Genomic DNA, 111,845 nt, shown 5'->3' on the forward strand with positions numbered 1-111,845 from the left:
TTATGCAGGTTGCTATGGAGATGAAAATAAATCTCAGAAACAAGCTTTGTGATCAATATGAAAATCAATAACTTTGTTCTTATTCTTGGGAATCGAGTGAAGATAAGAGAGATAGAAAAAAGAGAGACTGAAAATAAAATATATGATGAGTGATTTATTTTTTGGTACATCGAAAAGTTAAATTGCACCCACTGATCCCGAGATTTCTCATCTCCAACTCATATGTTACCTAGCTTTTACCACTTGCGCTATCATTCGGACACATGATGAATGATTTGATTGATAGAAAAAAATAAAGATTTGAAAATAAAATGAGAGTGTGAATAAATATAAGAATAGATTATTAATTACTACCTCTATTTCTTATTAACTATCCACTTTCGGGAAAAAAAAATTGTTCCTATATATTTGTCACTTAAAGTTTTAAGAGAGCATCCCCTATATGATAGCTCAAGTGAGTAAGAGCTAGGGGACATATGGACTGAGTGTGGGAGGTTTAGGGATCAATCTCTAAAGGCTGCAATTTATCTTTTCGATGTAAAAAAAAGAGTTTTAAGAGAGCATTAAGTGATGTTTTTCCAAAAAAATGCCCTTGTAATGATGAAAGATAAAATACATTTTAAATCAATATCAATATCAATCAATATATATTAGAAAAGAAGAACTTCCATAGTGATGTGTCAGCACCAGATTAATTCTTAGTGACGTGTCAACACCAGAGTAATTCTCATAAAAATTATTCCACGTGTCAATTTGTTAGAGGGTAGAATTTTCAATTGATATATGTTTTAATTTATATATTCTAAACTAATTGATTGATATTATTTTAGAAGATATAATTTTCAATTGATATATCTTTTAATTTTATATATTCTAAAACAATTGATTGATATTATTTTAAAAGATAAGATTTGGTCTTTTAATTTATTTTAAATTTATTTTTAGAATATATTAATTACTTTTTATTTAATTTTCGAATTTTTTATTAATTCGGGATTTTTTGAGTTTTTATTGTGATTTGCTAGATTTTGTTAGTTTTATCTATCTTTATTTAGTACCTTTTTTAATATTAGATTTGATTGGGATTTAGGTTGTTTATTTCTTAATTTATCTTATTATTTATTTAATTAATTCCATAAAATATTTTATTTTATTTTAGATTTATTTTTAGTTATATTCATTAATTTTTCTTGAATTTTCGGTTTTTTAATTAATTCAGGATTTTATGAGTTTTTATTGTGATTTGCTAGATTTGGTAGTTTTTATCTATCTTTATTTAGTACCTTTTTAAATTTTTGATTTGATTAGGATTTAGGTTGTTTATTCCTTAATTTTATCTTATTATTTATTTAATTTTACTTCCGGGAAATATTTTATTTTATTTTACATTTATTTATAGAGCATAATAATTAATTTTTATTGAATTTTCGGATTTTTTATTAATGCAGGATTTTATGAGTTTTTATTGTGATTTGCTAGATTTTGGTAGTTTTTATCTATCTTTATTTATTATTTATTTAATTTTAATTTCGTGAAATATTTTATTTTATTTTTGAGTTATTTTTAGAGTATAAATGAATTTTTATGGTAGTTTTATTGAATTTTCATATTTTTATTTAATTCAGGATTCTATGAGTTTTTATTGTGATTTGCTAGATTTTGGTAGTTTTTATCTATCTTTATTTAGTACTTTTTTAAAGTTTAGATTTGATTAGGATTTAGGTTGTTTATTTCTTGATTTTATCTTAATTTATCTTATTATTAATTTAATACTAATTCTAAGAAAAGGGAGTTGATTTGGTGCTGAGGATCCACAAAGCTACCATGGACACGTAGAGATTTGATAGCTGCCATTTCTACCTTTTCCACATGTCGCGATCAGGACAGAGGTATGCCATAAGATGATGTTACGTGAAGTAGAGTTTATCATGTTGTGATTGATGGTTTGTGCCATTTCAGTTTATCCTTTGTTCGTAATTTAATCATGGATTCTTAAATTTCACATATTTTGTGTGTTTCGATCCAAAAGTTTACAAAATTTTTGCATATGCAAGGGACCCTTTAACGAATCAATATATATTAGAAAAGAACAACTTCTAGGATGACGTGTCGCTCTCACAGGCCAAGTTAGTGATGTGTCGCTCCCAGATTAATTCTCATCTAATATTTTACATGTAAGCTCTTTCTCCTTGGCCCCACTTGCCACATGTGCCCTGATTTTTCCTTACCTTATTTCTCCTTAATAAAAAAATACATTTTTAAATTTTAGATTTGATTAGGATTTAGGTTTTTTATTTCTTGATTTTATCTTAATTTATTTTTGATTTGTTTTTAGAGTATTAATTAATTTTTATGGTATTTTTATTGAATTTTCGGATTTTTAATTAATTCCGGATTTTATGAGTTTTTACTGTGATTTGCTAGATTTTGATAGTTTTTATCTATTTTTATTTAGTACATTTTTTAATTTTAGATTTGATTAGGATTTATGTTGTTTATTTCTGTATTTTATCTTAATTTATATTATTATTTATTTTTAGAGTATTAATTGTTTTTTATGGTATTTTTATTGAATTTTCGGATTTTTAATTAATTCCGGATTATATGAGTTTTTATTGTGATTTGCTAGATTTTGATAGTTTTTATCTATATTTATTTAGTACATTTTTAAATTTTATATCAATATATATATTAGAAAAGAAGAACTTCTATCAGGCAGTTTTAGTGACGTGCCATTCTCACGTTAATTCTTAGTGACGTGTCATTTTCACGTTAATTCTCAGAAAAAAAAAATTCCACATGTCATTTTCAGGTTAATTTGCATAAAAAAATACATTTATAAATTTTAAAATCCTTAATTAAATAAAAATCCGAAAATTCAATAAAAATAAAATAAAATTTAATTAATGCTCTAAAAATAAACTTTTTTTTACCTAAAATTTATTTCCATAACAAATCTTGAAACAAATTTTTTAAATTTAATTTTAAATTTGAGAAACTTTTTCATAAAATATTAAAATCTTAAAAGATTTGCCTTAATTATCTAAGATTTACCTAAATTGCTCCTTACTAATACTGCACCAGTCATCTCCTCCCCTACATGTCTCTACTGTGAACCGGTTGACATGGAGGAAAAATGAGGAAGATTACTCGAGTATGCAACTTGCTTAATGTGGTGTTGATAATTGTGTAAGTTGATAATTGTGTAAGTGTTTGACATAAATGTTTATGCTTCGCTTCCTAAAGGTTTTTTTGTTGCTGAATTTGATTGACGTAATTAGTGAGCACTATATTTGGTAGTGTTGATTCAATTCCTAAAAGCCATGTCCTTTAATTTTCTCTTAATTTGTTCATTGTTCCCTATTTTGTGATTGTTTTGTTTAATTTCATATATGCTTTAGTATTTGTTGGTGGTCTCTGTGATGCTTCCATATCTCTTAAATAAACTAATGTTGTGATGCTTTCTCTTATGCAACCCTTATTCTGAATGTTCTTAATCGGCCAATTGATAGTAGACTTACATGCTTTTATCCTTCCCATTGCAAGTTTATTTAATTGCATCATTGTCTTCCAGTTTTGGCTGTCAAAACTTTATCTACAATGTCAGCATCATGAAGGTAGAGAAACTCTTTCAGAAGAAGGGACGTCCAACAAATTTGACCCAGGATCCCAGTTAAAGAAATGAGATTTAGGTAAGATACTTATTCATATGATTGCTTTCAATTCCAGATTTTGCTATTTTTCTTATTAATTAATAGCTTTTTTTTGTTGTCAATTGTAAATCGCTTTTAGACATAGCTATAGTCTCTTTTATTTTGCTTTACTATCTCAATAGTGGAAGCTTTTTTTCAATTAGTACATGTGTTAAAATTCTAAATTTGCTTAACTAAATGTCTGATTCTATTTGATTTTCAGGCCGTTTCCTATTTGGCTCAAGAATGTTTGGGGTTATGGTCCGAGAACTGCATCTTTATACCTGTCACATCCATGGGTATTAGTTGTACTCATAGCTGCATCTTTATAACTCATAAGTTACATTTAGTTTGGCTTCATAACTGATATTTGAACTTTTGCTTAGTGGGAAGTAAGCCTTAACACAGTTAATGAGCTGAATGGAAAGGGAATGTGGATAAGGAGAATGAATCATATAAAATTTCCTTATTTTCATTCACCAATTTATGGCATTTGCTCTTGCTATCTCATTTCTTGCTGATAAATTTATAACTACTGATTTGTGTTGATTTTGGATCTTAGAATTATTAATCTGATCAAATAAGTAACTTTTCCAGCATGTGGTTCATTATACTTTTCGTCTCCATTTTTTTACTACAATTCTTGATCTGATGTGGAATGGGGTTAGGATATAAGATTGGTGGCAGAATGAACAGTTCTTGGTTCATATAATGAGGATAAGGACTTTGCTGAGCTCTATGGATATCACTTCTCATCCCAATTTTAGGTAAGGGAAGAAATTTATTATAGCCTTCACACATTCTGATTGCTTAGTATAAAAAGATTATTAACTCTTATCCGGGTTTTATGGACTTGCATGTCTGCTGCTCACCTTTTTTTTTGGTAATTCAATTGTTTTCCACTACCTAAACATTATTTCATTATTCCTCTCAATCTGTTTTGTCCATCTCACATGTGCAATGTAAGCTCTTGCTTGGTTTGCAATTTGGTTTTGTATTTTTTTCTATAACAGATGCATCATCTTGCACAATTTAAGATCATTCCCAATATTGTAGAGTAAAAGAAAGACATTGATGCTCCCAACTACCAAAGAAGCATGACGATGATTGATGATATGTGATGGATTTGCAAGAAATGGAGCATGAGTTCTACACCAAGAATAGTATAAAATGTGTTATTCTAAATACAGTGGGTGGCTACTATACAGCTCTAAAGGACCACACTTCTTGATAAATGGTGGTAAAAAAGAGCATGCAAAGATCAATGTTTGTTGTAATGATGTTTCAAGGTGTTGCCACCTATGTATAAGTAAATCCTTCTCCTATTTTGACATGTGTTACACTGAAAATTTTAAAATCTTCTTTTTAACTTTAGAGTTTTTTTTATGCATATGTAACGTGACATATTGTTTTATATAAAAAGTATCATTATATTTTTTTTAAACAATCATTATACTCTAAACTAATTGATTGATATTGTGTTAAATTACAAATAAAATCAAATGAGATACCAACTGAATGCATTCAGTTATAAATGGAGAGGAGAAATTTCTGCACCTAAAATTTATTGCCAAAACAAATCTATGTTGGCTAATTTGAAATTTATGCAAAATTATTTTTGTCGGTTTAAGGTTCGTAAATTTTGTACAAAATCTGATATATTCCTTTTTTATGACTTCAAATAAACAAAATGATGTCATATTTTATGATTTATCTTTCACAACCCTAATTTGTGCTACTATCACATTCTTTTTTCCCATGATTAATATGTGTTTATCATCTGCTTTATTATAATTGTTCTTACATTCTTAGTATGTTAAATTTTTTATAATTTAAAATATGATCGATGTATCAAATACAATAGACACATTCTTTTTTTTCCATGATTAATATGTGTTTATCATCTGCTTCATTAAGATTTTTCTTACATTTTTAGTATCTTAAATTTTTTTATAATTTAAAATATGATCGATGTATCAAATACAATAAACATATTCCCCGTGCAACGCACGGGTAAAAAGAACACTAATAGTGAAATAAGAAAACAAATTTTACTTTTATAAAAGTGAACAACTATAAATTAAGAAAGACAAAACCCACTCCAGCCCACCCCATTTAATTGCCATGTTAAATACATATGAATAGATAGATTATTAATTATGAATTAAGAAAAGAACAAGAATTTGCTTGCCAGCTACCACTTAATCAATAATTAAATAGAAAAGTGGAGAATTTGATTTTGACCCAATTTATCAGCCTATGGAGAGAAGTATTTGGATTTGGATGATGTTCCATTAATATCATAAAAAAATGAAAATGAAAAAAGATAAATAGCCACTAGGACAAGAAAATCCAGTTAAAAAATCAATTGCAAGAAAGGTGCTTCTAGCTCTATCCAATGGACCCCACAATGTTCGCACTTTTTCTCTTGCCCTTTTCATTTGTAAGAGCAACTCCAACGCTGGTTTCTTAACCCAGCTGGAGTTGCTAAGATACGGTTTCTTATTTTTTTCAGCATTGGAGCTTGCTGAAAAGGCAGGTTCTGTTTCTTAGCTACAGTGCATGGTTGCTTCTGCAAGCAACTATGCTTTTTGGTTTCTTAAGTTAAAAAATGATATTTTCTCTCACCGAAACCCAACTGATTTCAGTGGGAAAACAACAGAATGGAAAACAGAAGGCAAGAAGATGAAATTGAACATGAACATAATTTTTTTGCAATAAATTTACATGAACAGAACCTCAAATTTACAGACCAGAGGTTAAAATTTACATGAAAAAAAAAACAAAACAAAAATCATAATCCAAATCTTGACTCAGAAGCTCTGATCTGCAAAGGGAGATGAGAGAGTTTCAATAGAAGGGTCATGAACAAACGAAAATCAACAAAACAAAGAGAAAACAACACGAACTCACCTCAGATCACTTTGCATGTGAGGAAAGGAAGCTTCTTTGCGAGATTGAAGGCCTTGATACGATGAAACAAGGCCGGTGGTTGCCGGATCGTGGCCGGAGGGTGGCGGGTTGGGGGCGTTAGGCCTGGAGCATGGCTGTTTGGCGGCGGATTGTGGCGGAGCCTGGCTTTTTGAGGTGGATCGTGACTCTTCTTCTTCCTGCGAGCGTGAGTGAGACCGAGAGAGGAGATCGCGAACAGGAACAGGAGAGGAGAAAGAGAGAGCGAGTGGGTGAGAGAGATAGAGAGGAGGGACAGAGGTGGAGATGGCGGTGGTGGGTGCTTGTTGCCGGTGGAGGTCGTTTGGAGGGGCTTGAGGAAGAAGAAGGTGAAGGAGAGAGCTTGAGGGTTAGGAGGAAGAAGGGTGAGGGTGAGGAGCGGCTAGGGTTCTGAAGATGGGAGAAAAGAAAATGTATTTATAGTGGGTGACCGGCTGAGCCGGTCATCCCACCGTTATGGACCGGTCCAGACCGGTTTAGACCGGCTGGAGCCGGTTTTCTGCCCGTTTGGGTTTTTTTTTTTTTTAAATTTTTTGAATTGACCGGTTTGACCGGTTTTCTTACCGTTTTTTTCAATTCTCAGCATATTTACCTTATATATAGTATTAGCAACAACAAGTATCGCATTCATTGGCCCAAACCACTATTTAACCTTCAATTCCCAGTTTCTTTACCTTATACACTAGCATTTGAAACACTAGCATTTACTCCCACAATTTCTCTCTTGTCCAAAAATTCTCAAATTTCTCAAAATGTCTAATCCTTATGAGCAATACTATCCACTGCTCGACAATGAAACACCTCCTACAAGTGAAGGTTTGCAACCTTCGCCTATGTTTCCGCCACAAAACCAATCTCCGCAGATGATTCACCCGCAAAGCCAACCTATGATGGTGTTCCAACAACAAAACCAACATTCTCAGATGATTCGCCCGCAAAGCCAACCTATGCCGATGTTCCAACAACAAAACCCACATCCGCAAATGTATCAACCACAAAGCCAACATCCGCAGATGTGTCACCCTCAAAACCAACCTCCTCACACCGGTGGTAATGTTCAAAATCCTTCGTATCAAATGTTTCCACAATCGTTCTACCATCAAAACCAACCTCAGGGTCAAATGGGACCATATCCACCACAAATGTCTTATCCAAACAATCCACAATATTGCATGTATCCACCACAATACCAAGCACTTCCTACTGGTAGCAGCAGTAGTTCAAAAGTCTCAAGTACACAATGTGAGGCTATGCCCGATGAGCCTGAATTTTCTACTCAACGGGGTCTAGATGATATTGATCTTGAAGAATCCGGAAAGAAACGCACCAAATGGAGTGGTAAAGATAATATACTTCTTCTTCAATCATGGCTCAACGTTTCTACCGATCGGGTCGTGGGAAATGAGCAAAAGTCAGATTTGTTCTGGAATAAGATTCGAGCCCAATATGAGGAGTACCGCGACGATGCCTCTCCTTCGAGGACATGGTTATCCCTGAAATCTCATTTTAATAAATTGAATGCTGATCTTCAAAAATTTGTCGGTTGCCACACTAAAGCCGTCAATCATTGGAAAAGTGGACACTCAGATAAGGACATCATGGCTACGGCGCATCAATTATATCATGTAGATACGGGTAAAGATTTCAAACATGAGAATGAATGGCGGTTGGTGAAGGATGAACCAAAGTGGAAGGGAACATTTATGACAACCAGTTCAACGAGGCAGAAGAAGTCAGGAGATGGGGTGTATGCAACATCGTCTGACCGGAGTGCATCAATTGAGGGCGACGAATATGAGGCCACACAACCAGCAACCCGCCCGTTGGGAAAAAAGAACCAGAAAAGGAAGGCCAAAGTAGGAGACACAGCTTCAAGTGATCTCGATTATGTTCCTAACTCCGAGACGATAGCCATCGGGAAAGCTAAACTGGGATTCCTTGCGAGTTTTGAGAAGCTCAAGACTGAAGAACTGGAGGTGAAAAAGGAAAAAAACAAACTTCAAAAGGCGCGGTTATTGAAGGAATACAAAGATATCCTTATGGAGGACACATCTGAAATGAACGAGGTGCAGTTAGCAACGCATCAGCGCCTAGTTGAATTCGCCATGAAAGAACTAGGAATGTCTTAATTCTTGTTGTTGTCTTTCTTAGCGTGTGCCAATGTTGTGATTTTAGCATTTTTACTTATTGATTCTGCATTAGTGTTGTAATTTTAGCATTTCTACTTATGTGTATTGCATTAGTGTTGTAATTTTAGCATTTCTTCTTATGTATTCTGCATTAATGTTGTAATTTTAGTATTCGAATTTTTCTTAATGTGTACTGCGTTTCTACTTATGTGTTCTATATAGTCGTTGGGGAATATAGTCGTTCGAGAATATAGCCGTTGGGGAATATAGCCGTTGGGGAATATAGCCGTTGTAGAATATAGCCGTTGGGGAATATAGCCGTTGGAGAATATAGCCGTTGTTGTTTCTCTTATTTATACATGTCATATTTCATTCATCTCAACATTCAAGAGTTGTTTTGTCCTCTCATATTGTCTTCCTCCTATCCAATTACACTGATAGTTTCTCATTGTGTCATAGAATGGATCCAAACAATATGGCCGACTTGGACATTTACGACGTTGTCATTGACGAACTTATCAATGACACGACTATAGAAGATATGATGCAGGAGGAGATGGAGTTTTATCAACGACGTGCCAACACCGTTAGGCCCAAGCGAACAAGAAAGGTGATAGAGAGAGATCGTGAAGCTGGGAACGAGCGGTTGTGGAATGACTACTTCTCCGAAAATCCTGTGTACACGGAAGAGCTTTTCCGACGAAGGTTTCGAATGCGAAAGCATGTGTTCCTCAGAATTGTAGGGGCCCTTGGGTCTCATGACCCGTACTTTTTAATGTCTGTCGATGCAGTTGGAAGACAAGGCCTGTCACCATTACAAAAGTGCACCGCCGCTATTCGTATGTTGGCGTACGGATCACCTGCTGACAGTGTTGACGAGTACGTTCGAATTGGTGAAAGTACTGCAATTGAGTGCTTAAAGAATTTTGTGGAAGGTGTGTGTGCAGTATTTGGTGAAACATACTTGAGGCGCCCGAACCAGGAAGACATTACCCGCTTACTTCAATGGGGCGAGTATCGTGGATTTCCAGGTATGTTGGGTTCTATTGATTGTATGCATTGGGAATGGAAGAATTGTCCAGTTGCGTGGAAAGGTCAATTCACCCGAGGTGATCATGGAAAGCCCACAATCATGCTTGAAGCAGTGGCATCACAAGACTTGTGGATTTGGCATGCATTTTTTGGCATTGCAGGTTCTAACAATGACATTAATGTGCTAAATCAATCTCCGGTTTTTAATGAGGTTTTGAGTGGAAATGCTCCCATGGTGAACTTTAGCGTGAATGGAACAATGTATAACATGGGATACTATCTAGCAGACGGTATCTATCCCCCGTGGGCTACATTTGTGAAGACCATCCCAATGCCGCAAGGAGAAAAAAGGCAAAAATTTGCGAAAAGACAAGAAGGAGCAAGAAAGGACGTTGAACGTGCATTCGGCGTTCTCCAATCTCGGTTTGCAATAGTTCGTGGTCCATCACGCTTTTGGCATCCGAATGAGATGAAGTCAATAATGTATGCTTGCATCATATTGCACAACATGATTGTTGAAGATGAGCGCAACACGTACCGAGGTAATTTTGTTTATGATCAGGTCAATAATGACATATTGGATGCTGAAGTAGTAAGTGGTCCTATTCCCGCTTTTAGAAATATCTTGGAAAGAAGAGCACATCAAATTGATAGGTCAATTCATCACCAACTTCAAGCAGACTTGGTGGAGCATATTTGGCAGCTTCCCGAAAACGAGAATAATGAAAATTAACCTTCAAGTGTTATTATGTATTTCATTTCAAATGTATTGTTGCTTATTTTTCATTGTCATGTATTTTCTTTCGTCTTTATTTCTATCATTCAATAAAATTGTTTTTGCTAGAAATAACACAATGTACTTTTTTATTTTTGTTTCAAGTTAGCATGCCGATATTTAAATTTAATTGTTTTAAATATTAAGTAAAATTAAATTTAAATTAAATTCGTATTAATTTTAATTAAATTATTTTTAAGTTGAAGTATTGATTTAGTATTAAATTTTAAATCTAAATTGAGTGAAAATAAATATTATTAATTTATGTTGTATGGTGGGACACGAGTGGGACCCTTCAAATAGTAATTTAAGAAACTATGGGTTGGAGCAAAATCTGCTTCAGTTTCTTAGGAGTTTCTTAAGTTTGATGTGGCAGACAGGGCCCACAGGAATAGTGCTGAATAGTGTGTTAAGAAACCAGATAAGAATTTTAGGGTTGGAGTTGCTCTAAGAAACCACTCTTTCTCTTTCCCTTCTTCTTCTCTTCTCTCTCTGAAATCCCTAATTTCAACACAACAGTGCTCTCTCTCTCTCCTCTCTCTCTCTTCATCATCATCAAATCTCTTCTCGTTTCTTCGCTTTTTTCACCTGGAATTTGTTTCATTCCTATCTCCCCTTCCAACATCATCTTCTTCTCTCCGAATTTCTCGTTTTTTTCTGCTAATTTTTGTTTTTCTTACACCGATTACTTCTTCCCTTGTTGTCGGTAATCCACTACTCACCATCAAAACTCACCCCTCTTCAGATTTCGGAGCTGCGGTAATCACAGTTTACTTCAATTTTTTGATTTTGTTCTAGCTGTTACTCTTTTCCCCCCTTTCTCTGCGTTTGGATTTTGATAATTGTGTTTTGAGTTTTTGCAACATCTGAGCAAGATCGAGTGTGTTTTTACTATTTACGAGTCTGGCTGGTAAAAAGTTGAGATTTTGAATCGTTTTGAGCAAGTGGGTCGATTCATTAACTATTAGTTCTTGTGTATGCAGTCTGCTGCAACCCAATTGCTTGATTGGTTTTGGGTTTGTGGATTAGAGGATCATGCTTTGGCTGCTTGTTTGCAATTTGACATAAGAAAAAAAAAGGAGGATTTGGTTAATTTGTTGTGGTATTATTAGGAAGAAGAAGGATGAAGAGAGGGAAAGATGATGAGAAGGTTATGGGGCCATTGTTCCCTAGACTCCATGTTAGTGATACAGAGAAGGGAGGGCCAAGAGCACCACCAAGGAACAAGATGGCCCTCTATGAGCAGTTTAGTATTCCCTCTCAAAGGTTCAACCAAGGCCTTCTGCCTCCCACCAACACAAACACTTCTAGTAATACAGCTCCCCCAGCATCCTCAAGCCAGGTAATTATTGGGTTCTCTAGTTTTGCATACAGTATTAGTTATTATGATTATTATTTGTTTAGTTTTGATTTGGCTATTAGGGATTCTTATTTCTTAACATTTTGTGGTGTTCTAATTCCTAGTTTGTGTTACTCTTGTTTTACTGTTGTGTTTTGTATGTGCTTGATTGTATTTGTGTGTGTGCGTTGAGAGGCGATTGTTTTCGTTTCTGAATGTGTGGATTAACATACTTGTAGGGGGCTGTACATGAGAGAAATTATGTCTTCCCTGTTCAATCGCCTTCACAGACCCCTATTCGTCGCGCTGAAAAACCTGTTTCTCACCAATCCGAAGGGGCAAATCTGAATTCTTCATTGGTTCAACTTGAGCAGAGGAAGAAGGTGGACGAAGATGACTTTACAGTTCCGATATACATTCGTTCAAGGACTGGTCAATCTAGTGATCGAAGTCTTGATGGGAAAAGGCTCAGGTATTTTGGTTGTTCAGTAGCAGAGCAAAATGATTGTGAAAGGGATCTGAAACAGTATGCTCCCTCACTTGTCAATAAGAGAAGAGATGTAAGAAGCGAAACTGATGGTCTTCCACCAGTAAGTCCAAATAAGGAGCAGCCGTTAATACGTGCCAGAAACACATCAACTGGAGAAAATATTGACACCTTCAAAAGGCAAGCCAAGGTGACTCCAAATCAAGAGTTTCAAGATTGTACTCTGTCAAAACCTACCAGATTACAACGAGATGATGCTTGCTTACGGCGGGACTGTGAAGCTGTGTCGCAATCCAATGGCATTGGACAAAGTGGTGGTCTTGTCGAGTCTACTCCAGAGACAGACAAGAGAAATGCGCCTACAGAAAGCCAAACCAGTCCAGGTGAGGCTATCAATGACACTGAATATCAGAATACTAGGCCTGGCTGTCCAATACGGAGAGGAAGTTTGAACAAAAGTGGCAATGTTTCCAAGATCTCGAGGGTAGAAAATTTGTCAACCCTAAAAGTTTCTCCTGATGATGTTGTTGGACTAATCGGTCAAAAACATTTCTGGAAAGCCCGAAGAGCAATTGTCAAGTAAGTCATGTTGCTTGTCAAGTGTCAACATCATCAAGTTTTGAATGGTCTTAAATGCAAAGTGGCCAAACCTTTACCCATATTTAAGTAGTGGACTCCTTTAATTGCTTAGATCTGAAAGTATCTTGATTGTTGGTTTTGTGAATTTTATAATTTTGGCATAAAACCCTTAATTTCTTTTATGTGGACATGCACAAAGTTGTAGAATATAAAACCCAAAACTACTAATTTTTTATGGATGTTTGATATGTCCACTGATTTGATTATCCATACTTTATGGAATGTGACATTTCCTCTTTCCTTCCTTCTTTTTTTGCATGCACCTTCTATTAGCTTTGGGTCTCTGGTTAGAGAATATGTGAGAAATGTTCACTTGAGAAGAAATTTAGGACTGCTTCTATCTGATGGCATTCCTTTTTTCTTTTCTTTTCGCCTTTGGCTAACACAGCATCTTTTATGCATCCTTAATCATGTACTAGGCATGTGGGTTGGATATTTACATTTCAATGAAGGAGTTGTTTGTGGCTTTGAAGAAAGGAAATTTGATAGTCAGGGTCCCTTCTAATTTGGTGTTTTTTTTAACATTGAAAGTGCTTAACACTGTTTTAATGGTGGGTACTGGTTACAACAGGGCAGTGAGCTTAATAATATACTGTGTCTGGTGGGGACCCTTGTGACAAAAGATCATCTCCTGGTTCACTGTCTTCCTAGCAACTGGATTTTGGATATATATTCCTGTCTTGGTTTCCTCTTGCTTGGTTCTCCATGTCACCACTTGGGCAAGTTTCCTTACACTGCACTGAAGAACTTGAGCTAAGAAGGGGACCAAGTATTGCAGGATGACCCTTGATGTATGGTAGGGACACTTGGAGAAGTACATGATGAGTCCTCAATAGATGTTATCATTAGTGGATTTCCTCACAACTCCTCTAGTGTCTTGGTTTTCTGTATTTTGAGATATTTTGGGATTGGGATTTTCTTTTATAATACACACAGTAGCTAGCTAGTCAAGGTTTGCTTCCATCTATAGCTCCAACAGATTTCATATCACATTGATGTTTTTGTATGATATTGATGTATATGTGCTTGTCCCTAGAAATTAACTTTACTGCAAATTTTCAAGTGCACTTCTATTGTCAATGTTGAATGCTAATGCTTTGATTGTATGCCCAATACTTTATAGTGTCTGGTCTTTATTCTGAACAGGTACGAAGAGATTATGCTAATATTTCTTTTGAACAGGCTATATTTTAATGGCCTTGTATGCGAAGTTTTACTGCTCTAAACCATTTTAGTAAATTTGAATATGTCCAAATTAGGTGTGTTGTCTTTATTCAGCAAGTGTGGTTATCAGATTCCATGTTAAGATTTTATGAAAATATGATTTATGTGAGTTGTGGACTGGAAGATATTCCGCTTAAACAGTTTATCTGCTGTGATTGGAGAACCTTTAATTTTGGTAGTTAGTGTTTTATATATCGCTGCTAATAACATGATCATATCTAGTTCGAAATGCTTCATTTTTCATGTTATTTCGATGTATATATGTCTGAAGTTCTCATTTGATGGGTATTTTGCAATTTTCCTTATCCAACTCATGTTCCTCTCTACAGTCAACAGAGAGTGTTTGCAGTCCAAGTGTTTGAATTGCATAGACTGATAAAGGTAAATTGTCTTTAACACTATTCAGCAGTTTATGCTAGTCCAAAAAGGGAAGCATGTTAGCTTTTCTTGCACACACACATTTGGAGTTTTTTTATACAGATCAATTCTTTTTACGTAAGCAGGTCCAACAGCTGATTGCTGGATCACCAGATCTTATGCTTGTAGATGGTGCTTTTCTCAGAAAGTCTCCTCCAAAGGGATCTACTCCCAAGAAACTCTCATTGGAATATGTGGTTAAACCTCTGCAAGAAAACCTTAAGCGCAATGATTCTGAAAAGCAAAATCATAAAATGGAATGTTCTGCAGAAAATGCAGTTGGTAAAACATCTATTTCATCGGTGAAAAATGGTAGCCACCTTTCACACCACACCCCTTTTCCCGGGAATCCACCCCAGCCTAATGTGCCTGCCGACAGTGGGATGAGTCCTTGGGGTTTCCATCAGTCACCTGGGCACCAATGGTTAATTCCTGTGATGTCTCCTTCCGAAGGGCTCATCTACAAGCCATATCCTGGGCCTGGATATACAGGAACAAATGGTGGAGGATGTGGGCCTTTTGGGCCTGCTCCTTTGGGTGGTACTTTCATGAATGCTGCCTATGGAATCCCAAATTCTTACCAAGGGATCGGGGTTCCACCAGACGCTCCTCCGGGCAGCCATGCTTATTTCCCTCCCTATGGCATGCCGACTATGAATGCAGCAATGTCAGAGTCAGCTGTTGATCAGGTGAACCAGTTTTCTGCCCTAGAATCTCGGGGGCAAAGTGGCCATATTTCTGGCAGGGAAGCTGATCATAACACACACAATCAGAGTTCATGTGATGTACCAGTGCAGGGAAATGGAGCAACATCACATGTCATGTATCAGCAGACGTACAAGGAGTTTGAGTTACAGGGGAGTAGGACAAGTAGCCCTAGTGAAATGGGGCAAGTTGCTGAAGGAAGAGATGCGCTTCCTCTTTTCCCTACAGTTCCAGTAGAACCAGAGGGAGCCCCTCAGTCTCTTGAAACTGGACAACAAATTCGAGTTATCAAAGTGGTGCCTCACAACCGAAGATCTGCAACTGCATCAGCAGCTAGAATATTTCAATCGATCCAAGAAGAGAGAAAACAGTATGACTAAGTCTAGTGTTATTGAGTTGGATCCATTCAAGTAGCTAAAGTGTATGGTCCTGTACTTTCTGGGGGCATGTAATCATGTAACAGACTATTGTATGTTGTATTTCTGTTTTGGTTTTGACCATTTTACAGCACATTGGTATGAAGATTTATCTGGCATATCTAATGTAATATTATTATATGTTGTCCCCCATAATTTACACAAGGATTTTTTTGTGTAAGGTTACACAAACCTAAAATGACCCCTTATCGTAGGTTCATCCGGTTAATTCTTTTTTTTTTTTTAAAAGTTCTTCCTCAACCAGATCTTCTTCTCTCCTCCATGCCCCATGTTCAATGGTTCTTCACACAGATCTCATTCTCCACACAATCTGGTTCTTCAGTTCTTTTTTGTTTCCCTCACTTACGCTCATCTCCACCTCACACGCTTGCAACCACAACGAAAGCCCTTTACCCAACCACACCCTTGCCTCTTTCTCCATCAATACCACCGTCGAGCTTCCCGGAAAACAGAATTCTCCACGGAGATCTGAAAACGACGTTCTGGGTTCACAGAGCTGGGTTTGGGTTCCAATTCAACTTGTAGGGAGTGAGGAGAAAGTGAACAATGAAGGTGACAGAGAGAAACAATGTTTTGTTCTATTTGGGAAAAGAGGTAGCAGATTTGGGAAAATTGGGATTTCAATTTCTGGGTTTTCACTGAACAAGGGTTTTTTTCATTGAGAAGGGCTTCTGAAACTGCTTTGTGTTTGTTTCTCGCCGGCTAGTGTAAATGCCTTCTCACAGACCTTCAAATCAAGAAGAAGCTATTTTGTTTTGGGTTTTCTTGAATATAATATTATGAAAGATGTGGAAATGTTGTAATTTTGAAGGAGTCACACGTCAGGAAACAGAGGAACGAAGGAATGGATGATGAAATTAGAATTTTTTTTTGAAACTCATGATGAAATTAGAACGGTGGTGGTAGTGTTGTTGGGAAGAATGGAAAGAGAAGGAAGGGGTGGAGATTTGTGGGGGAGGGAGGAGAAGATCTGATGGTGGCGGCGGCGGCGGCAGGTGCGTGGAGGTTGAGGAGAGGAAGGTGGTGGAGAGAGGATAAAGTACACATATAAATTTTTAAATTAAAAATATATGACCTACAAGTAACCTACAATAACAGGTAAAAATGAGACTTGTGTAACCTTTTTTTGAACGAAGACTTGTGTAACCTTACACAAGGAAATTTTTGTGTACACTAAATGAACCCCCATAATAATTTAATTTTCTTTTATCACATCTTGATTGCCCTATTGGTTCAGAACCTCACTGTACTCTGTTATGTTGCTTAATCACAAGAATATAGTCACTTTGTTAAATTTCAACCTTTGCATGCATAGCAAAACCAATCTTTCAGATAAGCACAGTGCTCGATCAACCTCATCAACACATCCTCCCTAGAGTTGATAACTTCAAACTGGTGCTATGCAGTGGCTCTATCCACTGCCCTTCATGCTCTTCTCCATATCTCGATTTGCATATTAGAAGCAGAACAATCAAAAGTTCCATGTTGACTTGCGGTAACCAGGAAATAATCACACAACACAATAACAATCCTTCAAAAATTTAAGGCTTAATTGCACTTTTGGTCCCCCAACTATTGCTTTCCTGTGAGAATCGTCCCCAAACTTCAAAATTAGTAAAAAATGTCCTTCAATTATACATGTCGTTGCACTTTTGGTCTGTCGTTTGCCTTCCATGAGAAAACTAACGTGAGAAGCTGATGTGGCTCCCTCACGCATGTCTCACGTGACTTTCTTCAGAGAGCTTGATGACTAGACAAGTCACATGCTTCTCACGTGACTCTGAAAGGCTCCAACGATCATCTCCCTCCTCCATCGTCTTCTTCACCATGGAACCCTTTTAGAGTCACGTGAGAAGCATTTGACTTGTCCAGTCATCAAGCTCTCTGAAGAAAGTCATGTGAGACATGCGTGAGGGAGTCACATCAGCTTCTCACATTAGTTTTCTCACGGAAGGCAAACATCAGACCAAAAGTGCAATAATATGTATAGTTGGAGGACGTTTTTGTTAATTTTGAAGTTTGAGGACGATTTTCACAGGAAGGCAATAGTTGAGGGACCAAAAGTGCAATTAAACCAAAATTTAATGTTACAGTGTAACACATAATTCGAGTCAGGACAATTGTAGAATCATGGGCAAGAAAAGAAAAAATTATGTAATATAAGTACTAGTACAAGATGTAAACCAAATCAAAGAAATAAAGGTTTTTTTTTTTGAAAGTAAGAAATAAAGTAAAAGGCACGTGGAAGAACTAGTTGGAATGACTTTTTTTAAGATACATATCTAATTATTGTTATTTTTACTCTGACATTTGGAAGCAGTTGCTAGACTACAAGTTGAAATTATGTGCATTTTGCATTATTTTATTGTACCTCTTTTTCCTATATTTTTTAAATTAAATAAAATAACACGTGCAACGCACGAGTTTAGGCCTCATTCAAAATAGCATATTAATTGCATTCTATAGAGTATAGATATATTCATTCATACGTTTTTTTTACCAAGACCCTTTCATAATAAATAATCATTCTTTTTTTATTATTTGTCAAAATCATTTTAGATTCCATCAAAATGAAACAACCATAGTCCATATAAGTATCTATTTATTCATTCAAAAAAAAAAGTATCTATTTATTAAAAAAATTTAAGGACAGTAAGGAGGTCTTTGTCCAGGCCCTCCAAAATAGAAGTAAGGTTCTTTTCCATATTTAACATCGTTGAGAACATTGTAGCAGTATTGTTCTTCAGTCACTGGTCTTACAAACTCAGGGTACTTGAGTTTAAGTGAGTAATCCTTAATTCTGATATTCCTCATGTAGCATGCATTGCCGAATAATCCATTGGCAAAATCCCCACTCCCCATCCCTGTTTTTGTGTGAGGGGTTTGCTTTACCATCGGACTGAACACTTGTCCTCCCCACTCAACAATAGTGGCACTCTGAGTCAATTCGTCAAATAATATGGCGGGCCAATAACCTACAACAATGTTATTCTTCACTTTAAGCCACCAGTTCTTTGTGATAGGATCCTAAACAAGTCACACAAAAAAATCATGAATATAAAAATGTTCAGTATCAATTTTGCCCGTGGAAGTGTAAGTATGGGCAAGTTAGCCTCTAGAAGAATGAAATAAATCTGCGGTCCCTGATTGTGTCAAGTTTCAGTCAAGTTAGCCTCTACGGCCAGATAAAAGATCAAGTTAATTGTACTGACATTTGATAGTATCAGAAACCACAAAGGTATTTTTCTCTTCTATGGACTAACTTGTCTGGCGCTTACCCTTTCAAAGAGGAAAATGAGTGTTCACTCAATATGAAATACATATGATCATTACCAAAAACATTCCAACGGTGAGATCATACTGGGTCCCTCTTGTGGACGACACGGGTTTTATGGCACCACCAAGTGCTACTTGGCCTGTTACCACAAACCCAGGACAAGTAACATCAAAGCAACCCGTTGACAGGTACGAATCCTTCTGGAAAAATAAAAAATTCCAGAAAGAAATAAGTCATGTTAGATTTCTTTCTATTAATTTGAAGAAGGGCATTGATAATTAGATACTTACAGTCCAATAGTTAAAAAACCGAGTGGCTCTGTCACCAAATAGCTTTGGATTCACCTTAATCATAACAGAGAAATTTTATGTTAATCACGTGTAAACATGGAATTAAAAGTTGTGAGTGATATGGCCTATGGGTAGGAGAAGAACTAACCACCCAGCCTGCTTCAACACTTTCAAAATTAGGACCATTTCCAGTCTTAAGCCAAATTTGAGCAGTGGTGAAATCTTCTGGGAGATCAACCCTTGGATTCCAAATGTTGATATCTGCTTGTGCACCTATGTAATGGTATCCCACTGTCACAAGATATGATGCCTGCAAGATTAGTTTGTTAGATGGAATCAAAATAATATATCTAACAAGAATACATATATAACTGATTTAGGAGTCCTAACAACGACATGCAGTTGCAATAATATCACTCGCAGTTGTTTGTGATCTTACAATACAACTGAAACCGCAATTGTAATCTAAAACACGGTGTACATATACGAGAATACATATATAACTAATAATATTAGTTGCTATATTACCGAGTGATTTTCTGGAATAACAACTTTACTGCCATTGAGTTTTGGGAAATGAGAGCTTAGGGTCTTTGTTGAATTCATGAATGATGCTCTGGGTTTTTGTCCAAAGCTGTCCAGAGAATCAAACCTCAGTAAATCCTCTCTTCGAATTCTACGAATGGGGACAGTTCCTTTTGGACAACTTCCACTTTTTTGCCATGTTTGAAAGACATTTGTCTCTGCTTGGAATGTATCCTTAGTGCTTGAATTCTGGGACTCTAGTAGGAAACTGGGTATACTCTGTGAAATTCATAAGTTCAAAATGAATAAATCTCTCGATTTGAGAAGCATATCATCATGAGAGGATATAAAATAATAAGTTAAGAACATTTTTTTTTATAAATTCGATCAGCTTTGTTTGGATACTAATAAACACCCATGCAAATAGATTTTGAGATTATAAGGTTTTTTTTGACAGAATTTTAAGATTATAAGTTAACATAATTCTTTTGATTAACTATGATAAAAGTCCATTCACCTTAACTTATATCCTAACCAACACTTTTAAGTTCTTGCGTTCCACTTACGCGACACCGGATTTATGGTCTAAAGTTGAATAATGATTTAATATTTAAATTTACACCCTAAAAGAGTTGTAAATATCACTTTTAACCCTTATAATTTTAAAAAATAAAATTGTTCAAATAAATTAAAATCGGGGACTGGCTCATCACTCATGTTCACAACGTATGACCATATTAAAAGTATAAATCAATTCAGTTATAAATCCTGGTATTATTTTGATGGGTGATGTTGTACTGTTAGTCAGATTAATGTGTAGTACTTAAAATGAGATGTATCATTAAATATACATGTTTTGATTGAGTCAATGTTCATATATAATTCTTTTTTATAAATTTTAAATGTCAGCAATATTATCATTATTTGCAAAGTAATCATTTTGACAGTTTTCAACCCTTTTACCCCCTGTATCGCCAATATTTTGTTTTAAAGTATAAGCTTCAGAACTTGTATCATCGATTTTAACGTTCGCCGGCCATAATCTCCAAATGTCGCCCTCTCTATCATCAACAAGCCTAGACGGCCAAAACCACATCAAACATGACAATAACCTACCAAGCCATTTAATACAAGTATTACACCCAAAATAAGTTACAGGTACCACAAAATTTATCTATTATTTTATTCTAAGCACATTTAGTTTTGAGCCGTTTTGGATCATGTCAAATCTAATATTTAAGGATTGAAGTTGACTTCTATGTTAGACATGAAGTTTGTTTGTGGCTGCTTATAAACTCTTTATAGCATGAATTGAAAGCAATGATCTAAGATGGTTAAAGGTCCCAAGGTTTGTTGTTATATCTACAATTTTAATTATTGGTCAATTTCTACTTACTTTATTTGGATTATAGAGCTGAACATAAAAAAATTAGGGTGTTGAAAATATATAATAGAGTTAATTTGTAATTCACATATATTTTAATTATAATCTTTTAATTAAAAACGGTATAATTTATTCACGCTTCTTTTTATTTTCATTTTTTTTTCTATTTTTTCTTTTCTTATCCTATTACATTTCACATCCCCCATCTCTTCATTTATCACATATCACAATTCTTTTAAAACATGCATTTTCTTTTTAGAGGTTAGCACAAAAGTCAAATAATCAATGCACTTCGCCACTTCTATTAAAAGTTATTTAATACACATTAACACTCATAAGACACATTATTTAGCGATTGAATCCTCAATTAAATGTTTGAGAAGTCTTATCTACCAATAGTTCTAAACCTTATTGGGTTTTTATTAGGATTAATTTTGATAGTAGAATTAATTTTCAAAAATTAAATCAAACACGCTAGAAAATATATATATACAAATTATTCAGCTTTTAGCTAAAATGTATAAATTCACTTGAAAGATATAGTGAAGTGCACAAAGGAATGAAAAGACGAAAAGAATGTAAAATACTTGTAAAAATTAAAATATGAAAAATTGGGGTTGAATTCCTAATGTACCTGGATAGTGTGGTTTTTTAATACAGGGTGATCAAAAGCAGGTTGCTTATAGATATCGATGCAGTCAATAATATCTCCATCTTCACTCTGCATGAAAACAATCACGAGTTTTATATCCAAATATAATAATTTAAAAATCCTTCTAATCAATTATATTAATAATAATTTAATTAATCGTGTAAAAATGGAGTCTTAAATATGTTCAAGATACAATATATATTTTTAGATCAAATATTAAGATATCATTAAAATAAGTTTTCAGAAATACTGCGAAGTCACACAAATAATGTATATAAAATTATAAAATAAAATTCAACAAAAAATAAAATGTTTAATGAATTATTCAATGAGTTATTTCAAACCTATTTATTTTTAATGTTTTATACAAGTAGCTTAATTGATTCATTTTGTAACTAATAACAATTACTTACATATACTAATACTTGTAATCATACAAAGCAAAAATAAGAGATAAAGTAGAAATGAAATATTACTTGTATACTTATTTATAAAAATTCGTAATAAAAATAATTTTTTAAACTGAATAAATAAATATTTATCCAAAATGATTTTTATCAGAATTTCAAGGAAAATTATTCACAAGACACTATTTAATTTTATCCCTTTTTTTTCAATACAGTAACACATCCAATCTCTGTTATTGAATGTAACCAAAAAAAAAATCTCTGTTACTGAAAAAATAAAATCAAACGAATAATCATGATCTAAAAGGGGGTTGTTGCATACCTTAATTGTTTTTACCGCAGGTTTGTTGAGAAGCTTCAATTTAGCTTCTATTTCACTTTCTAAAGGAGAAGATGCTCTTACTTGAACTTTCAATTCGAGTATGGTGCATAAGGCCAACATTGCCCAAAGGAACAAGATTGTTACCTTACGATTTCTCATTCCCTCTATCTATCAGCTGCCCTAAAAATTCTCACTCAATAAAATGGATATGTCTAAGAGAAACCATGATTATATATCAAGACATTTGACCGTATGGAAATCAATGCGCACTATTAATGTATTTAATGTGCTTACCAGAGAAAATAGATGTATTTATTGTAAAATTTGCACATTTGTATATTTATTTATATTTTTGCAATATTTATTATGTTAGCAAGTTTGACTTGTATTTTATTATAAAAAAGTACGACTATAGTATTTAATATTTATACTCCCTCCGGTCCTATTTATAAGCATGAAAGAGAAGAAAAATCTTGGTCCTTTTTATAAGAACCAAATGAAAGTTTGAGCTATATTAATTAATTTTTTCCAATGATGCCCTTATTAATTCTAACTTGTAAAATGTGTCTCATTAATTATTCACTCTCTTTTCCACTTTCCAACACTAATAATAAAGGGTAATTTTGGAAGTTCATTTTAATTTAAGACAAATTTAATGCATTTTATCTAGTTTAACTACATTTCTTAAACTATGTTAATTTTTTTGTTGTTGCTTATAAATAGGACCGGAGGGAGTATAATGGCATGTCCAACTTCTTCATATTCCTAGGACTGCTAATGATATAGCGGATTGTCTAGCGGGTTTGGGTGCGTAGCTTCAGTGTTTGTATTCTAGGTTGGAGGAACCTCCTCCCCAGCTTCTTCCTGTTTTGGCTAAGGATCTCCTAGCGTTGTAGTGTTTGTTTAATTTTCCGATGCAAAAAAAATAATGATAATGTGAAATACATTTTTTATTAGGAATTTTTTAGACGAAGTATCCATTGACATTATCAACCTAATCATCTTGTCACATGTGCTTTCACTAAATAGTAAACAACTGATTCTGAACTATGTAGTAAACAGTTGATTCTGAAATGTGTTATGTTTTCATGGATGAGGATCGAACCCTGGATCCAATGATTAAAAGACCACCATGCCAAACTTCATGGTAATAAGTTTATATTAGACAAAAAATCTGTTCATTTTAATATAGTTTATAATTGTTTTTGCCTATTATTCTACATCAATTAAAAAAATGTTTGTCGTTCTTCTATTAAGAAAGCGAACATTAAACTTTGTATTAGTTGAGTTTTATCAACATCAAATATAGTTGCGAAACGAAAAATATATTTGTGACTGTACCATTAAAAATGAGCCTTGAGATCCTTCATTAGTTGTTTTGAAATTTGCCCAATGTGTATTGCGATTTTCAAATCAAATTCTTCTTGAATTTTGAAAATTTCTCTTGCCTTATGCACAAAACTAGTGGTGCTTTGGGCTAATTTCTCTACAACATCATCCAAATTAACTAGTCCTTCCACCACCCAGGCCATAGGAGGATTGCACTTGGCTACATAATTGTTTCCCGGCCACCTTGAAATTGTTGTAAAGGTGATTTCCCTTGGTTTGATTTCTCTTTACCTCCCCAAGAGAAATTGAGACGATTCTTCCATCCCATATTGCAAGTGTTTGAGTATGTGGTAATTAATTTGAGATTTTCCCAAAGCTTTGGCTTCTTCTCCATTCATATCTTCTTGGAACTTCCTATTAACATGTATACTCCATTGAAAAAATCACACTTCAACGTAGGAGCTTCTAAGGCATTATTAACTTGAATTTGATCCATCTTTTTTAACATTGATGTTTGTTGAGATAAAAGCTTGTTTGGTGCAAGAAAAACATCAGTTGTCCCATATTTCCATTCGGTTTTTCCTATCATTGGTAGATTAGATGATATTAGCCGTCATGGTTTCAACCACCTCAAGTTCTTCTGCCGAAGTCTTCAAATTGAAATGCTCCTCCAAACCTCCACACACCACATCTTAATTTACTCTTGTAGAAGGAGCCAAACCATTACAACGAGTTTGAGATTTTAGAATTCTTTGGAGACCTCCTTAATATATCTTTACATCTTTCACAATTATTGTACGTACAAAGAAAATTTCATTCTTCATCTTGATCAACCTTAGGGGAAGGGGGACTTGTTAATGATCATGGTTGTCAATTCCCAAGTTCCTATATATGCTTCGTTGTGGTTTTGATTGAAGTCAAGCATTGGCCCAATTCCTTAAAGAGAAAATGAAAAGTCTATATCTAAGCATTGACCATAAGAGGATTTCACATTTTCACTTGTATTCTATTAATGTTTTAAATTTTTAAGATATATGCTCTAAGCACTAAAAAAATGTTTTTGTGGCACCTTATTTAGGAGTTCACAGGGTTGATAATCTCAAGATATATGATCCTTTAATTTGTTTGTGAGCTAGCTGGGTGGATCCATCGATGGCACGCTTGAATGTTTGTGTAGTGTCGTGGGCTAGATCAGAAACAAGCATGAGACTAATTTTACAACAAATTAAATGACAAGAGTGGTTGGGCGATACAACTGGTTTTCATGGCCTCTGGGCTGGAATGGAACAAGGCCTAAAACTCAATTTCTGTTACAGAATGGGCCTATGCAAATATCCAAAGTGATGTGTCAAATTCACTTGCTTTCAAGGTGATCTCTTCCTGCTCATCGAACATCGTAAATGAAGAGGAGGTCCAAAGAAGGTGAAATGCATCACAAATATGTACAAGTAGAGAAAGGGGAAAGTGAAAGTGGTCTATTTTAGTGTTAGAATGAATTCTAACAAGGTGAGAAAAAATTGCCTGGCGATAACTTGAAGTAAGAATGTTCTAATGAGAACTTATTGAATGCAGAAATAAGAAAAATCTAATAACTTAAAGTTTCAATGCTCCTGTGAGTATTGATTCAAGTGAGAACAAAGCAACAACTTGAAATATAGTTATTATAACTTGAGTAAAAACAAGAATACTTTAGATTGAAATGAATAAAAACAAGTAAGGAAAGTAAAATATATTTACTTGACACTCTTGGTAGCTATTGTCATATGTTATATCATAACATAAGCCGTTCCAGCCAAGAACATAGAAAGAAGATATAGTACCTAGAATGAGAGGATTGCAATGAGAGAATTTAGAGAAAGAGCTTGTAACCGCTTAGAGAGAGAGTGTGTAACTGAATCTCGAGCTTGTTATTCATGAAATAAGCTAAGCATCCCTTACAATTGGTATCCGCCCCTATTTATAGGCGAGAGGTTGGGCCTGACGTATCTAACTGTCCTTAGTGGGCCGGTTGGGCCTCTCGAGGGAGGCCCAGACCTTTGTCATGTGCATCGCCCTTGGGTGAGCAACACTGGGCGAGGACCTCTGGGGTCTCGCCTAGTCCATAAGTCCACAAGACACCGAGCTCGAAGCATGAGGGCTAAGAGTGTCTTTTAAAACAAAGGCGACAATCATAAGAAAAAACTAACTAATGTTAAGGCTAGTAAACAAAGTAGGTCGCCAATATGGCGTGATAAATAAAGCTAAAGCTAAATCTTGACTCTCTTGTCAGACTCCTTCGAGTCCACAAGTCCACGAGTGGGCTTGTGGCGACATCGATTGACTTGCTTGCCCAGCCGCTACCGCGATCGCCGTGAATCGCGATGGCTTGACACGTGTAGGTCGCGTTTAATATGCTGAGGAAATGCAAAGGTCAGCGAATCCGCAGAATCCCAACCGCTGCCCTCGAAACATCCCCTCAAACCTCAATAAAGTCTGCCAATCCAAATTTAAACCAATGAACCGTTGTGACTTCCCATTTAATGCGCTGCTCCCACTTCCCCAAACCCCACGTTTCTTGTTCCGAAGTAATCATTTCACCTTGTCATCATGGGGCACGATCTTCCACTTATCTTTACACATGTCCTTCCACTCATTGCATTATTAATTCCACTCTTCCTGCTATTAGCAACTTCCACATTCTTCTCAAGCTTTTACACCTCCGTACTTCCCATTTCTTCTTCCCTACTTCTGTCCTCCCCTCGGGTTCCTTGCCGGTTCCTCACGACTGCCCTGCCGTCTCCGACTTCCTTGCCCCTCCCTGCACGACTTCCACCTAGTGAGTCTCCTCATTCCCGCCTTGCTTCCTTATTTTGCTTTTGTGTTTTCTCGTTCCTTCCTCCCTCACGATGTCTTGAAAGCGTCACCCTGAAACTTCTTCAATAGGAGCCCTTTCCTCCGCGGAGGAGATAAAGGCTCACCGTCTCAAGACCTTTGCTACCCTTCCTTCCTCGATTCAGGATGTTCCTGATCAAGAGATTCTTAACCAGCAATCAGAATTTTCCTCTGACGACTCTATTACCGACCTTGCCCGCACGGCCGGCGGGCTTTGCCATACCCCGTTATTAGAGAACCTCCTCTGTACCACAGGCTGTCAAAGCCGAGACCGCCCGTGGCAGCATCGCGTGGTTAATGATCTCAAGTACTCTCATTTCTTTTTCGTATACGAGTACCTGTTTCTTGACCTTAGAGTCAAACTCCCCTTCTCCTCATTCCTTAGCCAGGCGCTGAGTGATATCGACGCTGCCCCATGCCAATTACATCCCAATGCCTGGGCTTACTTGAGATATTTCGAAAACCTCTGTGACAGTATCGACGTCGTTCCTTCAACCGCCCTCTTCTTCTTTTTCTTTGACGTGGATCCCCAATCTCTGCGACTTCGCGACTGGGTTTTGCTGTCGCCGCGCCCAGGTCGCGAACGTCTTGGCCCTTACCGGACCGACTCCGAACCCTGTCTTGCTCACCGGTACTTTCAGGTAGTCGCTCACCCAGCTTACCCCACATCATTTACACGAAGGGACGAAACCCCCCTTTTCCATTTTATTGGACCGAGTGCCCCCGTCCCTTAGTCGATTCCCTCAAAGTATCCTTGCCCGCCAAGGAGAGCTTTGCCCTTGGGCTCCTTTCTCGACTTCCCCCCCTCAACTGTGCCGAGCTACTCAGTGCCCCTCCAGGCACTAAATTACTGCCACGATTAGGTCACCTTTTGTACTTATTTTACGTTCCCCTTTGACTTTTCTACTTCTAACAATTTTGCCTTTGACTTTCAGGGAATATGAAGTTCTCCACTGCCGAGCTCCTGAATTCCTTTACTTCTGGGAACGCCGGAATACTTCCCTCCGCCAACACCGAGGGAAAAAGGAAACGATCACCGGCGAGTGCTTCTGGCGAGGCGACGCCTCTAGCGAATGTTAACCCAAGATGAGAAACTCGGGTGAAAAACCTGCTGCGCTTGAGTCTGTTATCATGGACCCCCCTCTGCACGGTGTCCAAGGCTCCCCATCTCCTGTTCAAAAAGTCGGGCCCCTTCCTCGACCTGGCGAGACTGGCGCCTCCTCACTTCCCAGCGCCCCTCCTGTTGTCGTTCCGCCGAAGGGGCAGAACTTATCGCCGCTTTCCTTCCGTCTTGACGATCAAACCACCAATGGCCCGCTAGCTTTTGATCTCCCCGGGGCTGGCGGTGAAGAAGAAAGTCCTTCTGCGTACCGTCCGAAGGGCCCCGCTGCCGGTTCTTTCAGTGCTCCATTTGCTTTCCTCCTCCCTCACCCTTACCTGAAGAAATTGAGGGAGGCTTCGAATCAGGACTCGCAGGACGGGGCCCAAGAAGCTGTATCAAGCCTTATCCGCGCCGGGTGTCTGTTTGCCCATGTGGCCCAACGTTCTAAACACTTTGCTGGGGTCGCCGAACTTCTTCAAGAAGTGGAGAAGCTCCGCTCTGACAACCTCCGAGCCAACAAGACCTGCACTAGACTGTCCGACCAACTCGTGGCTCAAGAGGATAAAACGAAGAAGATGATCGGCAAGCTCTCAAAGGTGAAGTTGGAGTTGATCAAGGCCAATGAGAAGGAAGAGAAACTTGAGATCCGCGTCCAGGAACTGCAGCGGGACCTTGACGCCAAAGGAAGCATTGATGCTTCCCTAGAGGAAACTCTTGCCGCCAAGAACAAGGAAATTGCCTCCTTGCGTGGCGAGTTGGCGAGCAAGGGTAAGGCCCTAGCTGAGGCCCAGTCGGACCTGGCGTCCAAAGAGAGACTCGCGACTGAGGTGGATGTCCGGGCTGAAGCCCTTAAGAAGAAAATGAGGGAAGAAGCTGCCCAGGCGGCGGCCAAAGAACGTGTGCGCGACTTCTTTATTGCCAAAGCTCAAGTTAAGTTCCTTCATCCTTCCGCCAACCTTAGTCCTCTGGGAATTTTTAAGAAAGTTACCCCAACTGGGATCGAAGGTCCGGAGGATCCACCAGAGACTGCGAACGTTGATTTGGAGGACGCTGCAGAATAAGAGGAATGTAGTGTTATTCACTTTTTAGTATTTGTAATGCGAGTACTTCCTTTGCCCGCTGGGCCTAAACAATGTATTTTTCAATCCAAATTAATTAGTTTAGTGTTTTATTTTAAATATTTTTTTTTTGATGTTCGAACTTTTAATGTCGCTCCCGCGTTATTTTCTGCGCTTCGTTCTTAGATCTGAATTACGTTTGACGACATTGGTGGTGTGCCAGGTTTAACTAGGACTTTTGCTTAGTTTTTGAACTGAGGCTATGTTCACACGCTTTTCCTGTAAAATCAGGTGTGGCCTTGTCAGTTTCATCTGGCGAGGACTTATGGTGGTTGGGGTCCCAATGGCCATGTGGGTTGCTCAAGGCTTAGCCTAGTTAGAAATGCTCGCCCATATTTCGGGGAGGCTTTTTGGATAAGAAGCTTATCCACACACGTCGTCAACGGGTAACATCGAGTAGCGTTGGGTTTTTCGGAGCGATCCCCAGACATCAAGGTCGTGCTGGGATCGCCACCTTCACGGAATGTTTCCCAACTAACACTCGTCTAAATTCAGTTTGATTGAAATCGCTTGATACAATTTTTGTACTTTCAATCAGACTTTATAGTCAACAAACTCCCGAGATGGAGAACAAGAACATGTCTTTGCTTTTACAGTTTAGACGTTTTAGCCAACAAACTCCCGAGATGGAGAACAATAGCATGTCTTTGTTTTTAATCCCGCCACTGTCATGAGTCTCGCCCCCTTGACCGCTACTGCACAAAGTTGCTTCCTTCTTCAGTCCATAGCTGTAATAGTACCGCAGGTTCGATGCGTTCCAAGATCGTGGCACTCGCTTCCCATCCAAGTTCTCGAGGTGGTAGGCCCCTTTCTCCAATGCTTTCAAGATCCTATAAGGGCCTTCCCAACTTGGGCTCAACTTGTTCCCCACATTTCCAGTCCGCCTCTTGAGAACCAGACCTCCCTCTTGCATCGCCCGCCAGCGAACCTTGGTGTCATACCTTGCCGCAGCCCGCTGCTTCATTGCTGCCTCTCTGACACGGGCGTCCTCTCGGGTTTCAGACAGCAGGTCCAGCTCTACCGCCATGTTGGAGGATTTCCCGTCCTCAAGCCGCGACTCTGTCCGCGATGAGCTATTGTCTATCTCTACTAGTAGCATGGCGTCCGCCCCGTATGTCATTCGGAAAGGCGTTTTCTCTGGTGGTTGAATGTGGCGTCGTGTTGTAAGACCATATCACGACCGGTAGTTCGTCTAGCCAGGCCCCTTTTGCTTCAGATAGTCGACGCTTTAAACCCCGCAAGATCACCTTATTTGCAAACTCTGCTTGGCCGTTGGTTTGGGGGTGCTCCACCGAGGATAAACTCATCTGAATGCCCATTTTCTCACAAAACTCCCTTGTCTGATTACTTGTAAACTGCGTTCCGTTGTCTGAAACGATCGCCCTCGGGACCCCGAGCCTGCACACAATCCTTTTCCAGTAAAAGTTCACGATTTTGGATGCGGTGATACTTGTGAGGGGTTCCGCTTCAATCCACTTCGTGAAGTAATCCACTGCCACAAGAATGAACTTCATCTGTGACCTGGTGGTCGGGAAGTGTCGCAACCAGGATTGCGGCGGGACGGCGCTACAAACATTAGAATTCAGAAGAGTTGCCATCAATGTTTTTTAAGAGGGAAAACATTAGAAAACCCATATGAATATAGTCTTCGAAACCAAAAACGAGTACGGGAGTCGATTACGCGTAGGGAAGGTACTAGCACCCTAAGCATCCATTTATAAATGGTTACCCTAATTAACTGTGTGAAAGAAAATAGCTTTTTATTTATTCCACCCCAAGAAAATGATTTCGATAAAAAGATTAGTTTATATTTTATTAAGAAAAAAAAGATTATTTACAAATTTGGCTTGACGGTTGTTGATGCCCGCTCCTACGTATCCCTAAAGTGCGATAGAGAATTCAAAGCCACGTAGTTCTTGAAATATTTTTAGATTGGTTTGTGTTTTTTATTTTGAAAAGATTTGATATATTAACATGTCTTATTTGTAGAAAAAAGAGATCATTTTAAGTTGGTAGATGTATTTTATTATATATAAAAAACGGCCAGCCCTTAATGAATTCAATACGTGATTTCAAAATTATATGTGGGAGATTGTATCTTGATTAATTGCAGGGGAGGAGAGAAAAAGAATATTAGTCTACAACAGGGCAATTGATATACTTGAAATAAATTTATTATTTTAAGTAAGAATCAAACCATTCTTTTAAAAAAATACAATCCTATGCTGGAAAGAAAAACAAACGCATCCTGTACCATAGCAAGGAGTCCACGGCAACATGGTGAAAATTGAAATTCAGTACCAAATCTTTTTAATCATGCCAAAGTTCATGTTAACAACTTGTTTTCATATTCACATATTCACATAGAAGACAAAGATAAAATAAAGGGAGGCCATAATTAGTGACATTTACCTTCCAGCACCCAAATAATTCACCACAGAGAAGAAGAAAGATAATTTTCCTTTCAATCACGAACATATCAGATTAGACAACTTTGTCAATAACATGTATTAATAATAACATGTTATTTAACAAAGAAAAGTCAAACCTAGGTGGAACTACAACCGAAAAGGTAGTCACTCTGTTTTTTTTTACACTCTTTTTCTGTCTTTTTCTGAACATGATCTCACCACCAAAACCCCCTCTCTATTTATAGCTGCAGGTTTAGGGTTTCTTTCTCACCAATCTTAGAATATTCTTAGGAATCATTTTTCACCCTTCTTGGAGAGGAAGAAAAGCTCATCTAAAATAGTCTAGTTTATTTTTGGTATTTAATATTTATTTTCATATTTATTTATTTAATTAATATTATAATTCTGAAATTATTTAAATAATTACTATTAATATAATTTTGACTGCTATTTTTATATTAAATTAATTTTATTAAAAGTAGGACAAAATTAGGTGTTCACAGTTGCCCCTCTTTACTTGTTATTTTTCATAAGCAATATGAGTAACAATTGTTATCAAATTGCTATGATAAAATAAAAGTAAAGATATGAACTCTAATTTTGTCCCACAACTCCATGGTCAAAGTGACAAAGCGCACATGAGACCGAGGCACAAAAATTTAAATAAATGGCGGAACCACTACGTGGTCTTCCGAAAAAAGAAAAGCGAGATAGGTGACCACTGCGTGGTCTCTTGAGAAATAAAAAAGATCTGCGGAACCAGTACGTGGTCTTCCGAAAAAGGAAATGAGCTGCGGAACCACTACGTGGTCTTCCGAAAAAGAATAGAGTTGCGGAACCACTACGTGGTCCTCCGAAAAAGGATAGAGCTGCGGAACCACTACGTGGTCTTCCGAAAAAGAATAGAACTGTGGAACCACTACGTGGTCTTCCGAAAAAGAAAAAAAATAAAAGAGAGGTGAAACCACTACGTGGTCTCTGAGCGGGGTACACTACGTGTACCATGGATAGACCTTGGCTCACTACGTGGGCCATTGGACAGGTGCACTACGTGTACCCTTGACTTGATGCGGAACCACTATGTGGTCTTCCGAAAGAAAAGAGATGCGAAACCACTACGTGGTTTGAGCGGGTGCACTACGTGCTCCCTGATTGGGTGATGGCCTACTACGTGCGCCTTTGAGCAGATGCACTACGTGCATCCTGATTGGATGCGGAACCACTACGTGGTCTTCCGAAAAAGAGAACAAGCTACGGAACCACTACGTGATCTTCCGTGTATCCTGTATAGATTTTGGCTCACTACGTGCGCCGTTAAGCAGGTTCACTACGTGTACCCTTGACTTGATGATGGTCCACTACGTGCGCCTTTGAGTGGATGCACTACGTGCATCCTGATTGGATGCGGAACCACTACGTGGTCTTCCGAAAAAGAAAACAAGCTACGGAAGCACTAAGTGGTCTTCCGAAAAACAAAAAGAGATGTGAAACCACTACGTGGTCTTTGAGTGGGTCCACTATGTGTACCCTGAAGAGATTTTAGCTCACTACGTGCGCCGTTGAGTGGGTTCACTACGTGTACCCTAACTGGAAGATGGCCCACTACGTGGGCCTTTGGTAACCCAAACCGTCATCCACCTGACCTTTGATTGTTGATTTTTGATTTTTGATTTTTGATTTTTTTGTTTTTTCTTTGTTTTTTTTTTGAACCGGCATAAGGCATCCGAGGACCCCAGGATGAGCTAGAACGCAGCATTTCCCCCTGCTTTCCACTTCCACAAGTCTATATGTCACCTGCTGCTGCTGGACTCTGAATCAAACAACCTTGGTAGTATGTCATTGGTAAGGCTCTTTGTGGTCTAACTGTCTGTTTTCTTGACTCAGACTTTGCCAAACTTACAAGGCTCACAGAATTTGCCCAAAATGATGCATTTATATGCTACAACATGCTTCCCTTTAATGCATAGTAATAATGAAATGGAAAATGAATACAAGGGTTATTAGATGAAAAGGAGTTTATTAGTATTCAAAAGGTAAATCTTGTTGGAAAAAGCCAATTTATTCATCAAATGAATGAAAGGTACAAGAGGAAAGATATGTGGGCGATGGTAGAGTACTAAGAAGACACCCCTTGGATGAGAAGTGCTAGGTTTACTTCGTCTCATTTTGCATGTCCATCAACCAGCTGCGTTGATCTTCTTGATTGCCCCAGATGACCCTCTCTACAAGCATATCCTTTCCCCTGGCCAAGACTTCTACCTTTGCAAGAGCTATCCAAGATCAAAACCCTACCTTTTTTTTTTCAACCCTAACTTTTGCGTGGCTGCTCGTTTTGAGTTTTCAGTCCACCGGGTGGCTCTAACTTTTGCCTAGACCATCTTTTGATCTAGCGAGCTTTTCATCAGAATTTATTGGGTGAAGAAGATCTTGGTTATTCATAGCACTAAGGATAAGAGCTCCTCCAGAGTAGACTCTTTTGACTACCTTTGGACCTTCATAATTTGGGGTCCATTTACCTCGGTGATCATTTTGACTGGGCAAAATCTACTTGAGGACTAAATCACCTTCTTGAAACTCCCTGGGACCCACCTTCTTTTCCTTAGGCTCTTTTCATTCTTTTATGATATAGCTGACCATGACATAAAGCGGTTAACCTTCTATCATCGATGAGATTCAATTGGTCAAATCGGGTTTGGACCCATTCAGCTTCCTCAAGTTTGGCTTCCATCAACACCCTTAGTGATGAGATCTCAACTTCAATTGGTAAGACTGCCTTCATCCTATACACTAGAGAAAATGGTGTTGCCCCAGTTGAAGTGCGAATGCAAGCCGAAGAGGAGCATGTCGTGGAAATCTCTATATGTTACTACCATTTTCTGCAGTCTTTTTGATGTTTTTATTCGTGACCTCGACTGCTCCATTAATCTCAAAAGTTCAGGGGGAGATTCATCCTCATATTTTGTTTCCTCGTCAGCTTGATTGATGGGGCAGTCAAAATAAGGCGATATCACACTAGCATTGTCACCCTCGATGACATCACTCTTGGCCCTGCATTGTTGTTAGTTATAAATAAAAGCGAGGGGATAAGAAGAAACGTTGGCAACAAAAGGCTTAAGCAAAGAAAAGGGTAGCAATGTAAAAGAAGAGGTTATAGTAGAAATTCAAAATGCATTTTATTAATATTATAAATCAAAGGGAAACATGATGACCCAAAATGTTCAAGATATCCTAAGCTTTGGGCAAAGCAAAGGACAAGCATTATGCAATTACTTTGGAACAAATTTGTGAACCATAGAAAGTTCGACAACCCATCAATTATTGAGATTTTCATTTGGTGCACATGGACGGATTAGATCAGCATGCTGGATTCCTGGAACATCTTCTTCTGCTGCAGCTATCGGGCCTAGAAATTCAAAACCAGCAGTTCGGAATGTCTCGAACAGATCGTAGATAGAGATTCTCTCCGTTTTTTGCTCCCGATTTTCCAACCTGGCTAATCTCCTTTCCCTTTTATCAGCGACCACCCTTTTCTTGTCATCTATGGTGGGTTTGTAGCCAAGCCCATAACGGTCCTTATTTTCGAATGGAATAGGAACTTCAACGATCCATTTTTCACTTGTTCCAAGCCCTCTTCCTTGCTCATAACCTCCTTCGAGCATTACTTTAGCGACCATCAAAGAAGCATCTGACAATTGTTCTTTCGGGTTAGGCATTTCTTCGTTCACGTACGTAGCACTGGCAATTTCCAGTGCCTGAAATGACGTCTCTAATGCATCTTCTGGTGCATAAACATGCCCGCTTCGGGTCACTCCCAGAGTGTCAGCAATATTTGTAATAGTTGGAGCTTTAAAACTGTCATTTTCGATCTTAAAATCATATTTCCATTGTATTGCCTTGCTATCTTTGCATGGAAATGGAGCTGGTAGTTTGATGGTGATCGACTTGGGATCGGTAGAAACCAGAGCAGCTGCATAGCTGCCAACAAACATCTCTTGTAGCGGGGCTTTGCTAGTCATGTCCACTTGTACAGTAATGGTCTTTTGTTTACCTGTAATAGAAGTGGTTACACTCCTAGTGTAATAGATAACCAGCAGTTTTGAAAAGATCGGGATCTGCCCCTCATTCATTGCTACTTCATGGTTGGCCCCAAATTGGCCTATCTGCACTAGCTTCTGATCCATAAGGTCTTGCAATATCCTTCTGAACTCATTGCATTCGTGGATGTGATGAGGAGCACCAGGGTGGAAACCACACATTTGCGCCTCATCGAGACTCCCCTTGATCATTCCTCTTTTGCATATTTCAATAAAGATGAGCTTCAACGGAGTCCTAACATCTTCCATGCTTCTGACCAAGCGTGGTTCAGAATCTTCCCCAATTGCATTTGCGCTGTGACCTAGCAGCGGATTGTTCCCAATATTTGGTTTTTCAGCAAAATTCAGCAACTTCGCATCGATCAACTTTTGCACCTTATGTTTAAATGCAAGACATTTCTCGGTGGAATGCCCGATAGATCCAGCATGATAGTCACACTAAGCATTGGGGTCATATCTCCTCGGATATGGAGGTTGGGCCGGCACTAAGGGATAAGGAACCACCAATGAGCCTTTGATAAGTTGGGGCAGAAGCTCTGTGTAGGTCATAGGAATGGGGTCGAACTGGACCCTGTCTTTGTTTCTTTGGTTAATGGGATCCTGGTCTTGCGGTGAGTTTTGGTGTGGAGGTATTATGTTGGAAGATTAAGGTGGAGTTGGTTGATACCATTGCGAGGTTTGGTAGGCAGTGATGGCATTAGCTTCCCCTTCATTGTTCTTTCCAAAATTTTGAGCAGGTTTCTTCATGTTGCTGGTTGCGGAGTGATTAGCAGGAATCCTCCCAATTCTCATACCATGCTCTACTCTCTCACCGATGATAACCATGTCTGAGAAATTCGATGACACACTTCCGACCATCCTATCATAAAATGGGGGTTGAAGAGTTTCGATGAACATTTATACGATCTCTTTCTCAGATAGGGGAGGTTCTACTTGAGATGCCAGCTCTCTCTGAAGGTATGAAAAACGGTAGAAAGGGGGGGTTTGAATAACGTTTTCAGTACAAAACTACCACCTTAAAGATTTTAACAAATCTTTTCGAGAACTAAGTGCAAAAGATAGAGATAGAAAAGCACACAAGGATTTTATCCTGGTTCACTTGATAAATCACTCAAGCTACTCCAGTCCACCCGTTAAGGTGATTTCTTCCTTCTTAGAATGAAGGCAATCCACTAATCAGGTAAGAGTTACAACTGCACTTGAAACCTACAAGTGACTAACAATTACACTGACTTAGCTCACACTAAGATTCACTCTCTTAGTCTTCTCTAGGATCCGATCAACCTTGATCTCCTAAAGGAAAATCAAACAACTGTTTGAGGTTGGTGTTTACAAGGGTTTGCTTCTGAATAAGCTGAGTGTAAACTAAATAAATTACAGGATGAAAGAAAGCTTAGAATATTTTGAATATCTTGCGCGTGTGTTGCTTCTCGTATATTTCTTCGCCGCTTCTTTCAATCTTCAGCCTCTATATATACTCCAAGGATTAGGGTTGAGCGTTGCATGGGAAATGCTACCGTTGGAGGGCAGTTCTGGAAAATCCAGCTTCTGCTGTGGCTGAGAACGTTAGGTAGGTCGTCAGGAAGGTACACTTGCTTTTGTACTTGGATAGCGACTTGACCTTTTAACCTAGGAGACTTCTGATCAGGGGAATACTTCATATTGGAACTTGTGAAGCCGGTTGATCAGAGTCAGAGGGAAAGCACAGATCCTCTGACCATTGTATCTTCTGATTCTGAACTCAGAGGGAAGAACATGGCCTTCAGAGTTTCTTGCTTCTGGACTTCAGAGTTTCCACTATTCAGCTTCTGGATCTTCAGAGTCTTCTACACCATCAGAACATCTGAACCTTCAGTGTTTCTTGGCTATCAGAACTTCTGGATCTTCAGAGCTTCTAGCGACTGAGTCCTCATCAGAGTTTGTATAGCTTCAGATCTTCTGAAGCTTTTCCACTGTTCATACTGAACATGGTGAATGCGAAAGCGTTGCTTGGGTTACCCTTTATACACAGTGCTTCTGATTTGTGTGAGATTGAGTCAAGGTCAGAGCCTGTAAATAGCACACTCAGAAAAACACGTTAGAGTAACACAATTGTTCATATCAAAAGGTTAACTTGTAATCATCAAAACATGAGTTGTACTACTAGATCAAAACTTGATCTTACAATCTCCCCCTTTTTGATGATGACAAAACTAAGATTTTTGATGAACAATTCTTAAACAATAAACTGAATTCACTCAGAGTTTAGAGATATAGAATAAGACTTATCCTGATGTGAATAGTTTATCTTGCTCATTCTGAATTCAAGTCACTGCTTGATTCTGAGCTTAGCTCCCCCTGAATCTAACACTTGATGAAAACGTTAGTAAAATCTAGATTCTGAGCTAAAACATATAAGAGTTCAGAGTAAAAGGCTTATGACATAGATGAAAAACTAATAATCAGAGCGCATAAGTGATCAGAGTCATAGACAGGGTATCAGAGTCTTGGGTATCAGAGTCAACTTAGAATCACTTCAGAAGAAGTGAAATGTATTCCTTGTATTTGCCCAGTGACACATCTATGGTCATGAAGGTGGAACTCTTAAAATCTCCAAAAGAAGAATAAGTCACACTAACACATCTTACACATCAAAAACTGGGTGTACTCCCCCTTTTTGTCATAAGCAAAAAGCTTGGGGTGTGAAAAACTTAGCTTGAAGTACAAGGTACTCCCCCTTAGAGAAGGTCTAAGTTTAAGGAAAATGAAAATGATGTAAGAATCAGAGTTAGGCGAAAATAAATAGGAGAGTTAATGCAAGGGATGAACGTTTACCACCGGTCAAGTGAGTAAATAGAAGGGTCAGTTACCAAGAACTTAACCTCGAGAAACTGTAGGAGCATTAACTTTCAGAGAGAAAGTGAAGCCTATAAAAAAAACGTTGGAGAGAAAGGTAAGCTTCACACCTCGAATAATTTTCAGTAAGAAAAAAAATGGCATCATACAGAACGACATTAGAAGAGCTCAGAAGGAAGGCTTTTGAGGAAGATATGTTCCTCAATATTAGGCATCCCGATGGTACAAAGACCATACAAGAGCTGACGAAGACACTGCTGGAAGAAGATCTTGGTCCAGAGATGGAGAAAGATCTGAAGGAGTTCCTCTGCTTCGTGGAGGAGATTCAGGGGCTTTGCCAGCGGGAGCTGAATCTGCTGGAAGAGAAGGAGACTGTGGAAAAGAGACTTAAGACGACAGAAGATAGTCTAGAGAGAGAGGAGCTGAGCATCAGACTCGGCAACATAGAGTATACACTGGATCGTCTGGAGAAGGAAAGAGTGGAGCAGCGCCAAGAATGCAGAAGAATGAGGAAGGATCCTCCATTCTAGATATAGGGAATAATGTATGATGGAAAGAAGTATGATGTAAACATAGAACAATTATGAATAAACCAGGTTTTGCAAACATATGTGACACAAATATATATAGATATATGCATATAGAATCACAAACGAACAAATGAAAATAAGTAATTAAAAAGAATAAACAGAGTTTAACAAAAAGGAAAACAAAGTAAACGAAAGAAGAAAAAGAAGAGATCCTAAGACTAAGGTTTGTCAGTACGGCGCAGAAGTTCCATCATCATTTGCTTCATCTCAATCAGCATGGATTCATGAGTGTCAAGACGTTGTTCCATGATGTCGAGTCTGGATGAGCTTGTCTGAGTAGAGCTGGAAGGAACGTTCTGAGCAGCTTGAGGTTCTGGAATGGAAGCAGAAGCAGCAGGAGTAAACATAACTGGTGCAAGTCGCTCTGCCTCAGCCTCAGCTTCAAGACGCTCTGCCTCAAGTCTTGCTTGTTCAGCCTTAGCTGCTGCTTGACGTGCAGCTTCTTCGTCTTGTTCTTTCTTTCTCTTGGCTTCTTCAATGGCTTCAAGAAGCTTGTTTCTCTGTTCTAGTTCGTGAAGAGCCACCCTCCTAGCAAACCTTTGCTTTGCAGCCTCAATGCTCTGACTGCCCTCTGCATGCAGGAGCTGCAGCATAACGGGAAACTGAGCCACTAGCCAAGTGCTCAAATTGTTCCACTCATCAGCCACATTGTCAGCATTCTCACTGAGATCAGTCTGACCGTGCACATTGCGGAGCCTCAAGGAGGCTTCATGATTGAAAATATTGATGCACTCAGAGAGAGATGTGGGTTGAAGGTGAGTATAGGGAATTATGGAGAGGTTGGTTTCAGGAGAGGCTGGGTGATTGCTGCTATGAGCTTCAGAGGCCCCTTGTGGAGAACCAATGTTAATTATGGGAGCATTGGGTTCAGAGGTTCCACGGTGAGGGTCTGAGGTTTCAACCAGAGGGTGAGGTGATCTAACCGAGGATTGGTTAGACACTGATTGTTCAGGTTCAGAGTCTGGTTGAATTGGCTCTTGTTGGTCAGGGTCAGGGTGAGCTTGTTGGACTAGAGGATCTGCCTCTTGGATAGGATTGGCCAAGATAGGTTCATCTGGGTCAACTAGACGTTCAGGTCTAGGGCCAGGATATTGCCTAGGGCTTGGACATGTAAGGTAATATTCTTCCAAGGCAGATACCTTCTCTTTCCTAACCTCCATGAATTTTCTAATTGATTCAGAGGTGTTGGAGGGAGGAGAGTCAATCACATTGATGGGGAAGGATACAGGTGTGAAGGCTGATGAAGAGTCTGTATCCGTGGGTCTGACAGCAGGACGTGCTGATGCTCTGGGAGCAGAGTGATCAGACGTTCTGGGTTGTGGTTCTGTTTGGTTGGGCTCGGTTTGGTCATGGATGATGGGTTCAGAAGGTAATGGGTCGTATGGAATGGTAAGGAGAGAGGTTGGATCTTCTGACCTAGAGGGTTGGTTCTGAAGCAAATTCCAGAGAGGTGCTTCAGTAGGAGAAGGTTGAAAGAAGGAAGATCTTGGGGAATGTGGTGGAGAGGTGGTTTGTGCGGCTGGTTGGGTTTCAGGAATAGGAGTGAGGGGATTTGAAGAGTGTTGGAGTAAGGCAGAAATCGGGAGTGCATCAAATAAATTCAAATCATCATCAGAGGTAAGTGCAGGCTTACTTGTATGTGCTGATGATCGAGTCACTCTGGCAGGAGCTTCAGTCCTTCTGACCTCTGCAGCAGCTGGTTCCACCCGAGTAGGCTTCACCACAATTCTGACTTTCTTCTGCTTCTTCTTTGGAGGACCATCCTCACTATCATCACCATCATCATCAGCAGGCTTGCTCTTCGGTTTCTTGACCAGAGGGACATCAGATTCCTCTGAGGAATCTTCCAGAACCATCTTCCTCTTGGTTTTCTTCTTTGGAGGAGAAGAATACTCTGGAGCTGGTGGAAGTCTGCTGACAAAATCATCAAGGTCAATCTCGAATCCTTGAGCCCTGAGGTCTTCAACATAGCATCTGATGGCTTCAGGATGGTCTGCTTGAGTCCACAGAGGGTAGTTATTCAGAGGCATTCTTCTTCCTCTGATCTCAGAAGATGTGTCTTCATGAGCAGGAGCAATCTTCTTCTGGATTAAGCCCATCTTCTTCAAAGAGTTGGCAGTGAAGACGTCACTGACAATTGTGCTCAAGTCCTCTGTGCAACCAGCATTGATCAAATCTTGCACCAAGTTGCTTTCAATGAGAAAGTCTGAGAGCAGCCTCCCAAAAGGGATATATTTGATGGCTGACTTGATGGAGGCGGTGGTGCGAGACTTCCGGATGCATTCCTTCAAATAGGAGAACAGGAAGTAGGGAAGGCAGATCTTCTCCTTGTCTTGAATGAAGAACAGCATCGCCTTCTGGTTGAAGTTGATGTAGTCTGGAGAACTTCCCTTTGGTCGCTGATTGATGCAGTTGAGCAGGATCTTGTGCCAGATCCTGAGTTTGGGATGAAGGTCCATCACCTTGTAGCTCGTCTTGCCCGGTTTGAAAGTGGTGTACAGGGCCTTGTTGACTATGTCCTTGGTTCTGGGTTTCAGCTTCGATTCCGTTAGTGAGAACCGATACCCATGAGCAGTTTCTGCACCAAGCAGATTCACGAATGACTTCTCCGTGATGATGATCTTCCTACCCAGTATGTAGGAGACTACCTGAGTGTCATCACAATCAGCGTGCTTCCAGAATTCCTTTACTAGCTTCTCATACACCGGTCCTCGAAGTCGATTGAAGTAGTTTCCCCAACCTTGAGCTTGGACTTCAGGACGAAGATCAAACCCATTAGCAGCCAAGTTGTCGAGGTTGAATCTCCATTCTGCCAGGACTTGGAGTTCCTCAGGAGGAAATACACAGTGAACGGCACAGCCCCGTTCTGCAATAGGAACAACCTGCTCTTGAGCTTGAGCTTGTTCTTGTGCTGGGTTCTCAGAGCCTTGTTGACCCGTTGCCAAACCGACTACCATGTGAGGGAACTGAGGTGCATCTGCAGTAGATCTTCTGGTTTGTCTCACCATTTTGAAGAGGTTGAAGGTTTGAGGTAGAAGATGAAGTTTGAAGGATGAAGAGAGATTGAGAGAGAAATCAAGAAGGAGGCGGTTTTGAAAAGCAGAGAGTGCGAGAGTGAAAACCGGAAGTGAGAGAGAACGTGTGTGTATAGTGGGTTTTATCAAATAACCGTTGTTGATTCAAAAAGCACTTTAAGATCAACGGTTGAAAATTAAAGATAGACAGTAACAGTAAAATACACAATCACACACAGGAGATAAGCATATCTACACGCAATCATAACAGACTGTCACACGGGCACAAGGAACTATGCATCAGAAATTCTGACGCACGTGTTGTTGTCTCAGCTTCAGAGTCAGTACCAGTGGGCACACACACTCTGATTGAGTTACCTTCTGGACTAGACATCTTCTGATCAAGAAGTATCATAGTCAGAGGTTCTGATCCATCTTCACTCTGGACAAAAGTCCATGCTTAGATTTTTCAGAATAAAATTAAATCTATCTTCAGCTAAGGGCTTTGTAAAGATATCTGCCCATTGATGGTCAGTATCAACAAACTTCAGAAAAAGTACGCCCTTCTGTACATAATCTCTAATAAAATGATACTTTACCTCAATGTGCTTTGCCCTTGAATGCAAGATAGGATTCTTACTCAATGAAATTGCAGCAGTGTTATCACAATAGATTGGGATATTGCTCTCAAGGATCTGATAATCCTCCAGCTGATGTTTCATCCAGAGCATCTGAGTGCTGCATATTGCTGCTGAGATATATTCTGCCTCTGCAGTTGATAGTGCAATGGTTGATTGCCTCTTGCTTGCCCATGAGACTAGATTGCTTCCCAGAAATTGACAATTTCCAGAAGTACTTTTTCTCTCTGTTCTATCTCCAGCATAATCAGCATCACAATAACCTGAAAGCTTATACTCTGATGTTTTCTTATACATCAAGCCAAGGTTAGTGGTGCCTTTCAGATACCTTAGGATCCTCTTAACGACAGTTAAGTGGGTTTCCCTTGGATCTGATTGGAAACGAGCACATAAATGAACACTAAATAATATGTCTGGCCTAGATGCAGTTAAGTATAGAAGTGAACCTATCATGCCACGATAGAGCTTCTGACATACTTTACCACTTATATCTTCTTTTTCCAGAATGCATGTTGGATGCATTGGAGTCTTGGCCACTGTAGATTCCAGCATATTGAACTTCTTCAGAAGTTCTTTAGTGTACTTGCTCTGATACCACTTGTAGGATCACGCGCTTACCACTACGCCAAAACCAATTGGTGTTAGTGAGGGCGCAACGTTATTTCTTATAGCGTAGCAGACAGCGCCCCGTTTCGAATGCTACCTGCAGGCAGGATGCTGGCCCACCTGGACCCAACAATCCCCCCCCAGCACCTGCCAGCCAAACTAGCTGCACAGCATGCCTTCCGTGGGATTCGAACACGGGACCTGGCTCTGATACCAATTGAAGGTATGAAAAACGGTAGAAAGGGGGGGTTTGAATAACGTTTTCAGTACAAAACTACCACCTTAAAGATTTTAACAAATCTTTTCGAGAACTAAGTGCAAAAGATAGAGATAGAAAAGCACACAAGGATTTTATCCTGGTTCACTTGATAAATCACTCAAGCTACTCCAGTCCACCCGTTAAGGTGATTTCTTCCTTCTTAGAATGAAGGCAATCCACTAATCAGGTAAGAGTTACAACTGCACTTGAAACCTACAAGTGACTAACAATTACACTGACTTAGCTCACACTAAGATTCACTCTCTTAGTCTTCTCTAGGATCCGATCAACCTTGATCTCCTAAAGGAAAATCAAACAACTGTTTGAGGTTGGTGTTTACAAGGGTTTGCTTCTGAATAAGCTGAGTGTAAACTAAATAAATTACAGGATGAAAGAAAGCTTAGAATATTTTGAATATCTTGCGCGTGTGTTGCTTCTCGTATATTTCTTCGCCGCTTCTTTCAATCTTCAGCCTCTATATATACTCCAAGGATTAGGGTTGAGCGTTGCATGGGAAATGCTACCGTTGGAGGGCAGTTCTGGAAAATCCAGCTTCTGCTGTGGCTGAGAACGTTAGGTAGGTCGTCAGGAAGGTACACTTGCTTTTGTACTTGGATAGCGACTTGACCTTTTAACCTAGGAGACTTCTGATCAGGGGAATACTTCATATTGGAACTTGTGAAGCCGGTTGATCAGAGTCAGAGGGAAAGCACAGATCCTCTGACCATTGTATCTTCTGATTCTGAACTCAGAGGGAAGAACATGGCCTTCAGAGTTTCTTGCTTCTGGACTTCAGAGTTTCCACTATTCAGCTTCTGGATCTTCAGAGTCTTCTACACCATCAGAACATCTGAACCTTCAGTGTTTCTTGGCTATCAGAACTTCTGGATCTTCAGAGCTTCTAGCGACTGAGTCCTCATCAGAGTTTGTATAGCTTCAGATCTTCTGAAGCTTTTCCACTGTTCATACTGAACATGGTGAATGCGAAAGCGTTGCTTGGGTTACCCTTTATACACAGTGCTTCTGATTTGTGTGAGATTGAGTCAAGGTCAGAGCCTGTAAATAGCACACTCAGAAAAACACGTTAGAGTAACACAATTGTTCATATCAAAAGGTTAACTTGTAATCATCAAAACATGAGTTGTACTACTAGATCAAAACTTGATCTTACACTCTCCACCGTTGGGCGTATTCCTTGAAAGTTTCACTTTATTTTTTCAAGGTGTTTTGGAGCTGCATTCTATCAGGAGCCACATCAGCGCTGTATTTGTACTGCTTCAAGAATGCGTCTGCTAAATCTCCCCAACTGCGTATGCGGGTCCGCTCTAAATGCATGTGCCAATTCAGTGCCCCTCCAGTCAGACTATCTTGGAAAAAATGGATCAGGACTTCTCATCATGGGTATGTGAAGCCATATTTCTGCAGTACATGGTCAAATGAGTTTTTGGACAAGTAGTCCCCTTGTACTTACTGAACTCTGGGACCTTGAACTTTGGGGGAATCACAATATCTGGGACAAGACACAAGCCTGATGTATCACTAAAACCATGATTTCCACCTTCCATGGCCCGCATTCTTTCCTCCAGCAACTGCAGCCTTCCTTTGGGTTGGTCGTCTTCAACAGCGCGAGGTGTTGGCGGAGTAGGGTGTTGTTGGTCCACCTCAGCCGAGTAATTTGGCACAGGAACGGTTAGAGAGTGCGGGGGATAATAGACGTAAGTCGTGTCTTGTTGGCTGGTATTTGGGAGTGGCACCTGTTTTGGTGGGACATCATATGGAGGGACATTAGCATATGGTACTCCCATGGCATTGTTGAGTGGACCCTGTGACTGGGTCAAGCCAAGCTGGGCAGTGGCCGGTGGGTTACTGTCTGTTGGGTCGACAACAAAAGGCGGTGTGTAGCCTGGAGGAAGGCCATAAGGGGGAACTGGACATCGTGCGGCTGAGAAACTTGTTGGAAGGGCCTGTTAGACTGCACTGTCAGCGACATGACTACCCCTTGAGCTTGGGCATAAGAAAAGCCAGGTGGATAGTCAGGAGTGGATGACGACGTTTCATTTTCCTTTTTCGCAGCTTCTTGTATAAACTCCATGAGCTTGGACATTTTTTCCTTAAGTTGATTCACTTCCTCCTTCAACTCTGCATTGTTGCGTTCAAGGTCATCCATGATCTTAGCCTGAGACTGGGTCCTGTAAGGATGCCGAAGATACACTTTTTGTTTCTGTAAAATAAAACGTTGTTAAGTTATTTAATTCTATATATTTTACGATGTTGTTACCATGTAGGTTGGCGTTGAACTTGATAAGTCGAAATAGAACCCATATCCCATCAGAAGGTGCGCGACCTATAAGATAGTAGATATGGTAGACAATCAATCTAGGGGGAGTTCCACATAGATTGTGTCTTGAGCATACTAGCAATATCTTGAGAAATGGACACGAAGATAAACTTGAAATTTTATTAATGCAAAATTTGTTCATATATCAGATTTTCCATTATAAAACATGCTCTAGACTCATGAATTCACCCACAGCAGGCAATGGTTCCCATAAAGGGTTGGAGCACATCTCCTCATTTGCTTCGCAGAGGCGACGCAAGAAGCTCCGGGCCCCAAGTTGTCAATTGATCTCTCACCATATCAAGTTTCTTCTGCAAAATGGCACACTCGTCGCGACTTTCGACGTATTGTGCTTGAAGCACCTCGTGGTCTTTCTTGGCTTGAAGGAGCTTGGTATTCAGAATCTGTACTTCATTGGAGCTTGTCATCACCTTAAAATCTTCTTTCGGAGGAGTGCTAGTATGCTCAAAATTTTCCATTTCGTTTTTTTATCAAAAGCAATGTCAACCTCCAAGCTTACCTATCGTAGGAAAGAAGAAGAAAGAATTAATAGTAGGTAACATGATATACAATATATACATTATTAATTTTTAGGGATAAAAAATAGAATATGCTCCCATGTGTCCTATTAGGGTAAATCCTATGGATGACAATACTATGGCCAAACTATTTGGGTGCTACCTTAAGGAGGGGTCTAAAATTCTCTCAACTGAAAAGGTCCCCAGATTGAACCTGTCATCATGACCTAAACCACAGGGACCCAAAGTTCACATGTGGTAAGCCCATGATGGCAGTAGAAATCTGGGCGAGTATCCAGTGACTGTCAGGGAGCATAGCTCACATGCCAACACTGGGGTCCCCTTCTCATCCTATGGTTCTTCCAGGACTCGGCTATAGAGCCCAAAAAGTGTGTGAAGCAAGTGATACGTGGTGTGTGTAGGAAGCATACAAACCTTTATCCCTATTACTACCCTGCCTGCAAAAAGAACAAAAAACACAACTATACAAATACAAAAGGTCATCTATCCTAGGGTTCACAAGATTAAAATTACGAAAAAAGGGGGTAAAACAAATAAAGCTAACAAGAAAATCACACAATTAATCATGACAGGCCTGACTCTCGAAGTGTAGTCCCCAGCAGAGTCGCTAACTGTCGCAACTAGGATTGCGGCGGGACGGCGCTACAAACATTAGAATTCAGAAGAGTCACCACCAATGTTTTTTAAGAGGGAAAACATTAGAAAACCCATATGAATATAGTCTTCGAAACAAAAAACGGGTCCGGGAGTCGATTACGCGTAGGGAAGGTACTAGCACCCTAAGCATCCATTTATAAATGGTTACCCTAATTAACTGTGTGAAAGAAAATAGCTTTTTATTTATTCCACCCCAAGAAAATGATTTCGATAAAAAGATTAGTTTATATTTTATTAAGAAAAAAAAGATTATTTACAAATTTGGCTTGACGGTTGTTGATGCCCACTCCTACGTATCCCCAAAGTGCGATGGAGAATTTAAAGCCACGTAGTTCTTGGAATATTTTTAGATTGGTTTGTGTTTTTTATTTTGAAAAGATTTGATATATTAACATGTCTTATTTATAGAAAAAAGAGATCATTTTAAGTTGGTAGATGTATTTTATTATATATAAAAAACGGCAAGCCCTTAATGAATTAAATACGTGATTTCAAAATTATATGTGGGAGATTGTATCTTGATTAATTGCAGGGGAGGAAAGAAAAAGAATATTAGTCTACGGCAGGGCAATTGATATACTTGAAATAAATTTATTATTTTAAGTAAGAATCAAACCATTCTTTTAAAAAAATACAATCCTATGCTGGAAAGAAAAACAAACGCATCCTGTACCATAGCAAGGAGTCCACGACAACATGGTGAAAATTGACATTCAGTACCAAATCTTTTTAATCATGCCAAAGTTCTTGTTAACAACTTGTTTTCCAGATTCACATATTCACATAGAAGACAAAGATAAAATAAAGGGAGGCCATAATTTGTGACATTTACCTTCCAGCACCCAAATAATTCACCAGAGAGAAGAAGAAAGATAATTTTCCTTTCAATCACGAACAGATCAGATTAGACAACTTTGTCAATAACAGGTATTAATAATAACATGTTATTTAACAAAGAAAAGCCAAACCTTTTCGATCACTGCCTGATAATCTTGTTACTGCAAACTTACTCTCACACTTAGAGTTGCAGTTCAAAGGTTGAACTACAACCGAAAAGGTAGTCACTCTGTTTTTTTTCACACTCTCTTTCTGCCTCTCTCTGAACATGATCTCACCACCAAAACCCCTCTCTATTTATAGCTGCAGGTTTAGGGTTTCTTTCTCACCAGTCCTAGAATATTCTTAGGAATCATTCTTCACCCTTCGTGGAGAGGAAGAAAAGCCCATCTAGAACAATCTAGTTTATTTTTGGTATTTAATATTTATTTTCATATTTATTTATTTAATTAATATTATAATTCTGAAATTATTTAAATAATTACTATTAATATAATTTTGAGTGCTATTTTTATATTAAATTAATTTTATTAAAAGTAGGATTTATAATTTTATTTTCATATATCTATAAATATTACCCCGTACATTTTAGTCAATTAATAATCACGCGCATTTATGATTTTTAACCTTTAAAAATTAAAATTTTAAAAAAGGTATTTTTCAACCTTTATTGGTACAAAAAAAAACATGATTTAATGCTTGACTTTTTTTTTAACAATTTGATTATTAAAATTTATAAAATAAAATAAAATATATTTAACTGCAGTTACTCCTCTGTTACTAAAAAAAGTACTTAACTACAAAGAAATTATAATTTAATTAAGTTTTAATGGGTAAAAATAGTAATAACCATCATTTATTCTAAATTTATTGCATTAAATTCGATATATTGTAAAATAAATTAAAAATAAACAAAATAGTTTAACTGCATTAATTACGTTCAATTATTTTTAGAATGAATCCGTAAAAGTTTTTCATTAATTCGGTTGACTTATCTTTAAAAATTCATGACAAAATTTATTTTATTTCCTTAATTACAATGATTTAATTATATAATTTAAGTTACGTTTGCAAAACTATTATTAGTCACGCATTTAATGGTTTTTTTCTGCATTAACTTTTAGTCAATATATAATCAAGCGCATTTATAATATTTAGCATTTAAAAATTAAAATTTAAATAAACGTATTTTTCAACCTTTAATGCGTAAAAAAACCATATTTATTAAAAATATACCAAATTTATTGCATTAATAACGCGATAAAGTACATTAAATTCAAAATAACAAAATAGTCTAACTGCATTAATTACATTCAATTATTTTTAACAAGTATTCGTTAAAAATATATTTCCTTTAAACCGTTGACTGCTATATAGGGAAATCGAATAAAAATACCTTTAAATTAGAATTAAAAAAAATTAATAACATTATTTAATTTTAAAATTCATCCATCACAATTAAGTACATTAATTACATTTATTTATTTTTTAAAAAATAAGCAACAACTTAGTAATAATTCCTTAATTACAATTACTTGATTATATACATTAATTATACAAAATTATGTGCGTTAATTAAGTAAATAAAAGCTACATACATAAATGAAAAATTTGGAATCAAGTAAAAATTGAATAATGCATTAAATTTTTAAAATTTTTCAACTTATACTATTAAAAATTTGAGCTTCAATCAAAAATAAAAATCAAAACAAAATCAATTAGGAATCACAGTAGAGCAATAAGCCTATATATATACTTTAGTCTACATCTCCTTTGATACACAAGTTCAGGCCAAAATCAACAGACGTTAGTTTTCATCTCCAAAACTTCCATGCATCATGAATCCGAACTATAGCCTACTTGACCAACTAACTCATTTAGCACATGATTGGACAATTGTCGTTCGAGTAATAAGGGTGTGGAAGAAGATGAGGAAGGACACGACAGTTCGTTCTATAATCTGTTGTTGATGGATCGAAAGGTATGTAAACCAGAAACAATTTCGCTATTATTAAATATGTAATTGTATTTTAATTTAATTCACGGACATAAATTCATATGTAACTCCTTCATTTCTAGGGTCAAACAATCCATGCAGAGTGTAGGCGTAACCTTCATGAACGTTTTGCCAACAGAATCACGAAAGGTTTGGTATAGCGTTTTGAATATTTCTGGGTATGGCATAATTTCCGAGGTCTTAGTGCATCTATGCATATCTACAAGATACACTTGCAAAGTAGGACAAGGATGATTCGATATAATAAAGATGTGTTTCCTATGCGTGATCTGATATTTGACAACGTGCATGAAATTCTAAATCCTGACTTTGATGAGCGGTTCTTAGTTGGTATGTAAATACCTTCATTTAAATAACTTTAAATACATCAACACTTCCATGTATTGACATAACCATTAAACAGATGTTATGGGAGAAGTAACGCACGTCGGATATTACAACGAATTTGAGCGGAACAGAGTCCATACGCTGAGCAGAGACATTGAAATTGAATCTCAAGGGTAAATTTGCTTTTATCAATAACAAATTAGTATTATTAATTTCTATAAATTCCTATGGAAGAAAGTTAACAACTTTTATTTAATTTTTTTCCAACAAAAAAATTAAATGTTTTTTATACGGCCAATTTGTCGACGAATTAGATGCACTTCTAAATTCAAAAGACCACAAACATGTTGTTATTATCATATTGTTGGGAGTTTTAACAATTCATCAAGGTACATTTAATTATTTTGAGCAACAAACAAACATAAACTTCTATATGATAAATCAACTTGTTCAAACTTAAACTTACAATCGATCGCTAATTTTTTTTTCCAGGGGAATATAAACTAACTGCTGGGTTAAACTACACTAAAGTATTGTTCAATCCTGACATTTCACAAGCAGTGTCCTACAGAGAAAGGTATGTATGTACTGTGGATTTCACATTATTTTGAACAAATTTAGATGACAAATAACAACATAATTTTTGTTTCTTCGCAAATTATTTGAGTGTGACGCAGTTTATACTCAAGTAATGAACGTTGTGATTGAAAGATTAAACGTTACTGAAAAAGATGAGTTCCTAACGCTTTTCCCAAGCACAAGTATTAAAAATTTAGTTACTTGCAGATCGGTATGTTCTCATCACTTTTAATTTAATTTATTATACATTTTTTTTATTAAAAAAAACAGACATTGATTTTCCTTCAATGTTTTAATTAAATAAAACAATTACTTATTATGTTATTAACTTAGTATTAGTGAATAAATTATTAAGTTAGTAAATAAACATTTAATGTTAGTACACTAAACAAAAATTCATTTTAAATACAAAATTCATGGGTTAGAGTTTTTTAAACACTAACTACAAACTTAAATACTTATTAAACTAATTTAATAATCACCTATTATGGGAAATTAACAACACATGAATAATGAGATAAAATAGCAATTAATTAGACCATAAACTCTTATACTCTTTCATTGAAGTTAATTGCTTTAAATTCATAACGTTATAATAGGAAAAAAGATTTTGATACACGTTTTGAACATTTTTAAAAAATATTAATTCATAGTCAACAGTTAAAACAACAACTAATATATTCAATTCTTAAAAAAAAAGTTTTAATTTGGAACCCTTAAAATTTAAATTTTAATCAATTTAAAAAAAATTCTTTAAAAGTAAATACCGTATTTAAAAAAGAAAAAAAAAAGCTACTTAAAGTTCTTTTAACGAGTATTTTAATTATCATTTAATAAATATAAAAACTCTTATATATACGTATTTTTTTTTGGTTACTATATAAACGTATTTAATGGATCTTAAATAGTGTGTTTTATATTGAGTTATAAAAACAGTAGACTCTATAATCACTCCTTTAAGAAAAATAAAGTTTACACTATACAAATTTAATAACTTTTTCTATAAATAAATTACTATCTAAAAATAACAACAAAATCAAGTACAATCATTTCCCATTTAAAAAAACATGTTACTAAGTATTTACATTTAAACGTATTACATTTACATATGTTATCATCACTGTTAATCTAACAATCAGTTGTAACTACGATTTTTTTTTTTTGCATTTTATTCATTTCTACAGCGTACAATATTCATTATATATGCCACGATTAAGAAAATTTAGAGCACAAATGATTGGTATTACCATAACTGTGAATGTCACTCAGCAGCATACTCTGACGGAGTACAATATTATTGTGAAAAATGTAACAAGCATGTCACTCCTACCATACGATAATCTACAAATTCGATAAATAAATAAATTTGTAAGATATTCAGTTTATTTAATTATTAATGTTTACATCACGTACAAATTGTTGCTTAATGTTGCTGATGATACTGGATCTGCAACGTTTACCGTTTTTTATCGCGAAGGTTGTTATCTGATGAACAAAAAAGGCAACGAGATATTGGAAAAAATGGAAAAGGTAAACATAGTCATGTCAAAAAAAGTTACATTTTCATTGCTCACTTAATTCATAATATATTAATTTTTTCATTTTAATTTAAATTCAGTGTAGATCGGGAACATGGAAGATTGAAGGGAAGGATAGATGCGGAAGGTGGTTTAAATCAGCATTTAACGTCTTGAAAATTTGCAAGGACCGACAAATAATTTCAAAATTCAAAACAAAGGTAAAATTTTAAACTCTTATTGCTAAATAATGATTATTTATATCTACATAATGAATTTTGATATTTCCGATTCAAATGTAAAATCTCTGATTGAGGTGTTAGTCATCACTATTGTCAAATAGGTTTGTTTTAGACAATGGTCATCATTATTTCAAAATATGTTTGTTTTTCAGACAATCACTAAAAGTGTTAAACGAAACACACCTCCACCTATAATTGAAGACTCCAACACACTTATTAAACGTCGTTCAGACGATGGATCCATAACAGAAGTTGTTGGAAGTAACGATGCAAAAATATTCAAAAAGATCAAGTTTTCAAAGAATTAGTAGCATTTCCTCAAGATGGTTTACAAATAATGAGCCTATGTGCTAAACTTTCACTTTTATGTCTTTACCCACGTTGACAATGTGTTTTTTTTTTGTAAATTGACCTTGGTGGTAACTTTCAAACATTTTGACATTTGTTTTTCGTATATTGACCATGTTACTAAAATATTCAATAAATCGTTTTATGTTTGCAAATCTTCGTGCATACGTCAATTTAAATGTGCTTTCGACCGTTAAACACATTACTTTGCAAAAAAAATAACCTACACCACAAACGTGTAAAAAACGAAAAATAAACCAAATACCTATATAGAATAAATTAAAAAAAGATATTAATTGATTAACAAAAAAAATCAAAAATTAAATTCCCTAGGCACGGGTTAAAAACTAGTTATATATAAAAAACGGCAAGCCCTTAATGAATTAAATACGTGATTTCAAAATTATATGTGGGAGATTGTATCTTGATTAATTGCAGGGGAGGAAAGAAAAAGAATATTAGTCTACAGCAGGGCAATTGATATACTTGAAATAAATTTAATATTTTAAGTAAGAATCAAACCATTCTTTTAAAAAAATACAATCCTATGCTGGAAAGAAAAACAAACGCACCCTGTACCATAGCAAGGAGTCCACGACAACATGGTGAAAATTGACATTCAGTACCAAATCTTTTTAATCATGCCAAAGTTCTTGTTAACAACTTGTTTTCCAGATTCACATATTCACATAGAAGACAAAGATAAAATAAAGGGAGGCCATAATTTGTGACATTTACCTTCCAGCACCCAAATAACCACAGAGAAGAAGAAAGATAATTTTCCTTTCAATCACGAACAGATCAGATTAGACAACTTTGTCAATAACAGGTATTAATAATAACATGTTATTTAACAAAGAAAAGCCAAACCTTTTCGATCACTGCCTGATAATCTTGTTACTGCAAACTTACTCTCACACTTAGAGTTGCAGTTCAAAGGTGGAACTACAACCGAAAAGGTAGTCACTCTGTTTTTTTTTTTCACACTCTCTTTCTGCCTCTCTCTAAACATGATCTCACCACCAAAACCCCCTCTCTATTTATAGCTGCAGGTTTAGGGTTTCTTTCTCACCAGTCCTAGAATATTCTTAGGAATCATTCTTCACCCTTCGTGGAGAGGAAGAAAAGCCCATCTAGAACAGTCTAGTTTATTTTTGGTATTTAATATTTATTTTCATATTTATTTATTTAATTAATATTATAATTCTGAAATTATTTAAATAATTACTATTATTATAATTTTGAGTTCTATTTTTATATTAAATTAATTTTATTAAAAGTAGGACAAAATTAGGTGTTCACATGAAGGGTCCGACCAGGTCGACTCCCCACATGGCGAAGGGCCATGGTGCGCTGATCGTGGCCAACTGCTCCGGCGGTGCCTTAGGCAAGTCTGCAAACACTTGGCATTTTTCGCATTTTTTCACAATTTCCGAGCAGTCCCTCCTCATCGTGGGCCAATAGAAACCCGCACTGAGAACCTTGCACGCCAAGGACCTTCCCCAATTGTGGCTGGTGCAAACCCCCTCATGGACTTCTGTCATGACGGCCTCTTACTTTTCAGGCAGCAGACACCTTAGGAGAGCGAGCTAAATCCTCTTTGAAGTAGCACGCCATCCAACAGTGTGTAGTGTCCCGCCTCTCACCTCTGTTCCTTCGTGTATTTCACCACCTTACTTGGCTCCCCTGCCAAGATCCCCACGATAGGGTCCATCCAAGTTTTTTGGCGTTCAACACAGGCCACCAGTTCTCCTTCTTTACTTGGATTGGCTAGTGTATCTTGGATCACACTCCGATTGTTCCCGGGCTTCCTAGTACTCGCGAGCTTTGCCAGGGCATCCGCCCTCTGATTCTTCGTTCTTGGAACAAACTCAACTACCACTTCCCGTAGTTGACCTATCAGAAGTCGCACGCGCTCCAAATATTTTATCAGGATAGGCTCTTTCACATGAAACACTTCATTCACTTGACTCACAACTAGCAATGAATTCGTTCTGACCAGCAAACTGTCAATCTGAACCTCAATGGCTAACTTTAAACCTGCAATTGACGCCTCATACTCTGCCTGGTTATTGCTCGCCTTGAACTGAAACCTCAAAGATTTCTCCAGTATTAGTTCCCCAGGTCCTTCCAACATCACACGTGCCCCGCTTCCATTCTCATTCGACGACCCGTCAACGAACAACGTCCACTGTGTACTCACCCTCTCGCCAGTTTCCGGCGTTAATTCTACCACGAAGTTCGCCAGAGATTGCGCTCCAACCTTCCCCCTCTTGTCATACTGCAAACCATACTCCGACAGCTCCACTGACCACGCAACAAGTCTTCCCGATAAGTCTGGCTTTTGTAACACCTGTCTCAAAGGCAAATCAGTTCTTACTTTTACCTGAAAACTCTGGAAGTACGACCTTAGGCATCTGGCGGTCATGAGTACAACGAGCGCCGCCTTCTCTATCTTCTGATACCTGGTCTCCGCCCCCTGAAGTGTATGGCTCACAAAGTAGACTATCCTCTACCCGCCATCCACCTCTCTAAGAATCACCGAGCAGATTACATGGTCGCCGATAGAGAAATACAAACGCAAAGGAAGACCTTGGACAGGCTTCGATAGGACAGGCGGTGCGGACAGCAGCTCCTTGAGGCGACTGAAAGCTTCCTCGCACTCCGAGTTCCACTCAAATGCCGCGTTTTTCTTAAGGCATTTGAAGAACGGAGCTGACTTGTCACCCGAGTGAGGGAGGAATCTCGAAAGGGCGGCGATCCGCCCCGTCAAACGTTGCACTTCTGGGTTGAGCCTCATGTTGTGCTTCCGGAATTCGCCAAAAGCCTCCGAAAAATCCTTGTGAAGTTTCGCTCCCAAAGCAGACTTTACGATCATGTCATCTATGTAAACCTCCATGTTTCTCCCCACCTAGTTGGCGAACACCCTGTCCATAAGCTGCTGATATGTCGCCCCGGCATTCTTCAATCCGAACGGCATCGTCTCGTAGCAGTAGTTGACCCTGGCGGTCATGAAGGCCGTTTTGTCCTCATCCGACGGGTGCATCTTGATTTGATGATAACCTGAGTAGGCATCCATCAAGATTAGCAACTCGTTGTCGGATGCCTCATCCACCAGCTTGTCTATACTCGACAATGGGTAAGAGTCTTTTAGGCATGCCTTGTTCAGGTCCGTGTAGTCTACGCATATGCGCCATTTCCCATTTGCCTTCTTTACCATCACAACATTCGCCAGCTATATGGGATACTTGATCTCACGAATAAATTCGGCCGCCAGTAATTTATTTACCTCTTGTTGAATAACCTTCTCTTTTTCGTCGCTCATGTGCCGACGCGTCTGAGTTACTGGCTTGATTCTGGGGTTCAAAGCTAGCCTATGACAGATGAAGTTTGGGTGTATTCCCGGCATGTCCTTGTGACTCCATGCGAAAAGATCTAAATTCTCGCCCAACAGCTTTGCCAGCCTCTGTTCCTGGTCTCCAGTCAGCCTGGTCCCGATTTTCAAGACTCTGTCTCCGAATTTCAGTTCCTTGGTCTCCTCAATTTCCGTAGGCCTATTCAGGCGCCCTTCGCCTCTTGGATCAAGGTTCCCTCTGGCGCATCAACCTCGTTGCATCGGTGCCCTACTGGGGCATTCTTCCGCCCGTACCGATCCACCGAGTTGCTGTAACATTCTCTGGCACTCTTCTGGTCCACAATAATTCTCTCAATCCGCCCATTTGGCAGCGGGTATTTGACCGCCAGATGTGCTGTCGAAATCACGGCACACAACTGATTCTAGGTGTTACGCCCAATGATCATGTTGTAAGACCCCACCGCCTACAGAACCAAATATCTTACTTTCAACACATTAGCGCTCTCGCGCTTGCCAAAGGTTGTGTCAAGGTCAAGGACACCCCTTACCCAAACTTGCTAGGGAAGATTCAAGACTGAACAGCCTTCCAACTCCATTCTCTATCCTCCGAATCAATCGCTAATGTATAACCTTTGAAAAGATTTCATTGGAACTTCCCCTTTCCCGATCAATAGGCTGTACCCGTGAATCCCACAAGAGATCCTGCGTAGGGAGTTAAGACTCGGTCGTCCAAACCCAGCCGATCAAACGTGTCGCCATAAATGATATCCGCTGAGCTTCCCTGATCTAGAAGCACGCGTTGAACATTGAGTTGGTTGACGCTGAGCAAGACCAAAATCGGGTCATCAAGATGAGGCTTGATTCCAAAAAATTCGGCAGATGAAATCGTGATGTCAGGATGATGGAAACCGAATAGGACCTCTGTGACCGCGTTTACCGCCCTGGCGTTTCGTTTCCTCGCCGCACTCGTGACACCACCCCCTCCGAAGCCTCCATCTATCGTGCCAACTTCGCTAGGCGTAGAACTCCAGTCGCCCCGTGTACTTGCGATCCCCTTCGCTGGTTGCATTGCTGCCATCATCTTTCCAATCTCCCGCTTCAGGGCGTGGCATTCCTCAGTAACATGGCCTGCCAATTGGTGGTACTCACACCATGTAGCCGTATCGCAGCCCTTCGTCGGTCGTCTAGGTGCCCTTGGTCCGCCAATCATTTGTGTTGCCTTCATTACTTGAAAATTTCTTGTCTGGCCTGGGCTACCCACAAACAACCTTCCCCCCCCCCCCCGAGGAGAAAGGTGTGACCCATGTTGGCTTCGCCTTCCTCGCCACGAAGGCGGCCTTTTGTTCCCTCCTGGGGATTTCGCCTCTCGCCCCCCAAGCGATAGACGTGTGCTCTTATGCGTCTCGTCCTCCTCATCAAGGATATACGCGTTCGCCAGGACAAGCATTGTCGGCATGGAATAGATCAGTCTCTCCGACAGCAGTCCATTCTTGAAGGCGCGTGCACAGGCTTGCTGCTCCAACTCTTCGATCTTGACAGATGCCGCACTGTACCGCCTCACATAGTGCTTCAAAGTTTCTCCTTCTAACTGGCGAACATTGTACAGATCATCAATCGTAACCTGCTTGATCTTGCTTGCGGAGAACTGAACAAGGAACTTTGACGAGAAATCGTGGAAGTTCGTGATAGATCCGCGAGGCAAAGTCGTGAACCAAGCCATCGCCGTACCTTTGAAAGTTGACGGGAACATTCTGCACTTAACTGCATCAGAAGCTGCACTTATCACCATCTTCGTGTTGAAGTAGAGCAAATGATCCTTCGGGTCCGTTCTTCCGCTCTCCAGAACGAGATTCTTCATGTTGTCAGGAATTGCTACCTCCCTTACTGCCACCGAGAAAGGCTCAAACTCCGCTACAACCTCCGCCTCTCGTTCTCCCTCGTCCTGTTGCTCAAGGCGATAATAGTCCAACTGCTCTTGCCAGTAATCATTCCGCTGCCGTATGTTGTCAACGTTGCGGACCAAACATCTCCAATCTCTGTGAGTGATCGGAGCTTGAGGTAACAACGATCCGCCTCCTGAGGCTTCCGGCGAGCGTGCCGAAGATCCTTGCTGCGAAGGTGAGGATGGTGGAGTAGGTAATGGAGGCGTCGGAGAAGGAAGAGGAGGAGGCGGTGGAGGTGGAGGAGGAGTCGGTTGCGCAGGTTGTTCGCGACGAACCTCCTCACGACGATGCCTTCCCCTCACACGACGCGGTGGTGATCCACGCTTCTGCTCCAACGGGTCGCTGCGTCGACGACGGCGAGTCTCCATCGAATTTCAACTGTGAACCAGAAATTCAACCAAAAACACGAAAATCAGAGGAAATTGCACAAATTTCCGAACTTCTCTCAACCAAAAACAGCAATCCACGTAGCCTGGAAATCGAAATCTACCGATCCCCACAGACGACGCCAAATGTTCAGCCAAGAACATAGAAAGAAGGTATAGTACCTAGAATGAGAGGATTGCAATGAGAGAATCTAGAGAGAGAACGTGTAACCGCTTAGAGAGAGAGAGAGAGTGAAACTGAATCTCGAGTTTGTTATTCAAGAAATGAGCTAAGCGTCCCTTACAATTGGTAACCGCCCCCTATTTATAGGCGAGGGGTTGGGCCTGGCATATCTAACTGTCCTTAGTGGAGCAGTTGGGCCTCTCGAGGGAGGCCCAGACCTTTGGCATGTGCAATGCCCTTGGGTGATTAACACCGGGCGAGGGCCTCTGGGGTCTCGCCCAGTCCATAAGCGTTTAGAGTTTTTTAGTACTCCATCCGTTCCAGAAAGTTTGTAGTTTAAGGTTATGACACAAAGAGTAAGAAAACAATTATTGATAGTATAATTTGACTAGATTGCCCTTATTTAATTTTACTAGTATGATGTGCAACTATTAAATTATACTTAGATAGAGAAGAATGTAGTTAATAGAAAAGAGTTGTGGTTGGTTAATATGAAATGTGATAAGTGAGAGAAAATGTATTAAATGAGGGTATAGGTAGAAAAAATTAGCAAAAAATGCATTGGTTTTCTAAAACAACAAACATTTTGGGATATTGAAAAATCGTGCAAAACAACAAACTTTCTGGAACGGAGGGAGTAATTAGAATTCCAACCTTGATTTCGAATTTTACACTTCTATTTGTAGTATTTTAAGAAAATAACTGCTAGCTAGACCCAAAGGAGTACAATCAGTGGCGGAGCCAGCAATTTAATCTCACTGGGGCCAAAAATGAAAATAGAATTGTTGCAACGGAAAAAATTTCAAACATATTAAAAAGTTTGACCAAGTTTGAAATAATTTCTCAAAATAAAGTTAGAGTTGATTTGGTTAAATGGAATATCACGTAAATTTTGAATGAAATTTTAATTTTGTGAAGAAAACTTTCAAAGTGTGAAAGCATTGTTTAGTTTTCAATGAGTATTTTACTGGGCTTGATATTGTGTTGACTCATGGAAGAGAAGCTTTTGGTTTGCAAAAATGGTTAGTGAGAACTCTTCCATCTATTGGGCTAATTTTCAAGAGATTTGCAAAATCAGGGGGTGGCATGGCCTGCCTCCGCCCCTGAGTACAATATTAAACTTAGAAAATAATTTCTACAACTATGTCATATATTTGATTATTTATTAAGTTTTGTTCTCTTTGGGTGGATTTTGGAGGCTTGGCTTCAAATCAGCTTCAATGATCACTTGCGTTTAGATTGACGTCGAAACTTCTTTTCAGACTCACTTGGTGGTCATGCAATTCAAACGGGGTTTGACTGTTTGCAATTAGGACTAGTCGTGAGATTTGAACTGTGGACCGTCATGAATTTGGATTGGGTCGAACGTGCCTACAAGCAGAACGACCCAAGAACCAAGTAAGGAAGCCCAAAAGGCAGACAGCCAAACATGAAGTGGAGCCTAGATTCATCCCCCTTTTTCTTTCTAAGAATAGTTAAAGTAGTTATTATTATTCCTCTTGATTTCCTCCCCAAATCATGTAACCTTGTCAACTCATTCAATGCATTTATTACTAGGGTTGTGAGTTCACGGTTCACCAATATATAAGGGGGAGTCTGTGATGTATGAAGGAGGTTCACTCTATTACTAGAATAATACTCTTGAGCTTCTTTGTTCTGCCCTAAGATTTTATTCCAGAACAAACTTTGAATGAATCTTGAAGATTGTAATTTGAATTGAATGTGTAGTGTAGCACTTTAATTTAAATTGATTATCAAAGCTTGCACCTCGAACTCCCTCATAAGCTCACCTGAACAATCAACCCTAATTTTGAACTAAGTAATGAAAATTGCATCTCAAGTCAACTACGAAACATCTGTAAGGATTTTTTCTATTTGATCATCCACGTATTGACATAGAGCTTTTCTGAGTACTTATTTTATTTTAAAATTTAGTATAAACGCACATAAATAAGTTGTGTTCAGAGAGGTTTTGTTCAAATAAGAGAAATTGCAGTAGCAAGTTGCAACTTTAACCAATGCATTTTTTTTATTATCAAGAACTAATGTTATCTATTGTAAAAATATTTGTTATGAAGTTGAATATGAAAACAAGCAAAACATAATAAAAAATAATTCAATTCACTTACTTGTATTCAATGGATAAATATGTTAATTCATACGTGAAATTTACAAAAAACCATACTCACTAATAAAATAGAATTTTACTTTTATTATTCGTTCATAACATTTTTGCATAGAAATTCAAGGGCAATAGGGAGGTTTAAATCCGGGCCCTCCAAAGTAGAGGATAGGTTCCTGCCCATATTTGGCCTCATTGATGACATTGTAGCAATATGGTTCTTCAGCCCTTGTGCTTACATATTCAGGGTACTTAAGATTTCGGGAGTAATCTTTAATTCTTAGATTGCGCATGTAGCATGCGTTCCCCCAACGACCATCTGCAGCCTCTCCACTTCCCATAGCTGTCCTCGTGTGAGGTGTATTTTTCTTCAACATTGGACTGTACACTTGTCCTCCCCACTCAACTGATTTGGCACTGCGACTCAACCCACTTAATAATTTTGCAGGCCAATAACCTACAATATGATTGTTCACTTTAAGCCACCAATTCCCTGAGTTATCCTGAACCATGCCAAAAAAAAACCATGTAATACATTAGTTATTACCAAGTTACCATATATTTGTGATAAATTAATAAATAAATTATGTTACCCGTTGAAATTTATAAATATTGCATTTTTCTCCCCTCTATTTATGTGGTAAATGCTTATTGTCATAACACTTACTTAAGTTGTTTACCCAAGCGCACCATATATATTTATTAAAAAATATCTTTTTCACATGTGCATGAATGTGTGCAAATGTATGGTGGCAAAAGAAAGAGTATTTTCCTTGAAGTAATCTAGCTAAAGATGTTTTATGTGTGTTTAAAATAATTTAGTAGCATTTGAGTATAAAAAACACATGTGATCATTACCCAATACATTCCAACGGGGATTTCTTTTTGTGTGTGGTATGAGTATGAAATAGGTGTTATTGCACCTCCAAGAACTACTTGGCCTACTTGCACAAACCCAGGACAAACAACATCAAAACAACCTGTTGACTTGTATGAATCTGTCTGCACCACAAAATCAAGAAGCAGAAAATTAAAATTAATGTTAATTTAAGTTCCTCCTCTAAATACTGAGGTAGCAAATTAAGCAACTAATATTATTTAAGAAGTCACACCATCAAAAAAATGACCAATTTTTCAATAAATAATCAAGTACTTACAGTCCAATGAGCAAAAAATCGAGTGGACCTGTCACCATACAACTTTGGATTTACCTGAAGCATAGTATATATAGAGAGAGAATTAGTCAATTGTGCATGTTCATTTATATTGTCTCACATTAGTTAATTTATAATGTTATATACGTAAATTTAGGTAAATAGTTAATTTGTAATTGTAAGTAAGTAGTGAGTGCTTGGTATGAGAGTTTTACAATTTCTGAAGATCTTATTTAACTCGAACAATTTTTTTTAGAACAAAAAAAAAGTGAGTGTCATGCGGGGGAAGTAACCTGCCAGCCTGATTCAATGCTTTCAAAATATTGAGGACCATTTCCAGTCTTAAGCCAAATTTGAGCAGTGGTGAAATCATCTGGAAGATCAACCCTTGGATTCCAAACGTTAATTTCAGCTTCTGCACCAATATAACTGTATCCCACTGTCACAAGAAATGCTTTCTGCATGTCATGTCACAATTAGTTAACTATATTAAATTATAATGATATACCATGTTGCAATTTAACTATTTCAAAAATTATTTTTGTTTGCATTGCAAAAGCTAATATACTAGTTTATATAAATATACCGTGCGGTTTTCTGGAACATATGCAAATGAGCCATTGACTATGGGGTAATTAGAGTTTGTGTTGTTTGTTGATTTCATGAAATGCATTATGGGTTTTCGTCCGAAAAGATTCAGGGAAGCTGCCCTTGATAAATCCTCCGTTCGAATCCTGCGAATGGGAATTGTTCCTTCTGGACAACTTCCATTTTTCTGCCATGTTTGGAACACAATGGACTTTGTTTGCAAATTGCTTGAGTTCTTGGATTCTATAAGAAAATCGGGAATTTTCTGCATGATATATAATATTCCATTAGTCAATGATGCACAATTTTTTAGTTTGAGAAGGATAAGAGGAAATTGCAAAATTAGTAAATTACAACTATTGCCCGCTAAGGAAAATAAAAAATATCCATGTGTTATTTTGTGAAACATATCAATAAGTTAGACTCATATTTTTTCCCACTCACCAAAAGACCCATACTTCGAGTTATTTCAGGCCATAAATAAACTCAAATACTAAAGAAATCTTCCAAACAAGCAAATTCGTACGTTTAATAACAATGGTTTTTTTTATGATGTTGTTTAACTTTACCCCATATCCCATGAAATTATAATCCTTCATAGCTCAATCAATGGTATCATTTATGAATTTTAAATTATTTATCTTAAATATAATTATTTCACCTATGATAGAATTACATAATAGGTAAGATAAGTTTAGAGAATGTTCACTCATATAGATTTCTTCATCTGGTCAAAAGTTGAATTAAGTTAAGTCAAAGTGCTTAAAGTTTTACTTTAATCCTTATATTTTTTTTTTCGAGAACTGAAGGTGGGGAGGATTTGAACTCAAAACTTATAAGTAGCAAAGCACACATTTAACCACTTGAGCTACTTCCATAATTTCTTTAATCCTTATATTTTAAAAATAAATAATTCATGTATAATATGATTCATGAGCTTGCATATGCTAACAAATGAAATAATATACAAATATAGGCACAAGCTACTACAATCGAGATATATATATATATATATATATATATATATATATTTAACAACACGTACCTGTAATTTGTGGTCTTTTAGTGCAGGATGGTCAAAAGCAGATTGTTTATATATGTCGACACAGTCAATTATATCTCCATCTTCACTCTATAAAAATACAATTGAAATTTCACAATCAAATACAAAATTTAAATCCTTATAATCAATTTTTTCAATAATATTTTTAATTTTTAGAAAATAAATGTGATTTATATTTTCAAAATATTAATTAAATATTATTTCGTTGAATATTTTACATTAAATATAAAGACATTAGTGCAATATATTTTTCAAAAGTTCTGCAAAAAGTCAATCAAATAGTGTACAAATTTTAATAATTAGGAAGACAATTGAATTATTTACTGAGTTATTTGAAAACTTGATTGATTCGTATTATTGACTTTAAAATTATTAATCAAAGTATAAAGTATTTTCTCAAACTAGATAAATCCATAGATATATACTTTTGTGTGGATTTTTCACATTCAATTTTTTTTTTCATACACAAGATTCAAACTCAATATACTTTTAAGAAAAATCAAACATGTACAATTTTTTTTTTTAAAATCAACATGTGCAAATTACACTTACAATAGTACATTGTTTTGTCTTCTATATTTTATTAAATACTTAAAATTTTATCCTCATCTGAAAATACATTCAATCTTAGTTTTTATATATATATATATATATATATATATTTGTTTTTGAAATATAAAAAATATAAAAAGGAGTAATGAATTGAATACCTTGATGGTTTTTACGGAAGGCTTGTTGAGGAGCTTCAATTTAGCTTTTATTTCTCTTTTTGTAGGAGATGATGCTGTTGCCACAACTTTGAAATCTACCTGGGTACAGGAGGCAAACAACGCCCATATAAACAAAATTACAACTTTAAATTTTTTCATTCTCAATACCATTCAATTCTCACTCACTAAACCCAAACACACAAAAAATGAAAATGGCACTGAGATTTATTCAAGAAATTTGTACAGAGAAAATAGTATGGAAATTATTACGTGTTATTCGTTTTTAATGCATTTATTAATTGTAAATTTCTTGCATTTGTGTATTTGATTATTAATGCATCATTTTATTGACCAAGTCAATTTATTTATTAAAATATAGTCAAGTCATTAAATGGCTAGCTAACTTAAGTAGTATCATTGGAAAAAGAAAATCTTACTATGAATTCTCTACTATTAAGAAAATTTGGTAAGATATTTTTCTTTTGGTAATTTTCCTAAATTACTCATTTAAGTACTTATCCATACACTTCATTTTTCTCTCTATTTTATTTAAGTTTTTATATTTATCTTAAATTTCTTTCACCATATTAATGTTATGTCTCTGAATTTTTTTTATAAGCGTTCTATCTCTGAATGATAGTGACCTTGGAAAGAAAGTAAAATTTAAAAAAAGCATAAAAATTATTTTAATGTTGGGTATCTATAATCTATAATTTACTAAAGCTCAAGCAAAGAGAAAGTTCACTTTTCAATCCTACGGTCTACTCTATTTCCCTGTTCAACACTGTTCAATTGAGATTGCATTTTATTATTCTTTTCTTTGCACTACTCGTGGGCCAAGTTATTGAAATATCATATTGGGCCTCTTTATGAAGTTGTATGCATGTCAAGCATTTAGCTCTAATTAATGAAGTATTGTATTAAGGTGTTTGTTAAAATGATTTTTTTTTACTGCTACCTATTGTTACAATGTGAAATTCATGTAGGAATTTAAAAAACTAAGTACTTCCTATTTATAATAACCAAATAAAAAGTGTATTTGGTCCTTTGTATAAAAATTAACTTAGAGTTTGTGAAGAATTAATTATTTTTAGACAGAAATACTCTTATTTAATTAAATTTCTCTCTCTTTCCACTTGCTATAGCATTAATGATGCATATAAATTAAGAATAATGGGTGGAGGGTAACTTTGGAAAGTTCATATAAATTGAGAACAAATTTAATGCAATTATCTAAATTAACTAAATTTCTTAAAGGGTGTGAAGTGGTTGATGGATTCTTATATTAAGGAACGAAGAGAGTAGCTGTTAAAAGTATCTTTAGGGAGTCCCAAGATTTTATAAGACATAGCTATTAAAAGTATCTTGGGAGTCCCAAGATTTTAATAAAGATTTTATAAGACATCTAAAGAGATTCAAGTGACATAAATAAATTGATAAAATTTCAGTACACTTTAAATTATTCTTTTTCATACATACAGTTAATTATATTTTACAAAAAAATTGATTTAAATTGAATGCTTAGATTAATAGTTTATTTTAATTTATTGCGTAAAGTGAAATTTGATTTTAATTTTGCTTTGATTAAATTTTATCTCTTTTAATTATTTCTTTTTAACACATACAATTTGTACACGTAATTAGAAAGGACAGATAATGGAGCATACTCCCCGTGCATCGCGCTGGTCGGGCTCAATCCTAGTTAGATATAAGGTTAAACATGATGAAAAAAAAAATAGTTATTGTTTTATAAATATTGTAATGGAATTTGAAAGAAGAGGGTACTGTTTTCTATTTGTCGGTGTTGGCTTATGGAAGAATACTCTTTTTCCTCTCTTTGGGTTTTTCCCACTAGGTTTTACCAAGGGAGGTTTTAATGAGACTTGTTCATGAGTTGGTTAACACTGATTTTTAGTACCTCTTCAACCAGGACTTTTCAATAGGGTGAGAAGGTTGTTTTCATAGATCAGTTTATTTCAATAATATTAATCTCTCTGTTCTAAAAAAAAAACACAATTTATGGATCGAGTAGCTTAGAGGGTACAATGCTCAAGCTTTCAGTCGAAGAACCTTCTTATGAATCGTACAGACCACACCACCTTCCCTGCACTACCTCTCCAATTTCCAAGACTCAGTATTTTATATTCTCATTACAATTGAAGTTACAATTGAAAGTAACTTGACATTTTGATAATCCTATCACATGTTTTTCTAGTTTTTAAAATTTAAAATATTTTCAGGAATATAAAATATCTATCAAACACATTTATACAGTTTTTGAAATACATTTATACAATTTACCTGGAAGTAAATTGTGCTTGCTTGAGAATGTAGCATTCCTGAGAATATAATTTCATACCTTCTAAGTTCTAACATATGCCCTTGAGTTAATAATTTTTAATACACTTAAATGATATTTAGTATTATTAATTAGTTTTAAAATCATTTCAACACTACTTATTACTCATTCTATTTTAAAATAATTATCAACTTATAAAAAATTATATTTAATATAATTGCCCACTTGAAATTTTGAAGGGAATATTGAATTTTTTTGTGATATATTGCTCATATGGGAAGAATAAATGATAAGAGATAAAATATACTACATTTTAAAGTGTGAGTCATCATCTGTCATCACCAAATTATCATGTTCTCATCCAACGGCAACTATCCACACATGTACCTTCATTATCACATTACCGCGTTAACAATATATATCGTCTCATTACCACATTGTCAGAAAGACTTCCGATATAAGAAATCGTCCCACTATGATGCATTGACCATCAGGGGATCCGCCAAAAGCACCAATAGTTCAACAACAAAGACCACTAAGTGTTTCGAAAACCATATATTTACCTAAATCATAAAATACTAAAAAAAAAAAAATCAATTTAGCACAAAAACTAGCATCAGCCCGAACATTGACACTAATTCGATCCAGCAAAGTGCAAAAGAAATGTTTGTTACTTAAAGTTAGCGTTGTATGCCACACTAATTAACGTCGGCTGAATATAACTGCTATGGCCTAAATTAACATATCGTTCTGTTCCAAATCAAACACCCGAACATGCCAAGAGGAATCATCCCCTGTCCCTGCACATTGTGGTCCCTTAGCTCCAACTCTTTGATTGCTATCACTATTATTTGCACACTCCTAATTATTGCTTTTTCTTTGTTTAGACCTTATTCCTCATTATTGTTAGCATGTTACTCAACAAGAATGGAAATATCTTTGAAGATTAAAATACATGTATAATCTCCTATTTTGTCACCGACTTTTTTTTTTTTTTTGTTACAAAGGGAAATAAACAAAAGAAACAACTAGCTAACTAAGCAATCCTTGCAATGGGTAGTTGGGACCAGAGCTTCCAAGCCCACTTCTCATGTGCAGCAACCTTTGCCAGCGCGTCAGCAACCTGATTGTCCTCCCGATCTACATGGCTTATTATCACACGCCAGTTCCTCTGAAGCAACCCTCTGATTGTTTCAATTTCCTCCCTATGCCAGTAGTTTGTGATGTCAATATTCGTTCCAAGCACCTCGGTTGCTTGAGTGCAGTCTGTGTAACAAACAACACTTATGTACCCCATCTCCCAGACGTGGTTCAATCCCTTTTGAATTGCTAGCAATTCCGCCTTGAAAGCATCCCCAGCACCTAGACTCGCTGCAAAGCCAGAAGTCCAACGACCATCCTTGGCACGAACCACTCCGCCAGCACCCATTTTATTTTCAAGGGGCAGATAGCTCCCGTCTGTATGAACCATAACCAAGGCATCGTCGACCTGGGCTACTGTCGTGCGCTGCTGCTGCGGCGTAGCCTTTCCCCACCGCGTAAATTCTACCATATCCAGATGTATGCAGTACTGAAAATGGATCCAATGCTTTGCTGTGGTTCACTTTATTTAATAAAAATGTTTACATATATTAATAATAAAAAATAATCCTTACACATGGAAGTTAAACGTATATGGTGGTCAGTCATTTACCACTTATTACAAACAGGTGTGATGAGAGAATTAATCATTACTATCAACGATGTATACTTGAAACTAAAAAAAAAATAAAAAAATATGCATCTTAAAAGCTAAGTAAGCACTTTATTTACCCACAAATTAAAAAGAAACATCTCAAAGGCTGAGTGGGGGCTCACTATGTTTAGACTTTAGTGTATGTTTGAATTGAAAATTTAAGGTGAAATTGAAATTAAAATGGATAAAACAAAAGCATTCTCCTTAGCTTTAAACAAGCATGGATTTCATCAACATCCGTGAATATCATAATTATTTTGAGAAAACAATGAACAAATATTCCCTTTGCATTTCAAATATAAAACCTGAGTTGTAGTTTTCTCTCACCAATAATACAGTTTCTAATGTTTTGATTAGGCAAATTTTGACGAACGTGTGTCCCTTCTACGTACACTTGTTTGAATAATTTTTTTCTCGTTATAATATTTACTTTTTCTTAAAGGTCAGAGATTAAGTCACACATAACCTAAACGATGTCAAGGAACTAATTTGTTGTCTTTTCTTAAAAAGTTATTAAATATTTTTTATTAAATTTTAATTATATACCCCCTCCGTTCCCTATTATAAGTCACATTTTTTGAAAAAAATTTGTTACAAAATATAAGTCACTTTCTAATATCTAGGAAGCATTAAATATTTTTTTCCAAATTAACCCTTATATTTAATATGAAAGAGATGATAAAATTTAGAAGTATTAACTTGGAGAGAGAAAATCATAGGAAAGTAAATAAGGGTAATCTAGGAAAGTAAATCATTTTTTTTACAAATTTATTACTAGTAACTACTTTTCTTAATCTAAGAGAATTAGTTATTCGTGACTTATATATAGGAACGGAGGGAGTACTAGTTTTCTTCACAACTACACATAAAAAATATCTTCCGTGAAATCATTAATTTACTAAAAATAAACAAATTAAAATGTAAGGAATTAATGAAATGCTCACAACATAACCAGCTGTCAAGGCACCAAAGCTGTTGCCACTCCCATTGTCCAGTCTGTAAATTCGGGCAGCTACCCAAACTGCCCCTAACCTCTCATTTTTCCCACCACTATATAAACACCATTTCCCTCTCTTTCCACCATCACTCACCGCAATTATCAACATCTTATTCTCACCACCAAACAAAAAATTAGCAATGGCCTCCTCAAATCTCATCCTCATGACCACAATGGCGGTGCTCCTCCTCGTCGCCGGCGCATCTTACGCCGCCGATGCGCCTGCTCCTGCTCCCGCCTCTCCCGCCACCGCCATCTCGCCGTCCTTCGCTGTCGCTGGTTTTCTCACAGCAGCTGTTGCTCTCGTATTCGGATCTTCTTCTCTCAGGATCTGAGTGCTCCGGCCTATGGATTTTCTTTCTGTTTCTCTTTTTCATTTTGCCTGTGTGTATTTGCCGGAGACAGATTGCTGTGCATAGATTCTTTATAATGTCCTACAATTTTCTGGATCTATAGCTATTTTGTTGTTTCAATCAACTTCAAGAGTATTATGATTTGTTATCATTGTTTCAGTACATAATCGACTTGTTTCGGATTCAAATTTGTGCTTCTGCGTTTCAGTTTTCTGAGAATGATTATGATTATTTCAAGTATAAGCGTGAGCTCTTAATTGCGTATTTGGAAATTTTCTGAATTGATTTCAATAACAGAATCAATTTTTTAGAGAAGTTCTGTGATTAATTTCTAGATTTTAGAATTATTCCAAAGGAATAGAATATGATTCAAAGCTGTAAAAGGTTAGTGCTCCATTACGCAACATTAAAGGGTTTTGAAGTGCTTCCTTCGCTTTCTTCGTTATTTTAATTGTTAATTATTAATAAATTAATTATTTTAAAAAAAATTCATTCGGACAAGAGTTTGAACTCTTTTTTTTTTGAAAATTAGGGTTTGAACTCTAATCCCTATAAATCTCTTTATTTTTCTTTACTGTATTTAAATTGTTGTATGAGCTAATAAGTAGCGAATGAGGAAACCTTTCTAACAAGTAAATTCGTCACCGCATTGCCAGAACGGCGAACAAAAGAAAGGTCTATTACATCAATAAGGATTTGAACTCTGATCCCTGTAAATCTCTTTATTTTTCTTTACTGTATTTAAATTGTTGTATGAGCTAATAAGTAGCCCACCGCATGTGCCATCCTTCTTTTAACATTGCTCAGGTATTAAACATCTTATGATTACTTTGCCGGTAAATAACTTTGTTATTTAATGAATACTTTGCCGGTAAATAACTTTGACAAGTGATAAAATAATGTGATAAAAAAATGGAATAAATATATAAAAAGAAAAAGTTAATGTAAATTAGATAGAATGGAAAATTATGTACAAATGTATAATAACTCAAGAAATATTTGTTTTTTGAATGTCTTGAGTTGTCCATGGTCTAAAATGGATGCCACCACCATAACTCATTCTAAAAAAAAGGGGCCATAATCAACCTCTTCCCGCACCCATTAATTATCCTCTATATTTGTCATTAGCAATGATCATAAGTCAATTTTGATAAGACAAAAATCAATGCTACAACTTAATTAGGGTAAATTAACATTGATGTTGGGGCTCACATTAACTGGTTCGAAGCTATGGTATTAGTATTAGTCATTCATGCTGACACAAGGGTAGTGTTGTATAAGTCGTTGTTATGCCGACGTTATTGCATGAAAGTTTGTGCCAACTATATATTTTACTTTTCCTATGGTTTTATTGGATGAGAGACACTAATGTTAGTTGACAATGTAATTTGTTTGAGGTGCCCGCTAGAGTGGGCAAATTTCAAACTGGTTCACGGGTGGACAGGGATTATTCTAGACTTTTCCCTTCCCGTTCTTCTCTCCCACTTTCTCCTCCCTCTCTGCATCCAAACCATTTTCCTCTCCTCCTCCCGCCTCTCCAACTAGAAGCAGCTTCTAATCACATTCACATGGTGCATGAGCCACTCCGATCAAGGACTCACCATAAGCTTCATGAAAACAGAGATCCATTAGCAGTGTTTTTTCACATGATGCATTCACGCGAAGCCCCATTGCAATCTCAAACTGCCCTGAAGCAAACCTGAACTTCGTTCCACCTCTGGAACCTCTACGCCAGGGTCGTCGCTTCATCCTCATCGCCTCTACAGTAGCCACCGTGGCACCTCCCACGCCACCACGAAGCTTCTTGAAGCCACAAACCCAAATTGAACCAAAACACCACTCCGTTGAGAAACCCAGCCAAAATTGATGCTACCTACTGAAGCCCCATCACGGATCCGTCGTCGGGCCACCACACTATCGCCTCACCTCTGCGAACGCCGCCCGATTTCTGGTTCAGATCAAAGAATTTTTAGGGTCAGGTCGAAGATCGAAGGGTTCATGGCTCTGATCGAAGGGTTTCTCGATCAGATCAAAGGGTTTTTGGCCCAAATCGAAGGCTTCTGGGTCAGATCGAAGCCTCTCACAGGATCCCCATCCCTTCCTCTGTCTCATTTTCGTCTTATTCATGTATTCTTCCATGGAGCCTCTCAAGCTTCAACCCAAGCTTCTCAACTCGCATGCACTGCTGACACACTCAGAGGGTGAGAATGAGAGAAAGTTGGGATGAAGATGCAAAGCACCGCAAAGCTTCACCGAAAGATTAAATTTTGAGCTTTGGATATGGAGGATGGGTGAGGAAACAGAGAGGTGCAGAGCTTCACCTCTCTTGATATTTGTTGCATCTCTGATCTGGGTTTTGATGAGGTGGGGGAGAGGTTCTGAAACTAGAAATCGCCGGAGCTGTGAGGTCAAGGGGTGGCGGCGGTGACATGGTCGCCGCTGGTCAGGTGGACGAAGAACACAAGATTGGGAAAGATGAAGATGATTATAAATTTACATTTTTATCCTTTTTATCATCACTTAATCTTAACCATCCAATAAAAGAATTCCAATATTCTCAAATCCAACAACATATGATAATGGTCCACCGGTGGACCAGTTTGAAACTTGTCCACCCTAGTGGACACCTTTGTTTGATGAGTCAGAGTCAATTGCTAAATGATTGAGAGTCTCTAAGCTAATAGATATTGTGTCAGTATAGCAGTACCTGTCACATCGTGTTATGCAATTTGGGATCGATTATGTCCTAAATTGTTTAACAACATCATATCAGGGATAAAGACTCTCAAGTATCAAACTATTAACTTTGACTCTTGATGATATATCATAAGCATATATATAAGGTACAATCTCACAATTAAAATCAGATTTTATAGTTTTAGAGAATCATGAGCATAAAAAATTGTATAAACAACAAAATATGAAGCATTTTACCAAACTAAAAGAGAGCCAAGCAATCTCAAAAATATATAAACAACAAAATATGAGGCATTTTACCAAACTAAAAAAGAGCAAAGCAATCTCACTTCTCCATAAAAACAACTAAAAACACTTGAAATTGTTCATCAAGTTCACAGGTTCATAATGTCATCTTACAAAAATTTAGTTAACAAAACCATTTCTAAATTGCAAGCAATAAAAAATCCCCCAAAATCAATTTGGACCTTAAAGCCCAATAAAACGCACACGCAATTAGGGGTTTGGAGGACTATGATCCCCTCGAACGAATTTGGACGTTAAAGGCCAATAAGCGAACACGTTTAAGAGCTTGGAGAGCTATGATCCCCCGTAGTTCAGCAGAATAATTGAGACACCCGTCTTCGGAACATTCAATAATTCTTGCTCTTAGGAAGCTTTGAGGGCTATGATCCCCTGTCTCAGCAGAATATTTGAGACACCCTTCCTCGGAACATTCGATAACTGTTGCTTAGCAATAAATGGTTGTCAATAACCCCTGAAGTAATGGGTATCATATTCATAAGGCTATGATGAGGAGAAATTTCCAACATTCCAAGAGGCAAGAAGGAGGCCTATAAGATAACACTTTGAGCTAGATGAAAGACATCTTCTTCACTTAAACACTGTCCACTATCTCTAAGCTTGGACATTACCTTTGAGCTTGGGATCCCCGATTCACTAAAGAACAAAAGTGGAAAAAAGATAGAGTGTGAATATATCATAGCTCCTGCAGCGAACTAGAACCAAGGCAATTAAAGGTGAAAGAGGAGTGGAAAAAGATAAAGTGTAAATATATCATAGTCTCAAACGAATGCAGCGAACTAGAGCCAAGGCAATTGTAGCGTAGAAAGTAACTGTGTAGCAGTACAATGGACAGGTCTCATCCCAATGTCTTAAACCCATCTTGTGAGAAAAACTAAATTAGCCAAAAAGACCATGATCCAGATGCCCCTATCGTTTGGGAAATTATACCTGTTTCCATCAACAAATTTCCCACAAATTTGAATTTATATTCTCACATCCGCAAGTGGTGTGAGGTCATGTTTCTTGAGAGGCAAATGTTGTCACAAATACACTTACAAAGTTTACTTTAGTTTTGGATTTGCACCTCTTTTGACCATGGGCGTATCCAGGATTTTCTTGTTGGGGGCGGAATATAAGATTAAAAAAATATTCATTGAATATTATATAGACTTTAAATAATAAAAAATTATTTAAATACAACTTTTCGTTATTTCATAGTACTAAATTAATCTATTATTGTATCAATGGAGATTTTTTCAGCAATTTCTCTCTCGATATATACAACTAAAAAATTTCTGAGAAGATCATTGATCTTCAATTTTGTTGCGAAGTCAAGTCTTAAGAACTTTCATTGCAGAAAAAGATCGCTCTGTAGATGCTGTTGAAATACAGAGTTTCAAAACAAGACGTATCAATCTATTAACAAGTGGAAATATTGTTCTTTTCCAGTTTCAACTAACTTCTGGTAAACTCGGATAAACTGGAATTTTTCCTGAATTAGGATATCGGGAAACATCTGAATGATAATGTCTCAGTTGGAACGATAAATACCTTCTTTCTAACTCGAAAAAATACATATAGTCGGTAAACATTTCAAAATTCTTGAGGGGGGCAATGGCCCTGCCAGCCCCTGCTTTTGACTAGATAATGTATTTACTATGTATTGTAGAGGCATGTTGCTTTTGTTCCGTAGGCGTTAAGCGCATTGTTCATTGAAAAACTAATTGTCTAATAGATCAAAATCCTGTGTTCCCAACAGTTAGCTAAGCACTCTAATATAAGTATCACTCCATAATAATTAAAAAGAAAAAAGAACAAAGATATTAGCTAAACTTTTCACAAATGACCTTTTATTTTAGCCATTAGGAGTCCCCTTGAATTCATATTTTGATGAACGCTATACTAATTCTTTATTCTTTATTGAGCTGTCAATTTTAAGCATAGTTTTAGCTACCCTGAAACTTAACTTTATCGCTTCCCATGGCTCCACAATGAAGGTGTAAGCCCAATAAACAACTGACCCTTCTATCGTCTTATGTAATTCAGAAGCAATTTTCCACAATCATAGACAATAAGTGAATGAATCATCAAGACCAGGAAATTTAGCAGTGGTAAAGATAGGAAATTAAGCAATGGCAAAGCAAAACACTTATACTTTGATTTCGATTTGTTGTTGGCACGCAGCTGGAAGCCATGCTATGTCATGCTTTATAACACCTGAACATTTACATGCTTTATAGCCAACGTAAAGCACATGGAGATATCTTATCATAATATCCATCCTTCACAACAACGCTCTCTCCTCATTGCTCTCTATTCAGACTCCGATTCCATGTTGCCCATTGCTTTCAACCCCCTTGGTCTCTGCATAAAAAACACAACTTGCATTTCTTATTCACTTGTCTACAAATCAAAAGACAGATTACAGAGGCAGGTATAAGAAATTCCTTGTAACTTACCTTTTTGGTTACCTTCTTCTCCCTAACCTCATATCGTTCTAAGGTAAGATCGCATAGCCATGCACCTGGACTTACTAGCTGCAATAGAAATGAACATTTACCAATTTAAAATTCAGAGCACAATTCATGCAGTTATTTCGGTATATCATACAAAAATCAGACAATAAATGAAGAACACAAACAAATGAATGAATAAACAAGGGTTTTATGAATAACAAAATAACAAGAAACTATCAGAGCAAGTAGGGTTTGGAAATTTGAGGTTTATGAAGGACATTCGATTAGTAAAATCTCATTTAGAAATTACTATTAAATAATAACGTTATAAAATTAATTTACATTTCTTCAGTATGTGTTATATTTCTGCTAGAATATTGTACCATTCTTAAAGAAAATAATTAAAAAGTGAGAATTTAAGAGAGCAAAACCGGGTCCCCTTTGAATCTGGCAGTTAATGGAATGTGTGTAGATAAAGTCTGTGTAGCAACTAAGTAAACTATTCTACACCACCTATTCCAATCCAATATGCTCACTCCCACTTTCTAAAACATAAACCCAAACAAACCCCAAAGGTCACACCATACAAAGATCTACACGTGTCCCACCCCATGTTCTCACACAATTAGAGGAATGATTTGTCATCCTACTTTATCCTATAAATCCAATCCATGTAATACTAAATAAAGAAAGAATTAAATGAAAAATTAATATTAATTGATATATTAGAAGCAACAATGATATATACAATGATATATACAGACCTCATTTTTTATACACTACATTTTCACCTATTTTTGTTTCTATTTTTATTCACTTATCACTATCACATCTTATACTTTCTTTCTCTTACTTTTTCTTTTCTTCCTATCTCTCTCCTCCTCCACTTCCTTCAACCTCAAATTTTAGGTGTGACGGAACAATTATTCATATTAGAAGGGTAAAAAATATTTAATTCTTTCTTCACTTATTACGTCAAAAGTACGAGAATATATTATTCCTATTATTTTTTATTATAGTTTGATAGCCTGGTGTCCAGATCCACGAAAGCCCAACTAATGGCGTTGAATGTTGATGATTAAATCCACCGAGGCGGCTAAATAAAAATAATAATATACTTCTATCTGTCATGTAATAATAATGGGTCTCCATTAGCAACATAATAGAGTATAATACTACTAGTTTTTTTATTTATATTAAAATCAGTTTTTTGTTTGTGTTCGTTCAGCAACATTATTGTTCTTATAAAAAATCATTATGACGACTAAAAGGCTAAAACTCGCACATAAGATTTTTGGCAAAATTATTTTATCAATTAGTATATTATATAAGATTTTCCGAAGGTGCATGATATGGTTGCGGAAGTGAATCGTTTTTCACGGTGGACTCTCCGGTAACAAACCTCTGCGTGAACCAAGCTTCGCCTGACGCGTGTAAGCCACGCCAGTTCACTGCTACCAACCATTATGGCTTTTCCGGGAAAAGGGCAAAAATATCGAACCAAATAAAAAAGGAAAAGGCAAAAATAAAATATACAAAGGAAAAAAAAAGGCACTAAACGTACTGCAGCATAAGAATAAAGAAGAACCACAAAAAAGCACATAGCTAAAATTAAAAATATGTATATTAGTGTGTTTGACAAAATTGATTATACTAAAATTGCATATTAAGTTAAAAAAATGTGATCGATGTTTGAATATCTTTACGAAAGAATAAAGTTGTTTCCGAATTGATTATGTTTAACACAAAAACAAATGTGCATCCAAACATCATTTCAATAGGTTAGAATTGATGTAAAGCAAGCAGAATTGTGATTTCCAAGCATTCTCTTGGTTAGGTTTCACATCTCTAATATCGCATATGCTAACTTCCATAATAAATTTTTGCAGCAAATTATACCATCCTTCTTCTAGAGTACCAAAACAAGTTCTTAAACCTCTAGCAAAGTGCTTCACCCGAATTCATAATTCTGATCCTTGATTAATTTTTTAGCATACAATAAATCCTTCTAAAGCAATCATTTGGTTCAACCTAAGTTTGCAGATAAGGAACATAAACACAGAGATTCAACAATTAAAATGAGCAAATTTAAAGTGTTGGAAAAAATTGAAGAAAAAAGCAGAAGAGGGTTCTTACATTGAGGGTGCGTTGTACGAATTTAGCTCTCTTCTTGGGTCTCTGAGGCAGCTTGGAGCCCTTAATGGCGAGAAAATCCTCTTCTTTCTCCTTGTTAGTCAAGGCAATCACGAACTTGGGTGGCCACACCGGCGGAGCAGCGTCCCCACTGCCGGAAGACGATCCACCCTTCTTGCTATCGTGCGCGGTATCAGATGAAGCGGCGGGTTTGTTATTGTCATTGAGGTGGTTGTTGTTGTGGGTCCCCCTCTTATCGTGCGCACCACCCCTGTCCGGCGAGGCAATTCCCCTAACAACCCCGTTGCTTTGTCCTCCTCCTCCTCCTCCTCTCATAGCACTTGAAGTTTCCGAGTTCCTAAATTATCAACAAAAAATAAATTTAAAAACACAAACTCATGTTCATCCGTATAACTTTCTTAATCGTAGGAAGTAAGAACATGAATCACATCAAATACGAACATATAAAAAAGATGCAATGACAGAGGTTGTTGTTATGGAGTAAAATAAAATATATTAAAAAAAGAAAAGTAACTGGGAGTGTGATGAGTTTACGAGATTAACCTTGGGGTTTGATCAAGATGGGAGAAGCTAGAATCTAGAAGGGTACTTTTTGTGTAGAATATTGGTTGGTTTTTGGCACCTTCCGATACTTTGTGTATGTTTTTTCAAGGGGAAGGAGAGTAGTTAATTTCTTTTCTTGTACTTAATGAAATGACAAGGTTTAAGATTAGATATTTCATATTCATATTTAAGAGGGTGTGTGATGAAAAGAGAGTGTGTGTGAGAGTTTGAAGCCGTTGGATGTAGAGAGCTTTATTCGCTAACGGTGATGAAAATTGCGACGTGTAATAGAATGTTGGATGGGATGGACCAGATCTACAATCTGGACCGTTCATCTGTTGGCCAAATTGGAAAATGACTTTTTGTGTACACGTGGAAGGAAAGCGTCCATTCCATGTTTCCAACAAATTCTAATAGAAAATGCAAATGGTATGAGAATGAATAATGAGGTGATGGTAGATCCAGAAGGGTCTTATCTAATAAGGACGGAGAAGGAATATTGAATAAGATCTTGCTTAATTTTCTTCCTAAATCGAAGGATTTACATGATCATCATCATATAAATGCTATCACATGAATAACAGCCATAAACAGTGAAAATAGCAGAAAATTAAATACCGCAGTAAATGAAATACCAAACAAGAGTTCAAAGAGTGAATTTCGAATCTTTTAGGTTGACTTTGCAGGCACCAAACACGCTAAATATAACCTAGAACTAGAAATACAATAATATCAATGGCATAAATCACGAACACCACAAACTAACAAGTAAGAAATCTCAAATTCCAGATCAGATTTTCAGCAAGGTTTGGATTAAGATATTTTACCTTGTTTAGATTATCAGACTAGCTGGTTATTACCAATGATTCTAAGCTCTAGAAGGTGAAGTAAAAGGAAACACAGCTTTATTTTTCTCTTTTTCTAGATCCTTCTAGTTCTAGACTTTAGGAGAAAAATCTACATAGTCCCTATTTGGAATCAATTAAGAGCTATATGTGGCAGGTGTTAGAGTGAGTAATGTGATCCATCTTCACAATGATATCTCCAAATAAATTATGAGGAGAGGAAAAAAAGGAGATCTCACGCACTTACCGTGAGCTCCTCTCCATTCTTTAATTTGGATGGGACATCCGCGAGGACCTGACCACATTGGACAAAAATATAAGCCTCATATATTCAGCCCATTTGGATTCTAAAAAATAATTAAATCATTCATTTGAAGCAAGATTCCTTTCTAACATATCAAAGCTAATATTTTTTTTTTATGGACTCATACTTCCTATTGCTATACATCCTATTGCTATACATGATAAATTCAACGCGAAAAATTCTAACTTATTGTCAAAACTTATGTGCATTAAGATTAAGATATGTGAAATTACATTGGGCAAACTACACTTACAAGTTGGACCTCCTCACGAAATTTCGTGGCAGACACGAGGCAAAAAATATCAAAAGCGCTACTAGTAGTCGTAGACGCACCACTCCAACTCATAGCCACGCATATGCTTTTTCTGTGCTTTTTCTAATTTTCTATTTGCAGTTTTGCACCACTACCGATAATCCACCGCTAAATATGAAGAATTTACTTCCAACAAGTTTGTTTATCAGAAATTTAACGCAAACCACGTGCTGGATCATAAATTAAATAAATAAAATATACACTAATGACTAATTTGATAATGGAATATTATTGTCGTCGATAAGAACAAAGAAAACACTAAAAACTAGCTGAAGAATCACCCAGAATACATGTACACGACAAGTCTACGATCTCTAGTTTTTATTTATTTTATTTTATTTTATTTATTAAAAAATAACACAAAACCAAAAACAAACCCGGTGGCCCACGAAGCCAGTGCGCCACCAACACGAACACGAACCTTGCCAACAAGATAAGTATGGATTGGATACTCAGCATAAGAAGAAAAAACCAAAAAATAATTTCTAATTAATTAATAATTTTTAATATATAATATTTAACGTAACCGTCAAAATCTCGATTCTACCCCTACTAAATTCACATAACTGCGAAACTACCCTCATTTCAGATCTGAACCCAATCCATCACATTTTCGATTTTCCCATCTCAATCAGAAGGAAAACAAAACAAGATGTATATATTTCAAATTTTCAATCATTCATCCATGCAAAGCAAGACAAAGAGAAATTGCGTGGTGGTTAGGGTTTGAGTGGTTGTTACCTGAGAATCCGATGCGGCGGCGAAGAGGGACGTTGACGGAGATTTGGGTACCCGTTACTCTGATTATGATGGTGGTGCTGATTATTATTGTTATTGTTATTGTTATTGTTATTAATACTGTAACTGTTTGAAGTTGAACCAATCGTGGGCTTATTTAAAGGCTCCTTGTTATTATCGGTTCGAACGACCCGGCGATCCACCCGAACCGTTGTTCTCTGAACCGGACCGGTTGAGTCGTCTTTATCCTTCACCTGCACCTTCATACACCTTAGCCGTTTCCGGTTCCCCCATTGCAAAACCAAATCCGACGTCGTTCCACTCTGCCTCATCCCATCGGAACTCGCCCTCAGCAGCAGCGAACCACCGTCGCCTCCGGCGGCGGGTTTTTCTCTAACGCCGCTAGCCTCCTTATCCATCTCTTTCCTCTGCCTGCAATAAGATAAATTCACCGATAATGATCGAAAATTGAAAATCTCACTGCATTTCATGCTACAATTTGGAGATGAAAATTGAAATTGGCTTTGTTTTCTTCTTCAAATCAACACTAGTACTCAGAATCAGCACTGAATTACTCGAGAAAACATGAAATCGGTTTCCATGGAAATATTCAGTGTTACAGGTTTATCAACCAGGGCTGAACAAACTGTGAAAGGAGGAAGAGATTGGGATTGAAGACGAAGATCACAAGAAAATTTGGTACGGGATAGAGATCCAGAAAGCGGGTGAAAAACCTTAAGGAGCCATGGAAATCAATGTCTTACCGTGAATTTGCACTTTCAATTCCTTCTGAAACTACAGCGAACAAGAGGAAATTGGAGCTGATTGTTCGATTTCCTGCAAGAAATGAGGAAGCAGAGAGAAATCAGAAACTAGCATCAGAACGCTGCACGATTGCGATGAGGAACATATTACTCTGTTCCGATTTTGATTCCCTTACCTGAATCTGATTCTGCTGTCTCTGTTGTGGGGGAAATTGGAAACGATCCTGGATTTCAATTCTCAAGCTTCGGAAAAATGCAAATCTATTTGTGAAATTCAGGTTATGATGACATTTCAGAGCTTCTTTCTGTTCCTGTAATCAAGATTAGCAGAGAGTTCAGACTTCAAAATCTGCAGATAACAACAACAACAACAAAACTTAGCATTTACATCAAACAGAAAAAAAAAATAGAGAAACAGACCAAAACTCTGGCATGGTTTCCAACCTTCAAAATCTTGAGCAACTCTAAAATAAATATCACAATGAAATTATCTCAATCTCCGGCAAATTTTCTATGGAGATGAATCTGCAAACAAAAATGAGGAAAAAAAATGAGATATGGAAAACAAAACAAGAAGATGAAACATGAATTTGAGAGCGGTTAAACGCTAAACCTCATTCAATCAGGAAAAGAAGCAGATCCTCAAACAATGTTCAGTTATGATGATTAGTCTCGTGAATTGAAGCGTTTCGTGGAAGAGAAGAAGAAGAAGAAGAAGAAGAAGAAGAAGAAGGAAGAGCTGGTTCTGTTGAGAATGAAGATAAAACGAAATGGTGTGTGTTGTGTTTTCATTGAAGGAGCTGGTTGTTGTTTAAATACATCATGTTGTACTACACTCCTTTGCAACAACCGTCCACTACATCACTTGATGACCGTAGATTTGTGATCTCACGGTTTTCCTTTATCCTCTTACAAACCATTTACGGTCACGCCCTATATGACTCCGTTACGGCGTTTGTGTCAGCCTCTTACGGCGTTAACCTGATTAACGGAATCTCTATTAGGGTCGTCGAGTCCCAATTATTATTGAGTACTCCCTATTTTTGGGGTTATAAGGCCCGGTTTGTCATAATATCATAAATATTTAAACTATGGTTTATTATAAGACTATAATATAATGTAGAATGTCTTAGTTAGACACTCAAAGTTCAAATATTTTTTAGGTTTAACCAAAAATATTTTTTAGGCATATCTCTACCGCTCCTCGTAACACTCTCTTTCTAACATTCTCTTTTAATTGATTAAAATCGATTTAGATCCTACCAAATTGGGGTATGACACACAGAATATAGTAGATTCTACATAAATTTTGACAAATTAAAGAGAATGTTAGAAAGAGAGTGTCTAAAAGAGTGTTAATAGTATTTGACTTAGGTCCCATTTGGGAAAACAACTTAATTAAGCGCTTATGGTTCTAAGTCACCATAAGCGCTTATGTCATAAACGCTTATTCATAAGTTATTTTTAAAAATTGATTGAAATAAATTAAAAGTAAGCTATATATAAGCATAAGCTCTTTTTCATAAGCTATCCTGGATAGCTTATGAAAATAAGCTCAAAACAGCCTATGGTAGGCCATAAGTTGTTTGCATAAGCTCTCCGAAACAATTACACAAGCGCTTATACTATCAGATAAGCTCTTCCAAACGAGGCCTTAAAAGAGGGTAACGTTGATCGTTAATAATCAAATTGAGAAATGGGGTTGTCTAGATGACTCTAACATCGTCTAGAGTCATTTTTTTTTGGCTTACAAAGCAGGGACACAACAACCGACGGTGGCAAACGCCTTACCCGCCAGCTACAATTGTTCCTAGTTGCAAACTTAGCTAACGTATCCGCCACCATGTTACGCTCGCGATGGAAATACCGCACAGACACGTGCCAATTACTACAAAGGAGTTCGCGCACCTGGAGAATCACTTCTCTGTGCCAAAACTGACTCACATCTTGGGACCCAATGACCGCCGCGACCATCTCAGCACAATTAGAGAAACACACCACCTTACGGTAGCCCAAATCTCACACATGACGCAAGCCCTCACACAGCGCTCGCACCTCTGCAAGGAAAGCATCACCAACACCAAATGATACCGCGAACCCGGATATCCAACTACCATCACGATCCCGCACAAATCCACCGCCACCTACGATACCAGGCCCAGGCACCATACTACCGTCGGTGCAAAGCTCTACCGCGCCACCATCCTCACTTCCGTGGTCCAAGCTAGCTCACATCTCCTACACTGCCATTCATTCTCCCCCAACGTTGGAATTCTACTACTGCAATATGAATTTTCCTCAGCACCACCCCCAACGTCCAAAGTTGGGGCTCAAAGGCAACATTATTTCTCCATGTCCATAGAGTCCACAACACCGCATAGGCCATGGCATGGTTAGCGTCTAGAGTCATTTAGAAAACTCATTGAGAAATTAATCATTGAAATTGTATTTATATACTTGTGTGTGGAAAATAAATTATGTACTCTTTTAAATTTTAACTAATTACTTCTCAATTAAGAAATGACAAAATGATCAAATTATAAAAGAATGTGCGAGTGACATGACACCATCAGCTAATGAAATAATTTTTCTCTTGATTCATTATAATAGAAATTGTCTATTATTTCAGGCAAATGTCATGTGTTTTAGTATTTGAATCTTATAATCGTCATTCTATTAGGGTTCAAAATAGGCTAAAAATTTAATACTTGAGTTTGACCTACATTCCAAAATCTAAACTACGAGTTTGGATCCATGTTACTGGTATGATATAGGTCATTTTAGAGGTCTTGCTTATTTTATTTCATTTTAAATCTAAACTAACCTAAGACCTAAAAAAGGAGCTGAGTTGAACTTAAATAAAAACCCTATAGTCAATACAATCTTAGAAACCAAATACTCCCCTTCAAGGGGATCTCTACCTTTTTTAGGAGGTTGTGTTCTCTTTTCAGTGAGAGATGTCTATCCTCTTCTTAGGATTTTTTTAACTTTATATCTTCCTTTTTTTTTCCTTCTTCACCTCCGCCCCTTTATAATGAATCAAGAGGAAAACATTCAGTGAAAGGTCAAACTTCAGTGAAAGGTCTAACTTCAGTCGGCCCTTGTGGAAAACATTTTTCAACAAAAGGTTTGATTTGATCGATTTTTGCTTGAAAATAATGACTTCAAGTGAAAGGTCTAACTTCAGTGAATAGCTACAACATCACTAGAAGTATTTCTACCAAGGTAAAAAATGTGAAGTTGTAATCTTGAGGTTTTGGAGCTCATTGTTGGTTGTGGGGATTTTTTTCTTCTATTTTTTAAAGTTTTCTAATAGGATTTAGAGCAAGCAAGTTTGGATTGTATTGTGCACTAGTGGGACTTTGTTGTATTGCTCTTATTGAGGTTTCAATACTTTTGATTTGTAAGTGTTGTGTTTCTTAGGTTTACATCTTAATGTATTATCCTTGACAAAAAAAACCTAATAGCCTATTTAAAAGATTGTTTTATAATAAAATGTATAAAAATGTTATAATTCTACAGACTCAAATTTAAATTATAGCCCAATAATAATAATAATAATAATAATAATAATAATAATAATAATAATAATAGTTATTATACAAAATTATTATAATATAAATATTTACTTCCATAGGTTGGTTTGTATGTACCAAAAAAAAAAAGTTGGTTTGTTAATCTCTAAAGGGTCATCTTACCATATAAGTTAAAAAGAATATTCAAAAAACTCGAACCCTAAGCCCCAATAAATTTGACAACACAGTTATCTTTTTCTCTCAAGTCATTATTATTATCAAGCACAAACATGAAATTTAATTAGAATTAGTTACGCCCATTAGAGGTGTCAAGATAGGTCTGCCTTGACGAATCGGCCTAAATAACCCAAGTTAAACTAGGGTTTAGCAAATATAAACATGCACTAGCCCGATGCAAGATAAAATGTGAGGGGTCATCCCAACCGTTAGCGCGAATTTTTTTCCTTATTCATTTGAATATTTTTATTAAATTTAAACACGTTTAAATTGTTAAAATTAATAGTAAAAATAAAAAAATAAATAGAATAATAAAATATAACAAAATACTCATTACTTTTATTTTCTATTTTATTGTTTTCCCCATTTTATGTAGTCGGAAAATGATTTTTTACAAATGAGCCATGGGCCATTTGTCTCAACTCTCAAAGCATTTCAATCTAAAGTACAAATGAGCCATGGTTTCAAAATAGACCGTTGGATTATAATACATATTGTCACAAAGCATATTCTCATCATATACTCTTAAAATAAATAAAAATAAGAACCACTGGATTTATCAGTATACAAATAAATCTTGAACCCTGATACATTAGACATTACACGGCCCCTTATGGTCCCCTAACCTTCCTTCAGATAAATGCCTTTAGTTACAGCCTTACAGCATCTGTTTGCACACGATTATAATGCAATGAACATGTCATGAGTCCCATTTGTATTTACAGAGTTGAGTTGCATGAGAAATCACGAAGAATGTAACAGTATACAAATCTCACACAACAACTATACATTGGTTTTTAATGGAGAGCATGCTAGGAATTATGCACTGAAACCCCTTTGCAGAGAACTCCAGGGACTGGATGGAACACTGACGCATGCTTGTGCCGAGGCCTCAGCCATTTGCTCTTTCTGTATTCCTGCGTTGCAGAAGTTTGCAAAGGACCTCATGTGTTTCATCCCATACTGAGAAAGGGATCCACAATATGTCTCAAAAGTCCTAACCTGCATCAACAGTATTAAGCCACACAACAGACCTTCAGAATTCAAAAGCTATACTGTAATCAAGAAATGAATGCTAATTTCTTCTTCAAATTCATAATCATGTATTGGATGATGAAACTGTTGGAGACTTTGCTGACATCTCATGCTCTAGTTATGTGAACTAGAGAATTGATAACAAACAGAAAACCAATGATTCAACCTATGTTTGGAAATTTGTTTGCACACACTTGAAGAGAAAAGTGAACATTGGGATGAAAGTCCATTCATGTTAGACTCAACTGATATCCAAACACACTCGGTCATATTCTTTCAACATCAGAAAAAGTGAGTCATGGGAAATGGTACCAGAGTTTTAAGGCAGTCCCAGTCATCAACAAGTGGTTGCCCGGCAGGTCTAACACTGCTGAGCACTTCTGGACCCTTTTCCATGCCAAATAAGAGCTTCCCAACAAGTTTCATGCTGTCGTCTATATACATTCTGTGTGACATTGCTTCCATAACTTCTTTCTCAGCTGCAGCTTTCCTAGGAGAACCCTCAGGGGCTTTGCGGAACTGGCAAAAACAGTGAAAATGAAGTCAAGAAGATAAGATATTATAAGCAAAAAAAAGGCTAAAAAAGAAAAGTAGAATTGGGTATAAGAAATGGGTGATTCCATGGAATGGTCTAAAATGGAATAGCAATTCCCGGTCTAAAGCCAGGCAGCTTCAAGAATGAAATGGTACTCAAATGTTTAGTACATGAATGAATATGGAATGGAGTCCATGGGAATCCTCATTCAGTGGAATGGAGAATCACAATTCCATACGCAAAACATGATACTGGACTTAAACTCTTAATACCAAATAGTGGATCATATGGATACTCCCATAACAACATAACCTGATTAGTTGTTACTAATTTCTCAAAATTTTGTAAACTTTCAATCCTGAGATTGTGGTTCTCATTAGAAATATCTGCCAACTAAATAAATATCACCTCAGATTTAAAATTGGGGAGGAAAATCATGATGAGGAGTGAGGACATGACTACGCAATTATTTCATAAAGTAAAGTAAAACTATATTTCACACATATAATACCTTATCCCAGAAATGGACGAGATCTGCATCACGTTGATTGACTGCTTTTGAAGGTGGCACCAATGAGTTTTTATCCACAAAAGTAAAATTATCATTAGCAGGATTTGTACCCAAATATAGGAAGAGACTATTCTTGCTAACCCTTATGTCACCATATTGCATCACATGGGAACCATAGATTGTATTTCCATTCATAGTCCTTTGTTTCACCTGTGAACAAGGGAGCAAAGAGATAGCTGTCACACAATGCAAAAAACCTCTACCCTATTAGGCTTGTAAGTTTGAATTTTATCAAAACAGACACAATTTCTCCTATGTACTTATGTACTTAAGCTGCCAATGTATCAACTGAGATAGTAACAGGATCTTACCAATTGGTATTGTTGGTGCAGAGTTTCTGATCGCAAATTGTGTATATCACTGTTCAAGAGTTTAGGGGGAAAATTCAGTCCATAAAAGACGTTACATCATTACTCAAAAAGAAATAACTTTCTTTTAACGAGAAAAAAAGGTGCCAAGCACAGTAAAATATTTTCTTTATATAAAAAAAGGCTTTGGCAAAGTCCAAAATAAAATAGGTAAATACAGTTGTAATAGTGATATGCTCATGTCAAAGCAGTCACGGGCTTTTAATGACCTTGTGTATATTTCCCAGGTATAACTAAAACACCCACAATATCTTATTTATGACCCAAATACAGAGTCATTGATGATTTTTAGTAATAGATAATGCGGGTAACAAGTTCACGTGTCACACTCATGGTCATACCTGTCTTCCATCCACGCAACACTGTACAGGTCACCCAGGCAGGTTTCATATTCTGGCGGAGGACTAGGATTCTCTCCAGGACAATATGTTCCCCAACTGCTTTCTTCCGCATTTGAAGCTGTTGTAGCATAAATATTCAAACCTTCAGGAAGAAGACCTTCAAAGATACTCCCAGATTCACAAGCCTCTAGATAAAATACCTGCAGCAGTATTACATGAATAATAAGAGTTAGTAAATAGGTCGAACGCAGGTTGACACAAATGGTTAGAAAATGTTAATTACTAGTAACTTACTAGGCTTTTATATGTTCCAGAAGCATGCTTCTTCTTCAAGACTTCAATCAGATCAGATGCATACAAGTAAGGATTAGTGGGCATTCCTGAAATCCAACCACATTACCACCCACAAAAGATCACATAAGAAATAGAAAGGGGGACATATTTGGTGTAAAGAAGCAATTTGTCATGTTAAGATATAAAACAAGATGCTAGTGGAAGAATCATTGAATTGAATCATGAAAAATAGTAACAATCATCAAAATGATCAAAACAAATTGGATACTAAGGATACTGAGACCTGAGACCACAAGTCACACTTCTCTCCCCCCCCCCCCCCCACCCCTACTCTTCTTTTGTGGGTGCGTATAACGTGCTCCACTCAATTAGGTGGGGTACTCATACTCCACCAAATTTTTGTGTGAAAATATGATAACACTGGTATGCAATTGAATAGAGAAAAAGGTAGAAACTGAAACTACTTCTGCAGAATCAAAGGGTTCTAGGCAGAGATTGTATTGAATTGTAGAATTGGGGAAGAACAGAGAATCTAGGGTTTACAAGCCTGTTCCCACGAACAGTTCTGGTTCCTCAACCAGCCAAACACTCAATTCTCCAAAGATAGCTTCTAATGCAAGCATAGTCCTATTTATAGGCTATTTGCTCTAACTATACTAACAGCCTGTAACAGCTGTAATTGCCAGCTGGCTTATAACTGCCTCTGGCCTAATTATTACTAATTACATTTAAGACCTAATACAATATCTAATTAGCCACTTGAGCCCTTCTTTTATACACATGTTTAATAGCTGGCTTATCCTTAGACCTATCAATACCCCCCCTAAAAGTTTAACCTTGTCCTCAAGGGGAAAAACTGGAAAGTGGTCTTGTATCACAGCAGCTGACTCCCAAGTATTCTCACAGGGTGGTAGATTTAACCATTTGACCAAAACCTCCAAATTACCCTGCTCATCCTCCCTGACTTCCATCAAGTCTTCTGGAGGTAAAGGCTGAGGTTGCTGAGTTGCCTTTAATGCTTGCTTCAATAAGGACACATGGAACACTGGATGAATCCTAGCATGATCAGGGAGCTGCAACTTATAAGCTACTGGCCCCACCTTCTGAATTATCTTGTAAGGACCATCAAACCGAGGAGCCAATTTAGCACAAGGTCTAGATGCAATGGACTTCAACTTATAAGGCTGCAACTTAAGATAAACCCAATCACCTTCCTTAAACTGAACTGATCTCCTATGTTTATCTGCCTGTGTCTTCATCTGATTCTGAGCCTTCAGCAAGTTTTGTTTCAGCTCTTCCAAGATAGTATCCCTATTCTGAAATAACTGATTGACCTCATCAACCTTAGAAGGGATGACACCAGCTTTGAGCAGTAAAGGGGGATCTCTGCCATACAAGGCTTTGAAAGGAGTCATACCAGCAGAGCTACTGAAGTTAGTGTTAAACCAGAATTCAGCCCAAGACAACCATTCTAACCACTTCTTAGGCTTAGGACTTACAAAGCATCGCAGATAGGTCTCCAGGCATCTATTCACCACCTCTGTTTGGCCATCGGTTTGTGGGTGATAAGAGGTGCTGAGCTTGAGGTTAGTACCAGCCAACTTGAACAACTCCTTCCAGAATTGGCTTAGAAATATAGGATCCCTGTCAGAAACTATGGTAGAGGGAAAACCATGGAGTTTAACCACTTCCTTGACAAACACCATAGCTACATCCTTAGCTGAATATGGGTGCCCCAAAGGATAGAAATGAGAGAACTTGGAAAGTCTGTCCACCACAACTAACACAGTATCTTTCCCCTGTACTCTAGGCAATCCCCCCACAAAATCCATGGAAATATCACTCCAAACCTGAGTGGGAATAGGAAGTGGTTGCAACAAACCACTAGGAGCAAGTGTAGAGTACTTATTCCTCTGGCAGACCTCACACTCCTCCACAAATTTCTTGATATCAGCCTTCATACCCTCCCAAAATAAAAAGCTGGCAACCTTTTTATAAGTCCTGAAATGACCTGAATGGCCTCCCATGGGGGTGTCATGGCATTCTGAAATGATGACAGGAATTTTATTAGAAGACCTGGACAGTACCAATCTGTTCTTGTAATATAGCAGTCCCTTTTTGAAGTCAAATCCCTTATGTGCTGTCGGAGAAACCATTAAGTCTTGTACCACCTTCACCAGTTTAGGATCCCTCTGTAGATCCTCATTCCAGCCCTCTTTCTCTGCTGTAGTGAGTACTGAAATGGCTGCATACATCATTTTCCTTGAGAGTGCATCTGCCACTGTATTTTCACTGCCAGGCTTGTATTGGATTTCAAAATCCAGTCCCACCAACTTAACAGCCCACTTGAATTGCTCATCAGAGAATAACCTCTGATCTGTTAAGAACTTCAAACTTCTCTGATCAGTGCGTATGATAAAGTGTCTTCCTAACAAATAGTGCCTCCATTTTTGAATGGCTTGCACAAGGGCCATCAACTCCCTTTCATATACAGACTTCAGTTGGGCTCTTGGGGAAAGACCTTTGCTCCAGAAGGCTAAAGGTTTGCCCTCTTGCATCAACACTGCCCCCAAGCCTTTACTTGATGCATCGGTTTCCACTACAAAAGTCTTGGAAAAGTCTGGTACTGTCAACAATGGAAGGTTTATCATGGCTGACTTCAACTTTTCAAAGGCTTCCAAGGCTGCACCTTCCCACTTGTAACTTTCCTTCTTAAGTAAATCAGTTAGAGGTTTGGCAGTCTTACCATAGTCCTTGACAAAACGCCTGTAGTAGCCCGTGAGGCCCAAGAATCCTCTTAGTCCCTTGATATCCTTAGGTGCTGGCCAATCTTTCATGGCTGCTATCTTGGAAGGATCAGCAGCAACTCCTTCTCCTGAGATAATATGTCCTAAGTACTCTAAGCTTGTTTGTTCAAAGCTGCATTTCTTTTTGTTTGCCTTAAGAGAATGCTCCTCAAGCAAGCCTAGCACCTACTGTAAATGGAAACCATGAGTGTGTAGGTCAGGGCTGTACACTAGTATGTCATCAAAAAATACTAGGGCAAACTTCCTCAAGAATGGTTTCAGCACTCTATTCATGAGAGCTTGGAATGTTGATGGTGCATTAGTGAGCCCAAAGGGCATCACCAAGAACTCATAGTGTCCCTCATAAGTTCTGAAAGCTGTCTTTTCCACATCTTCTTTTTTCATCCTGATTTGGTGATAGCCAGATTTCAAATCTAGCTTAGAAAACACCTTAGCACCCCCAAGCTCATCCAGCAGCTCCTCAATAATGGGAATAGGGAATTTGTTTGGTATTGTAATTTTATTCAGGCACCCTCCATCCTTCTTCTTTACTAAGATAATGGGGCTGGAATAGGGACTGATGCTAGGCCTTATCACTCCAGCCTCTAGCATCTCTGCCACTAGCCTCTCAATTTCAGTTTTCTGGTAGTAGGGGCATTTGTAAGGCCTGAGGTTGGGGATGTTGGCCCCTTCCTTTAAATGTATGGCATGATCTTGTTCCCTCTCAGGGGGTAAGCCCTGGGGATCAAGGAAAACAGACCCAAACTGCTCCATAATGGCTCTTATTTCTGCTGGAACTTCCTTCTCATTCTTGAGGGCCTTCTCTTTTGTGTCACAATGTAACATAAGTCCCTGGCCTTCTTGCAAAACCTGCATAAGTGCCCCAAAAGACAATTCTGTCTTAGTCAATGAGGGATCTCCCACAAGAGTATGTGTCTCATTCCCTTGTTTCAGGGTCAGCCACATCTTTCCAAAGTCGGCCTTGATTTCTCCTAGACTGGCCAGCCAGTTCAACCCTAGCACCACATCCACTCCCTTGAGATTGAATAGATAGAAATCCTGTATGACTTCTAAAGTCTGAATGAGCAACTTCATCTTGGAACACCTTCCCTTGATCATGACTTTATAACCATCTCCTACTTCAACAGTATAAGTTGATGTGGCTTCTACCAGTAGTTGGAGTTGTTCTGCCAAAAGTTTAGAGATGAAATTATGGGAAGCTCCGCAGTCAAGTAGTACCACCACAGTATGTGATCCAATTCTGCCCTCCATTTTCCAAGATTTTGTTGTTGTGAGTCCACTCATAGAACATAGTGATAATTTGAGAGAGTTGAATTCCAGGACAGCATCTTCAAACTCCCCCCCATCTCCTTCATCTTCTTCCTCCATTAGAATCATTCTCAGTTGCTTGTTCTTGCATTTATGATCCCTGCTGTAGGGTTCATCACACCTGAAGCACAGGTTCTTATCTCTCTTTTCCTTCATTTCAGCACCAGTCAGGTGCTTGTATTCACCTCCTCTAGTCCTGGAGCTTTCTCCTACTCCACTGTTCCTAGAAGCCAGGGAAACACTTCCCACAGAAGAGCTTTCTTGCTTCTGTTCCATATTAGTGTTTGGTTCCACAGTCACCACTTTATTGTAGCTATTGCTTCTATATGAATTATTAGGCCTCACAAACCCTGTGCCACTTTTCTTTGTCATAATCAGATTCTTCTGCTCTATGAGAGTAGCTTTTTGTATAACCTCTGCTAGTGTTCCTAACTCAAACAACCAAACCTCAGCTTTAATGTCTTCTTTCAACCCATTCAAAAAGATCCCTCTAACAAAGTCATGGTCAATTTCCTTCAAAGCCCCAACATATTTCTCAAATTCTTCTATATACTCTTCTACTGTCCCCTTCTGTTTTAATGACAACAGCAATTCAAATGGATTTTGGATCATAGAGGGTTGAAATCTTCTTACCACAGCAATCTTGAAGCATTCCCATGTTGGATTTGGGTTGCATCTTTCCCACCATTGGTACCAACTAAGGGCTCTGCCTTCCAAAGCTACCATTGTAGCTTGCATTCGATCTGCTTCTGTCACCTCCCATAGAGCAAAGTACCTTTCAAGCCTCTGAGTCCATCCCACTGCATCTTCACCAGAGAAAATGGGAATTTCCAACTTCCTCCACTGATTTCGTGAAGGATTCCTCCATCTATGCTCTTTTCCTTTCCCTGACCCACTGCCTTCATCATCTGAAGTATCATTCCTTCGGTTTTCCCATCTGGTTTCGAGTGCGGCGACGAGTTCCTCCGTCTTCTTCACGCGCGCCTCAAAGAGCTCCAATCTTGCTCGCAATTCCTTCCTCTCCTGTCGCAATTCATCGATCTCTTGATTCCAGCTTGGTTCGCTTCTAGCCATTTGTCGAGTAACCACCATACAGAGTCGCAGATTCGCGTGGATCCCTCAGGCACTAGGATGGTGCTCTGATACCAGTGATAACACTGGTATGCAATTGAATAGAGAAAAAGGTAGAAACTGAAACTACTTCTGCAGAATCAAAGGGTTCTAGGCAGAGATTGTATTGAATTGTAGAATTGGGGAAGAACAGAGAATCTAGGGTTTACAAGCCTGTTCCCACGAACAATTCTGGTTCCTCAACCAGCCAAACACTCAATTCTCCAAAGATAGCTTCTAATGCAAGCATAGTCCTATTTATAGGCTATTTGCTCTAACTATACTAACAGCCTGTAACAGCTGTAATTGCCAGCTGGCTTATAACTGCCTCTGGCCTAATTATTACTAATTACATTTAAGACCTAATACAATATCTAATTAGCCACTTGAGCCCTTCTTTTATACACATGTTTAATAGCTGGCTTATCCTTAGACCTATCAAAATACTAGGTTGTCCCTGTCTTCAACCTTCCAACCATAGTTTTGCACCTCCGCCCCTGCCGTCGCATGGTCCCAAGTCTCATCTTCTCCTCCACCCAATTAGCCTCCATTTCTCTCACCGCTCCTCACCTTTGATATCGTTGTCTCCGCTGTCAAACATGTGGCTAGTAACGAGCTTTCCTCGTTGCAGTTAGCTCATACGAGGATCTCTAACACCAACCTTCTCCCAATGTCGCCGCACATAGCCACTTGAGAACCGCCAGCCAGCAGCAAAAGCGCTATGTCCCTTTCTCCCCCCCCCCCAATGTTCTGAATCTGATGTTTACAGAGATTGAGGGTACAAAGCGAATTGAGACCCAATTGGACCATGAACTCGAGCTGGTCAGTGAGATCCTCAACCATCATCCTCATCCTCTAGTGTCATTTTCAGACTCTCCATGACCGCAGCACCTCTATCTTTCTATTCTGGTTGGTGTCACACATGAAATCTAATATGGGTTCTTCCCTCTGAGTCATTTTCTTAGGCTGATTGAGGACAAATTTGAATGGTGGATGAGGCTATGTGCGGTAAGGGTGTAGGCGAGGGGTGGAAAACCTGCAATTGATGAATCCGATGACTCTGGCGAAGACGGTGGTGGCGGAAAAGGAAGGTGGAAGAAAAGACGGTTGCGGAGCTGTGGAGAGCGAAATCAATGAGGGTGAAACGAAGAAGTCATGAAAATGTAACACCCACCACTGCTCTAGCCTCTAGTCGTCGCCGCTCACCTCCCACCCCAGCAGCGCCGATGAAGTTCTTCCCGACCATTTTTTTCTGAAAGATCAGTTAATAATATGATTCAATAAAGGTCTTGGACCACATTACAAAGCTCCTTACAATTTAGTGTGTTACCACCTACAGCATTTAGCTATCTAGAAAAAGCAGCGTATCAAGCCACCTTCCCAATTACACACCTAAACTTCAAAACAAACAAGACAGTAAAAAACAAGACCACAACAAAAGGAAAGATGTCCTCTGAGAAAGGCACCCCAATTAATTCCTAGTCAAGAGCCAGCGTTTGGAAACCTCCTCTTCTGTCAAGCTATTCCCTACTATGCAGAACTTGCAGTAGCAGTAACCCAGGCAAAACAGCATAGCCAGATCAATATGCAATCTCAGAAACCATTAGAGGGTATGAATGTAATTTTAATCACCTATCTTTCTTCAATCTCTACCGTTAATTTTTTTAATACTATATCCTATGGTTAATATTTGTGGTGTATGGATACACCACCTAATTGACTGGTGTTCGTTATACGCACCCTTCTTTTGTTTCCCTTTTCCTCTGTTTTTATTATTTACAGTTCATGTTACCCACGTAAAGAAAAATTAAAATAAACGGAAAAGTAAACAGAAAGCAGACTTCATTTTACATTTCTGTTCTTGTTAAAGAAAAAGGCTGTAAAAAGGTTAGTACTAGTGTAAAACTGTTTGCTGAATATAAGTTTAGGTCATTTCATTAGATAACACATGAAATCGAAACCAACCAACAGATATTACCATTGTTCAGCTATACAATATAATACTAAGCTCCCCAGTTTCCTCATCAAATAAAAAATTCAAGTTAAGCACTGAGGAGTCAGGACCATCCCAGAGATCCAACATTCTCCAGAAATTTTATCAAAATATTTTAAAAATATCATTCATAGTGTCACTTAATCAAGCCAAATAACTCCTTGCAGGAAATACATTTGTCAGTGATAACTTCTAATACAAGAAGGACCATAGGATGCTGAAATGCAAAAAAATAGCATACACAATCCAAGATATTTCCATAGCCAGAATTTTGGTGAAAGGATTGAGAGGTACTAACCAAGGACCCCTGGACCCCCATGATCGCTGTAGTATATAAATATATGATCATCAGGACCACTATCAACAACCTTCCCACTGCCACCTGTAACAGCCGACTTATTTCCAAGTATAGCAGCAAAGAAGTTGTTAACAGTAACCTCATCCCCAGTGTAATCCTGCCATAACAAGGTTACTGTAAAGCTTGAATCGGAAAGCAAAATACAGTACACCAAAAAGAAAGAGAACTCAGCACACCTTAGGAACTCCCTCGTAAACATCATTTCCATGTGGGCTATTAATGATGACTCCAGGCCGCGGGTTCTCTTCATTGAAAGCAATGTCATCATACATGAAAACAATAATGTTCTCTTCTTTCAAGCCACCTTTCCTCAGCAGTTGATACGCGTGACAAACATCAGCCTGATGAAATAACAAAGGTTCATCGACGTATCGTTAAAATCAATTGTTCTAGCCTTCTATTATGATACATATCATGTAAAATTGCATCCCCCCATCTGATGTAAGTATAAGCATTTAATTAGAACTCACTTAAGCTAAGCTAATGACTGTTACTTTGATCATAAAAGCAAAAACAAGTTATACAGAAAAAAAATTAAACAACATGATCATAAGCAAAAACAAGCTGACCCATAAAACAAGGATTTGATAATTCAATTCCCTGTTCTACCAAACAAATAAAAGGGGGAATTTAAGAGTGAATGAGGTTTAATCATAACGATAAAGGAAGAGAGTAATTGGGAAATTGAAGGGTGAGGTGAGGGGTATAGGGATGAAGAACCTGGTGTCTGTAATTCCAGTAGCCATTGGAACCGGCAATCAGAATTGCCCACCTAGTCCCCTCGTTTTCGTCGGCGGAAGATGGTTTGAGAAACCTGGAAGCTTGAGAGGGTAATCGGAGAACATCGCCGGGGAGGTCACGGCCACCGGCGACGACGGTGGCGATGAGAAAGAGGAGGGTGAGTATTAATGGATTGCGGTCCATGGACATTGCAGGAAGAATAGCTTGAGATGAGATGAAAGAGCAGTTAATACTAAAGTAAATAAATATACCAAATCTATAATGTAATCTATCATATTTTAGCATGTGATGTTACTCTATTACCCTCTCCTCTCTCCTTCATCTACCTTTTTCTTTTTTGCCAAATTGCTTTCTTTGCCCTTGGATTTTTTTTCCACATAGAAAAATTCTGCCCTTTTTAAATGTCTTTGTTTATGGAAAAATTTTAGGGTTAAATATGGTTTGAGTCCTTAAATTTAATCTCTAACAATATCATATCCTTTAGTCTCCAACAATGATGAAATCGGGGAATTATTTCTTTAGTTCATTTTGTGGCGGTTTATACCATCACTAAAATCAAGAAGAAATATTTTATAATGGTTAAAAATCGCAAAAAAAAATACAACAAAGACTAACTTCACATATTTCAATAATGTTGGAAACTAAAATGTATGATATTTTTTAAATGGACCAAACTCAATTTATCCTTATTTTAGTAGGACTTAAAACATATTTGATCCAATTTTTTTTTTCTTATACATATCTTTCACTGAATACAATCATGTTTGAGATGAGAATATTCACAAGTACTGTCGTTACTCATTGTTTTGTGAAAAAAATAATTATTACTATAAGGGTGTTGGATACCCTCATAATTGGTCTAGCGATGCACACCTTTCTTTTGTGTGCATTTAGTTTTCGTGAACAAAATTAGAAGGATTAAAATCACTTAAATATTAAAATCACGTGTACATTTAGTGGTTATCCATATTTTTCACAGGAGATAACCATGTATAAGTGGAGAACATTCATATTATGATGAGGCTAACTCACCTGACACTTTATTTAATATTTATAAAAAAATTAAGCATATATCACTTAAACCAATCACCTGTCATTTAAGCCTTTGAAATTATGTATGGTCAACATATTGGTTTTACTTGTTTAAGTACAACTCTCTGTGTTTTTTGGTTACAACTCTCTTTGTTTGATTTTGTTTTGCGTATTGGTATATCTGAGACATTACTTATTTATGTAAACTATGTATATTAATTATGTTTGTTTGATTAAAAAAATATGTTCGTTGACGTCTCAAAAAAAGTTTGTTGGCGAAACTTTCAAGTTTTTAATTACTTTTGCTTTTCTTTCGTTCATTTGTTTTGATTTTTTCACTCTATCCCCCTCCTCCCCCCTCATCAAATGGAAATCATAATGGGCTACTTTCATGATTACATTGTAAGAAAAATGGAAAATAATTTATTACGATATGAGCAAATGACATGTAAACATATAAATTTCTACCGACACTATTGCGACAAATATATTAGTGGTAGTTTTAATAATCATAAACGCATACTATGGTTAGAAACCTCTGCTAATGTCTCGTATGATAGCTCAAGTGGTAGGAGCTGAGAGACATATGAGTTGAATAGGAAAATGTTCAGGGATTGATTCCTGACGGCTGCAATTTATCTTTCCGATGTAAAAAAAAAAATAACCTAGGCTAATCTACATCCAATCTCTGATAATATTGCACGTTTTGCAGTGTGAAAAAAACTACTATAATATATGCAGAAAGACTTGTACATCAACATAAGTTTCTACATGAAACCTTGAAAAAGGGACTTCTTTAGCTGGTAATTTAGCTTCTTATGAGAAAACTAAAGAGAACAATTCCTTGAAAATATGTTATTTGGACGCGAGACCCCACTAGCCACTATGTCCAATGCAAAAGCCACAATTCTCGCACTGTCATTTGCTCTATGATTCATAGTCTATTATTTAATATGAATTTTGGGATAGGTAGGCTCCATATAGTTTGGCGAACATAATGACGTTAGTTTCACGTTTAGACAAGTGGAGTATTAATGTAACGGGTATATATTATTCTAATACCTTGGTTTAAAAATTAGTTCGGATACAAACTTATTGGAGCTTATCTACTAAAAATTACATAAATAAACTCCAAAAGTGCGCTTTGGTTTATATCCAAACGAGTACTAAGTATGACCTGAGAAGTTGGACATGAAAACCAACAAATATTCCATCATTAAAAGATAGAAATGTTTCGTTATCTGCACTTCATTGCATGTCAACAAACATTTGCAAATTCAACCCCCAAATTTCTGAATGAGTGGTGGAACATTTGCAGAACATCATGTCTGGACATAAAAATGTTTAGGCATTCAGTTACTTGACGCGACAACATCCTGCTATGGGGAGCAACCTTCCATCATTTTCATAGCATCAGAAAATATAATTTTCAATTAGTATGATGACTTCTGTGTGCAAAATTAATCCTGCAAAGTTAAGTTGCTGGATTATTTAAATGATTGGCTTGAAACTGTTTCAAAAGCAGCAAGGATTGGTGATAAAGATTGAGATCAATCCCATCAACGTTTCTACCGACACGAGCCTGCAAAACTCCCTAACATGGAACAAAGAACACTGCTCAATCATCATGTCATTGACATCTTTATACATGCACTGATGCACATGTTGTGGGTGTATGAATTTGTAAAGCATATCAGATGAAAGGCCTTAAACAAACTTAAACAAGCAGATACCTCATTATCAGGTTGGATAAGGAGTTCACCGATGAATTGGTAGACAGAGCCAACTTGAAAGGTAAGGTCCCTGAGATGCTCAGTGCTAACTTTTAGAATGCTATCACCGTCAACAACTATGGCCAGTCCTGTCTCTATAGAGTATTCGCGTAACCTGCATGAGGATTGACATAGGTTATTGAATGATACTTCACTATCATCATTGGCAACAGCAACATCAAAAGATATATAACATAGCAATACCGTCCATCCCATGCAATCATACTCTGTCTACTACACATAGAACAGATATAGATAAATAGATAATGCACTTAGACATGACTATAATATGCATGGACTGTTATAATCACTAGTAAATGTCTTATATGGTTAAGTACTCTAGTTTTAGTTGAAGATAGTTCTCAAATTGATGCAATTCCCTTGTCATTCAATTGACTGCCACATCAACAAAATATAGTGTCAAATGACTCAATATTATCAGTTTAATGCTGTCCATTGCAGGCTTGCTGCACCAGAAAAGACTAAAAACTTAGAAAAACCAACACCAAACTAACAAGAGAGTTTAATTGAGTTCTTGTTTTTTACTATTCAAAAGTTGGAGATGGTTTTTTACCAAAAAAGAACTTGCAGGGAAATTTGCCATCTTCTATTAGAGAACATGTTTCTTGCATCGATACTTGTTTCCAACTAATGTCTGCATCACATGCTTTTGCGAAATGAATCAATATATTGATACTTTTAGCAACTTTGAAATTGCTACCATCAAGGAATATATAGATCTGAGACATATTAAGTATGCCAATTTTCCCTAGCTGGTCAAAATCTACAGGCAGTTAAGAATTGCAATATGACTCCTATCTGCAGGACTGGCATTAACTTTACAGTATCCAAACTGCCATCATGCCGCCATCATCGTTGCGGTTCCTGCTATAATCCATGACAAAACCATAAACCAAATGTTGCCAACTGCCATGATCATCCTGCTGCCATGCCATCAATAAATCCTCTAAGCTCAATATCACTACTACTGGTACCCACATGACATCTGTTGCTAGATGTCCTCTAAATGCATAATCCAAATCCCTCATGTGTTCAGCACACATCCATTAGTCATCATTGACAACAAAACCCAAATGATAGAACAAAACTATAACACAAAACTTCCAACAAAAAAGTCATGAGTAAATTAGAATTAAATGATAGCACTCACTTTCCAATTATTCTGATCGAAGCTCCTTGCTTGAAAAAAGGAGATGACGGATGCAGGTCTTGTAAAGAAACCAATGCACCAGATTTTACTTCAAAAAATGCCATCTGGCTTCACTTGACACCGTTCCAGTTCTGCCTGCAATATGGGAAAACTTAAAATATACAAATTCATGAGGCGTGAATTTATGTTAATGGTAAGTATAGTACAAAAGATTTTGTAGCACACCATCTACCTTAAGAAAGCTTCAACTCTAATATAGTACCACATATATGACACCGTTACTTTAATAAATTATTTTCTTCACACATGAATGATTTCTGTCCACAGATGCAACAAATCGCTAGTCAATTAATTATTCACCACAGTTGTCTATCCAAGTTTGGTTTTAGAAATTACAGTTTTTGACAAGAAATTTCCAAATGAGCAATGGGCAGAAACCATTAATTTTTAAAGACTTCTAATTAGGCATTATCTTCTTCATATCAAAACCATAGGCGAATAACAAAAAATTATAATTTCTGTTATATCAAATGTTCCTATAATACTGTGTTAATCAAATAAATTTAGCCAAAAGCCATGAGAGGATTTTAAAATTCTAGTGGCTGTGACTTATCTTGTAAAGGGTGGGGATTAGAGAACCACAACCAAGATAAACTGTAAGTTACAAGCTATAAGCTATAATGAGTATTGTTTTCTCCTCAAGTTTTGCCTCTTTTTCTTCAATTCTATTATGTTCTCTAAAAATAACTGAAGCATCAACTATACTAGGCTCTAAACAGAACTGACACATTAAATATACTAGGCTCTAAGATACATGCTTGTCTTGCTGCAAGGTATTAGTGGCAAATATTGGATTTGTTGAAGGAGCTTGACTCATTTTCTTGAGTGTTGATTTTGTAGAGGTTTTGGGGGGTGAGGGAAGAGGAAATACTATACTAGTATGCAATTACACAACAATACTGCAAGTCATGTTAACTAACACTAACATCAGAGAAACTGTGTTTTGAAATTTGAATTACTCCACCCAAAGCTGCATTCATTGTGTCATTAGATTTTTGTTTACTTTTTTGCTATATATTTGGTATTATCAACCTGACCATGTTTGACAAGCACCAGAAATTAACTGTTTTTCACTATCTTCATAAATACTTGAATGTACCAGACACACAAACATATAGGCTGGGGTTTGACCTAATGAGTACCCTCCTCGCTTTCACATGTTAATTCAGTGTGATTGCTTGTTCAGATTAACTGAAATAAAGGGGATTTGACATACAGACAGAGAATCCACCCAAAAAGCATTATTGAAAAGGAAACAAAGGAAGGGAGCATGAAGTGCATAAACGAAATTGAAAGGGTTGGAGTGGGAGTTTACGTACCTTGGCAGAGTACAGGAAGAGAAAGGAGAAGAATCAACACCCAAACGATTGGAACTGGTTGTTTCAATTTGAATTTAATTTCACTGTTTTTCAAGGGTTTTCTGTATTATATACCTTTCGTGAGAAAAAAATTTGCAACTTTTCATGGAAATGATTAATTTTATGTAGATTTTCATTTTTCTATTATAAATTGATAGTATAATCGCAATTATAATGGTTTCGTCTATTCGACTGATGTCGGTCGCAGTGATAAAAATTAATTATTTGAATCTTTAGGTTGAGAGTTTGAATCGTATGAGTCGTACGTACTACTGGGGAGACATTTAACATTCATCACACTCAGATTAGAATTGTGAGAGCAATTTAACACACACAAAATTGTGTCATCTAAACTGTTATGTCGCCACCCTTTGCCTTTGTTGAAATCCTCTGACGAACTTACCATTGACCCCACCTCAGCCAAATCGACCCATTTCTGGCAAGCTCGAGTCTATCAAGCCCATCACTTGCTACAATGCGTCACACCACGTATTTCCGAGCTCCGCCGCCCATGGTGACTTGTATAGGATTTAATTAGTTAGAAGGTAGTACATGACACACTCGTTAAATTTTGCATATCACTATAACTTTTCTCTTTTCTCTTCTCATTCCTCTAGTGGAGGTGGAAAAGAGTGGTGAATACAACGTTATTCTAGTATTTAAATCTCTCAAACAATGTTTTTTTTATGAGAAAGAAAACACAAGACTAGAAAGCTAAAGCTAAAAGATCCCTAGACAAGAAAGGAACAATAACGTTAGGGGGAGAATCAAGACTAGTAAACTCACAGTGCAAACGGGCACTCAAATCGGCAAGACAATCCGCAAGATCATTAGCTTTCCGATGAATATGATGAAGACGAATATCTCAATTCCGAGCTAGAAGGAGATTAATATCCATGAAGAAACTAGACAAAGCATGAAATTTTAATCTCTCCTTCCTAAGGACAACCGTAATTTCCAAACAGTCAGATTCACAATAGTCGATATTATTCAAAAGTAGCATAATTTTTTTTGGGAGGGATGAAGAAAAAAAGTTATTACACATAAGTCAAAAAAATAAATATTTAAATTTTACCCAATATTGGAAAAAAGAAATAATCAATAAGATTGAGGAGTATAAATAGTATTCTCAACACAGACCTGGCATCACCGACCCAAACCAGTGTCCTCTCAGTACCGTTTCGCTCTCTCACTCGCATTGAACCAGTTCCATTCGTTTCGGTGTTGATTCTTCTCCTTTCTCATCCTGTACTCTTCACAGGTACGTAAACTCCAACTCCAACCCTTTCAATTTCGTTTCATCACTTCATGCTTCCTTTATTGCCGGTGAATGAAAGAGTAGTGTTCTGTTAGAATTGCAAATACGGTTACGTTAGGGTTTTGGATTGGTATTGTTTTTCGCTTTTGTATATGTGAAAATTCGTTGCGTTTTCTTCAATTTGCAAGCTACATACAATCTCAGTTCCGATCCCTTGAATGCAGGTTTTAGGTTTAGCTCTTTGGTATGGAAGAGGGCGGAGATAACATTCTAGATGCCATATACGATGAGGATAATCTCTATGAGGATGTAGACATGATGGATGTTGAAGAAGGAGAGTTGGTGGAGTCTGATACTGAGAATGTTTTGGTGAAAAACAGTGCAGGGGATGGTACTGAAAATGTATCGGGGCAAAACAGTGCAGGAGATATCAATGGAGCAAATCGAGATCCGCCTAGCAAGAATTCCAAGCGTAGAGCGAACAAGAAGAAGAATAAGAGGAAGAGGAAGGGTTCTGGGTCTAAACCCTTGGACATTAACAGGTTTAACATTTCTGCCTATTAATAATTTATTTTAAGAATTTTATTGTTATATTTTGCTTCGATAGAAATTCCGTAGTTATTATTCAAGATAGGCAAGTTCTATAAGCTACTATTATGGAAGAGTGTATGCTGTTTATTGTATTGAATTACTCCAAGTTTAATCTTATGCTTGTTAGTGGTTTAGCCTCGAAAGTCTTATTGATGGCTTAATAAACTTGATTGATAGACACCCTATGGACATGGGCTTGGGGGGGCTGCAGTTCATGTGTTCTATTAGAAGAAGTGAAGCAGAAATGTTTAGGGCAGGATGAGAATTGACAGAGGAGAGCCTTACATAATGGACATGCGGCTGATGATTAGAGGTGAATGGAGTTTTTTTTTGGTAGTAGCGGTGAATGGAGTGTTGAAAGCAGGAGGAGTGGAGGGAATATGAGGGAGTTGGTTGAACCAGACTGGGCACGAAATCAACAAGGGGATTCTGGAAGGGCATTAGGCCTAGGGGAAGAGTAACATTCTTGCTTCTCTGAGTCATTTTCTTCTTTTTTGTCTGTGATTAGAGCACTGCTCTATTCTTCCCTATATTATAGTGTGAATACCAGGATCTGTCAAAACTCTTTTACATTTGTGACCCAGTAGAATTCAGAGTTCTCTTGAGTATTTAAGAGTTTTGTAGTTGTACTCATTTATTCCTTTTTATTTAGTTATAAAGTGGGGCATTGTTTCCTGCTCTTTTGTTATCTGAACCTCCCCATTCCTGAAGTGAATTGAATGTGGACATAAGGCTTTTATTTCCTGTTATTTGTTCCTTTAACAAATCTTTAGCACCCTTTTGTTCACATCATGCTCATGGAATTTCTAACTAATTATGTTATGTGTTTTTCAGATTTGTGTTAGATACGTGTCGGCGCCTGAAGGAGAAGAAGTCGTACATGGTATACACTGCTGTGGGTTGCCTTGGGATCTCTGCATTAAGCGATATTGTCAATGAGGTATTGAAACACAGTTAAGCCCTCAATTTCGGTTTAATAAGCAAGTTTTCTTTGTTCATTGGCTTGTCCATAAGATTTTCCACGAAATACCATTGCCACTTGGAAAGCAATACGTGAATAATATTGGTGATATTGTTTGATACCTGATATCTGTCTACTTGAAGATAATTCCCTTAGGATGTACCAATCCAAACATTGTATATTTCTTTTATCAAAAGTTGCTTACTATTTTTACTTTGAATTGTATTCTTGTACTAGAATTTGTAGTCTCCCATCACTAAATTTCTTACCCAGCATCTTGTCTTTGTTCTGTTCATTGTTTTTGTTCTCCTTAAACTAGCTTTCATATCTTTAAATCTTTCTTCCTCTTTTTCTAATTTTATGGAAGTTTTTATTGCTAAGATTGATAGTCTATGATGGTGTTGGTTTGATGGGATTACCCTGAGTTATAGTTCTCCATTCTCTCTAAATCATTCTTCCTCTTTTTCCAATTTTATGGAAGTTTTTGTTTCTAGGATTGATAGTCTATGATGGTATTGGGTTGATGGGATTACCTTGAGTTATAGTTCTGTTCTCTGTACGCTCCATGGTTGTTAGTATCTTTATTTTCTGGTTTCTCTTATATTAGCCACTTAACACCTTAGGTGAGGGTTTCCACAACCTTTGTGCTAACCTTACAAATTTTGTCGAGTTATACAATGGTCCTATCACTGCCCTCTGAATATTCCTGATCTTGGTTTCACTAACTGGCTCATTGATTTCTTCTTTTGATCTCACAAGAATATGCACTGTGTTTCTTTCAAATAATTTTTTTCTTTTTATGATTTAGTTTCTGTCTCTTTAAGGGAATGTGACTATGGTTTGGATTAGACAAAAATTGCTCACCTATTGTGAGGAAAAGTGAGAGTTAAGGTTCTACCTGATTTGAACAAGCGAGCTGATTAAAGCACCATGTAGCCGTTCATGATATCTGATATGTGCACTTTTGTCCCTAACCTTGCAGATTTTTCTTCCAGATGCTAGTTTGCTCCTTTCAATCCTCTGCTTGAGCTTTGGTGTTCCTGGATGAATCACTTGATTATTTACTGATTGTGAAGGTTGATGTTCACATTTGTTGCTTTGTTTTGTCAGTCTCTGCATATCTGGAGAATGTTTTGCACTTTTCATCACCATAATTGATTTACTAAGTATTTGTCCCATTGGGCTGGTGAACGGAAAACTACTGAGTACAGACTATCAACTTAGTCAGTTTTGCTCACTTTCACATAGCAACCAACCATTTCAGAGCCAAAATCAGATCTCTATATGTAAAGCATATTGTCTTGATAATTATCTCTATTCCAATTTGTATAACATAATCTCTGCTTTTACTTCATAGCATTGTGACAAACTTTGTTTAGTTTACTTAAATATGTACCTGAATGGCAAACAATTAAAGGAACTAACAGTGGTACTTGTAATATTTTACCCTAAATATTGTAGGCATTTTCTTAATATTGACTGGGCAGGCTAGCTTTTAGTTTAATTGGGTTTACCTTAAAACCTATATGTGGGATAGTCTAGTGTACTTACCTATTTTAGTGTTTTTTTAAAGCCATTGATTTTTGGGCATCCGCTACCTAGAATCTGCAGATTTCCTCCATGCCAGGATTTCTGCATTAGCTTTATCAAGCAGTGAGAACTGAGGACTTTGTAGAAAAAAAAATTTGAGTTTAAAGTTTAGGATCTGTTCCCATGAAAATCAGATCTTCTTTGTTTCTTCTTTTCCTATTTGTTGTGACTTCCTTTAAGAGTGAAAGGGTGTGTTTTTATTCTTATTATATTTTGTTACTTTCTTATGCCCAATTCATACAATGTAAACTAATATGTGTAAGTCGCAGGTCGATGCAATACAGGCTTGTGGAGGCCAGAAGACTGCTGATGGTAGACGATTCCGGACAGGGGGTGGCGTATTGTGGAGCATCATAAAAGTTCGGGAACCAAAAGCCTATAAAGAGATAATGAAAAAAGCAAAGGAGTTTGAGGTGCGTGAAAAACCATTGTATTTTTAGTACTGATGTTTTATTTGAAAAAGGTCAACAGTTATGTGAATAGTATTTATTTCATAAGCAGAGGGAAACCATTATAATAGTGCTACTGGGTTGGGTAGAATCTTAAGACTTTTTCTGGTCTTGTGTGTACATGGTGACAAGTAGCCTAGGTGTCATGTTTACAAAAATAAGTCTGTAACTGCTTCATAGGCATTATGCATGTTTATACTTTATATAGTAAGGCTTCTTTTTCATTTTTTGATCGGAAGGGTTTCTCTCTTTTCTTTTTTTTTTAAATGATAGTGCAGCTTTTTGTTTATTAGGTCTATCACTATATTCCTTTGCTCTTAAATAGCTGTTGCCAATAGTCTTTTATTATGAGTAGCCAAGACTTTTCAAATTGTTACAATGACTACTTTTTAAGTCATTGATCATCATGTTTATAATAATGCAGAAGCAATTCAGACAACCCAATGTTAAGCAACTACCCGTGCCAAAGAAAGAGGAATCTTCTCAAGGAGTTTCATTTGCTGGCAGTCCTAAAGAGGAATCTTCTCAAGTAGTGGCCTTTTCATTTGCTGGCCTGGATCTGGGCAATGATTCAGAAAATGCCTTTCCTGCAGTACAAATGCAAAACCAACCTGAGCCAGCTACTTCTAAAGAAAACCCTGTCTCTGTTCATGACAGGTTAAGGATACCTGTTTCGTATGACGATGATCTGCTTGGAGGGAGTTCAGTCAATGATGCAAGTGGCCTTCATCACTAGGACAAGTTTTCACCCTCTTAGATCGGAAATATATTGTTTCATTCTGCTATGGGACTAAGGCTATATACTACATTATTTTTCTCGAGTTCCTTTTTGCTCTCCTACCCCCACCCCCCCCCTCTTCGCCTTTTCTTTTTGCTTTTGAGAACCAAGTTCACAGATAAACAGTTTTGCCATTTTGATATTTTTATCCCGAAGGAAATTGTCATTTGTCTTGAAAGAAGTGTTTATATACTATGCCTTATAGCTTGCAGATATAGATACAGGATGAGGGCAAAAATAAATAAAAACCAAAGAAGAATGTATGTGGGATGTATTGTTATTCCTATGTACCAAACCCTTAGGTGAGGTTTCGTAGACAGATGGGGAGGGGATAAAACATGGTTTCCTTCTCTGTTTGTCATGATTTTAAGATGGAACAGAGTTCAATGAACAGATCATTTTGGTTTCCTAGAAATGAGTGGAACAAATGAGAATTGAACAAAACATTCTATTTAAATTTTTGCATTGACTAAATTAACCCTAGATTTACTATCTCTTTTTTCTTCTTATTATGTTTCATCACTCTACCTCATCAAGCCATCTTTTCCATGCGCACCGCAACTACAAACACCATTTTCTACAAAGCACGCCATTGCCTCACTCAGTTTTTTCTGCAACATGTATTGATTTGATACTACTATGCTATTACTACCCCATCAATTCACTTTTTAGTTTGTAGTCTATGAAGGCCCAATACTCAATGGTCAATTGAGAACACCAAGTGATTTCTTTCGTTTATTTATTTTTGTGAGAATAGTGTCATGGGCCGTGATAATTGAAAAGACGAAAACACAGGTGTAGAAATTTTTGTTTGCTCATGTTAATTCTCATAATATAACCTGTCGGTAAAATATGATAAAGGTATATATGTAATAAATCTTATATTATATTCTGTCCGTATTGTATTCACCAAACACAGTGTACAAACATTATTGTCCCGTTTAATTCTGTTACATTCTGTTCCATTTTGTTATGTGTTGTTCAGTTTTCAAATGCAACCTTAGTGCTGGATGATGTGTTCTGAGACACACTTTCCCAACTATTCATTTGATTCGATGATTTACAATAGCAAATGGTATTAACTTGAGGACAAATGGATTGTTGGAATCAAAGCCAAACACAAACGGTTTTTTATTTCTTTCTTCTTGTCAACATTTTAGATTTTTCATGCTAGCCTAGCACTAGGTTCGGCATGAAACATCGTTAACATCATCATTGAGAGATAGGAATGGGATAGATTCGTACAACTACAATCCATAACCAAAGCTCAATTTGATCTAAGGAAAAAGGAGAAAATTTGCATCTCCCCTGGAGAGGAATTTTAAGTCAGCGTAGCAGGGAGAGTCTGCTAAATGGAAAATGTGTAACAACTTCGGGAAAAAACTAAGCACCAGTGATCTGACAAATTGAAAATCCATTTAAAATTTTCAAACAAAATACAGATATGCATGATTTACAGAAAATTATCAGGGCATACAATGCAAGATACTGCTTGTAAGATCAACATCTTTTTACAATATAAGCCACACAAATGAAACCAACAACCTACATAACATGAGAGAACTAAAACTTATCATGCAATGACATACTTCTCATTGGGTGGAAACAGGAGCATTCTCTTCAGTAGCCATTGGCTCCCCCTGAGGAGCCTTCTTTGCAAGTGACTTCGGGATGTCAATGTTCTCTTGAATGCAGCGCTGCTGAGGATGTGACAGCAGTATTAACACGTGACGGAAAACAACACGCGCTAACCCCTGTCCACTCTCCAAGATATAGCCCTCATACTCACTAACATGTTCAAGAGCCTCCACCAGTGTATCATAGACCTCCTGAGGGCAATTCTCAGGTCCAGGCTTGTCATGAAGGTACATGACATCCAGAGTGTAGAGCTTCTGGTTCACAGGCCACTGATGCTGTGGGCGCACATTTGATCTGCAATAGAATAGAATCTACAAAGGAGTAGGAAATTGCATATTAGGATTCAAATACCTGGCTGACCAACAACTAACAGTATGGTGTACAACAACAACAACAACAAAATTAAGACTACTAAGAAAAATTAAGAGGAAAATTGTGTGTGTGTGTGTGTAGATAAAGCATCATATAATATTATTCAATGAAAATTGATAAATATCAGCTGGGAAGAAAACAGCAATAAGACGAGTAAAAAAAATTAAGAAGGACCCTCACATAGAAAATAAAAAAAATAACAAACAGGGAATGACAAATTGAAGATAGTTACCAATCATATCTCTTTAATTGAAATGATTTTCTGTTCTATGCTATGGTAAACAAGAAATGTGAAAGATAACCAATCATATCTCTACTTCTCTCTTTTTTATTCCTTTCTCACACTAGGTGGAGGTGGAAATGGATGTTTAATTATGAACTATTAGTGAACCAATATATCTTAAATTCAGTGCATGTTTGGAAATCCTTCAACAACGGATTCTAAACCGGAAATCTTTGCGCGATATCCGAATTGGTTGATCAAACAGAATCTCAGTCAAACAAACATGCTAGAATACTTCCTATTCCTACCAAGTACAAACGATAACAATTTGAATGATTTTCTATCTATGCATACTAAACAAGAAATGTGAGCACCACTTACTTACCACTCTTAAAATGCGACCTTGGGCACGCGATTTCTTAGCTTCATGAGCAGCAAGTCTGAACAAATTGGTGAGGTCTGGTTGGGTACTGATATTGGTAGCTGAAAGACCCCTCATTGCTGCCATTGTTGATTCAACATCACTGCTAAAATCTTTCTTCAGCTGTAAGAATTAAAGTAAAAAAACCACATCATGGGTCAAATCAAAAACCCTAAAAAAAACATGTCTTAATGCAACAAACACATGAATGTACCCATGAGACGGTGTTGGAGAGAGTGGCGAAAGCGAAGCGGTGATCGGGGTTGATGGTGAGCTTGGAATGGACGAAGAGAAGGATGGATTGCTTGATGGAGTCCAAGCGGGTGAGGGGTCTGCCGTTGTGTCCGGTGGCGGTTTTCATCTCGACGAGAGATTGAGGATCGATGTCGATGCAGAAGAGAATGTCTTCGTTGCAGATTCGTGAGGGTTGCAGAGTGTACCTGCTGCTTCCTTCTTCCCTGCTCCTCCTGTCTCCTTCTTCCATTTATATTTCTCTGATTTCTTCTTCGATTCTTGATTGATTGAAGAACACCGTGTGCCTCCTTCAGTTACTTGGTTCCTTTTCTACCTTCAGACAAGGCCCTAATTAATGGACTAATAAATGCAAAATAATGATGGATTATGTTATGTGTGATGATTTTCCCGGGATCCTCTCATCAAAAAAATTTCATGTTTGTTGATGTTGAAAATTCAAAATTTTGTGTGAATTTCTCTTCATAAATAATAAACAAAAATGTTGTATATATATAACTAATTAAAAAATACATGTGTATAAAAAAGAGATAGATATAAAATTTCGAACAAGAAAAATATAAGAAAATTTGACAAGAAATAATCCATTAGTCATATTTCTCCCTCAACGTAAAACTTAAAAACTGTTGTCGCGGGGTGTTGTAGGGAGTGCATTCCTTGCGGAAGGTCTCGCGCTTAGTGATGATCATTGGTTTGCTTGGGAGTGCGGTGATCGTTGGTTGCTTTACGAATCTGATCACTTGGATTTGGTTAGCATGCTTGTAGATATTGAGAGTGTTCGTGCTCATGCCCATTGCTCCATTCTCACTAAGATCCAAGGCATGATTCGTTGGAACTGGCGGGTTGAGCTTGCGTGGGTTGTTCGCGAGGGAAACGTGGTGGCAGATTGGTTGGCTAGACGTGACTCCTTTCTTCCCTACCCGGGGCTTTGTGTGGTGGAGGTTCCTCCTCATATTAGTTTTCTTGTTTGCGGGTAATTTTTCGATGTATCGAGAAAAAAAAAACTTAAATCTTCAAAATACCTCTTCATTCCTCATCCACTATCCATTACCTTCCTTTCTCCTTCATCTTCTTCTCACTCACTTCCTCCCTTCCCTATTCACCTACTTTCCCTTCCTCATTTACTCCATGTCCTTACCACTCACTTCATCTTTTCATCTCGATTTTCTTCATCACATTCTTCATCAAGACATTTTGAGGTTGATTTAGATTAAAGTTTTAGGATTTTCAAATTATTGGTATATGATTATTTTAAGCTTTTAAATTTCGGTATGTATTCTAAGGAAATGTAATTAAAATGCATATCTGATTTTAAAATTCGATATTGTTAAAACACAATACCGGTTTTTCAAGATCATAGTATTGTTTAGCTTTGTGTTATGGGAATTAAAAAATCCAAAACATATATTTGAGAATTTGCTACATTAAAATGGATGGGAATTGTTGTATTAGGGGTGGGAAAATCGACTCCCATTGATTTTTTTTTTTGTTACATACAAAATGAAAAACAAAAGGAAAGAAACTACTCTACTGCATCATGAAACAGTGAAGTAATCAATCTGGATGGAGGTTGCGACTCCCGTTGACTATTTCTCCATCTTCAAATATTTTACCATTTTATCATAGAATTTTGTGTTACTAAATAATTCTTTTCTAAAACCTTAGCTGCTTTTTTTTTTTGGGGAAAGAAGGATGGTTTCTATTCATACAGGGCCAGGCCCAGAAAGAAACAAACAAGGGAACAAGTCCCTGAACATCAGCTAATATTCGCATAGCTACACACCAAAAA

At 37.3% G+C, this 111,845-nt stretch overlaps 10 protein-coding genes across 14 annotated transcripts; 3 read left to right on the forward strand and 7 right to left on the reverse strand.

Moving 5' to 3' along the window:
• Positions 1–9,039: 9,039 nt before the first annotated feature.
• Positions 9,040–10,665, forward strand: LOC130732140 (uncharacterized). The gene has a single exon (XM_057584251.1). It carries the CDS (start codon positions 9,231–9,233, stop codon positions 10,533–10,535), a length of 1,305 nt encoding a protein of 434 aa, XP_057440234.1. The 5' UTR covers positions 9,040–9,230; the 3' UTR covers positions 10,536–10,665.
• A 369-nt stretch (positions 10,666–11,034) lies between these two features.
• On the forward strand, positions 11,035–15,960 carry LOC130724357 (protein EARLY FLOWERING 3). The gene is made up of 5 exons (XM_057575566.1): positions 11,035–11,336; positions 11,561–11,919; positions 12,156–12,982; positions 14,596–14,647; positions 14,770–15,960. The coding sequence occupies exons 2-5, from the start codon at positions 11,701–11,703 to the stop codon at positions 15,766–15,768; spliced, it is 2,097 nt and encodes a 698-aa protein (XP_057431549.1). The 5' UTR covers positions 11,035–11,336; positions 11,561–11,700; the 3' UTR covers positions 15,769–15,960.
• A 2,508-nt stretch (positions 15,961–18,468) lies between these two features.
• LOC130732141 (uncharacterized) lies at positions 18,469–22,841 on the reverse strand. Its single transcript, XM_057584252.1, has 7 exons — positions 22,683–22,841; positions 21,936–22,022; positions 19,921–20,196; positions 19,541–19,702; positions 19,393–19,446; positions 19,159–19,302; positions 18,469–18,852 (listed from the first exon to the last, which is right to left on the reverse strand). The coding sequence occupies exons 1-7, from the start codon at positions 22,839–22,841 to the stop codon at positions 18,469–18,471; spliced, it is 1,266 nt and encodes a 421-aa protein (XP_057440235.1).
• Positions 22,842–56,972: 34,131 nt separating this feature from the next.
• LOC130749195 (uncharacterized) lies at positions 56,973–58,616 on the reverse strand. The gene has a single exon (XM_057602518.1). The coding sequence runs from the start codon at positions 58,614–58,616 to the stop codon at positions 56,973–56,975; it is 1,644 nt and encodes a 547-aa protein (XP_057458501.1).
• A 2,425-nt stretch (positions 58,617–61,041) lies between these two features.
• LOC130732142 (uncharacterized) lies at positions 61,042–64,593 on the reverse strand. Its single transcript, XM_057584253.1, has 7 exons — positions 64,435–64,593; positions 63,707–63,793; positions 62,660–62,926; positions 62,367–62,531; positions 62,077–62,130; positions 61,778–61,921; positions 61,042–61,422 (listed from the first exon to the last, which is right to left on the reverse strand). The coding sequence occupies exons 1-7, from the start codon at positions 64,591–64,593 to the stop codon at positions 61,042–61,044; spliced, it is 1,257 nt and encodes a 418-aa protein (XP_057440236.1).
• Positions 64,594–74,800: 10,207 nt separating this feature from the next.
• LOC130724441 (uncharacterized) lies at positions 74,801–81,702 on the reverse strand. Of its 3 annotated transcripts, none has more exons than XM_057575676.1 (8): positions 81,531–81,702; positions 81,362–81,442; positions 81,094–81,228; positions 80,918–80,990; positions 80,157–80,585; positions 77,393–77,747; positions 75,260–75,337; positions 74,801–75,164 (listed from the first exon to the last, which is right to left on the reverse strand). In XM_057575676.1, exons 5-8 carry the CDS (start codon positions 80,570–80,572, stop codon positions 75,114–75,116), a joined length of 900 nt encoding a protein of 299 aa, XP_057431659.1. In that variant the 5' UTR covers positions 80,573–80,585; positions 80,918–80,990; positions 81,094–81,228; positions 81,362–81,442; positions 81,531–81,702; the 3' UTR covers positions 74,801–75,113. The 3 variants fall into 3 exon arrangements, with proteins under 3 accessions (XP_057431659.1, XP_057431653.1, XP_057431662.1); XM_057575670.1 differs by having other exon boundaries at positions 81,094–81,266; XM_057575679.1 differs by having other exon boundaries at positions 81,338–81,442.
• A 3,461-nt stretch (positions 81,703–85,163) lies between these two features.
• Positions 85,164–96,366, reverse strand: LOC130724458 (vacuolar-processing enzyme-like). Its single transcript, XM_057575690.1, has 9 exons — positions 96,110–96,366; positions 95,566–95,730; positions 95,330–95,486; positions 87,814–87,899; positions 87,520–87,719; positions 87,122–87,170; positions 86,751–86,960; positions 86,017–86,223; positions 85,164–85,671 (listed from the first exon to the last, which is right to left on the reverse strand). The coding sequence occupies exons 1-9, from the start codon at positions 96,317–96,319 to the stop codon at positions 85,489–85,491; spliced, it is 1,467 nt and encodes a 488-aa protein (XP_057431673.1). The 5' UTR covers positions 96,320–96,366; the 3' UTR covers positions 85,164–85,488.
• Positions 96,367–98,191: 1,825 nt separating this feature from the next.
• On the reverse strand, positions 98,192–101,638 carry LOC130724468 (CST complex subunit TEN1). 3 transcript variants are annotated; one of them, XM_057575699.1, is made up of 4 exons: positions 101,485–101,638; positions 100,106–100,240; positions 98,896–99,049; positions 98,192–98,756 (listed from the first exon to the last, which is right to left on the reverse strand). In XM_057575699.1, the coding sequence occupies exons 2-4, from the start codon at positions 100,207–100,209 to the stop codon at positions 98,637–98,639; spliced, it is 378 nt and encodes a 125-aa protein (XP_057431682.1). In that variant the 5' UTR covers positions 100,210–100,240; positions 101,485–101,638; the 3' UTR covers positions 98,192–98,636. The 3 variants fall into 3 exon arrangements, with proteins under 3 accessions (XP_057431682.1, XP_057431686.1, XP_057431695.1); XM_057575703.1 differs by having other exon boundaries at positions 100,106–100,256; positions 101,485–101,589; XM_057575712.1 differs by lacking the exons at positions 100,106–100,240; positions 101,485–101,638 and adding an exon at positions 99,509–100,084.
• Positions 101,639–102,656: 1,018 nt separating this feature from the next.
• On the forward strand, positions 102,657–107,183 carry LOC130724496 (uncharacterized). Its single transcript, XM_057575735.1, has 5 exons — positions 102,657–102,784; positions 103,006–103,323; positions 104,207–104,312; positions 106,193–106,336; positions 106,797–107,183. Exons 2-5 carry the CDS (start codon positions 103,028–103,030, stop codon positions 107,106–107,108), a joined length of 858 nt encoding a protein of 285 aa, XP_057431718.1. The 5' UTR covers positions 102,657–102,784; positions 103,006–103,027; the 3' UTR covers positions 107,109–107,183.
• A 1,366-nt stretch (positions 107,184–108,549) lies between these two features.
• Positions 108,550–110,432, reverse strand: LOC130724503 (uncharacterized). Its single transcript, XM_057575743.1, has 3 exons — positions 110,019–110,432; positions 109,769–109,927; positions 108,550–109,099 (listed from the first exon to the last, which is right to left on the reverse strand). The coding sequence occupies exons 1-3, from the start codon at positions 110,286–110,288 to the stop codon at positions 108,743–108,745; spliced, it is 786 nt and encodes a 261-aa protein (XP_057431726.1). The 5' UTR covers positions 110,289–110,432; the 3' UTR covers positions 108,550–108,742.
• Positions 110,433–111,845: the final 1,413 nt, after the last annotated feature.

The sequence above is a fragment of the Lotus japonicus genome, chromosome 1 (assembly GCF_012489685.1).
Source record: "Lotus japonicus ecotype B-129 chromosome 1, LjGifu_v1.2".
NCBI lineage: Eukaryota > Viridiplantae > Streptophyta > Magnoliopsida > Fabales > Fabaceae > Lotus > Lotus japonicus.

Coding starts and splice junctions, on each gene's coding strand:
- LOC130724496 (XM_057575735.1), top strand. CDS start 103,028: ATGGAAGAGGGCGGAGATAACATTCTAGATGCCATATACGATGAGGAT. Junction 103,324..104,206: donor AAACCCTTGGACATTAACAG/GTTTAACATTTC, acceptor TGTGTTTTTCAG/ATTTGTGTTAGATACGTGTC. Junction 106,337..106,796: donor AAAAAGCAAAGGAGTTTGAG/GTGCGTGAAAAA, acceptor ATAATAATGCAG/AAGCAATTCAGACAACCCAA.
- LOC130749195 (XM_057602518.1), bottom strand. CDS start 58,616: ATGGAGACTCGCCGTCGTCGACGCAGCGACCCGTTGGAGCAGAAGCGT.
- LOC130724503 (XM_057575743.1), bottom strand. CDS start 110,288: ATGGAAGAAGGAGACAGGAGGAGCAGGGAAGAAGGAAGCAGCAGGTAC. Junction 109,928..110,018: donor TCTCCAACACCGTCTCATGG/GTACATTCATGT, acceptor TAATTCTTACAG/CTGAAGAAAGATTTTAGCAG. Junction 109,100..109,768: donor AAGGTCGCATTTTAAGAGTG/GTAAGTAAGTGG, acceptor ACTCCTTTGTAG/ATTCTATTCTATTGCAGATC.
- LOC130732141 (XM_057584252.1), bottom strand. CDS start 22,841: ATGAGAAATCGTAAGGTAACAATCTTGTTCCTTTGGGCAATGTTGGCC. Junction 19,703..19,920: donor TTATTCCAGAAAATCACTCG/GTAATATAGCAA, acceptor CTAATCTTGCAG/GCATCATATCTTGTGACAGT. Junction 19,303..19,392: donor GGTTTTTTAACTATTGGACT/GTAAGTATCTAA, acceptor TTATTTTTCCAG/AAGGATTCGTACCTGTCAAC.
- LOC130724458 (XM_057575690.1), bottom strand. CDS start 96,319: ATGTCCATGGACCGCAATCCATTAATACTCACCCTCCTCTTTCTCATC. Junction 95,487..95,565: donor TTTACGAGGGAGTTCCTAAG/GTGTGCTGAGTT, acceptor TTGTTATGGCAG/GATTACACTGGGGATGAGGT. Junction 87,171..87,519: donor GTTGCGTGGATGGAAGACAG/GTATGACCATGA, acceptor ACTCTTGAACAG/TGATATACACAATTTGCGAT.
- LOC130732140 (XM_057584251.1), top strand. CDS start 9,231: ATGGATCCAAACAATATGGCCGACTTGGACATTTACGACGTTGTCATT.
- LOC130724357 (XM_057575566.1), top strand. CDS start 11,701: ATGAAGAGAGGGAAAGATGATGAGAAGGTTATGGGGCCATTGTTCCCT. Junction 11,920..12,155: donor CCCCAGCATCCTCAAGCCAG/GTAATTATTGGG, acceptor ACATACTTGTAG/GGGGCTGTACATGAGAGAAA. Junction 12,983..14,595: donor GCCCGAAGAGCAATTGTCAA/GTAAGTCATGTT, acceptor TCCTCTCTACAG/TCAACAGAGAGTGTTTGCAG.
- LOC130724468 (XM_057575699.1), bottom strand. CDS start 100,209: ATGGCATTTTTTGAAGTAAAATCTGGTGCATTGGTTTCTTTACAAGAC. Junction 99,050..100,105: donor TCGATCAGAATAATTGGAAA/GTGAGTGCTATC, acceptor ATCCTCATGCAG/GTTACGCGAATACTCTATAG. Junction 98,757..98,895: donor TTATCCAACCTGATAATGAG/GTATCTGCTTGT, acceptor GTTCCATGTTAG/GGAGTTTTGCAGGCTCGTGT.
- LOC130724441 (XM_057575676.1), bottom strand. CDS start 80,572: ATGGATAAGGAGGCTAGCGGCGTTAGAGAAAAACCCGCCGCCGGAGGC. Junction 77,748..80,156: donor CCGCCGCATCGGATTCTCAG/GTAACAACCACT, acceptor TTGATAATTTAG/GAACTCGGAAACTTCAAGTG. Junction 75,338..77,392: donor TCGTACAACGCACCCTCAAT/GTAAGAACCCTC, acceptor TTTCTATTGCAG/CTAGTAAGTCCAGGTGCATG.
- LOC130732142 (XM_057584253.1), bottom strand. CDS start 64,593: ATGAAAAAATTTAAAGTTGTAATTTTGTTTATATGGGCGTTGTTTGCC. Junction 63,794..64,434: donor CTTCCGTAAAAACCATCAAG/GTATTCAATTCA, acceptor GTATTTTTATAG/AGTGAAGATGGAGATATAAT. Junction 62,131..62,366: donor GCATTGAATCAGGCTGGCAG/GTTACTTCCCCC, acceptor ACTATGCTTCAG/GTAAATCCAAAGTTGTATGG.